General features: G+C 44.0%; 12 protein-coding genes across 25 annotated transcripts; 7 read left to right on the top strand and 5 right to left on the bottom strand.

Moving 5' to 3' along the window:
• Positions 1 to 4,937: 4,937 nt before the first annotated feature.
• Positions 4,938 to 32,728, bottom strand: syn1 (synapsin I). Of its 4 annotated transcripts, none has more exons than XM_061768700.1 (14): positions 32,591 to 32,728; positions 25,753 to 25,841; positions 14,760 to 15,134; positions 12,899 to 12,959; positions 12,289 to 12,380; positions 11,538 to 11,694; positions 11,376 to 11,465; positions 11,214 to 11,276; positions 10,983 to 11,125; positions 10,833 to 10,907; positions 10,640 to 10,742; positions 10,406 to 10,546; positions 8,380 to 8,449; positions 4,938 to 7,710 (listed from the first exon to the last, which is right to left on the bottom strand). In XM_061768700.1, the coding sequence occupies exons 3-14, from the start codon at positions 15,116 to 15,118 to the stop codon at positions 7,295 to 7,297; spliced, it is 1,770 nt and encodes a 589-aa protein (XP_061624684.1). In that variant the 5' UTR covers positions 15,119 to 15,134; positions 25,753 to 25,841; positions 32,591 to 32,728; the 3' UTR covers positions 4,938 to 7,294. The 4 variants fall into 4 exon arrangements, with proteins under 4 accessions (XP_061624684.1, XP_061624685.1, XP_061624682.1 ...); XM_061768701.1 differs by lacking the exons at positions 25,753 to 25,841; positions 32,591 to 32,728 and adding an exon at positions 15,382 to 17,108 and having other exon boundaries at positions 4,938 to 6,500; positions 7,294 to 7,710; XM_061768698.1 differs by lacking the exons at positions 25,753 to 25,841; positions 32,591 to 32,728 and adding an exon at positions 15,382 to 17,108 and having other exon boundaries at positions 14,760 to 15,131.
• vgll4l (vestigial like 4 like) lies at positions 19,000 to 22,803 on the top strand. Its single transcript, XM_061768702.1, has 5 exons — positions 19,000 to 19,475; positions 20,736 to 20,856; positions 20,941 to 21,184; positions 21,871 to 21,952; positions 22,088 to 22,803. Exons 1-5 carry the CDS (start codon positions 19,409 to 19,411, stop codon positions 22,387 to 22,389), a joined length of 816 nt encoding a protein of 271 aa, XP_061624686.1. The 5' UTR covers positions 19,000 to 19,408; the 3' UTR covers positions 22,390 to 22,803.
• Positions 25,759 to 31,958, top strand: slc20a1a (solute carrier family 20 member 1a). Of its 2 annotated transcripts, none has more exons than XM_061768696.1 (11): positions 25,759 to 25,896; positions 26,653 to 27,196; positions 27,306 to 27,446; positions 27,557 to 27,642; positions 27,971 to 28,067; positions 29,087 to 29,206; positions 29,299 to 29,478; positions 29,613 to 30,081; positions 31,039 to 31,224; positions 31,306 to 31,390; positions 31,459 to 31,958. In XM_061768696.1, the coding sequence occupies exons 2-11, from the start codon at positions 26,860 to 26,862 to the stop codon at positions 31,612 to 31,614; spliced, it is 1,857 nt and encodes a 618-aa protein (XP_061624680.1). In that variant the 5' UTR covers positions 25,759 to 25,896; positions 26,653 to 26,859; the 3' UTR covers positions 31,615 to 31,958. The 2 variants fall into 2 exon arrangements, with proteins under 2 accessions (XP_061624680.1, XP_061624679.1); XM_061768695.1 differs by having other exon boundaries at positions 29,287 to 29,478.
• A 694-nt stretch (positions 32,729 to 33,422) lies between the features above and the next one.
• Positions 33,423 to 61,132, top strand: dtx1 (deltex 1, E3 ubiquitin ligase). 5 transcript variants are annotated; one of them, XM_061768691.1, is made up of 10 exons: positions 33,423 to 33,817; positions 34,046 to 34,461; positions 48,065 to 48,779; positions 51,555 to 51,616; positions 51,768 to 51,899; positions 53,371 to 53,432; positions 53,527 to 53,685; positions 54,370 to 54,531; positions 55,735 to 55,824; positions 56,837 to 61,132. In XM_061768691.1, exons 2-10 carry the CDS (start codon positions 34,203 to 34,205, stop codon positions 57,059 to 57,061), a joined length of 1,866 nt encoding a protein of 621 aa, XP_061624675.1. In that variant the 5' UTR covers positions 33,423 to 33,817; positions 34,046 to 34,202; the 3' UTR covers positions 57,062 to 61,132. The 5 variants fall into 5 exon arrangements, with proteins under 5 accessions (XP_061624675.1, XP_061624674.1, XP_061624676.1 ...); XM_061768690.1 differs by having other exon boundaries at positions 33,424 to 33,817; positions 51,738 to 51,899; XM_061768692.1 differs by lacking the exons at positions 33,423 to 33,817; positions 34,046 to 34,461 and adding an exon at positions 34,806 to 35,039 and having other exon boundaries at positions 51,738 to 51,899.
• Positions 61,133 to 62,756: 1,624 nt separating this feature from the next.
• On the bottom strand, positions 62,757 to 78,511 carry LOC133475609 (rasGAP-activating-like protein 1). Of its 2 annotated transcripts, none has more exons than XM_061768687.1 (21): positions 78,068 to 78,511; positions 77,783 to 77,839; positions 76,409 to 76,522; positions 76,063 to 76,124; positions 75,475 to 75,604; positions 75,048 to 75,129; positions 74,832 to 74,972; positions 74,647 to 74,738; positions 73,997 to 74,114; positions 73,733 to 73,886; positions 72,254 to 72,318; positions 71,926 to 72,038; positions 71,186 to 71,378; positions 70,925 to 71,062; positions 69,668 to 69,812; positions 68,875 to 69,050; positions 67,414 to 67,551; positions 65,388 to 65,523; positions 64,612 to 64,732; positions 64,073 to 64,149; positions 62,757 to 63,151 (listed from the first exon to the last, which is right to left on the bottom strand). In XM_061768687.1, exons 1-21 carry the CDS (start codon positions 78,130 to 78,132, stop codon positions 63,003 to 63,005), a joined length of 2,466 nt encoding a protein of 821 aa, XP_061624671.1. In that variant the 5' UTR covers positions 78,133 to 78,511; the 3' UTR covers positions 62,757 to 63,002. The 2 variants fall into 2 exon arrangements, with proteins under 2 accessions (XP_061624671.1, XP_061624672.1); XM_061768688.1 differs by having other exon boundaries at positions 68,875 to 69,047; positions 78,068 to 78,507.
• Positions 78,512 to 78,697: 186 nt separating this feature from the next.
• On the top strand, positions 78,698 to 82,710 carry dgcr6 (DiGeorge syndrome critical region gene 6). Of its 2 annotated transcripts, XM_061768685.1 has the most exons (5): positions 78,698 to 79,014; positions 79,639 to 79,799; positions 81,436 to 81,536; positions 81,873 to 82,013; positions 82,118 to 82,710. In XM_061768685.1, the coding sequence occupies exons 1-5, from the start codon at positions 78,911 to 78,913 to the stop codon at positions 82,193 to 82,195; spliced, it is 585 nt and encodes a 194-aa protein (XP_061624669.1). In that variant the 5' UTR covers positions 78,698 to 78,910; the 3' UTR covers positions 82,196 to 82,710. The 2 variants fall into 2 exon arrangements, with proteins under 2 accessions (XP_061624669.1, XP_061624670.1); XM_061768686.1 differs by lacking the exons at positions 78,698 to 79,014; positions 79,639 to 79,799 and adding an exon at positions 79,850 to 81,069.
• A 730-nt stretch (positions 82,711 to 83,440) lies between these two features.
• On the top strand, positions 83,441 to 91,157 carry slc7a4 (solute carrier family 7 member 4). 3 transcript variants are annotated; one of them, XM_061768681.1, is made up of 6 exons: positions 83,459 to 83,563; positions 83,663 to 83,774; positions 85,816 to 86,862; positions 87,140 to 87,846; positions 88,648 to 88,756; positions 89,879 to 91,157. In XM_061768681.1, the coding sequence occupies exons 3-6, from the start codon at positions 85,881 to 85,883 to the stop codon at positions 90,085 to 90,087; spliced, it is 2,007 nt and encodes a 668-aa protein (XP_061624665.1). In that variant the 5' UTR covers positions 83,459 to 83,563; positions 83,663 to 83,774; positions 85,816 to 85,880; the 3' UTR covers positions 90,088 to 91,157. The 3 variants fall into 3 exon arrangements, with proteins under 3 accessions (XP_061624663.1, XP_061624665.1, XP_061624662.1); XM_061768679.1 differs by lacking the exon at positions 83,663 to 83,774 and having other exon boundaries at positions 83,441 to 83,563; XM_061768678.1 differs by lacking the exons at positions 83,459 to 83,563; positions 83,663 to 83,774 and adding an exon at positions 83,832 to 84,151.
• An 897-nt stretch (positions 91,158 to 92,054) lies between these two features.
• Positions 92,055 to 93,323, bottom strand: LOC133474968 (coiled-coil domain-containing protein 157-like; the record flags this gene model as incomplete). The annotated part of the gene is made up of 4 exons (XM_061767190.1): positions 92,055 to 92,484; positions 92,593 to 92,702; positions 92,886 to 93,025; positions 93,119 to 93,323. Coding segments are annotated over 4 exons (711 nt in total), but the record flags the coding sequence as incomplete, so codon positions are not given.
• Positions 93,261 to 95,019, bottom strand: LOC133474966 (coiled-coil domain-containing protein 157-like). Its single transcript, XM_061767186.1, has 5 exons — positions 95,014 to 95,019; positions 94,299 to 94,935; positions 94,142 to 94,219; positions 93,662 to 93,831; positions 93,261 to 93,559 (listed from the first exon to the last, which is right to left on the bottom strand). Exons 1-5 carry the CDS (start codon positions 95,017 to 95,019, stop codon positions 93,374 to 93,376), a joined length of 1,077 nt encoding a protein of 358 aa, XP_061623170.1. The 3' UTR covers positions 93,261 to 93,373.
• A 233-nt stretch (positions 95,020 to 95,252) lies between these two features.
• Positions 95,253 to 95,518, bottom strand: LOC133475607 (coiled-coil domain-containing protein 157-like). The gene has a single exon (XM_061768684.1). It carries the CDS (start codon positions 95,496 to 95,498, stop codon positions 95,253 to 95,255), a length of 246 nt encoding a protein of 81 aa, XP_061624668.1. The 5' UTR covers positions 95,499 to 95,518.
• A 141-nt stretch (positions 95,519 to 95,659) lies between these two features.
• sf3a1 (splicing factor 3a, subunit 1) lies at positions 95,660 to 101,144 on the top strand. The gene is made up of 15 exons (XM_061768677.1): positions 95,660 to 95,878; positions 96,374 to 96,480; positions 96,584 to 96,788; positions 96,879 to 97,130; positions 97,224 to 97,298; positions 97,403 to 97,553; positions 98,071 to 98,267; positions 98,423 to 98,540; positions 98,641 to 98,948; positions 99,055 to 99,303; positions 99,381 to 99,588; positions 99,662 to 99,816; positions 100,365 to 100,466; positions 100,558 to 100,629; positions 100,794 to 101,144. The coding sequence occupies exons 1-15, from the start codon at positions 95,834 to 95,836 to the stop codon at positions 100,893 to 100,895; spliced, it is 2,346 nt and encodes a 781-aa protein (XP_061624661.1). The 5' UTR covers positions 95,660 to 95,833; the 3' UTR covers positions 100,896 to 101,144.
• A 136-nt stretch (positions 101,145 to 101,280) lies between these two features.
• Positions 101,281 to 112,226, top strand: LOC133475606 (TBC1 domain family member 10A-like). 2 transcript variants are annotated; one of them, XM_061768682.1, is made up of 10 exons: positions 101,282 to 101,501; positions 101,770 to 101,983; positions 102,971 to 103,070; positions 105,153 to 105,260; positions 105,505 to 105,611; positions 105,693 to 105,807; positions 107,279 to 107,344; positions 107,738 to 107,927; positions 108,921 to 109,075; positions 110,076 to 112,226. In XM_061768682.1, exons 2-10 carry the CDS (start codon positions 101,802 to 101,804, stop codon positions 110,574 to 110,576), a joined length of 1,524 nt encoding a protein of 507 aa, XP_061624666.1. In that variant the 5' UTR covers positions 101,282 to 101,501; positions 101,770 to 101,801; the 3' UTR covers positions 110,577 to 112,226. The 2 variants fall into 2 exon arrangements, with proteins under 2 accessions (XP_061624667.1, XP_061624666.1); XM_061768683.1 differs by lacking the exon at positions 101,770 to 101,983 and having other exon boundaries at positions 101,281 to 101,501.
• Positions 112,227 to 119,863: the final 7,637 nt, after the last annotated feature.

Genomic DNA, 119,863 nt, shown 5'->3' with positions numbered 1-119,863 from the left:
TTTACCGACACAATATGTCTCTGTTGGCTCGAGAGGTATTCATTTAACAACCTGTCGATTAGGATACAGTAGATGTCATTTGCAATTGCAATTCCACCGATTTGTGTCGAAACAGTTTGCCCCTCCTGCGTAGCTTAAAAGGTCGAGCGAAACATGAGGAAACGCGTCAACGCAAAGCAATCGTTACTTTCTCATATTCAGATACGACACTTGAATTCGATGTGTTTACAGCAGTTGAGATTAGATCGTGTCGGTGTGCCGTATGTCGATGCGGGACACCGAGACTGCGCGTAGCAGGAAAGGCTTTCAGGAAACCCTTGGCAAAATCAGCGTTTCTTGCCCAAAGTCCACTTGAAGCTTTTGAAATCTCCAGCAAAATAATCCTCTGTCCACTCCTCTCGCCCCAGACTTCAATTAGAGTTTCAGCAAAGTGTAAAGAAGATTGACAGATGCTTTACAGCGCAGCGGAGGAGGAGCGTTTTCACCGGTACCGTGTAGATTCTGATTTGATCAAAAATATTATTCTATCTGTCTATCTATCTATCTATCTATCTATCTATCTATCTATCTATCTATCTATCTATCTATCTATCTATCTATCTATCTATCTATCTATCTATCTATCTATCTATCTATCTATCTATCTATCTATCCAGTGTTTTCATTCATCAGAAGTAGAATGCTGGTGGAGTAGTTCTGAGGCCAACTACAATAGAATTGTTTTTTTTTTTTTTTAAATAAAAAAAAACAAAAAACATTACTTCTAAATTAGATCTGGCTCGTCGTATTTGGCAAAGCCCGACGACTTTGTTTTCAGGAAGAAAAAAAAAAAAAAGAAACCCATTACCAAACACTCCAAGTCATACACAACAAATCTGTGCATAAGCCAAATCATTTGGGAGCGGTATCCATGGTAACGCACAGCGAGTAGGAGCGAGAGCGAATGAATAGATTTCAAAGGCAATGAAGTAATGTGCCGCCGACTATAAAATCTCATGTCATTGCTCGGAATGACTACAGCACGCAAATGCGCCGTAGTGCCGCTGAATTCTGTCTCAAATTGTGCATTTTGTGGGACGTGTGTTTCTGTCCTCTTCTATATGTCCAACAGGCCTTTCCGTTAACACAAGGTTTAGCATAAGGAGACACAGCTTCCGGGAGAACTGCAAGTCGGGAAGATGCCTTGACAGCGACCCGCACGCATGTGGGTCAACGTTTAGAATAGAGTGGATATTATTCCCAGCTGCACTGAGCAAACACAAACTCCTCTGTCCTGCTCTCTGGAGTCGCTCGGCGACATCCCACGGTGAGGCTTAATTCAATCTTTAGCACACACTCCTCTCTCATCCTTCCTCATCTGCCGTTTTTGGCTAACGAACGACTCCGTCGTGTGTGTGCAAGTTTATAAACGGGCAAATGAGAGAAGCCTTTTGGTGGGCACGGTTGGAGAGCACTCGGGATTATTTGAATTATTTGTGGTTGCGCTTGTGTCTCTGTGAAATTGTTATGTAATGCTGTCACATCACACCTACAGCAAAATGTCCTTAGTCACAGTGTCTTTCGTTCTTTAAACAGTGTCTGATTTCGTCATTGGCCGCCGTCATCGAAGTCGCGTTTTATCGAACGGGAGACAACAATGCTCTTGTGCCTCTGTGAGGGCGAAACAGTGAGGCCCTTCTTAAGATGAATCATGTTTAACAACAGTGCAATGCAAAGGCCAACTCCTAATGGTCCGAGGCGTTAGGTTGCGCGTAGTGAGTCGCACAAGTAGCCGTTTATTATTCGAACACAGCGGAGTGAGGCCCGAGGGACACAAGTGGAGAGTGCACTGACGAATGACTACAGACCAGCATCAATAAAAACAGCTGTGTCAAATCATTACGACGCCAGGAAGTGAAAATGCGGATAAGTATGGAGAGTGTGAAATATGTCGGCATAATATTGCGGCTGGTCAAATTGCTAGCGGTCTTCCATGGAAGATGTCGGATTGTATCTTTAGGATGCTCGCTCCGTATAATTTCTTTTTCCTGTCCAATAAAAGGTTCATTGTAACGATCAGATTTTAACACGCAGTCGAATCCGGAGTAGTTGGTTTGGCTCGACCGCCGCCCATCAAATGAAGCTTGCGAGTCAGCTTCCACACTTTCTTCAGTTTGCTGATTTAATTGCAGCTGAAATGGACGGCAGGTAATTAGAGAGCCGCAGTCGTCCGGATGCTGTTGAACGGGCTCAAGTCTCGAAATAACCGGCGTCCAGCAATTAGGCCGCGATTCGTACTGATGCCCGGATTTCGATGACGTCACAAAATCACGCGACACCGTGAAAACAGAAGTCCGAATGAGGCTCAGGCTAACACAGCGGACAATAAATTCACTACACATGAAATGTCCATTATATGCCCAAAGCATGTTGGAAAAACTATTAAGCATGAAACACAAATAAGCAAAGGTACAATTATGGTACAATTTATTAAGGTAAAGGTCACCGTCCGTTCCCGCCTGCTTCCATGCAGCGAGTATACAGCGCTGTAAAAACACATTGGCCTTTTCGAGTGGAGTCACATTACATTCCTGGAATTTGGATTTTGCTCTCCTGACGCTTGAGTTTGCCACGAAAACCTCTGCAGCAAGAAATTGATTTGGTGATGAAGAATCAAACCTATTCCACACTACATGATACAAGCATCGTGTTGAGGCAGCCGTGTGCAATAGCCGATTCACCAAGTAACAAAGGGTTACCACATAAGCCATTTATCCAAAAACGCCGGACTGGTTGCCAGTCAATAAACCATTCACACCCAAGGACAATTTGCAGTCTTCAGTTAACCTAAGAAGCGTGGAGTACCTTGAGAAAAGCCACCCAAGTACAGGGAGAGCATGCAAACTCCTCACAGAGAGAACCCCGAACCACGAACCCCCGACCACAGCGCTGTGAGGCGCAGGTGCTAACCACTTGCCGCGCCGTGCTGCCCACACAAGGCCCACTTAACTTGATTAACTTGAGAAGATCGTTTTGTTTTGCAATATTTAAGGACTTTCTGAGACTTAAAACCTCGGCGTTTGTCAGTAGAACCGATCAAGTTTAGTCATACGCCCTTATGAATAATGATTAGTGCGCTTTATTTCGAATTGAGCGAGCAGTGACCCTCATTTTTCGAAAGCGGGTTCACATACAGTGAATTGATTCACAAATTCCTATGGAAATCTGTTACATTCCGGGTTCTTGGAACTGCTCGCATTGAGCTTTTCACAATATAGCATATAGCATCCGGGAAATATGCAAATGTAGAGCAATAAATAATTCCAAAAATGTTTTAATGGGCTTAGTTCTATGACGTATGTGTATGTGTTGTTCTTGACAGTTGAAGGAAAGGGAAGGAAAAATGCAGGCTTACGCCACCTTGTGGTCAGATGCCTGCAAGTACAATTAAAGCACGAGTTTAGCAGGACAGTACAAGGCTATATACTACTCTGGATTGCAAAATTAAGATTAGAGATGAAAGATGTATGTAGAGAATGGAGCAAAAATGATGACTTTTCAATTGTTTACTAACCCTCGATCGGTTGTGTGGCTTAACGGGAGAATTTTGGAATCAAAAAAGAAATGTGATTAACAGTTGGCAGTCATTATATTGAACGTTATGCTGTACGTTCGAGTCAAATCTACGACTTTTGTTGGTTATCGACTTTATTGGGCGTGTGCATATTTCATTCACATTCATTTGCACATCATATAACACAAACATTGCATATAACATCGATTTACATATACTTTTATAATCCACCATGATTGACATTATATCATTTCATTTTGTATGAGCCGGCACTTCGGCATTCGATTTTTTTCATTTACATCAATATTATTCTTTGTGGCAAGCATCGACCGACAATCATTTCCACTTTCCACGCGAACGAACAAGGATTGTATCTTTTCACAATGACTTAAAAAAGCAGAAACCCAGCAAATTAGTTACATTCACAGTCAAATATAGCCACCATCAATGAAATCTGCTCAAAACAACAAATAAATCATTGCTGTGTCACAGGTCAGTGACAAGGTTTTCCTTGACAAATGGCATTTTATAATACAATTAACACATGACAAACAGTTACATTTACCTGTCATACTAAATGACATGGCCGATTGTCCTAAAAAAAAAAAAAAAAAAAATATAGAACAACAATATTCTGACATGCACACGGGAGAGTCACTGGAAAGGTCCGAAGCCTTGAATCACAAGCCAATGCATTAACTCACAAGCACCATATTGCCTCTTGAAATGATAATTTACCCCAAAAAATTTTTTTTTAAATGGAATCATTCAGACACAACTGCACGATGAATTCATTAAATCGTTTCTTTAAAAAGTGAGGTTCAGAGACAGGCAAAATACCGACAACCACAGATAGCAGCAGAAGCATAAAGGTGACAATCTGCACCAGTCAGATCATTGTACGACACAACAATTACTTGATGTGAGCAGTTACAGAACATTCTCACGTTTATGCGCCACAGAACACAAAGGGGGGGTGGGGGGGTCACTTTGGCCAGACGACAACACACAAGGACAGCGTGAGGAATCTACAGGGGAACCAGGACTCATTTACACTTTGGGTCTTCTCGAAAAAGCATGATATTGCCATATTACATACACATTCGAGCGGGAATAATTCCCCCTGGAAGACATTTTCATACCTGGAAAATGAATGAGTTTATTGTTCCCTTACAGCCGGGATGTACATTTGGACTTGTGACTAAAGACGGCGTTGTCAGTGCAGAGGAGACACAACTATTTCACCACACATGCTTGATCTACTACAAAACTGCGCCTTTTGGCTGACAAGCCCACATTAGGAAAGTATGTCTTTATTTTACAGATGAACCGTACAGTGTGTGCGACAGTCCTTGGCTGAGTTTTTTTTTTTTTTTGGGTGGTGGGGTGGGGGATCCCTCTGCTCACAAACAGGCAATCATTATTCAGGATTAAGTGCATCATATTCATTTCTTAACCATATATTTCTACTTTACATTGCTTTGAAATTGAGCAGATGGGTTCCAATTGTATGTGAATATTCTGCTAAGTGCCTCTGCCAACAGTTTCTGTGCTGTAGCCCGGTGCATTGTTGTGTTTTCCAAGCCGAAGCCAAGTTGTTGCTTCAAGTGGTACAGTAGTTGACTAAAACCTGAAAATATAGACTTTATACATCCGTTTGTTTCACCGATTTCAAGTATAATTCTGCAGTAAACTCTGTGTGCAAATGCATTGTAAATAAGAAAAACACCCCAACCTCATTTGCATGCATGCTTTCCCCTCATCGTCGGTAAACAATTACATTATACTAGAATGGAAGACCCACATAAATGCACGTCCCGAACATCCTAGGTTGGGCATTTTTAGCTTTTGTTTTGGTGCAAGTAAAAAAATAAGTTACTAAAAAGAGAAAGAAAAAACAAAAAAGAATGCAGGGGAAACACACTCAGAAGATCTACAAGGCTAACTGGGCTACGCTTATTTGATCAATCTGAACTACATGACAACACATGTGCGGGATTGGAAAAGGCAACCATTGCCCCCCTGTTGACATGCAGCATAAACATTACACATTACATTACACAGCAGGGGCCTCAAAGCCATTTTTGTCGAGGGCCAAATTGTACTTACGGTTTCCCTCAGACTGTGAAACCATAAAAATGTTGAATCGGATCATCATAATTTTTCATATACCCGACAAATCAATGGCTAACTAGTTTTGAAATCAGAGGTCAAGGGTAATAGTTTGTTCAAGTTACTCTAAAAGGTGTTTGGTAACAACAAATGCTCGCGATATCGCAACGTTATTATGTATTTGAAATTTTGGTACGGATTTTAGCAATAATCAAAGAATATGATGTGGCGGCCCAGATCTGGCCCCCGGGCATTGAGTTTGACACCTGTGTTCTACAACGAAGAGACTCTTTAATTCTCTTGTTTGGTTCATCACACTAAGTTGGAACTTAAGAGGCGCTATGCAAATAAACAAGTGGCATCTCTATTTTGCTGCCATTCTTATTTGTGTGTGCTCATGCATATGCAGACTTTGTGTGTGTGTGCGTACACGCGTGCATATGTGTGTGTGTGTGTGTGTGTGTAATGATTTAAGATGTGCCCTGGCAAGGAATGTTTCAGACTTAAATGCCTAAGTGGAAAGTACTCTTTGTTCATTTTGGAAGATGTGGTCTTCAAGGCAGTAACTATAACATTCATATTTCAATATCATGGTTATTTTATATGAATGTGCGTCCTGCTGGAAAGGAGAAGAATGAATCGGTCCTTCTGTTTGCTGGGCCAACTTTCTTTCAGTGGGGGTGGGCGATGATGATGATGATGATGATGACGATGACGATGACGATGACGATGGCGTCTCACTTTGGGAAGAGACTGGCAAAAGATTTGCGTAGACTGCGTATGGTTTCGGCCTTCACTTCATCCTGGCTAAGGCTGCCTCGTGACGTTGGGGTTTCTGGAATGTTGAAGGTATTTGTAAGCGACTGCGATTTGCGATAAAGAGAGAGAGATGGCAATAGAGGAGAGGAAGAGGCTAATAACGACATGCGGCAAACCCATGGAGGGAAAAGACTGGACCGTGGGGAGAAAAGAGGAGAAAGAGAGGACGAGCTGACTTGGGGCGAGAGGCGGGGGGCGAGCCAATCGCAGGGCCAGACAAATAAGCGAGTGAGAAACAAAGTACCCGGAGAAAAGCCACACAAGCACGGGGGGAGCTCCTACAAAAGGCCACACAGAGCCCGGATTCGAACCCCCAACCTCAGAACTGTGTGGCGGATGTGTTAATTACAATATTAAAGGACAACAACATAGTTTTAGACTGCAAAAGAAAATACTACAAATTAGTTTTAGTCATCATTTGTTTGGTCCTGTTTGTTTTATTGTACCACCACAAAGCCAAAGAAATGAACGGAATGTCACTTCAATTCGAATTGGATTGGCAGATTGTGACAAAAAGCAATTTGATGTCCAACGAGTATTCGTTTGATGTGAAATGTCACTTATGAAACTGTTGAAGGCCAAGCACTGATCATTTGTGCACATTCCAGTGAATCATAATGAAAAGAAATATACAGTATCTCGTGCACATATCAACGCGAAAAGAAAGATGGGAGATGTAACGCTCACGTCATAAACAAAAATGAGAGCCAAGTGTTAGAAAATGTTTGGTCATATACAGTACACTTGTTTTAGCCTGCCATAAATGAATAATTGTTAATGTGATGATTGTCCAGGCTCCACCTACTTACTTCAGTTGTCCTGGCTGGCTTTTTGTGGGGGCTGGGCCTTTTGTTGCAGCGCGGGCCGTCCCCCCGGACCTCCCTGGCCTTGGCCCTGGCCGGCCGGTCGCGGCTGCTGGGTGGCGGTCGCGCCGGTGCGGCCCTGCTGGCCAGCGCTTCTCTGCTGGCCCCCTTGCGATTGCTGTCTGGGGGGCTGTGCGGGTCTCTGTTGCTGAGGTTTCTGACCAGCGGCCCCCGGAGGAGGTCTTTGTTGCTGCTGACTGGCAGGCTGTTGCCTCTGAGCTTGAGGGGAGCCTCCCTGGCTTCGCTGAGGAGCTCCCTGGCCCGCAGGCGCTGGGCTGACCTTGGCCTGGGAACTAGGATCGGCCGAAGCGGGGCTCGCCGCGGGCTGCTGGGCCTGCGCGGCAGCACCTTGCTGAGGACCGCCTGATGGAGGAAGACCATCACAATGCATTACATGGACCGCTGGACTGGAATTCAAAGTGAACAAAAGTTGTTCTGTACAACAACAACAATGACAATAAAATTGTACGATGCCTGAGAAAGAATTAGCATGAATTGACCTTCAGCAGTGATTCTTTGGCGTACACTTCGAGAATCACTGATCAAGTGAACCACACACTACAATGTTTTTTTACAGTGTCACACCAAACAAAAGCAAACCTTTTTGATGCTTTAGTATATGGGTGTCAAACTCAAGGCCCGGGGGCCAGATGCGGCCCGCCACGTCATTTTATGTGGCCCGCGAAAGCAAATCATGCTCTTCAACTTCCGTGGTTTTTGCTCAAATTTGTACCCAAATTCCAAATTGCCATAAAAATAAACAATGACGTTGCGATATTGCATTTTTCTGTTACCAAACCCTTCTTCTACAGTAACTTAAACAATACTTGAACAAACTATTATCCTTGTCTTCTGATTTCAAAACTAGTTATCCCTCAATTTGTTGTGTAATGGTCATAATATGTTTTGGCGATTAAACATTTATATGGTTTCACTGTTCTAACGGCCCTCTGAGGGAAATCATAACTACAATGCGGCCCGAGACAAAAAAAAAAAAAAAAAAGAGTTTGACACCCCTGCTTTAGTTCTTACCCTGAGGTGAGGGTCGCTGTTGAGACTGTGGAACTCTGGGTTGGGAGACAGGCTGAGGAGACACTGCTTTCTAAAGTGCAAACAGCAACAAAAAAAAATACATGAACAACAAACATTATTCACGACTAAGCTGAGGAGATGAAATGTGACTTCAACCTTTGCCCATAAGTGGCATGTTTCCTGCTGCCCTGCTTACTATTTCAGCATGGCAGCAGCCAATCATCATTCAGTGCTCACATTTCCCACTGACACTAAAACGACAAATCCCGTAAGCAAATGCTCCAGTGGAGCGAGACCTGGCTTCTAGCCCCACGTGGCCAGTAGTGATCTGCACATCAGGCAAAAGTCTGTACGACGTGAGAGTGTGGATCCTGTACATGGATGTGTGAGCTTCATCAAAAATGCTCCAATTAACGATCAAGAGATCAACCAAATGTGAACTGATGTTACATTGCTAATATACAACCCCGATTCCAATGAAGTCGGGATGTGTTAAACATAACTAAAAAAGGAATACAATGATTTGCAAATCATGTTCAACCTATATTTAATTGAATACACTACAAAGACAAGATAGTTAATGTTCAAACTGATAAACTTGATTGTTTTTAGCAAATAATCATGAAATTAGAATTTGATGGCTGCAACACGTTCCCAAAAAGCTGGGACAGGCTCATGTTTACCACTGTGTTACATCACCTTGTCTTTTAACAACGTTCAATAAACGTTTGGGAACTGAGGACACTAATTGTTGAAGCTTTGTAGGTGGAATTCTTTCCCATTCTCGCTTGATGTACAGCTTCAGCTGTTCAACAGTCCGGGGTCTCCGTTGTCGTATTTTACGCTTCATAATGCGCCTCACATTTTCAATGGGAGACAGGTCTGGACTGCAGGCAGACTAGTCTAGTACCCACACTCTTTTACTCCGAAGCCACGCTGTTGTAACACGTGCAGAATGTGGTTCGGCATAATCTTGCTGAAATAAGCAGGGGCATCCATGAAAAAGACGTTGCTTGGATGGCAGCATATGTTTCTCCAAAACCTGTATGTATCTTTCAGCATTAATGGTGCCTTCACAGATGTGTAAGTTACCCATGCCATTGGCACTAACACAGCCCCATACTATCACAGATGCTGGCTTTTGAATTTTGCGTCCATAATAGTCCAGATGGTTCTTTTCCTCTTTGGCCTGGAGGACACGACGTCCACAATTTCCAAAAACAATTTGAAATGTGGACTCGTCGGACCACAGAACACTTTTTCACTTTGCATCGGTCCATCTTAGATGAGCTCGGGCCCAGAGAAGCCGGCGGCGTTTCTGGCTGTTGTTGATAAATGGCTTTTGCTTTGAATAGTAGAGTTTCAAGTTGTTCAACTTTTTGATGATATTATGGACCGTAGATGATGAAATCCCTCAATTCCTTGCAATTGTACGTTGACGAAGATTGTCCTTAATCTGTTGGACTATTTTCTCACGCACTTGTTCCCAAAGAGGTGAACCTCGCCCCATCTTTGCTTGTGAACGACTGAGCAATTCAGGGAAGCTCCTTTTCTACCCAATCAAGGCACCCACCTGTTCCCAATCAACCTGTTCACCTGTGGGATGTTCCAAACAGGTGATGAGCCTTCCTCAACTTTTTTGCCACCTGTCCCAGCTTTTTTGGAACGTGTTGCAGCCATAAAATTCCAAGTTCATGATTATTTACTAAAAGCAATAAAGTTGATCAGTTTGAACATGAAATATCTTGCCTTTGTAGTGTATTCAATTAAATATAGGTTGAACATGATTTGCAAATCATTGTATTCTTTTTATTTATGTTTAACACAACGTCCCGACTTCATTGGAATTGGAGTTGTATAAAATGGACTCATTCCCATTGTAAATGAATCTGTAATTATCTGAATGTATTCATGTACACATAGTACATCTACCATCAAGGTGTGCACATCTCATTGCATAACAGATCTTTCCTTGGATGACAGTACAGTTCCTCTTCGAAATATTCCCCTTCGACGCTTTGCGCACCTGCGCTGCTGCGATGCGGCCTGCCGAGGAGCTCGAAGCAGGCAGAATTGTCTGGTTCATTTTCAAAACCACCAGTTCTGCAATCTGAACCCGATCCTCATCCTGCTGGTCGCCGATCAGTGGCATGGAGCAGTCGTCTACCTAAAATCCAAAGATGACGTACGGCATTTCGAGATCACTTTTTGGCTCACACGCCTTGCACGTCTTCGATCTGACCAGCCTGCCCTCGAGTACCTCGATAATGTAGTCCATTCCGTCTTTACCGTGGAGAGCCTCCACAGCACAGATATCCAAACCTCCAAAGATGTTGGCACAAGTGTCCACCCACATCCTGTACCTGTGTAACATGTCAAAGATAAGCGTTAGGCTGAATAACACATTATATGAGCAGCAGTCAAGTGCGCCTCTTGTAATGTCAAAATCTTACTTGTCTGACATGGCCACTTGCTCCAGCATCGACGAGCCGGTGTTGGTTTTCCAATTGCCGGAAATGGATGTTCTCCTGTTAGTGATATTCAAACCCTGTGAGTGTTTGCTTTTTGTACACATATTTGCTGAGCTGATGGAGCCCACTCACATGTAGGCCTTGTAATTGTCACCAATCTTCTGGATGCGGACGTCGTACTTGGCATCGATAAATGGCTCAGATGTGGCGTAGGTCTTGGTCAGGGCCACAACGCTGGCAATATCTTGAAAGTCATATTGATTGTCCACTTTCACCTATGGCAGCAAGCGTCCAAATATGACAAAGTAAGCATGTTCTTCTAATGTGCTCTAATTTACACAAACGTCACAAAGGAAGGTCTACCTTCCCCATTCCTGAATGAGCGTGGCCCATCTTTATCACTACAGGGAACCGAGAGGACGTGATCTAATAAAAGAGGGAATATCAATTCATTTGCACCAAAGCAAAGCACGAAAAACTCCTCTTGTATTTCTGCAGGACATTTTGCAGCTGTCAATCGCTCACCATTTCCTTGTGGTTTGGATAATAAACCTGCTCAATCAGTGGGAACTCCTCTGCGCCCAGCAGTTTGTGCAGCCTTGACATCTGCGCAAACTACAACAACCCAAAAAAACAAATCAAATAATCCCATTTTACAATGAGGTCCGAGAATATCGAACAACCTACCACCCATGGTTTGTCACAGAAATTGTAGACGGAGTGTAAAGAGTTCACGCTGGGCAGTCCCGCGTACTGCAGGCCGATCACTAAGTTCCGGTGGTCTCCATTCTTGTCCATGCTGAAGGCATGCTGTCTGATCAGTACGAAGTCTGGTTTAAAGGATCTGGAAGACAACATGTACAAAGCGTTGCAATGAATGCAAATCAAAAAAAGCAGACACATGGTGTGAAAATACACTTTGTTGACAAAATGTCAATGAATCCCAGCTGACTTTGGGCCAGAGGCGGCGCTGCACAGCGGACTTGTTGCCAGAAAATCGCAGGGCACTGAGACCAGACCTCGGAATTGTAATTCTTCATCTTCATCATTTTGGGCAAAATCTATGTTTACAATGACTTTATAATAGTTTGAGGAAGGTCCTCCTTTTTTTTTTTCTGTTCCAGCCTGAATGTGCCGCATTGCCCACAAAGTCCAGAGTCCAAAAAGGAATTCTTAGACTAGTTTGCTGTGGAAAAACTCGACTGGCCTGACCTCAAACCCATCAAACCCCTTTGCGATGAGCTCCAACAGACAGCCAGGCCCACTTTGACCACACACAAAAAAATATAGTAAAGGGTCTTCCCAGAAGAGGGGAAACTGGGCAACTAAATATTTTCTTTTATTTTCAGTTCTTACACGTGTTGTCCATATCGTGTATCTGCAGCAAACATTCTGCAGCCATAATAGACGCCAATCCAGAGTAAATAGTCACACTTACTTCGTAACCTTATGGCCGTTCCGAATTGCATCAACGCTGACCGTGTAGGCGCCCGACGAGTCGGCAACCAGGTTGATTTCAGAAAATTCGGCCTAAAAAGGACAGTAGCGGGGATTTATTCACAACAAACAATCTCACATGCAACCACAGTGGCTAGAGGTGATTTGACTGCGACAAACTGACAATTCCGCATCCGTCATAGAGAGCGGGGCGCTCTCGTAAAATGTCAGGCAGCCTCCGAATGCTCATCGTCTTAGGGACATGATGGAAAACAAACATTAAAGTCGAGGACAAAATTGGAAGACAAAGAAAGCGACCGAGAAGGTTTGTCTCTACGCGATACAATCAAAGTCAAGAATAATATATACATTTGAAAAGGAGCAGCATCTTCATTTCCAATTCAACATGCATTTTATACGGTGTAATTGCTGCATATACTGATATAATCCAAGATTACTTGTGACATAAGCGGAGACATTGAAGCACATCTAACTGACGCATGACGTTGCTGATGAAGTGCATCCTCGTCACGGGAGGCTAATAGCACAATAGCTAACTAATGACACAAAGAAGAGCAACAATATGTCACGTTAGCGGATGTAAAACCTACCTGTTCGACCTTGATGTCATATTCACCACCGTGGACCTTTCTTCCTCGGAAAACTCTCACCCTGCGTGAGAAACGAGGAAAGACGCCAAATTGTTATTCCTTAACCGTGCAAACATTCATGTGATGTGCTTTGGCTTATATTGACTGACAATTCCTGTAAGTGCAAAAAAAATAAAAATAATAAATGGTAAAAAGGGAACATTTTCTGCAAGAGTTCTATGAGAACTTCAGCCTAAACCCTAAACCAGGATTAGAAAACACATCCCACATCCCCAAAACATGCGCGGTAGTTTGATTGAAGACTCTAAATTGCCCGTAGGTGTGAATGGTTGTTTGGCTATATGTGCCCTGCGATTGGCTGGCGACCGGTTCAGGGCGTACCCCGCCTCTCACCCGAAGATTGCCGGGATGGGCTCCAGCACGCCCGCGACCCGAGTGAGGATCAGTGCTACAGAAAATGGATGGATGGATGGATGGATGTCAAATGCAAAAATACAATAAGTGACAGAAACACATTGGTTTTCATACACTGTCTGGATTGAGAAGAAAAAAAAGAAAAAGCCATTTATATTAACTGTGTAGCTCAATGTTGTACCCTTAAATGATATGGGAACGTGTATGTTTTTGTTTATGCAAAAAAAAAAATTTTTTTTTTAAACATTCATCTACTACACTGATGTCAAACTCGAGGCCCGGGGCCCCGATTGGGCCCGCCACATCATTAGTGACGTGACCCGCTGAAGCACATCATGAACATCTGCTACCTGTTTCTTGCTAGAAAATCTGTACTAAAATTCCAAATCGAGATATTGCAAGTATGGCGACACAGCGAACGACGGGTCAGCGCATTCGCCTCCTAATTAATGTTCTCTCCACGCTCGCGCAGGTTTGCTCCAGGTACTCCGGTTTCCCTCCACATCCCCCGTAGGCTCACTGAAGACTCTGAGGTGGTCAACCGTGGGATCGTGCGTGTGAACGGTCGCCTGCCAATCTGCGTGCCTGCGATCGGGCGCTGAACTTTGATTTGAGATCAGCCGGGACCCTAGAGAGAATAAGCGGTATAGCAAATGGATGGATAAACTTTACATGCATGTTTTGGGAATGTGGGAGGAAGTCGGAGTGTACCGAAGAAAACAAGCGAGTGCAAAACTCCCAGCGTGCCGCCTGACAGGATGCGTAACACAATATCAACGATCATTTGCAGGATTTGTTTCTTTGAGGAATCTTTCTTTGCCCAAAAACTGGATGGATGGATGGATGTCAAATCCAAACATACAGTACACAAAAAATACTCGTTTTCTTCCACTTGGTGTGAGGAAATAGGTCAATTGTGTTGAGCTCAAAGTGTCTGTGCTAGCAGTGCGCTCTGGAACCTTTTACGACATGAGTGAATTTTCTTGGTCAATGGAAAAAAAAAAAAAAAAGTTTCTACTACAAAGGTGTCAAACTCAGGGCCGAGGGGCCAGGGGCCAGATCCAGCCCACCACATCTTTTCTGCTGCGGGCTGCAAATCAACTCGATACTTCATGTCTTTTGTTCAAATCTGTCAATCTAAAATTGCAAATGATCTTCACAACGATTGTTATTTTTTTCCTTTTCAAATCCTTTTTTAAAAAAAAAATACAGTCAATTGAACAATAATTCTCCATCAATTTGTGTTCTCCCAGTCATAGGGACCCTCGCCAGACCGACATGTGGCCCTTGACCCAAACGGGTTTGAGTTTGACACAGATTCTGCTGCAATACGCTGCTTCCGTTACACCCAAAGACGCAGGCAGGCTAACGGCCCGATTGTCTTTGTCGCTGCACTCATGGGACGGCACATCGATCGCAGCAGCGAGCTTCTATCTTGTGCGCTCACCAGTCGGTGTGCTGGTCGTCCAGCACCAGGAGGATCTTCGCGCTGCCGGAGACGCCCGCCCGGTCGGCCGCCTCGGACAAGGTGGCCGCGGCGGCCGCCGTGGTCTGCTTGACGGCGTTGGATATGGACGAGAAGAAGCCGGAGCCTCCGGAGCCCCCGGAGCCCCCGGAGCCCCCGGAGCCACCGGCCGCGGACTGCTGCTGGCTGCCGGGCTGGCGCCTCTCCGCCGGCCCCGGGGACACCGCGGGGCTCGGCTGCTGCTGGGGCGGGGACTCGGCGCGCTGCAGGTCGCCCATGTAGCCGTTGGGCAGGTTGGACATGAAATTGCTGTCGGAGAGTCGGCGACGAAGGTAGTTCATGATGATGGAGACTCTGCTGTAAGAAAAGCACGAGAAAAAGGGAAAAAAACGTCCGCCCACTGAGCGTCGCACAAGTTGTCCATCGGGTCCAATTGGATGACGAGGGGCTATTTGCCTTCATACATACAGAAACCGGGAAATACATGCATGATGACATGATTCCTGAGTGTAAATCAAATGGATGCTATTTGGAGGCGCCCCGAATGAGTCCGATTGGATCCGATTGAGGAAAATACGGTGTGCATTTGTACGGCGGATCCTACCTGGGAGTGTATCCGAGTGATCCGCCCGAAAACGATGCTGACGTCTTCCGGTGTTACGCAGGAGCGCCCGAGCTTCGACACGCGTGTCGTGCAATCAAAAGTCCCGATTGCTGCGTCACCGCCGTGGCCCCCGCGTCCTTCCCCTCCAGTCACGGTTTCGGGAGGGGTTGGGCTGAGATCTGCGTCCAGCGGCGCAGGTTCACGCCACGTACTTCCGTTATTGCCGTGTTAGCCTAGGCTTGGAATTGCAAACCGGCGCAGCAAACACGATCTCGATTCTTTTCTGCAATAACGGCGTGCTTTCCCGTACGCTTCCTTGGTTGCGCGTATAAAATAAGAGCGCCTTCAATCGCGTCATTATTGTGGCGATGCCCGATCACTTCCGGTGTAGTTGAGCACGTGTGTTAACTTGACAGAGCTGACGTGCGCTGGTGCTGAGGAGAGGAGCCGCAAAAAAAGGACATCAGACATGTTGCCTCGACAAGCTCGGCGCATTTTCTGCTGCACCTCCTCCAGGCCCACCAAAGCACCGGTGGCATTTCCGGCACCCTGCCGTCAATTTACAGCAAGAACATTTTAGCCGCGTAACAGACCCTTACAAGAGCTTTAGCCCCCAAAAAATGTCGGATTTTATATACACAGTAAAACTGGACTGCATCACAGAGATGTTTCAGTCTTTTTCAATACTAGATAACATATTTAATCTGGACATTGCGTACACAATGTGCGACCAAAAAAAAAAAAAAAAAAGTTCCCCCCCAAGTTTAGTGAGTCAGGGGCATTTCTTAGGGCAGGGCCGCTGGAGGCGTGGACGGGACTGAAGTGAGGCCACAAATCTTGCTAGCTCTTTCAAAAATGCATACTGTACCTGTAATGTCATTTCTTTTGTTTCTGTGCTTCCATCCATCCATCCATTTTCTACCGCTTATCCGAGGTCGGATCGCGGGGGCAGTAGCTTCAGCAGGGACGCCCAAACTTCCCTCTCCCCAGCCACTTCATCCAGCTCTTCCGGGGCGATCCAGAGGCGTTCCCGGGCCAGCCGAAGGACGCAGTCTCTCCAGCGTGTCCCGGGTCGTTCCGGGCACGTCCCACCAGGAGGAGACCCCGGAACACCTCACCGGGGAGGCGTCCGGGAGGCATCCGAATCAGACGCCCCAGCCACCTCATCTGGTAAATCCAGAGCTTCGCCTTAGCTTCTACTTCACCACAACGGACCGATACAAAGTCCGCATCACTGCAGACGCCACACCGATCCGCCTGTCGATCTCCCGTTCCATTATTCCCTCACTTGTGAACAAGACCCCAAGATACTTGAACTCCTCCACTTGGGGCAGGATCTCATCCCCGACCCGTAGAGGGCACGCCACCCTTTTGCGACTGAGGACCACGGTCGAAGATTTGGAGGTGCTGATTCTCATCCCAATACTGAGGCCACCAAACCGGACCCCCTCTACGCCTCGGCTGCGCCTAGAAATTCTGTCCATAAAAGTTATGAACAGAATCGGTCACAAAGGGCAGCCTTGGCGGAGTCCAACCCTCACCGGAAACGAGTCCGACTTACTGCCTGATATGCGGACCAAACTCTGACTCCGGTCATACAGGGACCGAACAGCCCGTATCAGGGGGTTCGGTACCCTATACTCCCGAAGCACCCCCCACAGGACTCCATGAGGGACACGGTCGAACGCCTTCTCCAAGTCCACAAAAAGCATGTAGACTGGTTGGACGAACTCCCATGCATCCTCGAGGACCCTGCCGAGGGTGAAGAGCTGGTCCACTGTTCCACGGCCAGGACGAAAACCACACTGCTCCTCCTGAATCTGAGATTCGACTTCCCGACGGACCCTCCTCTCCAGCACCCCTGAATAGACCTTACCAGGGAGGCTGAGGAGTGTGATCCCATGTAGTTGGAACACACCCTCCGGTCCCCCTTCTTAAAAAGGGGGACCACCACCATTCTGCCAATCCAGAGGCACTGTCCCCGATGTCCGCGCGATGTTGCAGAGGCGTGTCAACCAGGACGGCCCTACGACATCCAGAGCCTTTAGGAGCTTTTTAACCACCTCGATGACCTCAACCCCAGAGATAGGAGAGCCCGCCTCCGAGAACCCAGACTCTGCTTCCTCATGGGAAGGCGTGTCGGTGGCATTGAGGAGGTCTTCGAAGTATTCTCCCCACCGACTCACGACGTCCCGATTCGAGGTCAGCGGCGCCCCATCCTCGCTATACGCAGTGTTGATGGTGCACTGCTTCCCCCTCCTGAGATGCCGGATAGTGGATAATGTTTTAAAATATATGCAGTTTTTCAGTCCACTTGGGAGTGTCATCCATTATGTTATTGCTTTGAATGAAAAAAATATCTTTGTCCAGATGAGTGTAAAAAGAATGAATAAATATGTATTAGGCATGCCAGGGACATCGAGGGACAGGCAGAACAACTAAATGTTCTTCCACTAGATGGCGGAGGGCACAATCATTGTGTATCCACCTAATGCCAATCATACAACATTGTAATAGCTTCTTGTTCAACGACAGGCCCAGATTTTACACTTAGTAAATATGTGACTACATTGAAATGAGATCATCATTTTTGCATACATACTTGACTTTTTCTAATGCAAAATATGTGCCTTGGTTCATATTTGTTGTGAAACACTGTTCTCGGCGAGCGATTCCTACCCGCAAGGTGTCACCTTGAGGGTTGGTTGCAAGCTCAATCGTAAGGAGGAGAAGACACTTAGCCAGCCGTTAAAGTTATGGATACATTTTCAAAAGGAAAACAGCAACAAAAAAAAGACAAAACAAAAATGATGGCAAACCTTTCATGCGAAAGTAGACTCTGGACTCCAAAGTACGGCTTTGTGTTTGTGTGAAGTGTGGACTCACGTTACCCAACAAAGCACTGAAACCTGACTTGAGACTTCACGCTTGTTCTCGTAGCAGCTCGGTTTGTGCAACGAATTGTTTGTCCGTTTACCGTCTGGATGAAGGTTTTAGCTTGTTTTGTTATACTGTTAGTGGATTTAGTTATGGAGTCCTTGCATATACATATGCATTGTAAATATTTGAATGGGCCCCAGGACACTTTGTACAAGAAAAGTTTGGCGCGAGGTCAAAGGGCTTCAGACGCAGCTATGGACATATTCTAGTGGTACATTTATTGTGGAGCGGCTGGTGCTATTGCTAAGCGTGCCCAGGGAGGACGCTATTGAGCTAAATGTATTGAAGACGTCGCACGCGTTGTCACTTGAATGAGCACTTTTGACGACTTTTTGACCCAGTCTTGCTGAGCGTAGCATTGTAGTGCTTTTACATTCTATATGTCACAAAGACTCCAAAAGGCATTGCTCAGTTTCAGTTTGTCCTCATGCAGGAGTAACATTTCCAGGACTCGGGAGTCTTTATTGTGGCGGGGATGCAAAAATAAAAACCGCGGCTTAGGAGTGTGGCACTTGGCAGATGTGCGCGTGTAGGGGCAGGTTGTCGGAGGCCTTGGAAGTCTGGTGGGCTCAGCACGTGAAAAATGCAGTTTGGTGAGATTGCAGTCCAGAGGGGAAGGGGGAGGGGGTGTTGGTTCAGGTGCTGGGGGACAAAAAAAAAAAAAAACCCTTCACTTGACTTTCTTCATGCCCCAAGGAGAAATGAAGACACTGTAGATCGACGAGTGTCATTTGTGCAGAAGAGTGTGCGCAGAACGCTCGCGCCGTCGTCAGCATTGTGCCATTTATCGGCCACCGAGATCCAGGCCCAATCTTCTACCTGGGCCTGCATTCCTCCTGAAGGACAACAACAACACAAGTGTAATGCAGAGCCTTTGATTGGCTCTCCCAGTAGCCAATCGGAATGCAGGGAATGCGTCCCAGGGAAGCCTCATCTTCTGTTTGCCCTCACCTGATACGTTACCTGGCTGAGAGCTCAGACCCACAATCTCATTCCCTTTTCCAACACCGTCCACAACTGAGGCATTCTCCAGCAGTCCGGTCTTCTTTTCCTCTTCTGGACTGCACTTGGGAAAAGGAACGCAGACATGGCTGTGGCCAACTTCCACTACATTACTCGCATGAGCAGCGGCTTCAAGGTCTACATTTTAGAGGGTAAGCGCTGCTTTTTGCTCTTAAAGCCTTAATATACATAATATATATTGTACTATGGTTGAGTTGTTTCAGTTTAACACGATGCTCACAGAATCATCATTTTCTGTTATTAAACTGTCATTGTTATATTTGTGCAACATCCTACACTGTAAGTACTGTAATTTCGTAAGAAACAGGAAATTCCTCCCAAAGGTCCAAGATTAGAACATCATCATTTGTGTTTCCATGTTGAACCCGAGTTGGGTTTTTGTGATCATTTAAAGAACAAATAAAAAGGTCACGCGCCATGTTCTTTTCCTAATGAGGGCAAATATCCATGCCCGAGGCTGTAGAAAATCAGCATAGGTGTGGTTAAGCCGGCCCCCTCCCTCCACAAAGGCACTACGTGTGTGAGAGCAGCTCACGGAGCGTCGGGAGCGCCCAGCAGGCGCGAAGGCTCTGTGAACGGAACGGCCTTTTATATACGATGCAAAATAGATCATAACGTCAGCTTGTGGCAGCATTAACTGCATGATTTGCATATCATTGAAGGAGTGGGAGCAATGCGAATTTGAACGCGTTAACTGAGCAACGGGTGCAAACGGCAGCCAATGGAACCTCTCAAATGTCTCAATACACATTCAGTCATTTACCTTGCATGTTGTTTCGCAACATGAGGGCAAATTGAATACACTGTAGTAGTGAATGACACGTAGATTCATAACACAAAGTCTCAAATTGCAAATATGACTAAAGCATAGTACGAGCTACTTAGCTATAGTAGCCATGGCTCAACTTTTGTGCCTGCTGAAATGGAATCTGTGAAAGCCTCTACAATACAATATGCACTCAAAAGAGACACAACTGTGGGTTTGTCCATGATTACAAAACGCGTTGCTTGCCCCTTTGAAGGCGTAACCGGGACAAATGCCAGCATGATGCAGAAAAACAACATTTACCGTTAGCATTGAATCAGCTGTGTAGTGTTGTAACGCTCACAGATCAGGTCGATCGGGTTTTGCAACTTAACGGAGTTTGCAATTAACGGGGAGCCCGGGAAAAACTAAACAACAAAAAAAAAAACTTTTTCACACGAGAAGACAGACATGCAGCCTAATGTTGTGGCTAAAAACAAGCAGCCCTTCTGCCAAATTAAAGTCTTTAGTCCCATATGCGACCTATCAGAATACTTTGTCCTTTTTCTAGCAAATGAATGACATATTTGGCATAGTGTGAGAAAGCCTCCCATTCTTATATATGTTTTTTGTTTTTTTTCTTCAGGTCAGCCTCACCAGAGGAGCGAGGACAGATTCAGACATATGACAAACGAGCGGACCGGAACCCCAACAGTTTATCCCAAACGCAAGCGCAGCCATGAAAGATGTCTCACTTTGGAGGAAAGGTTGGTGCAGTAGTTGAGTTCCAGCTCACACTTTATTTCCACATTTCTCATATCAACATCGCTTTGGTTGTCGGTCTATTTCAGGCGTGAGAGGGTGCTGAGCAGAAGCAATGGCAAAGCTGCGCAGAAAGCAGCACCGGTGGCGTTGAATAGCCCCCAAAGTCCCACTTCCACCTGGAGCCCAACACCCAGTTCCAGCAGCCCTCTGCCCTCTCATGTGTACTACACCCCAGTCCTGGATGAACCTCTTGCCCTCATCAAGAAACCCAGAAAGGACCCGGAGAGCACAGAAGGGAAGGCCAAAAACGCCGGCACAAGTCAGAGCCAGGTAATGGATTTGGAGGAGAAAAAACAAACAAACAAAAAAAAAGATCTAATTTCAAGGTCAATCTGGATGTCATAAACTATAGATGGCAAGTCTACAGAATACAGTTTGTCTTTGTCGTCTCAGTATGTAGCTCCAGGCTAACCAGCATTGTGGTACATTTGCCTTGTGTAGTCGGTGAATCCAGCTGTACACACGCAAGCCCCAGCTTGTCCGAGCTATGCGACCTAGCTAGATTCGCGAAGAAAATGTCAGTAATGGAGGGAAGGAATGCCACCAACAAGACCAAACAAACTGCTCTCACTTTGAACTGTTTATGTACTGCGGGGGGGGGGGGGGGGGGGGGGGGATCTGTTGGCAAACCTGTTCAAGCAGTTTTCAAATCATTTGCTTTTCATATTAAATTTGGACACCGTTTTTGAGAGATTTATTTGGGGAATTTTAATACTACCTTTAATTAGCCATTTCTCTAAAACTGGTTGGTAGATCATCAAATATGATACCACCTTCTAGATATGATGCAAACATAAATAACATTCATTTAACAAATTCAAAACAAATGTGATGGAAATCAAGTGGGTTTTCTACACCAAGCTTCATTGTTATGACTTTCAAAAGGCCACACTCTGACATTCTAGTTTGAAATAACTTTTATTTATTTTATTTTTGTTTATTCCCTCCCCCCACAGATACGTCCCTCTGTGATCACTTGTGTCTCCTCATTAAGAAAGCCCACCGGGAGCTCCGATGTCCACCAGAGTCCGTCATCAGGTGCGTCTGGCGCTTGCGATCGAGCGCCCATAATCCCGTTTGAGCGTCACAATTTAAATCCCCCAAAAAATCCTCTCTTACAAAGCGCTGGAGGCTCTGTGTTCAACTTGTCTCTTCCCATATTTTCCATCTCAGTCATCTCCAAATGCAACTACGACCACGTGGTTGAGGAGCATTTCCAGAGGAGCCTGGGAGCAAATTACCAGAAAAGTCACTCCCAGCAGCTCTCCATCAGCGTGTCGGTCGATGACCATTTCGCCAAGGCCTTGGGAGATAAGTGGCTGCAGATTAAGTCCAAGTCGTCCTCCTGCTCATCCACACCCCCCAGCAGTCCGAGCATGACTCACTCCCCGGCCTACATGCAAAGCCCACATTCGTCCATTAAAGAATCCGCAAGCAAATCGCCGCCGGCCTCCAGCCACTGGTCGGTCAATTAACTGAAATATGACCTCTGACCTTGGCAGGGAATTGACTTTTAGCATAGCACGTTTTCCACGCCGCTTGTTGACCACTGCAAAAGTCTTTGGGGCTGCCGTCGGATTGGACCACCGTGTGCCTTCACTGATGCAGACAATTGTGGCATCGGCTGGGATCGTCTTGTTACATGACTTTCTTCAGCTTACCGATAATATCTGAGATAGATGCTGGTACGATTGAAGAATCATCAAATTATTCCTTCACATTTCCTATGTTTGTTTCTTGTAATGTCACACTGCATTTCATTGTCTTATATTTATATTGATTTCATCTCCAAGGTTTACCTGGCAGGGCCTATATTTCACGTGTATTATTGTGATGACACCTTGAAAGGCTTTGAAAAGTTTGGAATACATGCAAATAAAAATATGTATAAATGAACAACTTTTTTTAAATTATTTGTAAGGACTCACTCACAAGTTGCCAATGATGTGGCATTTTTTTTTGGGGGGGGGGGGGGGGGGGGCAAGCAAAAACTCTTCTGGGAAGTATTGAGATGTGGTTAAAAGTGGGAAGGGCAGGGCCCCAGACAAGTGTGAAGGGCACTGAGTCAGTTTGCGTCTGAGACACGTCAGGTGCCCTCTTGACGTTTTACAAAGAGAAATGTTGCCACTCACAACGGGGGAAATTAAAGAGATGTGTGAGCAACACAGTCTGGACCTTTTACTGTAAATACAGGGGAATGTAGCCTGCGTGTCACAACATGCACAAGACCTTGTGTTCTGACATTCCTGTCTCCTGAGAAAAGGACTGTGAGATCCCACAGATCCTGTTTGGCGAGGGATGGGAGGGAGGGAAGAGGGGAGCGGGAAGGGTTGGGCTTGAGAACTAGCCGCGCGCTTCAGTTACTTATTTGCATGCCCTATCTTGTCCGGCCTTAAATATGATCTTGTTCAAAAGGTTTACTGTGACTTTACTGCTACTTCATTCATTTTATATATATATATATATATATATATTTAAAGAAGTGGTGTTTCATGAATGATGTGTCACAATTCAGGGAGATAAATGTTTCCATCGGAATGTCTCAAAGTCCAGTCTATATCAAAATAGCACATTCCTTTTGCACCTCCAACCTCCACCTCCCATATGCACATCCAGGGAGTGAATCGACAATTGTTGTTTGTCATCACTAAGTGCTAAAACTGCAGGAGTCGCCCTGGGGAGGGCGTGTAGGGGCTCGAGCACCATCTAGAGGCAACTACATGAATAGCAACAACGTGAGGATAGAATGAGATTGCTTCAAATCACACCATACCATTATGAATAAAACAATTACAATGATAAAGATATAATGAATATTGCATTTTATTAGACAATGCAGGTGTATCTCATATTGTTGCTGGTGAGTGTATATTAGTAATTATTTTGAGCCTTAAATTATTAAACACCAATTGCACTGCCTATAGACTTTATCTTTACACATTTACATGGAACTTTTATGAAATTAATTCAGGTGTTTAAACGGTTATTGTTCACCCAAAACGATGATAGAAATGATAGAAGATTATATTCTGCAAAACAAATACTCATGGAATTATGACTGAACAGCAACAGAAGATTGCAAATTGTTATACCTGAAATACAGACCAAAACAATGTTTATCAGAGTATTACGCAGACAGTGGCAATTACACTGTAAGAGTATAAGCCCAGAAAATTTGGCAAAAACCTCAGGAAAGTATAATTAGGAATCATGTCAACAAACATTTCCAGCTGTCAGAATATCAAATCTGCCAGGCAGGAAACGCAACCGCCAATGAGGAAACAACGGGAAATCGCGCGACCTAGATATGAGCGCATTGAAAACTGAAAAAACTCAAGAATAAAAATAAAGAGTTAAGTAGAATAAATGAGCTGCAATATGTGCATGCATTTATTGATGGCAAACGGAGGCAGTTTACACAGGCAAAATCTGGGGCTCTTTGTTCCAGAATTTACCATCATTATCTAATGTTGGGGAAAAATGCTCTTCAAAATGACTTTAAAAGCATTATCTGAAAACACATGCTGTTCAAAGTTTTCTGACACTATCATAAGTGTCGGTCTCATTTGAAGAGGTCACTTCCTGTACAGAAATGGCAAACGATTCCGGCCCATTAACAGCCTCATACAAGAGTCACTAAATAAATGAGTAATACGGAGGAAGCTATCAGCAGATTTGGAAGCAACGGAGCATTTCGGAAACAAGTCGATTTTGCTGACACTCAGTGAAGCTTGATTCCGTTGTCTCAGTAGGAGTCATTAGCGGGTGCATGACAGGTTGAACAGTAACACATTTTGAGATGGCTTCACTTTTTTGCATGGTGACACATATATCCCCTCAGTCACCCACGCAAGCCGTAGTGGACAGCTTAGTTTATTATACTTCCGTCCGCATAGGATAGAGATCTAGACATTTCTCATGGTTCCTGGGACTTCAAGGGGGAAACTAAATCCTGTCCTGCAACACTGACAAAACAATTGAATACATTCGTAGAGTTATTCTTATCCAAAGCAGTTGGGCTCTTGTTCGGATAAACATATGCTGATTATCATATTATTCTATACTTATGCATTGATGACCTTTACCCCACCATATTCTTAAAAAAAAAAAAGAAGAAACAAAGTTTGAAGAACATGCATTCGACACGGTGTCTGTTATAGTGACAAAAAGGGTTGCTATAAATGGGTTAGGGTCGATCTGAAACAAAAGCACCCTTTAAGACACAGGTGTCAAACTGGTGGCCCGGGGGCCAGATCTGGCCCGCCACATCATTTTATGTGGCCCGCGAAAGCAAATCAAAATTGCTCATTGTGTTCAATACCATTGAGATATTTGCAAGCATTATTTTTTTTTTGCTACCAATCCCACTTTGAAAAGAAATGTAATAGTTGAAAAACATGTTTTTATAGGCTTCTGATTTCAAAACTGGTTATTCATCAATGTGTTGTGTATACTGTATGTAATTACAGTATATGAGCTCATCTTTCATTTATATGGGTTCGCAGTTGTAGCGGCCCTCTGAGGGAAGTCATAATTACGATGACAAAATGAGTTGGACACCCCTGCTTTAAGATGCACGTCTAAAAATGTACATAGCCTAAATAATTCATATTTTTGTTTTGTTTTTAAAGAAAAAAAAGCAGTGTAGTCAAATGCAACTGCCTGTGATGGGGGGGGGGGGGGGGGAAACAGTAATTTTGGGGCTCCTCTCTTCTTTCCACAGATATGCCTTTAAGACCAGTGCAATTAATTTGAGGGGTGAAAACAAACAGGCCACACATTAGCTGCGGGCAGCACAAGTCTCGTGACCACAGTGAAAAGGCGTGCACGCAACCTACCTCGGTATATAAACTGGAGACCGGCAGGCACCTTCCAACAGTGCAGACAGCCACTGCGGGCGTACGGGCCGCACTTTGCGTTCAGCTCACTGAGGCGGCGACACACAACAAAGAACAGAGTAAATAGTCACTCCTGGCTCAAATGTGAGTACGAACTGTTTTTCCTGTCCTGTGCTTGCTTGCTTGTCTTTTTGCCATCACGCTGCTCCATTTGTGTTACGCAAGAGCAGCTAAGGAGATTAAAATGCCACTATATTTTCGATTGTGACGGCGACTTTGTTCTTAAAAGCCGACTCCTGACAACTTTTTTTCACAGCTCCCAAGCACTCGTTTCTGATATTTTATTTTGAAGCAGAGCGAGTGTTGGTGCAATTCTATCATTATATCACTGTCACAGGCAAACTGATAAAAAGATAAAACTGATCCATTTAGTAATTCACAACATAACAGTACTCTATGACTCAAAAACTTCAGTCGAGTACAATGTCACCTGATGTCTGTGTTACTGTGAGTCCATTGGGCTTGTCGCTCCTGTTGTTGGTATTAATTAATGTAAGTGCGTTACGCTCAGTGAAGTCAGAAGCGTGTCCTACGCTTGAACGCACCCCCCGCCCGCCACCAAAACTGCTTAGACAGATAACAGAGTTAGTTGTGCTTTAACATTCCTCTCACGAGTGATGACATTTACGTGGGCACTTCCCTTTTTCCCACAATTACTAAAGCGGTCAAATCTAAATGTCGCCTTGATCAAACTCATACAATTTTAGAGTCTTGATCAAATATTGTAAATGTAAGAACAATCATTTATGGCTCTCCCATTGGTCTGTAACCTGTTCTTTGTTGACGCACTAACAAAGGAATTATTGTTGAGCGACACGTACGACACTTGTGTTTTTGCAGCACGTCTCACCGCAGGTTTGCTGTCACGATGGATGTCATTCCGGTCTTCCAGAAACCCTCGCATCTTGTTTGGAGCCCCGTGGACAAGCCGCGCATACCGAGATAGCAATACGTGATTGCATCGCACGAATATCTGTACAACAGTCATCGCATACGACCCCGCTCAACTGACTCTTGGATTAAAAGAGTCCAGTTTGCAAGTCACCGATGGATTCCAGCACACTGCTGCCAACCACGGCGGCTCAGGCCTCTGAGCCGGACATGTCCGCTTACTTGTGGCTCTTGATATTGGGCTTTGTAATTGGCTTCGTCCTGGCTTTTTCCGTCGGGGCCAACGACGTGGCCAACTCCTTCGGCACGGCGGTCGGCTCCGGGGTGGTCACCTTGCGACAGGCCTGCGTCCTGGCGACCGTCTTTGAGACGGTGGGCTCGGTCCTGCTGGGGGCCAAAGTCAGCGAGACCATCCGGAAGGGCATCATTGACGTCCAGATGTACAACGGCTCTGAACACGTCCTTATGGCGGGGTCGATAAGCACAATGTGCGGTGAGCATTCAGATCACTGCGGTCTGTTCTTACGACTTGTCGAGAACTTGAGACATCTTCGCAGGGGTTTCGCAGCTTTTTGAGCACAGGCCCTGTTCTGCTTTTACAGGCTCTGCCGTGTGGCAGTTGGCGGCATCATTCCTGAGGCTGCCCATTTCTGGAACTCACTGCATTGTTGGAGCCACAGTAGGTTTTTCCATGGTAGCCAGGGGTCATCATGGGGTCAAATGGGTGGAGCTTCTCCGCATAGGTGATACCTTTAGTTGTTTGTTTGTTTGTTTTTTAACCACACGCGGTATGTGAATTGGACATGTTTTTAAAAACTGATGATTATGTTTTTTTTTGGGGGGGGGGGGGCAGTGGCTTCCTGGTTCCTGTCGCCATTGCTGTCTGGCATCTTGTCAGGGATTCTCTTTTATTTTGTTCGCAAATTCATTCTCAATAAGGTGAGACATCTCATTTATTCATTGTCATTTCAATTGCTTCTGTTGTCAGGCACGAACACATCCCCAGCTAAGTAAAACACTTTTGCAGTAGTGACACAGCATTAAAATGCAGCGACTGTTTACAAACCTTTAAGAAATGGAGAAGAATGAGGCAATGATTGAGCAACATTTGGGCTGTTTTGGTTGATGATGGTCAATTTGAAGTATTTTTGAAAGAAATGCTCCAAATTATGTAAAATCACTCTTAAATGATGTTTAATGAACTTGGCAAACGACAGAACCTTGACACCTACTTGCTTATTAAGTGTTCACCTATGAAATGCCGCAGGCTGACCCGCTGCCCAATGGCCTCCAAGCTCTTCCGGTGTTCTACTCAATCACTGTGGGGATCAACGTGCTCTCCATCATGTTTACAGGAGCACCGAGTGAGTGCCTCCACACCACCCACTACACCAGAGTGGAACGTAGCGAACCATAACCATAACTACTGTAACAGTATGTAAAAACACAAGAGGAGTGGCCCTCTTTCCACTGATCCTATCCTACCTCATATCCCCTGCACACATGTCCACTGTAGTATTTATCATCTATCAAAGGATTGCAGAAAGCCCGAATGTCCGCACACACGTGGGTGATATCATTTTAAAAAATATGCTATACACCCATAAAGTTTGTTTTTTTCTCTTTTTAACCTGCAGTTGTCTACAAAATAAAAAAAAAAAAAAAAAAAAAAAAAAAAAAAAAAAAAAAGGTCAGTATGGGAATATTTGTCATTGCTCAAATGTAATTGACCAAATTCCCAAATGAAGTTACTCAGCACAAGAATATTTAACGATTGCATGCTCGCAACAAAAAGTTATCTGACCAGAGTCCGGAACAAACTGAAATCTTATCAGAGGACTGCAAGTCCCTTTTCTCGTAGACGGGTGTACGTTTACTGATATTGTTGTCAGCAAGGACGTTCACCAAATTATAAAAAGGACAGTATTACTTTTGGGCAAAAAAAGTCATACATACATTTAGAAAATTTGGAAACTATACATTAATACAGCACATGTACTAGACATAAAGATTGATTTGAAAATAAAATAAAAATTTCTGACAATAGTTATTTGGAAGTTGCAGCAGCATTACTGGCTTAGTTTCAGCAGATAACGCTTACTTAAAAAAAAATAATTGTAATGCATGGTCTTTTAATATATTGCGAGAGTTAGTTTTTTGTTTTTTGTTAACTTCAATCCCCCCAAAAACTGATATAGTCTGTGCTCCTACTGGCTCTGCCCTGTCTCTAAAAATGAAACAACTTTCCCATCTTTTCTAAAAACCTAGAAATGTTCTTACCTGTTTCAGCTTTAGGAGCAGACAATGTTTGTGAATTACTGTAATTAAAGATGCCGTTCTCGAAGATGGAAATGTGCCTTTTTTTTTTGGAATTTGCGCATAGTGTTGGGATTTGACAGGCTGCCATGGTGGGGTACGCTGTGCATCTCGCTAGGATGTGGTGTCGTCACAGCATTGCTCGTTTGGTTTGTCGTCTGTCCACGACTGAAGAGGAAAATCAAACGTGAGTAGATGCTTTTTGACTAAAACACAAATGACTGCGCTGCAAGTGCGCAGCTGAAGACGTCTCGTGCGGATGTTGAGAGGAAAAAATAGGTGCTGCTCCCTGTGAGGCTCCTCTGATGGAGAAGAACGCTCAAGCAGTGGCCGCAGCTTCGCCCCACCACCCTCAACCTCGGTGCCCTCCAAAAGACACTCAGAATGTGGCTTTTAAACTCGGAGGCTCAGAAGAGGCTGACCTGGACATGGAAGCCAAAGACTCGGATGTCAGTAATGGTGCGAAAGATTGCATTGACTGAATGAATTTGCGTTGTTTCCATACGCACTGCATTTGAACGAGTAAAACAAATTCCGACGGCCCGGAGGAAAGTTCACAAATGAAACGAGATGATCTACGTTATTGTTTACAGGACTAGATAGCAATGTCGGTCCCGTGACGATCACAGACCCTCACAGCGGAGGACTGCACGCAATCCAGAAAGACTCGGGTCTCTACAAAGACCTGCTCCACAAGCTGCACATGGCGAAGGTGGGCGACTGCATCGGTGACGGTGACGCAGAGGAGATGCCCCTTCGGAGAAACAACAGCTACACCTCCTACACCATGGCCATCTACGGCATCCAGGGAGAAGCTAAGAACGTGGACAACGACGACTGGAGGAGGCGGTCCCGAGTGGACAGCTACAGCAGCTCCAATTCGGCAATGAGCAGAGGAAGTTCAGTCAAGGAAGCCAGCGTGACGCAGGAGGCTGCTTGGGAGAGTCCTCCCGAGGAAGATGAGCTCGAGCTCGACCAACCAGCCGTTTCCTCCCTTTTTCAGTTCCTGCAGATACTAACGGCGTGCTTTGGCTCCTTTGCACATGGTGGGAATGATGTCAGGTACGATTGGAATAGCATCTATTTTAGTGATTTACAATGGTACTAAACCACACAAACAACAAAGTCTGAACATTCGCTCATAAAACTTTATAACGTCAAATATTTGCACGGTTACTTCTTGTTCGACAGCACACGAATGAAGGTGCGCCAAGAATTTGTGTAACAAGAATTTGTGGCTCAATCGTTAATACACCAAAGCCCAATTCAAAAAGATTGCGTACACTGTGCAGTTTCTTTGGCGACAACTGCCGACACAGCAGCACAAGCGCAAGACAGACAGACGATAATGATTGCGGGACACTTTCATTTCTAGTATATTACAGGTCAATGTAAGAAAAAAAAATTTAAAGTCACCATTGGACAAAACTTTAGTTATTTCTTCACTTACTGCTATTCAAAAATGAAACTTATGACACGGATTCATTCGATGCAGATTGAAATAGGATTTGATTTGTTATACTTTTGTTGATTGTAGCTTGCAGTTCACAAAAATCCAAAATTCTCCATCTCAAGATCTTGTAGCGTTACAATCAAAATGATGTTAACGCTGCAGTGCATAGCTTCTGTCGCCCCCTAGGCTGGAATTCTGCATTACAACAACAGCGTTGTCGCTTTGCTAGGAGCTGGGCCAGTGGCTCTCAACTGTTGTCATCCATGAATTACACAATTCTGCTTTAAGATAGAAATTAGGTCATAATGTGTCTTCTGTAAAGTATTTTCCCATGTATATAATGAATCTCTATATATAGAGTTTCACTTTTTGAATGAAACGACCGAAATAAATGACGATTCATACGATATTATAATAGAGATGCACCTGCATAAAACAAATCAGCATTTAGAACCACAGTGCCATTTAACGGAGCACTACTCCACTAGCCCCAAACGGAAAAGCATGTTTTTTTTTTTTTTTGTCATTTGATTCACAACGACGTTTTTTTTCCCCTCTCTCTCTAGCAATGCTATTGGTCCCCTTGTGGCCCTGTGGTTTTTGTACGAGAGCGGTTCTGTTGCATCCAATGCACCGACTCCTATCTGGGTCCTTCTCTACGGCGGCGTAGGCATCTGCGCGGGGCTCTGGGTATGGGGCCGCAGGGTGATTCAGACCATGGGCAAAAACCTTACGCCCATTACACCCTCTAGGTATGACACCGTACTCTGTTGCCTCACACTCATTCCAACTTGACACGTTCAAGCGTGTTTCCATATGATCTTCCATTTTAGCGGCTTCAGCATCGAGCTGGCCTCCGCCCTAACAGTTGTTGTGGCGTCGAATGTCGGGCTTCCTGTCAGCACCACACACTGCAAGGTAATGGAAATGGCAACAAATAATGTTTCAGTGTTTGAATCAAAAGTTGCCGTATCGTGTGAACACAGGTGGGATCTGTGGTAGCTGTGGGATGGCTTCGCTCAAGGAAATCAGTGGACTGGCATTTGTTCCGGAACATTTTCATTGCCTGGTTCGTCACTGTTCCCATCGCTGGTCTCATCAGCGCTGCCATCATGGCTCTCTTCATTTACGTCATTCTGTGATCGCAATCTTTACTGAGTGCGTTATTGCCTTGATCAATCAATAGCTAGCAGTTCTTGTTGATGAGCTCTTTGTTTAAGGGTTTTAAGATGTAATAAAGAATGTTATCGTCATTGACTGTAATTCTGCAGTAAGCCAAGCCGAGGTTTTGATTGACACTGTCAGCGAGGTATTAAATTCATTATATTTGTAAATATGCTGACTGAAGTGGCGTAGAACTGCACAACTCAAGAATCAACGTGAATGTATACGTAACATTTTTACAATATCATGTTTCATTATTCTGTATTTATCGTTCCATACACTTTACAACTGAGATTAAAAAGATTGAGCAGTCGTAAGTGAATTCAGTATTCTCAATCTATGCTGACATTGACAGATTGGGTGTGGGGGGAGGGGGGGGGGGGGTGATAAAGATGAGGAAGCGCTTTCATATTAGATGACGTCTCATATACGTCGACTGTTTCCCACGAAGAAAATCCAAATATACGTAAGAGTTTTGCAACGTCAGCATGCCGGTGAACCAACATTTAGCCCAACGACGAAACAACATGATACATCAGTATGGCCTGACATCACTAACGTGCAGAAATATCATTTGCGGTTAATAAACATGCTGTCAAGTTGATCTTGGGCTAATTTATGTTCTAATGCAATTGATATTATACTGTTGTAATACTGTTGTATACTGTAATACTGTTGATTTATAGCTTCTAATCATCAATACAAACTATCAATAGATGCAACACATTTTGTTTTTTTTAAAGAATGAATCAATTACATACATTATTTAAAAGTATGCGGCGCTTTGTTCAGATTTGACCATTTCTTGATGTCAGTGGAGAATTTCATTGTCTATCGCGCGGCGACAATTAGCGTTTATGACGGCAACTTCGCCACTACATTCAGACTTTTCTCTCTGCACTTGGCACATCTAACTAGATAAAAACGTAAGCTGTATGAAATGTGGGATATTACCTGATGAGTTCTTCTGAAAAACAAAAAAACTCAACAAAAAAAAAGGACACCAATCGCTTTTACACTTCGAAGGCAAACTCGACCTCCAAAATGGCGGTCCGGCTAATACTGATCACGTGATTGGGAACTTTTTGAAAGAAGGCGCTCGCTCGCGCGTCTCGACGACGATTGATCACGTGGCTGCGGTTTATTGTTAATGATACAAGCGACCACTAGGTGGTGCCACTTCCGCAATAACAGCCAACAAACGACTACGATTGCACTGTTGTCCATTGGAGGGCTGACAAATGGCGTCTGCGTGAAACCGAGTAAAGCGCTGAATTCTTTGAATTGGAATTTACAACTGAGTAGTATTGTACTAGCTTTCCTCATCTTCTCATCAGCACCAAATGGCAAAAGGCTGCTTGCTGTTTTCCCCATCTTTCTTTTTGCGAAGTATTTTGCTCCATCCCCTTTGCAATGTGTTTTTATTTTTTAAATCTATTTTTTTCACTGAACACGAGATCACTTGTAGAGTTTTGATGCTGATTAGACTCGCCTGTGGTTTAATTCTGGTGTGTTATTATTGTTATTATTATTTTTTTGAATGAAAAAAATGCTTTGCTCGACTTTCGGTGGCGTGTATGCACACTGCCAAATCTAATGTGCAATCAGTGGCCGACGTGGTGTAAGTATTTTGTATTATAGTGAGCGTAGAATTTTCCATGTTGTTCAATCGGCCTCAGTCTCATTCGGTGCTTATTTGCGCATATACTTTGTATCATTCATTCTTTGAGGAATAATCAGTTCCGTCTCCTGCTGATGTTCATCCACACGCACTTCGCTTTTATTGTGAAATCAGACCGGACATGGCTTGCTCTCGAGCCACTGCGCTCGGCAGCTCGGGTGAATTTTCGAGCACTCGCCGTACAGGTGCGCCGAGGCATCGATCGGCGTTGGAAGTGTGTGAGCCTTGCAAATGTGACGTCGTGCGCGCGGACGGCGACTCGGCGCGTCCCCGCGGCCGACTGGCTGGCTGGCAGGCATCCTGGCACGCCGTCAAGGCGCAACAAACCGGCGACGGCGACGGCTCCTGTTTTCTGCGCTGATGTCGGACGCTTGTAGAAACCCGTTTTCCCATCGACAAATGCGAAGCATCACGAATGTTTAGTTTTTCCTCGTGATTGCTCGGCGGGGCCGTTGCAATGTAGCTCGACAGATGTGAGGCGCCACATCTGCAGCCCACAGGTCTGTACGGCAATGTAACGCATGTGCATGATATAAATCCCATCAGCCGGAATCCTTTGCTCCAAGATTCCAATAAAACGCACTTGATGTTGATGATGTTGTCTGCGCAAGGCTCCAACCTGAAGAGCGTCAACATTTTCTTCAGACTGAGGAGATCTCAGAAACACTGAACTCAGCATTTGTTCACCAGTGCACCTTCCTGTCATGTGTTTCTTTTTTTTTTTACAGCAAGTCCGCCTGTTGACCCGCTCACGAGGAGGAGCTGCCGCAGATCCTCATCGACATCTGCCACCTCGGGCACCGAAGGCGCTGAGCTAAGCCGATGACAACGTTCTGGGCTCGTATTTGACGGACAGGTGGTTCTCGGTCTAGTCCGGAAGGGACAATGGCTCGCCCCGGTTCGGGCTTGCTGCTGCCCGCGAACGGACTGGGCTACCCTCCCCAAAATCTGGCCAGGGTGGTGGTCTGGGAGTGGATGAACGAGCACGGGCGCTGGAGGCCCTACAGCGCGGCGGTGTGCCACCATATTGAGAACATCCTCAAGGGGGACGCCCGAGGAACCGTCGTTCTGGGCCAGGTAGATGGCCAACTGTCTCCTTACATCATCGATCTGCAGTCCATGCATCAGTTTCGACAGGACACGGGTAAGCGACACGACAGTTGCACAAAAGTGTCACATTTTAATACATTTGAATAATATCGGAGTTCAATAATGAATGTGACGCCACTTCTCAAACGGAAGAGAATAAATTGAGAGAAAATCTCCAAGCGCTTTCGATGCACACCTGCAAACGGCGAAATGAGAAGTGGGCTTTTACATCACAGATGTTGTTGACAAAAAGCTTGCTGTCACAAAAAGTCACAAAAAAAAAAAAGGGACGCTACTAGGAACTGAAAGTTGTAGTTTGAGTTCACAACACATGGGTACTGAACAGATGAGTTACAGTGACGCATTTCTGACTTTTATCCAACTAGAGAAAAAGTTCTCCCGTACAGTCGTTGAAATATGATGTGGATCTATAATTAGGAAAACGCCGCTTCCTTGGCAAATGATGTCACATCAACTCTCTTTGGGACTGATTAAAAGCAAGCTTTGATGCGTTAGCCGCACAAGTCTTGCGTAACCTTCCGGGGAACCGACGAGAGTCCTCCGTGTCCCGGCCTGCTTTGGGACTTCGGAGTCGGCGGCGCCCGCACGCCACCCAGACGCCCGCGTGAAAAGGTGCCAGCGATCATTTATTCATTCCGAAGTGTCGCCGGCACGCCGCGACCTTGCCGAAGGGCGCAGTGTCGGAGGAGAGCCGCATCGGCCAAGTAAATGCGTCTCTTCTCAAAATCCATGCGACGTGTTTGAAGTAGTCATAAAAATGGGATTTGGTTCGCATATACAAGTACTGTTGGATCTGTTTTTAATGTTCCTTTTATGTGTGGAATGTGGCTCCATTTGGAAGCCAGTAGCGCATACCATGTGGCCCATCGCTCTGACAACATGGACAAAGATGATAATAAAACGCCATAATAAAAGTACACCACGTCAAAAATCCAGTCAGGGCCAGCCTTTGTTTGCTTCTGTGTCATTTTCACAGATAAAGAGTTGCCTTTTTTTTTTTTTTTTTTTTTTAAATGTGGCCAGATGATTTTGTCTGCTTTTTTTTGCCCGACTCCACTGAAGCGAGTTGCACTTTTCTGTTGTCCCAATCTACGGCGCCGAGATGGATTACGAAGACGTTCCCACCAATGTTGAGTGTTGTCTTCTAGATCACTTTGCGGGGTATGTCATTTCAGGAAATAGTCCTATCAACTCGGAGGGCCCAAAACAGGAAAACCGATTTCTTTCTCTGAGATCATTTCAGGATCTCACATCGCATCCGAGGAGCGATACAAAGAGACGCGTGTGTGTGTGTGTGTGTGTGTGTGTGTGCGTGCAAGGTGACCTCGCTGCGCGTTGATCTGTGTGATGTCAATTTGCACAGATTCGCTGAAGCTCCGCAGCCGCGTACACGTGCAAACGACAACCGTAGCCGTCTTTACAAAGGTCCTTCTCCGTGTTCTCCGTGACATTGTTGCTCAAAACAGGCCACTTTTTATTTGGAAAGAAAAATGTTGGTATTTACTGCAGGTGTCCTACGAGCGTAAATGCATTATTCCGGCACGCGAAACAAGATTCCGGCCCACTGTAGCACCTTCGACTCGATTGATAGTCGTGCGCATCCTCAGTGTGACTGTGTGCGTGTTCTTGTCATGGGTGTTTGTTTGCGCAGCCTATAAATTCCGCTCCGTGTCATTGACTGGTCTGTAGCTCCCTTGCTAACGATAAGAAAAAAATCTATAAAACGCTACGATTCTCCTCTGACACCCTAGAAACATTGCTATGAGGGTCACATGTCTTCTCATATTAAACACATGCTTGCTGTTTGTTGCTTGGTCGGAGGAAGAGGGAGCATCCAGGTCAGCACGGCCGTCGAGGGGGTCTGTCGTGCGGGCACGTTACTGACCGATGTCGGCAGAAAAGCGCCAAGCGTGTCTGTGTTGGCCGCAAGATCGGCCGAGCCGCCATTTGTCGGGCCGCGAGCGCCTGTCGGTTATGGCCCGTTGTTGTGATGTTCTGTGCGTCACCTTCCCCCCACGGCTGGTACAAACCTGTCACGCGAGGGCCCGACGGACAGCGGCACGACCGTGTTCTCGCCGCCCACGTCTGACAAAATGACGGCTGTTCCGATTGCATTTAGTGAACATGTATATACACCAGATGGGAATAGATCACGTCACATTTTTGACCAGTTGACCCGAGATGTTCAATCGGAATGATTTCAGTCTGCATGTAAACCGGGGCTGTGGATTCAATCTCCCGTGAGGCCTTGCGAGCGTGAAGCGTGTTGCTGCGAAAGTCGAATGTTGCTGTTGAACGCTCGGCTGGTCGGCCGCAGCCGCTTGCTGTCGCTTGCGTCGCGTCCCAGTGGAGAAACTCAATTTTATAGTGTAGTGGAAGAACCGGGAGGTTGTTTTTTTAGTCGGCTTCGGCTGCAAGCGCTTGTAGGGTCTCCCTCCCTCACCTGTGATTTTCAAAGGAACGCCTGAGGCTTTGAAATGCTTTTCGCAGTTTCGCAAGTGAATGCGATGGTGGCTGTTTTAAACTGAAATTATATGACAGCAAAATGTGTGTCACAGATGTTGTGGCGGGGTTTCTCTCTTTCTCTGGGAAGCATCTGCAATAAGATGGTATTGACTTTGTGTAGTTCTCTGTACAGTTTATGACAAAGACTTGCCTTTGGAGTAATCCCCCCCCCCCAAGTGCTTCATATACAGTACATTTGGAGTATTCTGCATAGTGTGGATGAATATCTGGCAGAAGGCAGTTTTGGGCTCAGAGCCAAGCAGAATTGATCTGTTCTGTTCCCTCGAGGGATGCTCGAACCTCTAAACACTTGTGTAGACTGATCCACTTTCACTACGCCCACTCCCACCTGCAAAAGACGCAAGCTTATCTGCCATAACCATCACGTACCCACTCTTGTGGCCTGCGTTTCACATCGCAGTTATTGCGTTGGCTTCCTGACTTTGTTTTTGCCGCGATGCGCAAGTGACACAAAGCAGAGAGACGAGCAAGTGTTCACTCAGGAATGAATGACTGCCAAGTTGTCAAGGTGGAGCCGGAAAAAAAAAGAAGGTGCAGGTGTTTTAAGGCTCCCTCAAATGCAATTACGAGCTGGCGTGATGAAACGTTGAACGTCTGAGAAGGACGTTCTGACACTGCACACAGGCAGCTGGAACTGTCATAAAAATGGCCTGCAGGAAATAACGTGCGATCGGCAAATTATAGCTGCTGCCAAGATGAAAAGCCATCTCACAGCAGATAATGCTGATTTTAAGAGGTTTTTTTTAAATAACAATTTGACAGAGTTCGACTCTAAAAGATGAGAATTAAGGTGATCAATTTCTTCAAAATAACTTAAGCGATCACCACCACCAGCAGCACCACCTTTTAATGTACGAACTTTGTACTGCCTCGACTTGACGTACGTTTCTGGATGAAAGATTTTCACAAGAGGCTGGACTAGGATTTAGTATGTGTTGTCGACAAAAACTGTTCCTTGACGGACACGCTCTTGTTGTTTTTCCCCAAAAGATTTTGTTTCGAATTCTCCGTTGCAGATTTATAGCCGAAGTAATAATTCAAGAGTAAATGCAGATGCAACCTCGTGGAGGGGGATGCACTTGGTGCAGACCGCCCTCGCTGTTCAGCACAAGTCCATCTGGACTCCTCGCTTGCCCACACTAATATTTATAAATCGTATCTTGCGTGGAAAAAAAATGTACATCTTGAGCTCCCACGTCGGGTATCTCCTTGCAGCTGGCAGTTCCTATAAACAATCCTAAGGGAGAGGATTCCCCAGATTTCCAGAAAGAGAGCGTTACAGTGGCTATAAGATAAGGAAAAGGCCGGCGGCATCCTTGAACATTTATCCGGTTGTGAGCCGTGAGCTGAACAAGTGGAGCATTTGAAAATTTGGTCAACAACTTGAGCTTTGCATGAAGCGTGAGTGATGCAAAAGCAGTATAAAGTACATAACAGTGCAGATGTGTGTCGAAGCCATTTTGGATGTTCTGTCTATTTTGAGGTTGCTGTTTTAATTGGCATTTTCAGCATACACACGGTGGTCCGCCATGTTTTGTGGAGCGCGATGCACTGATTTTTAAGCGCATCACCCTGGCTTATGAGAAAGGATCCCATGTTGGTTCTGTGACGTTCATTCATGCTGCTAGAAATAGTCCAGTCCAAGCCCAATGAAGCGCTTCACTTTTAGGCCGATCGTGCTTTTAAATTCAAAATGAGGAGACAATGCTTTGTGTCCTTTCACACAGATCAAAAAGTCGATGGAGCATTCTGCGGAGGCCGTAAGCGGGAAAGCAAGAAATATGCCTCATTTAATATAAGTTAAAAAAAAAAAATAAAAAAAAAAAGGACGAAATTTCATCCGTAGCCTGCTAACAACCATTCCTCATGCTGATGGTGAAGTGGCAAAGACGTTCTAATGTTGCAATGTCTGCTCTGCTTTGCTGGGAAACGGTTGTTGACCGTTTGAAATTGCTTGAGTACGACGAGTACAATGCAGCAGATGATTGACGATGGCTGTGCTTTAGTGTTTTGTTTTGGTACTTGTCATGGAGCCCGGTATGTAGTAAATGTGCATGAACAATTTTGGTGGGCGCAGTAAAAAGTCTGTGTACATGTGAAAGGTCAGGTGCTGCGTGCATCGGCGCCACATGGGTCAGAAGACAGAAGAATGCGCAGAAGCAGCTTCAAGATGCCACCATGTGTGCGTCCACAATGGAAAAAAAGGAAAATGGCCCCCGTTTGTGTATGGTTTTTAAAAAAAAATTATTGACTGCTCACTGTTTTGATTAACCTAGCAGAGGTACACTAGTTGTTGTTTGCGGCACTGAAGATGAGGCCTTTGGCAGAATTGAAATGATGCTTAGTCGAGGCAATGCCAAAGTCACCGTAGCCCAAACGTGCTGGCTGGATTCCGCGTGGACGTCAACAGGACGTGGACCGCGGTGCGCGGCGCTCTTGGCGGAGAGGAGGATGGCGACTGAGGTGAGGAGAGAAGAGGAACAAGAGTGAGAGGTGGAGCGTTTTCCTGATGGGAAGTGACAGCCCAGGAGGAGGGAAGCATCATGCGCACGTTTGCGTTTCGTTCGGCGAACGCACACACGCGTGCAGCTTTTAAAATGGGCTCATCTTCGTCATCCATACGTTGTACGACGAATGTATCTGTACATGGGTACAAAAATCGTTTTCTCGTTTACTTCCCTGATGATATCCGAGGGTATCTGATAAATGATTATGACTGTGGTTACTGTGCCTGAGGTCAAAGGTCAGAGCAGATCAAATTCATATATAGCTGTTTTCTTTCGAACAGTTTCTCCCAACACGTTTGAATGAGATGTAGTAGGCCTCTTTCTTTGACATGTCCACATGTCTTCTGCCTGTCCACATCTGTATGACATTTAGTGACACAATTCTGCTCGTCTTCACTTCAGCGTTTCGTATTCTGCGGCTTTCCAACAGGCTCAATTCTGACAAAGGCTCCTGTGGAAAATGACGTAGGACAACAGTGCGTGACAGCGTATTGGCTATATTCGATAGAAAGCAGATGTTCGTGGTGTGACGAACGCAAGTGCCGAGTCTGACAGTTGCAGAAAGCGTCATTTGGCCGAAAACAAAAAGCCGCGCTGACGTAACTCGGGCTGCAATCATTTGAAGAGAACCGAAAGCACGACGGATTTTGTTTTGCTCTCGCTCTGCGCTTTTGGCTATGACTGCACGGCGGCACCATGAGAAATTGTGGAATCCAAAATGAAAGCCCAAGGTTCTTTTGAGAAAGTGTCATTGTCTCAGTGTGAGCTCTCGCGGTGGGCATTTCACACTTGCTAGAAAGCATACGACAGTGCTGTGAACCGTGCCGCATTGTTGGCTCACGAAGCATCAAGCAAGGAAATGGCATTGTTAAGGGTTGAAATTCTAATTGACAACGACAAATAAGATTTCGGCAAACTGCCAGATAAGCATTTTGAGTGACAAGGCGTGAGATGAGTGCAAAACTACTTCTTTGCCCGCATACCCGACCGTGCAAAAGCACTTCTATTTTGATTATTTGCCGGGAGAGAGCACTCAGCTGAATAGCGATGTAACCCCATCACGTTTTATTATTAACGACTAAGATTTATAACACTGGCTACTCAAGGTGAGTTTCAAGGCTGAAATTTCTATAACGTCTTGTTTTTTTTTTTTCATTTTGTAAGCATTCACATAGACATAATGTTATATATCAGACAAAAAGTGGCAAGGCAATATGGGCTGTTGAGGAATATTACCGCATTAAAAAATATATAGTATGTTGATCGTGGACATCTCAGATACCTCAGGAAGAATAGGGGAATGGAGTATAATAGTACTTTCTTTGACAATAAATTCATGAATTGTCAAAGAAAGTCCAGCGCCTCGCACACCGCGTAGCTCGATAGCGAATTATTCTGCACATCAAGTTAATGTCGTGTTTCTTCCTTAGATCTGCTTTCATTCAAACGAATGTTGACAATGAATGTGAAAGCAGAATTTCCATTTGAAAGGGCTCGGAGTGAAGTCATTGTGAATATGAATGTGAATTTATTATTATGATTTTTTTTTTTTTTTAGACACAAGCCATTACACTGTAAACCTGATATTTAAATGTAGCTCTATTCTCCATTGGAGAATCTAACATTCGTCACCAGAGGAGTTAAACGGCGCAATTTATGTTTGCGCTTTTGTCTTGGGGGTCTACTTGGACTCCGAACAATAATAGATTTGAACACTGACACAGCAAACAAGACCGTGAAGTCAATGGAGTGTGATCAAGCTAATCTTGGCATGTAAATACATTGTTGCGTGTTCCAAAACATCATTTACCTGCTTGGAAGCAGGAAAACGGCGTGGGTGCTGTACATTGCCTGAGGCCCAATTAATCCCGGAAGCTTGCTTATTTCAAAGTCGACATCTCATCTTTTCAACACTAATTTACAGTTTCCAATGATTTTTTTTAATGATAGCACCATATTACGTGTCGCCAGTCTCCTGCCTTGAGAGCTTTGTGGTCATCTGTGTGCAATGATTTTATTTTTATTTTTTTTAATCACATCAGAGCCAAAGTGTGAGTCTCCCCACAGCATTAATAGTTCAATAGTTCAGCAACAGAGCTAATGTAATGCGTTGCATCTGGTGCAGTATTCAAAAAACGCCTATTGCAAATATGTTGCAAATGTAAGACCCATAATTTGTTAGCCAACATCTACTGTCAGGAACATGACCGTGAATATATTCCAGATGCTGACTTTTAACCTCAAACAGCATGAATTCATATTGTTGACGTTACTCTGAGCTGATTATCCTCAATTTGTGTGTTTTTTCAACTTGGCTGCAAAATAAATGGGCTAGACATAGAGGCAATTGTTTTATAAATGTAACATTTGAATTGTTTAAGGTGTGATAAACTGATGGATAGGGCTTCACATAAGTCATGACAAAGTAGGACAGATAGTTGCTTCACCCATTTGGAAATGTGATAGAAACATTCAACGCCCTGTGGTGAGGTCTCGTTGTTTTTGACCTCTCGTTCCAAGGGTCCGTTTATTTGCCGATCTGTTTCCTGTGATAAGACGTGGCAGCCGGGAAGCGGTCATGAACGCCAGAGGTGGCGAGACTAGCCAAATATTGTACTCAAGTAAAAGGGTACTCTTACTTTAAGAGTAGTAGGACTCAAGTAAAGTAGTCCTCCAAATATTTACTGGAGTAAGAGTGAGAAAGTTCTCAGTGACAAGTAAAGAGGAAACTAACAACAAAAATAACATTTGGAGAGCTTATTTGCCGGCATTAAAAGGCAAGCCTTTGGAGTTGTTGTTTTTTTAAAAAAAATAAATAACATGACCTCATTTGAAGAGAAACGGCCGCAGGCTTGCTTTTATTTGTTTGCACACCGGTCGGTGAAAATCTTATCAGCGCAGTCCTTGGTGCGAGTGAAGTTTGGGGACCTCTGATTTGGAGAACTCCCTCCTGCCTTGGAAACATCCTTACTGACATCACTGAAATCTTGCATCCTTCATCCTCGGTCGGATATTTACTTCGGTGACTTGCAGACCACCAGTGGCCTTACAAGCCACAATATGCACGATTCAAACGTGGCGTATGGGTAATTAACTCTTTGAGTGCACCCGCCTCAATGATTTCCAATCATATAAGACGGTTGCAAGAACATTTCAGGATCAGGATCAGGATCATCTTTATTTGCCAAGTATGTCCAAAACACACAAGGAATTATTTCACGAGCAGAGCTGCACAAGCTTGTTCCTCTGCAACTCCGCTGTCACGTCTATAAGTCAACTTTGTGCTGAGCGGGCAGGATGCGACGCTGACGTACGATATGTCGTCCGTGCGTGAGGCCTGAAGTGGAATATAATGTTGTCACATGCAGGCAAAAAAACGGCAACGGACCTGGATGAGGTGTGTGCGTGTGTGTGTGTGGTATTGAATAGACAGGATTGTGTTCGCAATGCGGACTCGGTGTCGTCGTCGGATAATCATGTTGCAGTCCACGTGGTGATCTGAGAAAATACACATACACAGTTATTTCCCTTTGTCATGTGAATGTAAATTCTAAACTTATTTGGACATTGTCAAAACAGGCCTTGATTTTGTTTTTCATTTTTGTTGCATGATATAAAATGCTTGTCTATCCTTTCATTTGTTCTCTATTTGGCAGTGCTGCTTTCAAGCTGGACCGGTTCCAGAATTAAAGAGCTCCGTTGTCATCAATTCGCCGGTGTCTGAGAAAAATATTGGTGGAGAACAAGCGAGCCTCGTTGGTGCACTGTCGGGAGGCAAGCAGATCCAATCCCGTACATTTTCAAAAGTTAGCGTATGCAATCAATCACTGTGTCAAAATCTCTCACATGCGCGGCTCGTATGCTTCGAGAAGTTTTGTGAGACTTAGCTGAATGAAATGTGAAAAGTGATGCCGAAACAAGAAACCTGTTTTATTCCGACACTGCCGATCTGTGGATTGTAAGACCGAGTGACTGAAAATGTGCGTTTCTCTTCTGCCCCGACCAAGCGATGGCACAATAACGTGAGGAGGACGCATGGCGCAGTGACAGTGAAATATGCAAGACATGTGAATTCAGCCTCGCTCGTCTCCTCAACACGCGCCTCTTTTCAGCCTTCGTCCGTGCGCAGGTAGACCAGCGCACGCGCGTGATGACGCTCGTCGTCGTACCCGCACGCGGTGAGTCGGCGAGTGGCGAGGTCAGTCACGACAGCCGCAAATTCTCAAGGTTAGTGCGGGGTCTGGTGCCTGGCTGCGCTAATGCAAATTATTGTTTGACACCGAAAGCTGCAGATCGATTGTATGTAACTAGTCTGTTCTCTCTCACTCGAGTGAAGCCAGGCAAGGCATTATTTTTTTTGGTTCCTATAGGTCAAACAAAAGCAACAACAGCAAAAAGCCCTTTTAGTTGCTCCTTTTCTTCCCCCCTCTGCCAACCATAACCACGACTTGGGCTTTGTGCGCCCATCATGTTTGCGGACAAAGACAAAATGAAGCCTTTGGGAATCCCAAGTGGCAGCTCGCTCTCGTGGTACATGGTAAAGTGCTGCAGATGAATGTGTCATAGCGGCATAGAAAATGAGCTTTAACGCGTGATTGTGCATTTGTGAGCGAAGAGCAGGAGAACTGTGATATTGCAACCTACAATGCTGTTAAAGCAGCTTAATGCCGACTGTCATCCTCATTATTAGGGTCTCTGATCTCAGCTTGGTTGTTAATGAGCAGCTAAATGCTCGCAGAACATTTTGACAACGATGGCGGCTTATGAACGGAGAACTTGCTGTTCAGCGGTATATGCATTCAATAATAATCATTTACAATGACTGATTTGTTTGGGGCAGGTGTTTTCTCTCAGTATGTGTGTGTGATGTATTTTTAAGTGCCAGGCAGCATTCTGTTTCTTCATCCTCTCTTCCAACTTGGATTTATCAGTCTTTTTGGAAAGTGCTTTTTCTTTGCCTCCTGCCATGTACACTGTTTGCGTTATGCGCAAACCTCTTATGCACCTCAGTTATTTTAGTTACAACCAACTCAATAACTTGTCACCTTTATTATCTAAGTGGAGTGCAATTAAGTTATTACTCTGTTTTCATAAAGTACAATATTATAGAGTGCTATTTTGGGGGAGAGGTTGGAACGGATTAATGGCATTTCCATTTCTTTCAATGGGGAAAGATGATTTGAGATATGAGTGTTTTGAGTTACGAGCGGGGGGTCAATGAAAGAATTGAATTATAGAATTGCAGCTCATGTCCTTGTTTAAGCCGGCCGGCCACTATTGGTGGAGCAAACCATTTTTGAGGCTGGAGCTGCATTTTGTACTTTTAAAAGAAAATGTCTTACCGCACTTGAAGAGGCTTAACGCAGCCTCCGAGAACTTAGAAATGTTAAGGATATACAGCGTCGTAAAGGTTGTGATCACGGTACTTCTCGGTTGGCCGTCGGGGATGCAAAAAGCCTTGACGAGGTCATACGGGCCTTACCTCGCTGACTGAGATTTTCTCCTTGTCCAAGAGTTGAGCATTGTTTGAGCAGGATGGCGTCCAGCGAGTGGAAAATGTGAGGAACGGCTCAGCGAGACGGCGCTGGTGCACAGCCAAGAGAGGCTTGTGGAGGGGAACGCTGACAAGTTGGCTGCTGGCAGCCTGCTCAGGGAAAAGGCCAGAGTTAACGTTCGCATGCAGTATACTGCGCTATCTGTGACACTCGCCACTGTGTACTCGCGCCCCGGGAACAGCTTCCATTACAACACACTCAAATCTCGTGCGCTTTATTGAAAGATGAATTTCAACACTGCTTGTGCTTGGGCATAAGCGCCAAGGAACTATTAATTTCCTTTTGAGGCGTTTGCCTCTGTCATGCGTTCACTAGCTCGGTGGCGCGTTTCGTTATTTTGGGGCCCAAGGCAAGTCATGGAGCCCTCTGCGTACTAACCTTTTTTTTTTTTTTTTTTTTTAATATAATCAAAAATCCTATTTCCTGAGCTATATACAATAAAGTCCTTCAAATCTTTCTTGACCATATCTCAATCAATCAACATTTAATAGAGTTCCCCATTTTCGACTGCTTTAAAATGGACATTGCGCCACTCGTGCCACTGTCCACTTGGGCTCTATTCCGTCCTCCTCGGCGATCGCCGACAGCAGTTGCCGCCGCACCTGGCGCGGGCGTCCGGCTCTCGCTGTGGTCAGTTCCACACGTTCCCTACCAACGCTATGATGATGATGAGGCATTTGAAGTGTTTGAAGCACGTGAACTCCGACTCAAAACACTATTCATTGTTTTCAATTTGGGGGCCGCAGGCAAGTGCCTGTGTTTGCCTCGTGGTAACTTTGACCCTGGTTACGAAAAGTCACCAATAGGATTTTATTGCGCACGTGTGCGGAACGTACAGCGGGCTCTTTTGAATACATTCACATGGGCTTATAATTATCTTGACAACGGTTTCTCTAATGCACAGTAAAGACCTCGTTAGACTTCCCATTTTCACATTTAATAAAATGCGATCCGATGGATTGACTTAGCCGATGGGCAGAGTAAATGTGAAGATGTTGAAAACGGAAGGCCTTTTTCCGTTCCCGTTTGAAGAATTGCTTGGATGGGTTTGATGTTTGAAAGAACATTATCCCGACCATGTCTTTGTGATGGACGAGAAGAAAAACGGTAAGCCTCAGTGACCTGTGACCTTCCAAATGCACTTTTGGATGAATGGATAAAAAAAAGAAAATCCCACAGACGAACTCCAGGATGTTGTTGAAAGTCTTCCTAACAGCGAAAGCTGTTGTGGCTGCAAAGGGGGCCCAATTCGGTTTTATTTTCTATTTACACAAAGTGTCGCAGTACCTTTGTATGGCGGATATAAACTGTATGGCAACTGTATAAACTGTTCTCATTTCTTGCAGCTGACTTGTGAGGTTGCTCAAGGATGTTCCACTTGCATTCTTCTTGTCCAGCCATTCAGGAGTAATTTAGACGTCGGTCGGTGCCAGAGGAAGACAAAATGGAAGCGCACTTGGCCTCCGGCAAAGTTTTTCCTCCGGCTGAGACCCGGAAGGGCCGCCGAGCTCTCCCTGAACCGCCTTGGCCCTGAGTGGCAGTGGGGTTCGAGTGCCTCTGTGGAGTCTGACGAGGCAATACATCACACAGCTCGTACTCGCTTGATCGGAAGCCAAGGACAAGGGGGGAGGGCAGGAAAGATGGCTACTAAAATCTCACAGCCCCAGTCAGGAAGTGGACACTTTCGCTCTGTTTCCTGTTAGGAAGCACACGAAGAGTCGCCGTGAGAACGTCAACAACTCATGTTTGGATTGATTTTCTTTTTCTGCGGACACAGCTGTAAATTACAGCAGCAAAAACGAGCGCCCTTGAAGTGTTCATTAAACGTCAGTCCGTCATGTCCCGCTGTTAGAAGTTGAAAATATTTCAGGATTAAAGGGCACAGCAAAGAATATATATTTAAAAAGGGAATTGTTTTTTTTTTTTTTTTTTGTCAGGAAGAAAAAGAACGCAAGTCCAGATGCGACCAAACAGGCAACGTATGTGTGCGTGTTTCCGAGCAGCTCAAAATGAAATTAGCCACGCGGATGAATCCTTGCAGCAGACACGCAAGTTCACATTGCTGTTGATGCCGATGCATTCAATTTCTGCAGCCCAGACGTAGTTGCTAAAAGAATGCTGCTGTTGTGTTTTTGTTTTGTTTTGTTTTTTACTCATTTTCAATCCCATTAGGCCATGCACACACTCCCATCACACTATTATCGCTCAGTTGCAGTTGACCCGGATGGGAAAGGAGGGAACACTTGCTGACATGTTAGGGATAACCTTTCCCAAGTGACCACAATACTGCGGCGTTGTAATGGGCGGCCGTGCTAAGTGACCATGAGTAGTTAGTTGGGCATTGGTGCTTGGCGTTGGAGAGTCTGGAGACTTGAGAAAGCAGAGGATTGCGGGTATGATGTCCGTTTCTCTGAATATTTGATGCTTGGGCTCAGCCTCTCGAGCTTTTTTGGAGCTTACACAAGGTTGTTTTGTGACGAGCGAGCTGAAACAATGTTAACCACAGATCTAATGTGACAATTAGTAATATACGCCTTGAGCCTTGCAGATATTTATGACAAAGCAATCTTCATTAGCAATTCAAGTTCCTGCCTCAGCACTTATTCATTTCCGAATTGGATTGAGTCGAGTTTGAATTGAGGTTCAAATAGCGATTGCACGTCTTTGTAATTATGACCTTTGCTAACTGAAATCATCGTTTAAATTTCACATCTGCTTGAGAGCTACACAAAATACAAATTGTCCCTCTAAATGTTCAAATGATCCGAAGATCAGCGATTACGGAGCATTTTCCCTCATTTCAAAAATGTCAAAAATATTCGTCACAGGCCTTTTTATTATTAACAGTTTTAATATTTATTCAGCAATAAATCAGTAGATGATGCATCTTCGTGACCGAATTCAGGCACAAAGTGGGTATTTGTGAAGGATTCCCGTTCCAATTTTTCATTGTTCGGCCTTGACAGAGGTTTGCACTCTGCTAAGCGTCATTTTAGTTGCAATGGGGACTATCCTAATGTTCCGTTTCAACCCTTTCTTGCGTTTTCAGGCACCATGAGGCCAGTGCAGAGGAACTTCTACGAACCGTCCTCCGCTCCGGGCAAAGGCGTGGTGTGGGAGTGGGAGAACGACAATGGCTCCTGGACGCCGTATGACATGGAGATCTGCGTGACCATCCAGAACGCGTACGAGAAGCAGCACCCGTGGCTGGATCTGACCTCTCTGGGCTTCTCTTACCTCATCGACTTCAACGGCATGTCTCAAACCAACAAGCAGAGCCAGCGCAAGCGGCGCCTTCGGCGGCGTATGGATCTCGCTTACCCGCTCATCATGGGTTCCATCCCCAAGTCGCAGTCTTGGCCCGTGGGAGCCAGCTCCGGCCAGCCTTGCTCCTGCCAGCAATGTATCCTGGTCAACAGCACGAGAGCCGCGTCCAATGCGATCCTCGCCTCCCAGCGGCGGAAGCTCCACGGAGGGGGGGCAGGCGGTACGGGTGCCGCAGGAGCCCCGACGGCCGTGCGGCAGAGCAACACCTTCGCCGGAACCACTCTTTGGTCTCCGACCTCGTCGGCCACTAATAACATCGGGGCGGGAGGCGGGCGAGCCAAAGACGAACAGGTGCGGGTGCCGTCGTCCCCGGCCAACTTTCCCGTGATGTCGTCCCATGGCCACAACACCCTCGCCGTCAACGGACAGAACAACCTGAACCGACCGGGCGCTCAGCGCATCTCTATGGCCACCCCGAGAGGAACCATTCCACCGGGGTAATGAGCTAAGTTTTTGAACTCTCTAATCCTTTTGTTTCTCTGTACAATTCAGGTTCACATGCTGATCAATGCTTCTGCAGAAAAGCCCTCGAGTGTCCCATGTGTGTATCTGACATGGTTGCTGCTCAATAGTGAGCTTATGTGGGCCCCCAGATGCTGGAAATACTGCAGCTCTTTCTCTTGCTTCTCTTTTGAACACATTTGTTATAATCACACTGGGCCGTCGCAGCACGGCTTGCGGAAGCATGCGACGTCATCGTCTTCGTGGTTTCATTAGTTGCGTGTCGGAGCATGAGAGGCGGGTTGTGGCGTAGCTGTGGGGGACCTCTTAGCCATTGGAGGTCAGGCTCCACAGGGAGAAAATGAATAATTGATCACGGAAAATTAGGCTTTGAGCTGAGTGGTTTGACTTCATAAAAAAATATATATAAATATATATTTTTTTCGAGTATTTTCACTGACTCTTCAGTCCCAACCCAAGTTTTTTAAGCCTGCCGCACACTGCGCAATGCAGTCGAATCCAATTGGACGGGTCCATCGCGTAAAAATAAGAGCTGCCGAAGCACCCCCGCCCATTGAGCGATTGGCTATATGGACGCCCTGAACAGCAAGCCTGTATCGGCTATATTGTACTTTATCACATTTATTAAAAGAGATGAATAATTGAGGAATGGGAGAGGATGTGGACGAGAATAAAAGCAAGACTGTGGATATTATATATATATATTTTAGTGTATATATATATATATATATATATATATATATAAAGAGAGAGAGAGAGGTATATGTTTGTGTACATTTGTTTTTTTCATCCACGGGCACGATACACTACGAATAAAGTTAAGTATTGATGTAAAACATGCTTTACACATTATTTATATTATTTATATGGTTTTAGGGCGGCGCAGCACGCATTCGGCGTCTCGTTGGCCTAAAACCCGGAAATGCATTTTCGGCACGCGCGAATGCTTATGTGCATTTTGATTGGCTGCAAGCTGCGACGTTCCGACGGTTTTATGTGGCAAAACCGGCGGCCGACCGAGCGGCCGCTCAATGAGAACAGTTGCCAAAACCGCGCGTCAGTTCGGTCCTGTTTAGCCGCGTCGGTGTGCGGCAGCCTTTACTAAAATAAAAACTATCTCTGGATCTGATTTCAATCCACTTAGTCCTTGCCACGCATGTTGAGAGATACACAAAAGTATTTCACCCAAAAAAGACATACTTTCACTTCTAGCTGCCCGATTACGCGTCACTGAAAGGTCACAGTATTTACTTCATAGCATACAGATGATCATTTGTGTTCCGTAGATGCACGATGTGCGTGTGCACAAAAGGTGATGGAGAAAGATTGTAAGATGAAAGCACCGATGTGCGGGGGGGGGGAGAAGAGGCTGGGGCACGGCAGAGCGCACTAATTCTCAGGCGAGTGGCTCAACATACAGGATGCACGTGGTTTACGTACGCTCGCTCGCTCACGTGTGCCCCAACGCAAACCTCTCGCACATGCTGGCGTGTGGGAGGCTGGCAGACACCAGAAATCGACACGCAATGTGAGACATCACTTTTTCTTTTTTTTCTTGCACACAGCAGAATATAGAAACACTGATACATGGAACCTTGGGGATTTATTTTTTGGATGAGTTTCTCTTTTACGGTTAAATCAGATGATTCTGTTGTGAGCGCATGCTTCTTTCATTTAATGAAAAGTTGCTTACAAGAGCTATATCAAAAAGATGCCCACATTTTGCAAGTAATCAAAATTAGAAAACACCACAATGAAGTATGTGTACGTACAACAACTATAGAATGAATTGGCAATGTCACAACCAAGCAATCTTTGTAAGAGTTTAAACTGTTGCTAAAGCACTTGCTTTGAATCTCATTAGCGTGCGCACCCAATGAAGCACTGTACCTATAATCAATGATGACTGTGACCCTGATAGTCTTCCCATTGTCTTGGAAAATCGCAGTCTGCGAATTGCGACGCTCGTTTGGGGAGATTGTGTTGCCTCGAATTGCTACATGTTTGCGGTTTGGCCATCTGCTTGCTTGTGTCAACAAATTAGTTTAGTGGACATAGCGAGACCAGTATCTCACCACCTGCCTTTTATATGCCGCTCCGAACAGTGGCTCGTAAAACAGAACAACAGAAGCACAAAGACTCGTTGAATGCTTGGCTGTACACAAACTGTAATTTGTTCATGTGTAAACATCACTGAATAGGATTTCTAGCTCGGTCGAACGAAGGAGGAGTCCCTCCGGCGAGATGTGGGGTGAGACGGGATGAAAGTCAAAACTAGTCCGTTTTTGGACCGGTGAACTTCGTTTCAAATTTAGAATTATGAACTGATGAACTGAACTATTTCATTTTTCGAACAATGAACTGAACTTTGAACTAGTTCAGGTAGAAAATGAACTTTGCCAACACCGATCCTGTATTTCACGTCGCAATATATATTGGCGGTTTTCCAAAAAAAATGACAATGTCCTTTTTTCTTATATTGTGCAGCCTTTAGGCCGTGTTATCTGTGTGCGCAGTGAGCTCAAGTCAAAACTCTCAAAGCGTGTCTCATCGCATCGCAACTGTTTGATGTGGTGAAGAGCAAGTGACATTTTAACCTGAGTGCTTCCATTGGTACGTGGAGCGCAACCAGTGGCGATTCTTGGAATTGAGGACCATGTTTGGTGGACCTCATGGAGGACTTGGGGATCCTTCAGCATCATCAAGTGTCAATTTTTGTTTTACAAATAGAGGTTTTGTTTCTCTTGCAGGGTTCCCGCTCTTCCAGTCAAAAACCTGACTGGCTCTGGACCAGTGCATCCAGCGCTAGCAGGTCGGCTCAGCTATAATATTTCCTTTGTGGTGAACGTATTGCGATAGCACTCGAGAGCATTTTTCAATTTTTCTGTCTGTGTGTATTTGTGTTTGTTTGTGTGTTGTTACATACGCATCAGGTATGACCGGTATCCTGATGTGCGCTGTAGGTCTGCCCGTTTGCCTGACCCGTGCACCGAAGCCCATTCTGCACCCGCCGCACATCAGCAAGAGCGATATGAAGCCTGTGCCGGGAGTCAACGGTATGCGACGCAAGACCAAGAAAAAGCACCTGAGGAAAGGTAAGAACAGGAGTTGACGGTTGCATTGGGACATCCCTGGGAGGAAAATGTCAATCAAATCAAATGTTGCGTTTATTCCCAAAGGTGCCTATTTTCTTTACGTAGCTTGGACACAATGTGCACACACATGTACACTTGTGATGAGGCAGTCTAATCTCTTTCAAACCAAACTGTTGACTCCCCTCCCTCCAGCATCCCTAAGAATGTCGCAGTGTCGCCCTCAAGGCTATTCAATTCAACTCGTGAACCTTCAGCATTGCAGTTCTGCTTGATCAAGAAGACTCTTCATTCATATTCATGGGTTAAAAACAAAAACTTTGCTGTAACAACTATGTTGCATGACATGCAGGCCAGCAGCAAGGCAGACTGTAGGTCAGCACGTGTGCCTCACAATCTTGAGGTTCCGGGTTTGAATCTTGCTCCCACATTCCAAAAAGACGCCTGCAAGATGGATGGACATGCGGGCCAAACAAGACAGCCAGCCAGCAGCCAGCTAACTTTTCTTCTCATCAGCTGGGCTGAGAGCAGTTTACAGGCCTGAATGAAAACGGGTCAATGGAAGCCATGGAAACTCTGAACCTCCCAAGGGAGTCTTTGTCCTAATTGATCAGCGAGACTTCCATCCCTAGCCTACACTGCAATTGTCCTCTTAGTCAGCCCTCTCACTGCTCGTTGACCTTTACTACCTTGAGGTAGAAGTAGTGAGGTGAGGTTTTGTTTTTTATCTATGTCACTAACAGGATTGTGCCAAAACTCCAGGCTTGTATTTTGTAAAAAAAAAAAAAAAAAAAAAAAAACACTTTACATCTGTTTGGTTTTTATTCACAATTTTCATATAGAACAACAAAACAACAACTGTTTGTGGTTGATCCAATTCAATATGAAACATATGTCACCACAACTGTACTCGTGTCAAAACAAAAAACATCAGACAGTGGCTATAATGTGTTAGCTTTCATCGCTTTCTGCCTGGCTGCAGCGAACAAAGACATATTTTCTTTGGGGGGGGGGTCCTGGAATGGCATCAGGGGTCTGCTGTGTCGATGTGCTCCCAGCCATGCTACACTGGGCGCACGCATACAAGAACGATCTGTGCACGAGTTGGATGATGCCGTCTTCGTCTGAACGCGAACACTCCTGAGGTCACGCGATACGGAGTTTAACCAAATATTTTCCGGTAAACGTGTGCTTTAGATTACATGGCACGGGACTTCCACATATGTTGCAGGACATCACCAAATCTCGCCAGGCTTCATCTCTGTGATCATTTCAAGAAACTGTAATGGATGAACTCCTTAAGTGTTTCTTTGACTTATTTGCATTAATTTTGCACACCACAGAAGGGTACCAGAGATTTAAAGAGTATAGAAGTGGAACTATACAGAATATTCTTTCCAGTGATCTTTATTCCATACTGAGGTTGTGTCCGTCTGTCTTTTACTGTATATTTATTTCTCATTTGTACGACAAGGGAAAACCCCAGAGGATGTTGTCCGAAGATACACGGACAAAATTAAAGTGGCACCAGATGAGGTAAAACGCACACACATTATGCAGGTGTGAAAGTATGGAAAAAGTACACAGTTATGAAGAATGGCAGCTGAAATATTGTGTTTGGCTCGCGCAGGACTGTACCATCTGCATGGAGAGGCTGGCCATGGCGTCAGGCTACGAAGGCATCCTGCAGCACAAAGGCATCAAGCCAGAGTCGGTGGGCAAACTTGGCAAGTGCGGCCATATGTACCATCTGCTGTGCCTGGTGGCCATGTACAACAATGGCAATAAGGTGGGTAAAAGCTTGGGAGCCAGCCGTTGTTATGATGTCACTCTCGAGGGCTCGAGTTACAATTACAAACGCGCACCCTCTTTCGGCTTGACCGGGCGGCACGTGATCCAACTCCGCAATTGTTCTACACAGATGGGGATCTCCACGAGTCTCGTCGGATCACTCGTATCCCTCTCGAAAGCCCGCTACTGGGACTTTGCAAGAAGTCATTATGAATTCAGCTCATTTTGGTGCAGTCGCATGAAATATTAACAGTGCCCCTCCTTGCTTGAGCAAAAGCAGAAAGTGCGAGCACATTCATTTGTGCAATCATCGGGACTCATTCAAATAAATGGACTTCACACACAGATGTTTTACTTTGTTGTTCCGCAAAGATGGAATAATAAATGGGAAAATGTAAAGACCATTTGTACAAAGTTACTAATGTGTCACAATAAAAAAGGGGAAGGGGAGGGGGCGCTTCTAATGCACAAAAACATTCTTACATGCTGCAATAGGAGAAAAAATTGGCAGATTTTCATTTGCGGCCTGCCGTAGCGCAACATCCACAGGCGCTCTGTCTGTCTTGCGCGGTCTCGAATGCGGTGTAATCTGCAATGATTGGCGAATACTTCCAAGTATATCGGAGTGGGGGTGGGGGGCAATGACGAGATGATATTTCTACGCACATTTTGTCCCAAGCAGGATGGCAGTCTTCAGTGCCCAACATGCAAGACCATCTATGGGGAAAAAACAGGCACGCAGCCTCCTGGGAAGATGGAATACCACGTCATCCCCCACTGCCTGCCCGGCTACCCCGACTCCAAGACCATTCGCATCGTCTACGACATTCCTGCAGGTGTCCAGGTCAGAATTATCGGCCCTCGCTAATCCGTCTTGCTTTTTGTGCTCTGATCCACCGGCTTTCTTCTAAGTCGCCGGCCTTACCGCAGCTGCTTTATCCGCTTGAGTTTGATGATTGCTGTACCAAGGTGAGCAGTCTGCTATGTCTCACAGTTTAGGATTAACACTCCGAACCAAGAAGATTTTTCGATATTATGGAAAATAGCATTGCGTTGATCATTTTGACTCATCTATTACTCATTCAGTCATGTGTTGAACACCGACATGTTGAATGATGTACATTTTGATGATGTACACTCAGGAGAATGGAAGGCTGCCTATTTGGTCGTGACGCTCCGGCGGTGCTATAAAATGTTCAAATGACCTTTGAGAGCGCCAGCGCTGCTCAGCTGGCACGTTGGCGCAGCAGCCACAAGCTAGATAAGAGACACCTCCAGCTCGGATTGTGAAGCCGGTGTAGCGTCATCCTTTGCTCGCCAACCTCCAGTTTTTGGCACTCTGCTTAAAAACTGTTTGATATTTACTGATACATATTTGGATAAGGGAGTTATTTAAAAAAAAAAAACAACAACATTACAATGCTACACTACGTCACGGTTTCAACACTTTTTCCGCTGTTATCGATAACAACCCATTCGGGGTCCAAGAAAACGCAATTCGCTATGAGATGCTGCATAAGCGCTGTCAATTAAAAACTGATCTGATCACACATTTCATTGTCCGAGTATGCGTGAAATAGCATTTTCCTGGTTCAAACCGGATGAAACGTTCTTGATCAGAACCCAACAAAACATATGTTGATGTTACAGCTTCAACCCTGCATCCAGTTCATTCAAAAATGTATACAGAATATTTAAAAGTCTCACTGAGAAACACATTTGTATCCATTTATATCTACGACCGCTATCGAAGCCGTCAATATGATATTTGTCAGAAAAAAACCATCTCCAAAGAATACCTAACCTATCATATAACAAATATCTTTCCTAAATTCAATTGACAGGATTTCTGTAAACAAAAGAAACCCACTGTGAAAAAAAATCCTCAGCGGAAGTAAATGGTGCTTCTAACAATCCGGCATCTGAACACATGCGTGCAGACAACTGTACAAACATTAAGATTTGTCAATTTGCAGCCATCACAGTGATTTGTGAGGAAACAATTCCATTGTAAATGGAATAAAAGGTTGTTTACTGTACGTTTCAGACCAATGAACACCCCAACCCTGGGAAGAAGTTCAGCGCCAGAGGATTCCCCCGGCAATGTTACCTGCCAGACAACGACAAGGGCAGGAAGGTAAGCAACCCCCCCCCACAAAAAACACATCTATGGATTGAAACCTTGCTGGAGAATTACGCCTCCGTCCGCCATAATAAAACAAACCTGAAATCTGCAATTGCTTCACAGCCCAACTGCATCGTTACAATAATTCCTCGCTATATCGCCATTCACTGCTTGCAGATTCAGCGCATCGCATGTTTGTTTTTGTTGAGTAGTGTACAGTTAGCTTTATTGGCTATTTGATTTTAATGCGGCACTTAAGGACAAACGGGCTCTTAGTTTTGGCGGAAAAACAAAGTCATCTCAACTCATACATTTGGTAAATCACCAAGCTGCTCAAGGATACAAAGAACACGACCGGGACGCCACCGTCAGAGTTGAGTGAAATAAGTTCACAAATACCAACCTTAGCCCAACGCGTAGCTAATATATAACAATATATTATATTGCAACAATATGGACAGGAACACATGCAAGTAAAGAGCAACATTAAGCTTGATTTTCTCCAGCTACAGTAATGTAGTTAAAAACATCACTGCAAAGAATTCTGGGGAACAGCAGGATCTGCCGGCCTTACTTCCCATAATGCTTTGTGCCGAGTACATCGCCAGGACCGTCACTGTGAAGCAGAAGGCCAATGCTTAAGGCGGGAAAGAGCATGTGTACATCGCGTCTACATGGATTGTTCTTAAGTGACGTTAACCACTGCACCAACCTATTGTGTACGTACTCGTGTCGTAGAATAAATAGAATACCTGGAACTCTCTAAAGTATCACTATTGGCATTTAATTGCATATATTAAACTTTTAAATCTGTATAAATACTACAATAAATAATTGGTCACTACTTCACAGTACTACTACTTCATCTATTGCGGCGGTTTTCTGGAATAACCCCCGAAATAAACGAGGCATTACTGTACACATTTATGGTGGTAATGATACAAATATCTCAAGGGGGTTCAAACACACTACTACCAATACTCCTGGTATGAACTTCAAACACCAGCCCCTCTGTGGCCCCCAGGTTCTCAAGCTGCTGATCACAGCCTGGGACCGACGCCTCATCTTCACCATCGGCACTTCCAGTACCACAGGCGAGTCCGACACCGTGGTGTGGAACGAGATCCACCACAAGACCGAATTTGGCTCCAACCTGACTGGCCACGGTTACCCGGACCCCAACTACTTGGACAATGTCCTGACGGAGCTGTCGGCCCAGGGAGTCGGCGAGGACAACCTGAAGGACTGAGCGCTTCCTGAGCTGGTTGGCAGGAACACAACCAATCGTGCGCTGCTGTCTCCTAGGAAACGGTAACGCCGGATGAGCGCTCTTCATGCAGCACGTTACTCTTTACTCCCTCTGTATGGCAAGGCGAGAGCGACAAACAAAATGATTTGTTGTTTTTGTTTTTTGTCTTGATTATCTCTTGCATCATGCCCGGAGCGCGTATGCGTCCTCGGAGACTCGAGGCACATGCTCCGCGTGTGCGTTGCTGCCAGCAAATGTGTCACTGAGCTCTTTTTCGAGTCAAAGCGAAGCATCTGCACTTGTAGCGCGACAAGAAGGCATGACGAGGCCAGATTGCACGGCCCCGCCAACACTGCATAATGAATGTTGAGTGAATTGCTGCAATAAGTTGAGGTGCCAATGAAGCTTTTCTCACTTCAGAAGACAAATTGTAAGAAAGAAATATCATTTTCATTAAGGATTTGCTTCTCCCTTGTTTAGTCAACACACGGTGAGACTTTTGTGCTTTTCGAAGAAGTGAAGGTACTTTGGCTTGACGTTGTGCCGCGTCATTGAGGCAAGGGCTAAAGAGACTGTGTTTTGTAGTACATTAAATAGATTCCAGTGACCCAAGAGCTATGAAATATGATACATTGTTAACCTTTGCGGGATGCCTACGAAAGGAGCTGTGAAATAACCAAGCGGACTCGCTCTGAACTGTTGGAACGTTCCATTGCCGCATTCCAAGGCTAAACCCGTTTGTTTTGTTGCCACTGATTATGCTGACCTGTTTGCGCATGAAGCCCCATGCTAGCATTGGCTCAAGCGGAGGAAAATCTGGCTTTGGGTCCATCCATCATGCCGCCATGCACGAGGGGGACGGTGTGACCGCGTGCACCGAGGCTCTCGGCGTTTTCCCGAGGAGATCCATCTTGTGACTCTCAACTCTCCCGTGAGGTCATCAGCCGGAACACGCTGCGCCGGGCCGCCGCTCTCCCTCGGCGGGGAGCGGTGAGACAGCCTACCTTCTCGGTTCACGTCCTCTTCGTTAGCAGCAGCAGCAGCAGACGTCCTTCCAGGAAACATGCAAATGAGGCTTTATCGCAGCGGCAGATGCATCAGGAGGAACTACATTATTTAGGTTTCTCCCCTGTAAGTTTTTCTCTTTCCCCTCGGAGATGTTATGCCCAAGAGCGTATTTTTGTCTTTTTGAAGTTCCTTGCTGGGGATCTTCATGTTGTTGATTTTTTTTTTTTTTTTTTTTACTTGGAGATGAAAGCTAGGTCAGTGCTGACTTTCCACAAAAGCGTCTGATCATCTTTAATGAGCTGGGATGTTGATGTAAAGTTTTTGTGGGGCGAATCTGTCTTCCACGGCAATTTGAGGCAGCAGCTCTGCTTGGTAGTTTTGATTTTGAGAAAAAGTCCTTCATGGCATTTTAAACATTGTTTTGTATTGGTAAATCATCTTATAGTACAATGGGGGGGGGGGGAGAAAAAAAAAAAAAAAAGATTGACAAAGCTGATACAGGCTACATTTCAAGTTCAGTTTGAGTGTACGGTTAATTTCTGTTTATACCTTAACGCACTTTCCCATGATTAGTTATACAAAAGCAGATGTCAACATAATACATAAATTCTGACAATTTTGTCAGTTTGTCTGTATGACATGTTAATGGACGTCTAATATAATAAGTAGTGTTAGTGTATGCTACTGTGCGTATCTTCATGTGGAATGTGTGTAGTTTGACTTGAATACAAATAGTCAATGTATCTTCATCATTAGCGGGCTAGCCGAAACAGCATGAGCGTTGGTCAAATGAGCAAACAATTGGCTGCAGATATTTGTACTGTTGGATTATCAAAAAGCAGCCACGAATGAGTTGGAATTGGAAATGATTGATTTTTGTTCTTTTCTTTTTCTTATAATGTACTGTCGGCAACTCTGCATTGTGTGAAATATGCAAATGAACAATGTGTAACTTTGCCGCGGTCGCCTGCACCCGTGGCTCTGGAGCGGCAGTCCTGCAGCTACTTCTGGTCCCTCCAAATTCAATACAGCCCGCTGCCGCGTTGCCCGCATGCCAGTCAGGCAAAGTGTCTGTGTGAGCGGCGCGTCGGTGACTATTGTGTCTGCTAACAAGTGGCTGGAGGTCACCTTGTAAGGCACCAAACAAGCCTGTCGCGCATTCTGATGGTTTTAAGTCTTGTTTTTTTCTCTCTTTTAAGCAGAAACTGTTTTCTCTTAGGGGTGGGGGGGGACCTGTCTGCCTTTTTGCTGCAGTTAAAACTTATTTACAGCGTTGTTAAGCTATTGGATCATGGTGAGTGGGTGCGCCACATTCGAAGAGATTTGATGTATTTGCGCTATAAAGGTAGCAGATGTCAACTAATCATCAAACGTTCAGGGATTATTTCACGCTTAAGGGAGAACACATGATTTTGAATTATGGTTCTCCAATTCTACTCCCAAACATCTTTCGAGTTGAACGCATCTTTTGAAATGTATTTGGACAGAAAGTGAATCTTTGTTGTCGTTGTTGTTTTCCCCCCCCCCCCCGTTTCCTTGGTGACTCTTCTTTCGCTCTCGGTGTCCTGGCCTCATTCAAACTCGATGACACAGTTCCTGTCTTTATATGCAAAATATATCTGTCCAAACAAAGCTTTTATCCTTGAAGAATTGGAATGTAAGCTGCATGAAATGCTTTTTTTATTTTATTTTATTTTATTTTTTTTTTTATAATTAGTTTCCCCGAAAAATGTATTCTTTTTCATCCATTTGGTGATCATATTTACACCGCTGGTCAATTTAGTCTTCATTTAAGCGAACATGCATGCTTTTGCAAAATAACGCGTGACTGTGAGGCAGACATGCGAGCCACATGCCACCGCGTTGCATAACATGGTTTACGACTATTTCAACTTAATTATGATCTCATTAAGTTGGGCTGTCCACGTTTCTCTCACCCTAATAAACAAGGCAAAAATCAATTGCTTTCACTTTCGGAGGCCTAAGCAAGTCAGATCTATCAGGGAAATGTCCACGTCGAGTGAAGTTGAATGAACTCGAGAAATCCAAACGTTTGGCTCCTTGAACATTGTGTGGGCCCTTTAGACTTTCAGGTGTGTACAGACTTCTCAAAAGGAAAGGGAAATAATAACGTAGTTTGGTTTGTCTAAGCGACCGAGAGAGATGGCGTTTATGCAATTTACTCTTTTGGAGATGTTAAAAACGGATTTATTTGTAGCAAGGACAGTGATTTTGGGGTCAGTTGGTGTTTTCTTCGTGAGGTACCTCAAAAGCAGACGTGTACATGTTGGAAAGCATATATTTTTGGATGTATTTTCTGATCGATGATTGTCTTTGAGATAACGATGACACAACCTTTTTCCTTTTGAATCGAAGTGGGAAGTCAAAAGACGACGGATCGTTCTGCGCAACATGTAGTATTTACACCTGTAAACAAAAAGTCATAAACGTTTGATGCTTATTTATTGTACGTCTCTTTAAAATATACCTAAAACATTGTATGGCTGTACTGTCTTGGTATCTCTTTGTCTCCGAGTGTGTACTAATCGTGCGTTTTTGTAAGACGAAATCATAGGCCCGTGTCCTTTAAAAGAGAGCGTAATGTTCTTCCCGAGATGCATGCGGACCAAAGCGCGAGCTACTTGAATGGCAACGCGTAGGAAATCATCGCAGAGCTCCTCTTTCGAAAGGTCGCGCAGATGATGATGTCATTTCAGCACCGTGCGCTGCATCTTGCATTTTGGTTTTACGCCAGCGAGGAAGAGATGGCGTTCGACTGATTTCGCCGCTCTTTCGACACGTACAACATGCTTACGGGTTTAATTGACATTTTCAGTTCCTAATTTTGTGGTGTGACATCACCTGAGCAGTTTTCTTGTTCACAAAGACAAAACTGCAATGAGCTAAAAGAGACAGACTATGATTTAACTATAAAGGGCTTTTTTAATCAATAATCAGTCTTTATTGAGTCGTGTTGACCTTGTTGCATGTTTGTGTCTCTCTTGTGGACAGAAATGGAAAAATAAATGTGCCCTCAATGGGGATGATTTTGTTTCACCTTGACCTTGATTTTTATTCCTTTATTTGTCTTATTTGTGTTTAGTGTTATTTCCTGCAGCTCATTATGTAGATTTGAATGCGCTTTAGTGGTCATTTGGAGCTAGTGAAGTGTGCGGGCGCTGAGGCCGGCGTGAGCGAAGGAAGGGCCTTTCGGGATGGCCGCGCCAACCGTGACGAACCTGCCCCCCCCCCTTCCCTCCGGCGATGACCCAGAAGCCACCTCTCGTCGGTCGCATGTCCCGCCGGAGAGGAGGAAGAGCGGGGAAAGTGCTGCGCGAGTGCAGGTACGTCCGCTCTCATTAGCATTGAAATGCAGCGGTGGATACAAACATTAAAGTTCACTTAAGGTCTTATAATGTATTTGCAATTGTTATAAATGAACCAACTGGATCAAGCTTCTGCGGGGGAAGTTGATGCTGGTTCGAGTCGCAGATGCAATTAAGACTGAAAAGGGATATTCTGACTTGGGAGTCTTTTTGTGCCAAGTCATTGATTTATTTCATGTCAGGCCTTCAGTTTTTGGAGCGATGACTCTTTGGGGAAAGGGGAAAAAAAAAAAAAAAAAAAAAGCACCACAAAACACACACCAAATAGTTATAATCCCCATGACGTCATTGTGCACAGTCTGTGAAATTTAATGAAAATGTTCATGGGATTTACATATCTTTACATCAGAAATTATACAGTTGGTTTGTTCGAAGAATACTGAATGCTATTGTGAAGATTTCACTTATATCACAGTAAAATTTAAAAAGAAACGGTGTGTTTTTTACATGCATGTTCACGGTCGTGTCTCCAAAAACTCATTATTATGATGTGATGAAATGTGAGCGCAATAGAAATCAACTGCTGAAAATACCTGAACATGAACGCGAAACACTGATTGTCCTTTCTGCAACAGTCGCTATTGTAAAGGACACGGAAGCTCTTCTATTAACACAAACGCTTAAAATCTAAAGAGTAAAGGCAAATGATGCTTACTTCCAGGAAATCGTCTGATTTTACATCATGTATGAATGTAAAACAGATCTAAATCCACAAATATGGTCAAAATGTTTGTCAGAATATACAGCATGTTGGCATTTCACACGTGACACTTTTCATTGCCAATATTAGTGGCACCCCGCAAAAAGAAAATTGTTGTAAACTACTGAATCATTTGTTATTCATATTACCAAAAATGATGTGCTCTCATTGATACTGCATGTCATCAATTGGGTGGCTGGATGTAATATGCAAGAGGTAAATATTACCCATATGTTTGGAAGGTTACCATATTGCATCCTCACCTGAAAGGAAGTAGTGTGTATGAAATATTTGATTTGAATGCTGATAGCACCACGCTTTTTTGTCATAAAGGGCCCTAAGCAACAATATTTGACATTGTTTACTTTTATAGGCACAAGTTGTCATGTGGCACGCCTGTTCGATGATGATGATGATGATGACGTCACCGCCACATTTGCAGCCAAGGTCACGTTGAATAAATGAGGCGCAAATAAAAAGAAAAAATTCCACTTTCACAAAGTTAAGCTTACACTACAACAAGCTTTTGCATTTAAAAAAAAAAAAAAGTCTTGAGCCAGTGTCTTGTACAGTATGTCAAGAGTATAAAAGCGGACATTCAACCACAAGAGGATGCAGGCCATGCGTCAAAAACATCAAGTCCGATCATGCTCCCTTTATCGCCAGGTGTCATAAATTGTCTGCGGCATTTCTGAAGTCGGTGGCACGCAAAATGCAAAGCATGGCCTACGTATTGGAAATGCAGTAAAAAAAAAAAAAAAGGATGGACCCGTTCAGCCACATTTCCTCCGTCGCCATCTCGCTCGTATCTCTGAAGGATTTATTGAGATCCCTGTTTGAATCCGTTCTATGGATTCGTGATTCCACCGGTGGAGTCCTCTTGGTCTGTGCACCGGAAGGTCGCGTGAGCCCGTTCTAGAGCCTCGACCACCGTTAAGAGCCGAGCGGCAAGGCTCCGATCCGGCTTCACCGGGTCCGCTTTACGTTCGGCGCCATCTACGGGGCAACAGAGATGTTACTTGGCGCTAGTTATCGAGTAACCTAGTCATTACCACCACTGTGGCAGCCCACATGAATCCGCATGTCAAGAGAGATTTCTTCAGTCGTCTATCTATGCTAGCTACTAATAGTGACAGGCAGAGCAATTAAATGCTCTTCCACTAGATGGCAGAAGGTACAATCGCAATCCACCTGCTGCCGTTCAGACAAAGGAGGTCTGTTTGGAATCACTCATTCTCTTCTCCGAATCACCATAAAGGGATTTTTTTTTTTTTTTTTTTGGGTAGAAGGCAACATAGTTTCCTCATCAATCAAATGAAAAATGTTTTAGGCAGGCACACTGTTGATGTCACATGTCAGCTTTTCAAAATGTATATTGAGCAAATATAATCACATGGTTTTAAGCTGAGTGAATTTTATTTAATTATTGCAAACACAGCACTTTATGTCCGTCCATTATTACTCCCAGTATGTTAAAGATGTTTACATGCCACAACTCTTGTTTTTTTGTTTGTTTGTTTTTTCCTGTATCGGCACAATGCATCATGGGATATCTTCGATTTTCCAGTGAGAATCATTGCTCGTTTAAAAATGCATTGTGGAATACAATGAAGGTGCTATATAGGGGTCACCTTATACTCACTACACAATCGAGCAGCACTACAAAATGGCCAATTTACTATATAGGCCACAAAATCCGTGTTTCCAAACACAGCCAATAGTTTATGGCTTGTGTATCAGCTTTGCAATCACTGCTTTTCAGTCTAAATCGTTCTCGTAATGGTTTTGTTTTGTGCTGTGCCGTGAGATTTTTCCAATGTAAAATATGTGCTTTTGCTCAATGAAGGCTTGGAAAAATTGGAATAACCCATTGCGACATATCAAATAACTTGGTGTCCGGTTAAGATGGGGCATCACCTGGGTGAACGTCGGAGTTGATGTCTTCTTTGGTGCTGCCCATCTGATCTGCATCTGCCCCTGGAAGATATTTTTCCCTGTGGGAACATCAATCACGGCATCACAGGTAGTTGGGGCGTGCAACACAGACCTCTAGTGTCCAGTTTGTGAACTGCATCCGGACTCAGGCTGGGATTTCATTTTTTAATCAGTTTATTTGAAAGGGGACAATGCAATTTCATAAATATCTATTAAACTTAATATAAGGGCATTCAACTTCCACAGCTGTATATTTGATGTTGCACACCACGTAGAGAACCAGATCACACACATGCGGGCATGGGAGGCGAGATGTCCGAGACAAAACAGCGCTGCACCTCGTGAGCTGGTTGGGGTGTCAGTGCCTTGCTCAAGTGAACCTCAACAGTAGTCAGGGAGCAGACTATTATATAGTCTCTCCAAAGTCATGCTGGCTTTCTGTCCGTAGCGGAACTCAAAACTGTGACCCTCTGGTTCCAAAGCTCAAGTCCTCCCCCGAGGAGCGAGTGTACACCACTGACCTGAGTTTGTCTCTCCCCTGGAGAAGCTGCTTGTAAATAGTTTGAGTCTCCACATCGGGGTCAAGGGGGTCACTCCAGTCGCCCAGAGTCACGGCGGAGTGGGTTCTACTGCAGCCTGCAACTGTCAACCAAACAAGAGTTCAACACCCAATGCAATGCTACTATTACTGTCCTAGCTGAGCAAAGGAGTTGGACTCGACCGCTTAGCTGCAGACGAATCTCGTTTCTTTGAAGCGCCGAGACATGATGGAATTCTTGAGAAACAATATCTTTGCACAATTTGAAGTGGGTGGCACTCATTAGGCACATTGATGCTATTATTGTTGTGCTTATTATTTCTTGTAGTTAGTTACAATGCCATTATCTTTGAATATTGTTATAATGTGTAATTAAAGGAATAAAAAAAAAAAAAAAAAGGCAAAACTATTATTATTATTCCCAATTTGAAATAATTGGTTTGATTAGCAGCAAATATTTTCCATAAAAGCTGTGGATTTTTGGAAAGTCGCCAATATTCAAAACCTTTTGATTGATGCAAACCTGATGACTAAATGCTTCAGCATGCCGCTCATTGTCCAACACGACAAAAACGGCAAAAATCCCAACAAACACAATCGTGTCATTTCGTTCGTTTCCCTTCAGATGTCCTCATACTTAATCGGCAAAAGTGTACAAGTGTATCATTTTCAAAGCTATCATTTTCCTTTTGTTAAAGTTAGAAAAAAAAAAAATCCAATTGCGCAACGCAGCATTGGAAGTCAACGAAGAAGGATTACCCGTGCGGTCCGACTGCAGGCAGCACGTCCACTTGCCCCCGCGATGCGTCCCCGGGTGGAACGACGGAAGCATTCGCTCATTGTAGATGCTGACTTTCCTGATAGCGGACAGCCACTGATTCAGCTCATTTACATTCTGTGAAGACACGAACATCATAAAACAACGGGGTCCCACGCGAAGCCTCTTTTTTTTGAGCGGTGACCCTTTCGGCCCATCGTCAGCCAAGTTGTACCGGCCTCGTACGCTCATGTTACAATACGTTACGTTTACGTGATTATTGCGTATCTAGCGTCTTTATACATGCATATATAGTGATTATGACTATACATACTTTATTAATCAAAGCAAAGCAAATGTGTTTATATAGCGCATTTCATACACAAGGTAACTCAATGTGCTTTATATGATTAAAAGCATTTAAAAAGAAATCCTGTCCGTCACACCTAGCAGAGAATTTAGGCTAGTAGAGAGTGAGTTTTGCGTTGGGCTTTGCTCCAATGGGCCAATGAGGGGATTGGGTTATTCATCGTGCTGGCTCATCTCATTTCTGATTGGCTCCTCCGATTGTTTGCATGACTGATGAATCCATCTGCGCCTCGTGTCGCCTTATCTCCTGTTCCTCCGATTGTTTAGGAACAACAGCATCTCCAAGGCCAGTGTTTTATTTTTGGGCCGCTGAATGACGTACAGAGTGGAAAACATGTTGGCAGCCAATAATTTAACCCCTTGTCTATTTAGACAGAAACCGTCTGCGCTCCCAAAAGAAATGGAGAAATTGTCAATGAAACTCACTAAGAGTGCAGTACACACTTCTTTGAGCCACTTATTTCATTAACTGAGCCTAGAGAAACGTTCATCTCGAAATCGTACAAGTGGGAGAGCTCCGCTAATAAAAACCTCAGCATCCAAACGTTGCACTTTTGTGAGGAGATCAATGAAATCTCGCTTCAGTACCTCTGATTGCTGCTTGAGAACATCCAGGGCCCCTGTGTGTATAATGACATATTTCACAGTTGAGTGCTGATTAGTGATCTCCAGGATTTTTTTTTTTAGAGATATCAGACACCATGTCGTTGGTAAAACACCGTACTTTGGTGTTCTTCTCACTGCAAAAACGTTTCACATCCTTGACAGCTCCATCACCAACTATTAACGTTTGGGGTGCCATTTTTTTCTTGTATGATTTAGTTTCATGCCTTTCAGGTGCGGTGGGGATGAGCATTCTTGGCCAGGGTCTTGTAAAAGTGGCTCAAATCTATTTGTAAGTCTGATGTCAATGTTTTGCATTGACTCGCATCCTTTATATATATATATATATATATAGCAACAACTGACTGTATCTACAAAAAAAAAAAAAAAAGTACAGTTCCACAGGTTTAAAAATATCCAGGAGTCGCTGCTTCTAATTTTGTTTTAGAAGGAAAAAAAAGCTTATCAGCAAGAAAAATGTAAACAGAAGGGAAGCAAGCAGAGCGAGCAAAAAAGCGTCTCCACTGTACGAGAGGAGATACGAGAATAGAATCAAATAGAATCCAATTCTATACAATTGTTACTTTGTTCTGCTTTTCTAGACTTTCACCGATGCAGTTTTCCATTGTTGGTTTATTGGTGCGTGAGGGTCCCTTCCTCTTTCGCAGGAAAAATGCTTCCTCGGTTTAAGTTTGAAAATTGACTCGGTCGGTCTAAAACCTTCCACATCTTTCATTTCATTTCATTTCCTTTGTTGCTTTCGCAGTGTCTTCTGTCTCATGATTGTGGATTTTGCATGATCAATGAAGATCTAGTGAGCCTGTCACACAAGAAGCCAGGCAAGTCCAAGCCATGACATAATATTAGCTCCACGGTCTCGTATGTCTGGGATCGCTCTCTTTTTTTTGAAGCTTGAGGCTTTCATTCACTTTGGTAGCGGTTAAGCTATCTACAGACAATCATTCCCACTACATGTACACCAACGAACAAGTCTTGTACTTGTATTGCATGAGAGGTCAAGATATTGCCTGACTGCTGTGTGGTGCGAGAATGCACCTTGCACTGGATGTACATGGTGTGCAGCTGGCCGTCGTCGTCCCGGGTAATGACCTGCATTACGTGCTGCTGCTGGAAGGCGTTTTCGTCCACCCTCTCCACCGCGCGCACACAATGGATGGGCATTGAGGCGCGCACCTGCAACAGTTGAGCCACAAACCGCAGCATCAATTAAGAGGAGCACACTTAACACACAGCACGCATAATGATGGGATTCTGCAGAGTGTGTTCAGTGTGAAATCAAATTGATTAGCGTGGGGCGATTGTGTATCGACCAAACCGTTATTCTCGGAGCAATTGTGTGAAAAAAGGGACGTGACGACGACGAGATCGGCCCGGCGGCGAAGGACGCTTTTAAGTGTAAATCAGCCTGTATCGACGGGAGCTCGGCCCACTGAGACCGGAGAGCTCCAAGATGGAGGAAATGGGACAGAACATTGTTTACAATCTGATTTACAATGTTAGCATGAATATCCACAACCTTCAATGAACCCTCGCCTTTATCCCACTCGCACAAAGCAGAGAGCGTTTCTTCCGCTCTCTCCTCTCTCAGGCCCTGATTGGTGAATGAGAGGAGATCATTATTGCAAGGTCGGGCACCAAATGCTAATAATACTAACGATGGCCTCACAAGGGGATCAACATTCATACATCAGAGCAAGCTGAAGATGACAAAGGTGGTTCACCTTGTTGGCTGCAAAGTTGTTCACCGTCCTACAAAGCGGCAGCCCCGAAAGCTCATTGGCCACCCGAAGCCACATATCCTCCTCTAGTGGAGTGGGATGGATCACAAGTGGATGATGCTAAACACAGCCCTAGATAGTCTTAACGTAGCTTAGATATGACAGATTCAAGCTAATAGTAGACCTTAAAAGCATTAAAAAAAAAATCAACATCCTGTAGGTTTTTATAAGCACTCATAAAAGTACTTTATTCAAAATAATTTCTACTTTTGTGACTCAACACCTTCAAAATGATTCATTATTCATCCCTTGATGTCATTCTTATCCATCCATTGCTCTGCTACCTGACAGCCCCGATGCCAGCTGACGTTGGGCATGCACTGCAAACATTCCAAATCCTAACTCGCCTTATTTCTAGACAAAAGTCTCAAAACTAATCTTTGTTTTTGTATTCTTATTCCACCGACATTTTGTTCTACTTAATGTATTTTAAGTAAAAAAAAATAAATAAATTGCTTGAAACACGTGAAAATGGTCTAAAAAAAAGTTTGTTTTTATGTGATGAATTTTATTTTGATTAGTTTTGACCAGAAATAAGACGTATTCTTGGTCAAATGTAGTTTTTGCAGTGCAAGACGCAACCTGGACTGAAGGCCAGTCAACATATAGACTAACAACAGATTTAAACCTATGGACAGTTTACTAAAGAGTCTGTTCGTGTTTGGGAACATGCGGGATGTTCATTCTGGCGATTGCATTCAAAGCGCTTTGTAGCTACCTGCCAATCGGGCGTCTTTGCGTAAGAGAGCGTCTCGCTAGTCAACCAGAAGTAGCGCTTCTTGGAGGCGAAGCGAGACAGCAGCTGGGCTCCTTCTGCCTTGTGTTTGTGGAGGTATCCCTCTTTGACGATGACTGAGGGGAGGAACACAGCCCGCTGCGGCATCTCGGATACTGCTGAGGAAAAGAAACACCAATCTAAGTTTGGATACGTAAAGATGTTGGAGCGTCTGACCATGATGAAGATACTTTGTGCAATACGTTTGCGTTTGTCTGCGGGAACTTGAGCCACAAGAGCATTTGGTTCGCATGCATTTAAAAAAAAATACAATTTCTATTGCAGATAATCCCAAACATGATGTTGAGGTCAGGGCTCTGTGTGGGCCAATCACGTTCTTCAATGCAGAAACCTTATCTTATCACCACTTGAAGATCACATCAAAATCAAAGTGGCATAACATTCATCCACTCGAGTTGACCAAATCGAGCAGCGTCAAATGCCAAGCTGACCTTTAAGCGAACCTGCGAGTGTTATTGTGCAGGTGGAGAATGAGACGACATAAAAAAAGGGGGAACCTTTTTTAACACTATCCTTGCTGACACGACGGTCGGAAAGCAGGCAAGTCGTGTGTCACTCTTGACTCTCTGCCAACTCATTAGTCGCGTCATCCTTTCTATACTCATGAATATTTTACCGCAGCGCTACCAAGCTGTTTAACTACTTCTGATGCCACAAAGTCCCTCCTGACTGACTACATGAACTTTTATGTGTGCCCCATGCAGGGTTACCGTACCTATGTCATGATCTACGCCAATCAACTTGTCCAAGAAGTCCTTGACGGACGCCACGCTGCGAAGGATGATGGGATGAAGAGGTGCCATCCACTGCTCCTTTCCGTGACCCAGCTGGAGGCCCAGGTTGCCCACACTTTGTAACGCCTGACAACAAAAAAGACAATCCGTACTCACACTTGCATCGCATTCACACTTTTTGTTTTGGAACGTGGGCAGAAGCTGGAGTAGCCCCGGGAAGAAAACAATCGAGCATGGGTCGAGCGTGTAAAGCCAAGACTCCAAACCAGTTCAGAACTGTAGAACTGCAGCCGCGCTGCCCACTTGTACACCGTGCTGCAAAGTCAAAGTCGCAGATGAAAAATGTCCCTGTGGCCACGCATGCTGCGAGGCCTTTTGTCCGGCGCCCACCTGGCCGTGGGAGAGAAGGAAGTCCCTGTGTCCGCCCTCTCTGATGCTGTCTTTGAACATACTCTGCTGGCTGCACATAGAGAAGTAAAAATAGCCTTTCCCTTTCACAGCAGAGGACCCATGGCAACAGCACTTTAGCACCGTGGACAGCCGCCATGAAGACCACGTGGGGAGCAAGGCTGCATGTGTGACCCTGACGCCCTGGGCCTAAGGGTAGGTAAGGAACCGTGCATGCGGGTAGCTTTAAATTAAAAAGACTGCAGACTCATGCAAGGAATCTGTTCCTTTATGTTTTGCCATTTGCCCTTTTTTCATTTGAAACGGGACAGCGAGGCCAACACGAGAGGGCATCGTGCAGAGGGTCGTCGGTTTACGCGGTTACCGATTTCCGACATTTCCAGGTTCCCGAACAGCATGCAATAAACGAGTTTGTGCGCGGAGTGAAAATACATTATCACACGGCGCAGTTACCACCTTTTTACTGTATTGTAATTATGGCCGACAACTATTTGTCATACAAAAATGTACTATAATTATGACTTCTTCTACTGGTTTAGTTTAGCGCGAGCCGCGTGCTGACGTACATACAAGCGAAGGTTACGTCATCACGCTTGGAATGGAACTCCATTGTAAACCGAGGACCCCATGGACTATCCTGTACAGTGGACCCCTGTTATTTACATGTCCAAAGCATGTAAAGGACAGAACTTACACTGTGATTACAAGATGAGCATGCGAGTAAATGCTCAGCTGTGTTTTTGAGCAACTCTAGAGAGAGAGAAAAAAAAAAAAAAAAAGTTTGTTTTATTTTGCCTGTGTGAAGGGTGTATGTGTGTTGTAAATGATACCTTGGCCAGCAGTAAGAGTGTCCTGCTCGTGCGTGTATCGGCATGCTGCTCCCTCAGCTGGAACAGTTTAGGTGTGAGGATAGCAGGAGCAAAAAACCGCAGGAAAAAGAAGCCACCGATGGCGAGATATTTCACATCCTGTTCAACATGAGGTGAAGATGACAACCGTCATTAAAACGACAACATGATGCACACGAAACGTTGACGCCGTGACATGCGTTAATGTTTCGCATTGGGCATTTTCCTGATGCGCACACTGACCTCGTTCTGTGGTTCAGCAAACTGCTCTTCGACGCGCTTGTGCAGTTGTTTGAAGGCCACCCTCATGACGGGAGGACATTGCTCAACCGAGCCCACGATTGATTCGACGACGCTCGTTAAGTAGCTTTGCAGCATCTCCGCACTGCTGTCCCGCACCTCTGCCTCCGACACTGCGCCCTTAAATGAAATTCGCCTTCCCAGAAGAAAGGAGACATGCTGTATCGAAGGACTCCATCCAAGACCATGGCTCGAGGACACTTAACAGTAAATCAAATGCTTAGTGATCCATTAAACTATTAATTTGCTATTATGCCCGCAGCTAACCATGCCACAGACAGGTCGACAGCGCAATCTATAATGTTTGTTAATCTTGCTCACGAGAGTTTACGGATAAAGGATAAAGGATAAAGGATCCCTGCCATTGAGTATTTGCTCTACGGTGCCTGCAGAGATTTATAGTCAGGGAATGAAGCCATTTAATGAAATGACAGCATGCATGGCTACTGCAAGAAGTCGACGATGTTAGATCCTGGATCTCCCACCATGTCGTAGATAGACGTCTCGGGGGGCTCGTAGCAGTTGCCAGGCAACAGCCATCCCCCTTCTTACATTCTTTTTGATTTCATTCTCAGATTCTTGTATTCCTTTCAAGGACAAAGTGTAAAGGAAGTGTGCATGCTTGATATATGAACATTGCTTTTAGTCAGGTTATCAAAAGATGTAGTGAAGGTCAGAATTACCTTGTGTGATTCAGGTCAATCTTACTTGGGTCCAGTTCTATGTACTTCTTCTCATCAAAGATGCGCTTGATGATGGGCTTCAACACTTCGTGTAGATACAGCATGCCGACAGCCTGACAGTAAACAAGACCAAGTGTGTTGAAAAAAACTAAAATCTTCATTTCTACATTCTGCAGGGAAGTAGGTGCACCCAAATCGTTATTTTTCAAAACCAATAGTTTGTGAAAGACTCACTAGTACTTCCTAACATGGAGCAAGATCAGAAGTGAAAGGGCTGCGACTTAAAGGAAAAAAAAAACAACAACAAAAAAAACACCAAATGACTCACCTTCATAAACTGCTCCATGGCTTTGGACGCAAGAGAGTTGGAACGAAATAAAGTATTTGGATCAGCTATGATGGAAAGACAAAAAAAAAAAAAAAAAAAAACTATTAATGCAAATAGAAATACTTGCACAGACTTATGAAGAAACAAGAAATGAGTTGGGCTATATGAAAACATTTTCCTATGTTCTAAAAGGATTTGGGGGAATTTTGTTTTGATTGTTGTCAGTGAGGCGGCACGGTGGTTGACTGGTTGAGCGGTGGATGAGCGTCTGCCTCACAGTTCTGAGGACCGGGGTTCAATCCCGGGTTTTGCATGTTCTCCCCGTGCCTGCGTGAGTTTTCTCCGGCCACTCCGGTCTCCTCCCACATCCCAAAAGCATGCGTGGTAGGTTAATTGACAACTCTAAATTGTGAATGTGAGTGCGAATGGTTGTTTGTTCGCATGTGCCAAGCGATTGGCTGGCGACCAGTTCAGGGTGTACCCACCATGATAGCTGGGATGGGCTCCAGAAAATGGATGGATGTTGTCAGTGACCCAACCCACATAATATTGTATAGTCCTGATAAACCAGCTACTGATTTTCCAGTGTCACCATGGAAACTTGGAAAGAAGCTCCTTATCTCAAAGTAAGCTGAGAGTATACAAATGCAGTGCCAGAGCCTAACTCTGCGTGAAGTACACACTGGCTAGCCACAACATTAGGAGCTTTTGCACAATATAACGATATCCAATACAGCAGCAACAATATCAAATATTCTGCCTTTACGGAGATAATAAAAATCAGCTTGCCCCTATCAATGAGGATTGCAGTGATGCACAACTGTACAGCATCATGAGTACGATGCGTCCAATATTTAGTTTTCCTCTGTTACTTCCATGAGAGTCAATAGTTCTTGACTACTGCAAACTACAACCCGAATAATAAAGCTATCACTATAAAATGAATACATTATCTTTGTAAAGACAGATTATTTGATACAGCTCCTGTATTGCATATGATTATAGTGTGCAAGTGGTCATAATGTGGCTGCACGATGCCCGTGGACATGTGATGCATGCACAGGCAGAAGCATGACTAATAGAGACCAGAAAAGATTTCACTGTCCTCGATGGAGCTTGACCTTCCCTCACAAAGATCGGGATTGTAGCTTTAGTGGCCTGAAAATCAATTCCTGGAGAGAGCTAGCAGGCATATCCCAAACTCGGACTAAAAACTAATAATGACACATGGAGAACAAGACCGGTCTAACGCAAGGTGTATTGTCTAAAGTCATGTTTTTCCCAGTACAGTCTGCACATTTATTTGCCTTTCCATTGTAAAAGATGTGCTGAAGTCGCTGGTCCGTATTTGATCGTTCCAAATGGTTATTGTGATGAAACGTGGAAATGTGGTACGTTGCCAATTTGCAGCGATACAAAGCATGTCTGACAGTGACGCAGAAAAACGCTTCCTTAATATTGTTATGAATTCCGTCTTACTGGTATGGTTGACCTCCTGGGTGTTGAGATAATCCAAGAAGGGAATCACTAGGCCCTGACCCAGGTAGATCTTCACCAAGGTCATGGCCACGTCTTGCCGGCTCTCGACTGTGGTCACTTCCTCCAGCATGGTAAGCGCACTGCTGTCCTCCACCTGATAAGACGACACATTGTGTTATTTGATAAAGGGTAACAAGGAAAACTAACGACACCAGAAAGAAGGATTTATTGCTCAGGTAAGCACTTTGAAAAACAGCCGCTAACCTCAGCAGGGGAGATGACCGACTCAACCAAAAGGTCAATGAGGGGTCGATAGTACAAGGACGGCAAAATCCGATCCTCCACCAAACGCACCTTCAGACGCAGTGCTCCCAACTTGCCACTGGACACAGGAAAGGAATTTCGATGGATGTACAAAAACAAGCTCGGCGTGTTGCATTTCTAATGTCAAATGTGGCTCCGCAAGGGCGTTCGGCAAAGAACTTTTGTAGTTTTTGTGAAAACCCAGCTGACCTTCTTCCACACAGGAAAATTATCATGGTTGCTGTATTATTGTTTGTAAGACCTTTTTTTTTTCTATTTTCATCTATCAACTATTGTGTAGCCAGTTGAGCTACATTTCCGTTTGATACAATTCTCTTGCCGTTTGCATGTTCTCCATAGTTCTAAAATTGTGCCAGTGAACAGATGATTGCATGTCACATGTGAGGGACTCCATTTTAAACAATTTAAAAAGTACCAATCAGCCAAATTACAACATGACGTTATTTTACCATCAGTTATTGGCCTTACATAAATACATTGTATCTGCAGTAATGCAGTGTGTTGGCCGGCATGCCAAAAGTCCAATATTCATCAGAGTGTGAGATAAAACTGAAGAAACACACAAACCAATGCAAAGCCATAATCCTCACCCGGCATCCACCTCACTGTTTCCCAAAGGAAGCAAACGAAACCAGCTCTGCAGTAGAGTTTTTTTGTGTAAACAAGCAGAAGGGATTTCTACCTGCAGAAATCAAACACTTGAATGAATGTGTGAATCGAAGTTTGGGACGTTTGCGGCCGGCTCTTGGGGCATTTAGAGACAAGCTATCCTCACCTTTCCCAGAAAGTCATTTTTGCCCACCATGTCCCAGTCCCAGACCTCCACAATGACAGTGCCCTCCTCACTGAGCTCCTGTGGATCCAAGTCCAGCTCCAGGGTCTCTCCCCAATGCGGGAAACGGGTCTTCTTGATAATCTGAAACCCAGACCGTGTGACTCAAACTCACCTTTCATTCCTCCTACACACAGTGAACATGCAGACAGAGCTCACCGAGGTCTCTGCGCTGTGGTGGTTGTATATAACTCTTGCAAATGGATCTGAGGTCCCTGAGATGTCTCTCGGGGCCAGGTCTCTGATGTCAATAAACCAACAGACATTTTCGCGTTGATACCAAGCCGCAAACTAATGTTGTAACTACTTGCAACAATGACAACAGCATTTCATTATAAGCTCGTTCTTTCAAACATCAGTATTTGCAAGGACATGATTGAATAACACAGTGTCGAGCCGCGAGTGACGTGCTTATTAGCGCCCTGCCCGAGAGGGCGCGTGTGGACAGAACCCGCAGATGGGGCTCCCGAGAGGTGTGAGGGTGGTATGTTGACTCAAGCGGGGGGACCGCTTGTGCTTTCAGCACAATGAAGGTGTATCAGGAATAAGGATGCGGAATTGAACACAGCTCCCGATAATACGAAACCTGGCTTCGATCACGTCACATCGCAGGACAATCTTCTCGGTGCCTTTCAGCAGTTGCAGAGTCAGGTGGATCTCGCCTTGGACTTCTTCGTTAGGATCGACCCTCGTCAGGTTCATCCAGCTGTCTAACACTGACCATTCCAAACACACGTGACATTAGTTACTTCGATAACGGCCTTTGAAGTACATCATTGTAATTATGTAATTTGTAATTTGTAATTTGTCACAGCACACCTGATGATCTGTCAGGGCACACTGATGTGCTGCGGCACAGTGGTTGAGAATCACTAATGTAGGTTTTTCCCCCCCACATTCTGTCTGATTGATCTGTTTCTATTTCTCCCTTTTTTTGAAAATCCTGCATAAAATTGCTATATTTTCAATGTCAAGATTCATATATAGTGTCATTGCTGAATTTATGTTCTTGTTTGTATGCTCCTTGTGTTTTCTGTGTTCCCAAGTATAAAGTAATGCTGTCCCTGTAAATATTAAAAATATACTAAAAAAACATTCCCAGACTGATGTCATGTGAATCCAGGAACATTTCACCTCTGGGTTGGTGTCATGCTCCCTCCCACTCAAGTCATACCTTTAGTTTGAGATCCAATGGCTTCTTTGGTCAGAGAAATCTTTCCAATAACATCATCATGGCTGTTGAAGAAAAGGTTTGATGAGATGCAATCCAAACGCAAATAGAAAGAGTCCATGGGCTGATAAGAAGACTAATGAGAGGTTCCAAAAGCTTTAGACATGATGCTTGTTTATTCTCAGCCTTTTGGGGTCTTTTCCAAAACATGCAAACTCTACATGAGACCATCTAAATCACGAGTAAAGTGAAGCAAACACTGAACCCTTAGACCTCCATAAATCAAATAAGGTACAATTAGTCAAATGAATGACGAGTGTTGAGATTATTTGGGGATTGATGACTTTACCCGATGGTGTCCTCATCCATGACGTGGAAGGAGAGCGAATGGAAACCCATTGGGAGGTGCAGTGTGTACTCCTCGCCCCAGAAAGGATTGAGGTTCTTCCACACCGTAGCAGTCCTGAAAAGAAAGGTCACACAGGCTTGCCGGCCAGAACTGGTACATGTACAGAAATATCACCGTGCAGTATTGTGACACCGCAGTATGAGTGGATAGATATGCCCACATATCATTTACAAGAAATATCAATCCACAATCTAGGAACTTAATATTTCAAAGCTGTGTTTCATCCTCATTCGGAATGTCTCGACATGTTAATTCAGAGATTCCTGCTGCTCCCGAATGCACAATCTGGAACAGATCTGGATACAACTTGCTTTGACAGACAGGCGGACGGAAATACATGATTCATCTGTTAGTATTAATCGACTATCGTTGAAGGCACAATTTTCTGAGATCGCGTTGTGTTGTTGAGGCTCATGTATTATGCAAGTGAAGATATTGCAATGCCGGTGCTCTCGAACACAGTTGTTTGCCTGACAGCATTGATGACTCAAAATAAACAGCGTGGGACGGACAACAGAAAGGAAATACTCGTCGTTTCAGTTTCATCTTTTAGTCAAACTATCTAGAGTGGCTGGAAAGACTTACGTATTTTGCATCGACAAATGTGGAAGAAATAAACATAAAAAATGACCAAAAAAAAACGTCTGTCAGAGAATGGCCTCTAGTTAGCTTGAGGCAAGGGAGTGAATAAGTAGTTTATTATTTATACACATTTCATGTGACAACCCCTGCAATAACTATTTGATCAGGATGGAAAACAGAATGCATTATTAAGTCAACTCAAGTAATCTACAAACTTGTACAGAACAGGGAACATGATGAGTAAAGTGCGATTGGTCGCAGTGAAACATTGTGCCGCTTTCTCAAATTCTACCAGATGGAACAATTGCCACCGAGTTCGCCTCATGTTCTTTTTCAATCCCGCTTGCATTGCGCTGAAGATCACAATGTTTGGTGGAGAGGGGCGTCATTTAGCACTCGGAGAACGTAACAGATAAAAGTGAGAACATCTTTCAGTTAATGTCTCCAAAGCAGCCATGCGTCCATCCACTAGACGCATGCGACTCCTGATGCATTCTCTCCATGGTTACCTGCGGGTCTTTTAAAGGCCAGACCAGTATCAGGTTTTCCGCTACGGAAGGGGCCACAGTGTACGTCCCCACCACCCTGATCGCAATATCTCATCCCCGGCTCGCAAGGGTGCAGAATAGCAGGTGCAGTGGGACATTTGGTACAATGGAAAATGTCACCCTGACACAGATGATGAAGAAGAAGAAGAAGAAGAAGAAAAAAAAGAGACAGATTGAGACTCACCTGGCCACAACTTCATTGTCAACTTTTACTATGCAGTATGGATCACTGGTTCCAGACCTTGAGATGGCGAAAAACAAAAATATGACAGCATTAAATATGATGTATGATGCTGGCGACTAATGAGCATGCAACCGAAGTCTTGACTTTCTAGCACACCTGTATTTATTTTTCAAGGAATCAAGTGCCTTGAGACTTTTCTGAAGTAAACAAGCCTAACGTATAGCCTCGAGATTATATTCCATGAACATAGCCCACAACCACCTGCCCTGTATAGAAATTACTCACACGTCTTTGGCCGGGAGGTTCCTGCCCTCGACAATGCGAAAATGTAATGATGTGTTTTTGGCCATTTTGTCGACGACTAAGCTGTGAATCCGATGCTCCCATGTGCGCTGTCCTTGTCCAAACGTTTTCTCTCTTCGCTTCTCTCCATCCCTCTGCAGTACCTTGAGCGACCGAGACACACGCGTGCGCGCGCGCGCACGCACGCGGACGCACGCCCACCCGGCAGCGCGACTGTCAAGCAGCTTGTGGGGCCACAGCGGGCGTGGGCTCGGTCGGGTTTTAACGCTGCCCAAATCTCATCTTTTTACGACAACTAGTTTGGTACACCATCACAAACTACCAACGCAATTGGTCCAATTAGACATTCTTATTACTATTTTTTATAGATATTTTTTTACAGCGTGCCGCTGCTGGTATTTTGGTACTCTTTTATTCTGATAAATGAATTTACATACTATACATCGCAGGATTGACATAAGCAAATGAACATTCTAGACAAGTATGGGTAAGTATTTTCTTTGTTCCGAATGTGCCACCTGGCGACTGCATAGGGCGCCTGCATGTGCTTTTTAACTTCCATTCAGGCATCTTAAAGGGCGACAGGCTGGGGTCCTCTTAGCCAGTGGGAGGAGCTAACATAGCCAACAAACAGAATAGCTCCTAGAAGAGTTCACTTATATCAAGTCCAATACATGATCATAGTCGTGTTTTTTTTTTCAAATCTATTTCATGCCGAATCTCCTTCCTTACGTAACCAATAATTCAAAAAAAAAAAATAATAATAATAATAATAGTTCGAGTTAAATTGTCGGAGAAAGTCGCTGTGTGGATGCCAATTGGAAGATGGATGTCTATGTCCCAGTAACAGACGGAGATTCCGCAAAACAGCAGGAACGGCATTACTACCTGTTGTCAGAGCTGCAGAACTTGGCTAAAGATTTGCCGAGGTGACGTTACTGCGCATGAACAGAACTTGCTTCTGGAAAGTCGTTTGAGCCTTTATTCGTTGTCATTGATGTCTATTAATCAGGACGCTCCTTAATTGTTTTCAGCAGTTCAGCGCACTAGTTGAACGACTAATAGCACGCGAAAAAATGTTTTCCCCTACTGGACGATATTTCTGTTGATGATACAACTTTGACATACTGGTAGAAGAACTAGATGCTACTAGCGAGGCAAAACTACTAGTGGGCATTTTGATGCTACTAGTAGGGTCCAGGAGGCTACTAGTGTTTGACACATGCCTACTAGTTTGCCGTACTAATGTTAATAGTGCAGCACAGTAGTTGAGTAGTAAGGTTGGTTCAGAAAACGGATGGATAGATTTAGATGGCCAAAAGTGTGGCGCTAGTGGCTCTACGAGTGTGCCCTAGTTGTTCTACTAGTGTGCTGAATTCTTACTAGTGACAACAAAGAGCGTGGACGTTAAGCTGGATATCAAGAATATATAATAAAAAAATGCTCAAACAACTTTTCATACAGACTGGTTTCATGGCTGTTATATTGTCATCTTCAGCCTACTTCTACTATAGTTAGAAAGTACTAGTGACTACCGGTTGTGTTTTTGGCAGCTCCTTCCAGCAACGCCTGTCCTACAATACACTTGGAGACCTGGCTCTGGCCCTCCTTGATGGAACGGTTTATGAGATAGTGCAGGGGCTCCTGGATATTCAGCACCTGACAGAGAAAAATCTTTACAGCCAGAGGCAAAAGTTGCACTGTGAACACCAAGGTTGCGCCTCTTTTCCTTTTTCCCAACCTTTGTTGCACTGTGTTTTGATTTTTAAATCTCAGGGCACACCTCCAAACAAAAATGTCAAATAGTGCAATATACTGAAATATGTGGTGGTCCTGTAGCACCATTTCATTTTTCTGCCTTGTCACACAATATGTCACTGGCAAAGATAGATGAACAAAGATATACGTTTTGTTGTAAATAAATACGGCAACAAGTTTAGGACCAGTTAAGTGAAATTATATACACCTGATGAGCTCTTCGGACCCCGGCACAGGGGTTGGTAATCACTGATCTGTTCAACTAGGCCTGGTACACACAAGGATTTTTCAAATTCCCAAAGATTTCTTATTTGTTAAGTGTGGACTGGGCCGAACACAGAACAGGGTCGATGGACAGTGCCACCAGAAAGTATTCACACCCCTTGATGTTTTCCACATTTTGCTATGTTACAGACTTATTCTAAAGCTGATTTGAGTGTAGTTTTCCTTAAAAAAAATCGACATAAAATATACCGTAATCCTCCCATGCATTCTCTGTACCGCTTTTCCCCACCGGGGTTGCGGGTGTGCTGGAGCCTGTCCCAGCTGACTCTGGGCGAGTGGCGGGGTATACCCAGAACCGGTCGCCAGCCAATCGCAGGGCACGTGGAAACAAACAACCATTCGCACTCACATTCACACCTACGGGCAATTTAGAGTCTTCAATTAACCCACAACGCATGTTTTTGGGATGTGGGCGGAAACCGGAGTACCCGGCAAGCGTCACATCTGGAGAAGAAGAGGCACTGCTCATCACCTGGCGAGCACCATCCCTACTGTGAAGCATGGTGGTGGTAGATCATGCTGTGGGGCTGTTTTTCTGCAGCATAAACTGGGCGACTAGTCTGCATAGAGGCTAAGATGACAGCTGCCAAATATGGAGAGAGTTTTCAAGAGAGCTTGCTCCAGAGCGCTCTGGAACTCAGACTAGGGCGTCGATTCACCTGACACGACAATGACCCAAAGCGTACAGCAAAGATAACAAAGGAGTGGCTTCAGGAGCAACCTGTGAATGTCCTCGAGTGGCCCAGCCAGAGCCAGGACTCGAATCCGATCGAACATCTCTGAAAAGACCGAAACATGGCTGTCCCCCGACGCTACCCATCCAACCTTGACTGAGCTTGAGAGGATCTGCAGAGAAGAATGGGAGAAAATGCCCCAAAACAGGTGTGCCAAGCTCACAGAAAGATACCCAAGAAGACTTGAGACCGTGATTGCTGCCAAAGGTGCTTCAACAAAATATTAAGCATGTAGTATGTATATATTGTTTGAATGTTTACATTTTCAATACATTTGCACAACTTTCTCAAAATATGATTTTACTTCGTAATTATGGGATATTGTATGTAGAATTGTCTTTTTTTTTTTTTTTTTTTAAGTAAAGAAAACTACACTCAAATCCGCTTTAGAATATGTCTGTAACATAGCAAAACGTGGGAAGAGTGAAGGGGTGTGAATACTTTCTCGTGGCACTATAATAGCCAACTATTCAGCAAGTTAGTAAAGTTAAAAACTGTCATAACTTGAAATCTGCAACCCATTTGGATGGCTGTATTTGCTCAATGTGAATGTGTATTTGTTTTACTGTGCAGCCCTTAAGCAAGATATAGCAAGGAAGCACAAAGAAGCCCTGCTGTCATGCAAGTCTCACAACCTGGCACTCCTCAAAACAAATCAGCTCGGTGAACAAGAGGTAAGCGGGCCTGACCATCACCATGTGCGGTGGCGCCTCCTCGGGCGACCACAAGAATTTCCCATATTCGGAATGCACTGTAGTGAACACTGCGTTCCAGACCCACCCGCAGCAGGCGGAGATTTGTGACATAGAGAGACCGTATCAAAAAAACTTTCAACAGATATTAAAACACTCTTGAACCTATTAATATGACAAACCCCAAATTGTACGTCATTTGGGGCTTTTGGACATCACGCTGAACATTTACTAAAAATGGCAATGTATATCATCGCAAAACCTTTCCTTTCTATTAATGTTTTGAGGGTTTTTTTTTTTTTTTGTTTTTCTTTCAAGGCACTGGAAATTCGTGTGCGGGAGGAACAAAGAATGATGGATAAGAAGATTGTGTCTGAGATTGATCAAAAAGTCACAGACCAACAGAATACTCTGGAGAAGGCTGGAGTTCCTGGCTTTTACATCACCGCAAATCCCCAGGTTTGTAGCTAATCATCAACCTGATTCTTAATAATCCTACAAATTGGTGGGATTGCCACGGATTGATTGTGCGTGGGTATTTTCCCTTCCCCCTCCTCACCCAGGAGCTGACAATGCAGATGAACCTGCTGGAGTTGATCCTGAAGCTTCAACAGAAGGAGTCCCAGTCTGGATTTATATGACAATGACCTCAAATGTTACTTGGAAATACATGAATTTGAAGTTTGTTAATGTTGCAAGGTGCATGAACACGTGAATCGTGGCTGTCCCTGAAATCAGATTTTTTTTTCCACCCACATGCAGTGTCATGGGTTCTTCATGGGAACCTTTGGCTTTGGAGAAACCAAATCCATTAAGATCCAGAAAACATCTGAGCTAAACAAAAGGAAATAGACTTAAATCTGGATATGTGTTTTTTAGATTTGAGATGAGTGGGACGGTGCCTGTTTTGTTCTATTTTGATCTGATTTGATTGTGTATTTATTACAACAATAATTGAGACGCACTGCACTTTTTGAGTACTATTTCTTTGTTGTGGATGTAGTCATTTCATTAAAAAAATTTTTTTTAGGCTTTGGTGGAGATGGGACCAACTTGAAGAAATATTCTTGATAACGTGAAAACTTTTTCTCTTCTGCATACAAATAATTCGAACGAGATTATTTTTGAACATTAAATCTTTATTTGCAATACAACAGTCCATGATGAATGAAATGTTTTATGTGCAGGTCAAATAACCTATTTATTTTATTTTGTTTAAAATTGATTAATTTAAACGAATAACTTAATGTCTTACAAATTTAAAGTCATTCCCTACTTGATGACTCTTCAAATCTATTTTACATGACTTTGTATTCAATTACATGATTTAAAATCTGAATAAGAGTTAGCACGGGCATTCTTTTTTTTTTTTTTTAAATCCTCAACCAAAGTATCAGTACAGTGATGCCAATTGCTTTATTTCCACTGAAGACTGAAAACCTTTGGGTTCGGTATTTTCATCTCTGATAGAAAATGTAAAAAAAAAAAAATAATAGAATTATTGGTTTAAAAAAAGGCCACATTTTTAATATCCTACAAATTTCTTTAAAAGATGAAAATGAATCCAGTGCAACCTGTGAGTGAGAAAGATGTCTTAAATGGTTGTGCAGAGAAGACTGAGAACCATTCATAAATTCAGAGCATATAACAAGATCAAAAATGGTGAGCAATGAAGCGGTTGCCCCCACTCTCAAACGCTGGTGGGCGTGTCCACCCAAACAACTGTCATACCACACCAATATGATGCCGTAGCTTATGTGATGTCAAATCCCATTTGAGGCTCCGCTTCAAAATGAAGTCGCTACGAAGAGGACGATAATCGTGAAAATAAGCACACAAACCAGCTTCCACTCATTGGTGGGGACTTAATGTGACTGGAACGTTTACGTCACTGGGCAGCTCAAGGTCTCGCGTTGTGGGGGAGGGGCGATTCATGCCGGACGCCCAAAAACAAGACAAACAAAACAAGAAAGCTAAACTCCTCATTCAAGCCTTTTGCCCTCTTTTTGGTAAATGATCGGATGAAATTGAAGGAACGGGTTACTGTGGTGCAATTTGTGATTGCTTTGAGCAAAAAGTCTTATTTTCCATCCATGTTTGTTTTGCAGCCATGTACAACTCTGCTGTTTGCGTGTCGATTACGCCTCTAAGTTACCTCAACACGGATATTTGTGCTGTTTGTCGAAATAATCAACGCGATGGGACACACCTGCATGGCATGTCAGTCTCATGATCCAATATTTGCATAGATTCAGATGAAAGGTGCGACCTTTTGTTGTGTCAGAACCGGGTGAAAATACCGGCAAATGTTGTATTTCCCCGTTGCGTCCAGCAACAAATACGTCGTTTATTACAACTTGTCTGCACGCAGTCAACAAGACTCCGTTGTAAATAGCTTGTATTTGTTGAGTTAGTCTGAATAAACAACGTGCAGGTGACTCGAGTATCCGCGGTGCGACTGGCCCTTTAAGTTGGGGCCCGGCCCGGTTCGTGGTCGCGGTCGCGGTCGTCGTGCTTCCCCGCATCACCGGGCGCCTCGCTCCGGCAAGCTTCCGCACAATCTGACACCTGCCGGCGCGGATGGAAAATTCGGAGCGGTAAATGGATTGTATTATTATCTTCCTGCATTCATTCGTACCTTTTTGCTTTTTTTTTGGAAAATATGAATAATAATAATAATAATAATAGTAGTAAGAAGAACAAGAAAAATGCTGTTGTGGGCCTTATGTGACATGCGACTCATTTCCATCTCGGAATAAGCTATAAATATAAGCGCTCCTCTTTTGCCTTCCGTCTCCATCTTGTTATTAATGATTAATTTCCCCTTAAAACGACGTTTTCGTTTACGTGCGCTTCAACGTGTGCATCAGTGATCGCGGTGATGACAGATGGAAAGTGACGGTTACGTCATTCTACTGTTGTCGCCTGATGCTTCGGGAAAAGCAGGCGTCGAACGCAATCGGGGCTAAATGCTTACATTTTGGGGATGTGCTCGAAATAAATGAGAAAAATGTGGTGTTTGTTATTGTCGATGACGTGACTTACATTTTGGGGATGTGCTCGAAATAAATGGGAAAAATGTGGTGTTTGTTATTGTCGATGACGTGACCATAATTCGTGACGACATCCTCGTGTTGACACTCGTGTTTCACTCACGTGAATAATGCTTTTGAAATTGTTTTCACAACGTTTCTGCCTCCTATAATCTGTAATTTAATCTTTCGACGTATGGGCGTGTCAACTGCATTCCCCCCCCCCCCCCCCCCAACAGGTCCATAAAGGGGGAACAAAATAAATTCGAAATATTTGAGCAGAAAGGTCCCTGCATGATATCTGGTAGACTGTTTGGTGCACATACAATGAAATTGTACAAGACTAACAAGACTAACACAACATGGATTTTCTTTATTTAGTTTTATCTCTGTGTGTGTGTGTGTGTTGCAGCATCCAAGATTTATTTCTGGGCGTGTAAATGTGGTGACCTATCCCTTTCCTCTCCAAAGCTAAAAAAAAAAATACATTTATTTATTTGATTCGATTTGAAGCTGAAAACTAACTCATCCAGATGGATAAACCATATATGATGCAAGCCAAGACGGGGCGGAAACATGGAGGCAAGCATTGGACTTGTACTGTATGGATCCCTTTTCTCCCCCAAACCCAAGTCCTCGTATCCATACATAGAGCAGTTATGGCTGCAAACATTTAGGGTTATATTTTTCTGTTCGAGTCTGTTTTTACGTGCCAACCACCAAAGAGGCGTGACTCGTTGAAATGTTTTTTAACAATATGGCACACTATAGATATTAAAATACCTTGCGTAGTGGTAGCTGATGTGTCATTGGCAGTGGGACGTGTGCACCTCTCCGTCTAACATGCTACATGTTGAAGGAGAGCATGTGTTTGTTCTGTATGAAATAAATCCAATACAAGTAATCCAATCAGAATACTGTGCTTATGACTGAAAGCATGTTTGGAGATCCATCAATATAAAAAAAAAAAGGAGCGTGTGCCTGCTGTTTTATAGATCAGCAGTGCCCAACCTTCCTTGTGCCACAAACCGGGCGAGTCACTTTAACATATTTTGAAAAGCGCACGGCGGCGCTTTTCTGACTTGGGCGCAAAGGGGAATATGGCCCTTAGGCAGCACCGATTCTAGGCCCAACCAGTCCTGACGATTGGGTCAATGTACAAAGAAACGCTTAATACACCAGACCTGCAGTCAACATGCTTTTGATTGGGCTTGTGCTATGTCTTCCAGGTGAGCTTCTTGTGACGATAATGGATCGAGTGTGACTCCTTCCTTGACGTTCCAACTCTGTAACTATGGCTACTTGTCAGCAAGGCTGCACACCGGCCGTGCGCCTTTGTCAGAGGCTGAACCGAGTCAAGACGCTCGATGACGACATGATGGCCACGTCACTGAAACGCTGCCTTTCCACCCTGGACCTGACTCTCTTGGGTGTCGGCGGCATGGTGGGCTCTGGCCTGTATGTCCTGACAGGCACAGTAGCCAAAGACATGGTTGGGCCTGCTGTCATTGTGTCCTTCATTTTTGCAGGTTTTGCCTCTTTGTTAGCGGCTTTTTGCTACGCAGAGTTTGGAGCACGCATTCCCAAAACCGGTTCGGCCTACATGTTTACCTATGTCTCTGTGGGAGAGGTCTGGGCCTTTTTGATAGGTTGGAATGTGATTCTGGAGAATATGATTGGTGGTGCTGCTGTGGCACGGGCATGGAGTGGCTATTTGGACTCAATTTTTAACCATGCCATCCAGAACTTTACTGAAACCCACATCATGCGGTGGGACGTGCCCTTTCTTGCCCATTATCCTGACATACTTGCAGCTGGGATTCTAGTGGTTGCCTCACTCTTTATTTCCTTCGGAGTTCAAGTGTCCTCCTACCTTAATCATATCTTTTCCACCATCAGTATGTGCGTTGTAGTTTTTATCCTGATCTTTGGTTTTGTGCTGGCGGAACCGGTAAATTGGAGCCAGAAGGAAGGAGGGTTTGCACCTTTCGGATGGTCCGGAATCTTGGCAGGCTCAGCCACATGCTTCTACGCATTTGTAGGTTTTGATGTGATTGCCTCCTCAAGTGAGGAGGCCAAGAATCCACAAAAGGCTGTTCCCATTGCCACAGCAATATCCCTTGGACTGGCAGCAACAGCCTACATCCTGGTGTCCACGGTGCTTACATTGATGGTTCCCTGGCATACGCTGGACCCCAACTCTGCACTGGCAGATGCTTTTTTCCGTCGAGGTTACAGTTGGGCTGGAGTCATTGTGGCAGTGGGTTCCATCTGTGGTGAGTGTAAAACTTAAGTACGCATCAGTTAACAGAGATAATGACCATATACAATATCACAATACAGTGGAACCTCTAAGGATTTGAATTTAGAATACATTTTTACCTCAGGAATTAAGCTTTAATTGCTCACTGGGATAAAGTCTGACAAGACTGGAGAGTTCCAAAAGTGATGGTCAAACTTGAAAATTCTACAACTATCAAGGTGTTGTAACTTTGGAGGTTGCATTGTATTATTTCTAATGGCTTGCTAATGGTTCTCTCTTCCTGCCCTCAGCCATGAACACAGTGCTGCTCTGTAATCTCATCTCCCTCCCTCGGATTGTGTACGCCATGGCAGAGGACGGTTTGTTCTTCAAAGTCTTTGCACGTGTCAATCCTATAACCAAAGTCCCCATCAATGCTATTCTGGTTTTTGGAGCCCTTATGGCCACCATGGCTCTCATCTTTGATCTGGAGGCTTTGGTTCAGTTCTTATCTATTGGAACCCTCCTCGCCTACACCCTTGTAGCGGCCAGCGTTATCGTCCTTCGCTTCCAGCCCGAGAAAAAACGCTCCAAGGGGACTTCATCAACATCTCCCAATCCAAATGCGGAGCCTTCCCCTGCCGCCTCGGAATGTCAGAACATATCAGAGGACAATGAGGAGCCGAAAGAGTACGAGTCCTTCTCTGACAAGCTCCAGTTGGTGGAGAGGCAGAAGCAAAGGGAGCGAAGCGGGGTGGGGCAGCTAAGGGCCTGCTGGGAACCATACCTGGGCCGGCTACTGGGGAACTGCGAGCCTGGGGAGGTGGTGGCCCTCTGTGTGCTGGGTCTGATAGTGAGCGCCGTTTTCTTTTGTGGTGTGGTTGTATTTGGCGCCACGCAGCTGCAACTCCCAAGATGGAGCTATATCACCCTGCTGGTGATTTTTAGTCTCGCTTATGTTGTCTGCGTGGCAGTCATATGGGTTCATGAGCCACAGACTAACACCAAAACATTCCAGGTAAGCGCTTTGACGAGTCCTATTTTGACAATCATCTTACACCTCTGTATGTATTTTGCCAAATATACAGGATGTATATCCTTCCTTTTTTCTGTATCATTCGACCAGACGTGCGGCCTTCATCGTTTGACAGCTTACGCTTTGCAGTTTTTGTCGGCATATCATTCCCTTGCCCATCCATGCCTTACCAGTTGACAGAGCAGTGTTGTAAAATTTGCCCTTGGTGTTTTTCTGTTGAGAGTATTTACCAAACGTTTGAGAAACTTCGCATCACACTGATCCAGCCTTTAGTACAACTTTATGCTATGCATGGCAAAATTCTTGAAACAGGATCTGTTCTTGACAAACCACGCAGCAGAAGGCCCGCTGTGAAAACGGCGACTTTCAAGAGCAGGCGTTCGCGCAAAGCCGGGGTAAGTCTATCCGGACGGTCGGGGACTTCTCGCCAGGTGTCAATTTTGCAAAGCTGCTCCAATGTCAATTGGCGAGTCACGGGCAAGGGAACGATATGCTCACAAAAACTGCAACGCCTAAGCTGTCAAATGCTGATGGCCTCACGTGTATCCGACTGAGACGTGAAACAAAATAGAAAAACAAGTGTATATTGACTTTTGGAACACCCTGCATTTCAAATGCACACTGTATGGATACATTCTGATACCTCGTCAAAACAAGGAGAAATATGGAGTTGGGCTCATATTTGCATCTTCCACTCCTGTACGAAGACTGTGCTGAAATTTTTTGTGACATTACTGTCATGGCAACAGAATATCAATCTTAAATTGTGTTGTTGTTTTTTAGGTACCTCTGGTTCCACTTACTCCAGGCATCAGTATTCTCTTTAATGTATTCCTTATGATGAAGCTCAGTCCTCTAACCTGGATAAGGTTCAGTGTCTGGCTAGCCCTAGGTAAGAGGTGTCCTGTGTTTTTCTTTCACTACTCTTCAGACCAGATTTCTATATAGCAGATATTCTAAATGATGTTAAAAACAAAATCCAAAATACTGTAATGTCATAAAATATTCTACTGTCTAGTCTCTGCCATTCTCTGTGTGCCAAAGAGGAGATAAACTAATTTTATTATTTTTACCCAACTAAAAGTGTTCCCATTAAGTGCTCTACCCGTTTACAATGTTTAACAGATTTTCAAACTTCCAAGAAATGTCCAAATACTGGTACCCAAAATGTCCGAACTTGTCAGTATTCTGGTCACAATTTTCAAAAGTTCGGTGTTCAAAATAAGAACCTAAGCCCTTATTTTTGTCAGAATACAGGTGCTACCTTTCACCACTCACACTGAAGTTCCAGCGCTGGACCACCCGGCATTTTTTGATGTAGTAGGCATAGCTAGATGGCTAACTGCACACCGCAGTGGTAGAAATGGGCCAAGGTTTGATTACTAATGAACTCGCAATTGTGACATATAGCCACAGAAAAAAATGATGTCGCGGAGTACTTTTACAGTAAAGTGGAGGAGGGGTGCGCCACTGGGCCCCCAAAAATTCGGGCAACTGATGAGAAATAGTTTTATCTTATAGCTAAGCAATTAAGTACTAAATAGTTCTCAGTCTTTTCATGTTTTCAGTGGTTATCTTCAAACCATATTTAATATTTGGAAAGAAATCACGCAAATGACTTTACAGACCAAACCATGCACACAGAGAAAACCCACGCAAGCGAGGGGAGAACATGCAAACGCCACACAGAAAGAGAGAACTGTAAGGGAAACATGCTAACCACTATTTCACCGTGCTTCCACAAAACTAACATTTGAACACAAATAAGGAATGCCAACGTTTCTAACATAAAAAAATACTATTGACAATGTTAAAATCCAGATCATTATGTAAACTTTTTTTTTTTTTTTCCCCCCCTCTCTCTCTCTCTCTCCCCATTTGTCCTGCACATTTTTGTGCAATGCTACTGGCAAATATAACATCCTTTTTTACTCTAAGAAAACACTACTTTGTACATTTTTCCACCTCTTGCTCTTGATTTAAAATCAAGATTTTCATGCTGTGCCCTTTGCAGGTCTCTTAGTGTATTTTGGCTATGGAATTTGGCATAGTAAAGAGGGCATGAGGGAGCTGCAACCCAAAGATATGGCTGCCCGCTATGTCGTGCTGCCCAGCGGCAGCCTGGTGGAAACCGTGGAGTCTGTCCAGCCCGAACAAGCGGACGCCTCTGCATCGCACGTGAACCCCGCCATGACGACTGAGGAGTTTGCTGGAAAAAGATGATGTGTGAGCGAATCTGATGATTACACCTGCCTGTTATCTGCTGTCTTCTACCCTCGCCACTATTGTTTACACTGCCTGTTGCTTTCTGTACTCATCGCTCTGCAAGTGTAAGCACACCAAAGGATAAGATGTACATCCTCTGTCTTATTGTAAAGCATATTTGTATATCTTGTCATTTTTGGGTCTGTGTGTCGGAAATATGAACACGCACACACTAAACTGAAGGAGCAGCGCATCAGGGCCTCCCCTGTTCTAAATCTTATGACCCTGATCTGCTTTGTGTCACAATCATTTTTTTTTTTCATCATGCACTGTTGAGCAACAGTCCTTTCCCTTGTCACTTATATAATTATATACATCAAAGCACAGTCATATTCAAGAACATTTTCTCGGGGGAGGGGGGGGGGGGGCATCGAAAGCAAGCACAAATTGTCTTCAACCCGTGACCCTAGTGAGAATAAGCGGTACGGAAAATGGGTGGTAATCTTTAAACGTGTTTCATTTGTGTGAAGCCTCCTTAATCCCAGATTTGGAGGTGTCACTAGTCTGCAGTTGAACTTCTGCAACAGATAAAAAGACATCTAACTTACTCTACATTCCCACAGTCTGCACTTGTTCATACTGACATGTATCTAAAGTCAATGTTTGTTTTCACATCATGTCTGCTTATCAAACCGATGGCCTTAATAAACACATGAATCAAAGAAGACAGATTTATGTAGTGGTTAAGATGTATATAATCGTTCTATTCTGCAATAGATTCCATACATACTGCATCTTGCACATTGTAATTTATTTTTACAATGTGTCGAACCAAATAAAAACCTGGAACAGAATGTAAATGGTATTGCATTGCTATACAAAGGTGTGAGGCCCCAGAGAATTTGTATACTCTAACTTTGCACACTATAAAAAGATTATTTTGGGAAGGGGTGGAGGTTGCATCGGGATGCACAGATATGATTTTCCTACCTGCCAATTATGTTTTTCCTGCACATCAGTCTCAATTTCTTTGTTCTGTCTATAGTGTTGTTATATACTGTATGGAAAATAAATGTTTTCAAGCACTATTTAGACAAATCTACATTCTTGAACAATACACTGTACATTTTAAGCAGTTGGTCTGTTTGCATTAGTCTGATGGGATGTTTCGCAAGAAACCAAAATGTCTGAAATGACTGATTGCATGTGAACATAGCTACAAAATATGAGCTTTGAATAGAAAAATGTAGTTTACACAAAATTATTTGCCATAGATTAGAGATTGTTATCTCTGGTTAGGCAAATGAATTAGGGCTATATCTTAATAATAAAAGAGAGTGAATTGATTCCGCAGAAGCACGACTACTCTGAGTACTTGTGTTGCCACGGAAACTCATTCACCATGTTTGTTAGGTGCTATAATTAAACACCAAAGCACATCTGTGCCCAAGTCTGTAAATTCAATGTCATACAAGCTACCCAACTCCTGATATGAAAAATATATTCTTGAATATGCTTTAGATGTTGTTGGATATTTATAGGTTCAGCTCTGTGAAAACAGGTTATTAGGAACCTAATTATTTGCAATTTCCAACCATCCGTCTATTTTCCATACCACAGGGTCGTCGGTGCCTAACACAGCTGACTTTGGGCGAGAGGCAGGGCACCCCCTGGACTGGTTGCCAGTCAATCGCAGGGAACATAGAGACAAACAACTATTCACATCCACACTTATAGGAAACTCTCCGTGAAAGCATGCTAACTGTTAGAGCACCAAGGTGCCACAATATATATTTTAAAATTAACTCGGAAAAAAAAAAAAAAAAAAGATGAGGCCTTTAAAAATGCTAGTGAATGGATGTTTGTGCTAAATGTACACATTTTGTCACTTTGAAATTCATAATCAAACCCCAGAGATGATGATGACAATCAGAAGTTCTACACATGGAGGTGTGGCCCCCCCACCCCCACCCGCCGCCCACCGGGGTTTGCTGCCTTGCTCATGGGCCACTATGCATTTGAGAGCAAATATCTGCAGCAACCAGTCCCAACATCCATATTGTCCCAAGTCATACCCTTAAAGTTAAAGGCAAATCTTGACAAACTCTTGCCCAAATTACTGGAGATCCTGATGCAAACAGAGCTCCAAAGTCCATGTTTCATTTCTTCCTCTGTTTTAAGCTCCTAGTTTGAGGTAAATTGGAGGTTTTGTGTGCGTTCCGTGTCTGGGTTCTAGCAGCAGTGGATGTGATGTTGGAGTGAAGGGTTTGAAGGGAAATGCTCTGGGGTGATGAGGGGGTCACACAAGCGGGTGACACTTGATCTGCTGCGCTAGTTGACAACCAAAGACGGTCTACTCCGACTACTTTGTCACCTCTGTCCCTGTATCCCAACCACGGTGCCCTGCTGGTCTGCCTGTTACCGGCGTGATGGAATAAAGCAATGGCAGAAACAAACAAAAAAAAAAGGATGATTGATCATTTCGAAAACACCGCTGGAATTACGTCTTTAAGTTATACTCACAAAGGTCTCCTTTGCATCTGTGTCAGGCAATCGAGTCGTTCCACTGGTGGGCTGGCTGGAGAGAAGCTACACGTTTGCAGAAGTGAGCTTTCCTGTTGATTAGTTGTGCTCTGTCGATCAGAACAAACTGGATTAGACGGCCTGATTTTGATTAGCATCTGGTGTCATCAGCAAGGCATAACCAGACACGTGCACAGATAGACTCCAAGTTTGCCCTGGACGAAGAAAGTGCTCTTTGTCAAGGCAGCCCATTTATTCCCCTGAGCTGTCTTGTTTTGTTTAATTCGTCCTACCTTGACAGCATCGTGTTGTGCCGTCTCCCTCAATTTTACGAGACTGGCGTGGAGGGTGGCGTTCTCCTTCTCCAGCACGCCAATGCGAATGTAGTTTGCCTGCAACTGCTGCTCCATATCCAAAAGCACATCGCCCGTACCTTGTAATGATTCCAAGAATCCGTCAATCAAAAAGGTTTATTCAAGCGTGACCACCCTGCATATGCAGATGTAATCATGACAAAAGCGCATACTCTGCGGTTGGCCGTGAGCCAGGGGGCTGAGCTCTGGGAAAGCCACCAGCAACCTCTCCGTCTCTTTGAAAGATTTCACACGCTCCTTGAGCTCAGCCACACTGCCCGTGAAATTGTCTACTTGTGTTTCTAGTGTCCGCTTCTCACTTTGTAGCTGTGAACAACGGTCCTGTTCGGAAAGAATAGCACACGTTCGGCAGTGTAATTTGGTGGTATGACCGGTTGATTATAAAGGTAATGGGTTGCGGACGATCTTCAGAACACCTGCTGTGAAGAGAGCCGCGTTCGCAGTTGTTTGTTATCCTCTGACATCTGCTGCAGCTGATTGCGGAGGTCAAGCTCGCTTTCCTCTTTCTGTCCCAACTGTTTCTGCAGTTCCTCGCGCTCTTCATCGAGAGCCTCCACTCGCTGAAGAAAAGACTTTTGCTTTGTTTGCATTGACTGCGCACACAATGAGAGGGCAAACATAAAAGACATTTGAAACTTCGCTTCTCTGAAGTCGAGGAGACCGAAGCAAATTGCGACGCGTGACTGCAGACTGACCTCCTGGTGACGACACGCGCTGTGGTACTTGGCCTTCTCTTTCTCGAGAAGTAGATCAGCCTCGCAGAGTTGACTTTCAAACTGCTGGATCCTCTCTTGTAGTTCACAGCAAGTCTCTTCCTTTACGCGCAGTGTTTTGAGTTGCTCCTGCAGAGTATTCTTATGACGCTCTAAGAAAACAATTCCACATTGGAGGGGTGTCACACAGTGAAAGATCTTCTAAAATATAGCCATCCATCTTTCTTTCTTTTCGAGTGAGCCGACTTTTTGGCGAGACTCTGAGACATACTGTATAGACCCAAAAAATGAAACATTCACACTCACATTTACACCTATGCACAATGAATTCAAAGTCTTCAATTAAGCCAACATGCTTGCAGGAGTACCCGGAGAAAACCCACGCATGCAAAGGGGCGAACATGCAAGCTCGCCACAGAAGGACCCGGATTGGAATTTTAAGAACCTATATATTATTCTTACCAAGGTCTTGCAGTCTATCTTGCTGTATTGCTGCTGCTTCTGTCAGATCGGAATAACTCTTCTTCAGGGATGCATATTCTGTTGGAAAGGAAATTACAATAACGAACACACACACGTTTTCCCATCCCCCTCCGTATGATTCATGCCATCGCCTCACCTCTCTTGAGTTGCTGACACTCATCTGATAGCCTTTGCTTACTTTCGTTCATGGTTTTCTGTGCTTTCTGTGATGCTACCTCCAACTGATGAATTATGGATTTCTGTTTTTCCACGTCTTCCTCGAGTTTTGTCTGTGCAAGTTCCGCGTCGCCCCTTAATTTCTCTCGATCTGCTTCTACTGCTGCTAGTTTCTTTGAAAGAGGCTCAACTGTATCGCGCACATCTTGTACGTGTTTCGTCAGTCGGCGCAGATCTCTGAGCTGCTCACTGGCCCACTGCGTGACATCAACTGCTGTCATTGGTCCCACAGTGTCCTGCACAGCAACTAATAGTGGGTGTAAAGAAGAGGGCAACCCCTCACCCTGGAGAAGTTCTACCAGAACATTGCCCGTCTTTCTAATAGAAGACTGTGCTTGATGACAAGCACTGCAAGGAGCGGCGGAGGATTCGTCTGTTTGACAGCTTACATTGTGCGTGGCAACTTTGGGATAACGGGGTGAGCTGGGAGTGGCACTGAGGGGTGCATCATCATCATCTGGCAAAAACCTGGAGCTTAGAGGACAAATGTCACAGGCACACGTTGAAGGTACAGTGGACATCTCTGTTTTTGACTTGTTTTCCTTGCACTGCGACGTCTGACAAAGGAGACAGAAAATAAATAAGATACATAAGAGGTGTTGACTACCTCTGATATCATTTGGAAGTGCATTTACCTTCATGTTTGCAAATTGAAGTAAATGGCTCCAATATTCCTTAACAACCAGTCCAATTGACATGTATCCTTTCTGATTGGGTTGTTGATTCCTGTTGTTCCTGCTCAGTTCGTCAACGTAAGCATTGGACGCTTGTAGGAGAAGTAGTAGTCTTATTTGATTAAAAGGAGAATACGTGTTATATTGTCGGCTATATTAGTGGGAAAATATACATTTCTGAACGTGTGGTAAACGTTGAATTACCTGTCTATCACTAATTCAAGTAAAACAATGTGAGCATGCTGGTTGAATTCATCCTCTTCATCCATAAAACTGTATTGCTCCAGATCCAAATCCAGATTACAGGAGAGTTTGTCCGGGAATTTCCACGAGAAAACACGCACAGGGCCAGTTGTGGAAAAGACGTCCGCGATTGCACATTGAAGGTCGGCGAGATCTTTTTGGAGACTTTCCATGCAGTCCTGGCGACCTAAGAACTGACACATTTTTTTCAACAAACACAATTTCTGTTTTTCACTGAGAACCGAGCGGTCGCCGTGAAAGGGGGTTGCGCGTTGATGTCTCGTTTCCCTGACAACGTGGCAGCTCCACACTCAAAGTCCCAGGGTGCTTTGCGGCACGTGCCCACCCGGAAGTCATACGTCGCCATTGGCGTGTGTTAGCAAGAGGACCGCGCAGTTAGTTTTCAATCACAGCATTTGTTTTAACACTTATTTACGACTCATTTGATTGCATTGTAGAATAGTTAATCTACTTAAAATTCTGTACTACCTGCCTCTGTGTCGTAGGTGACTTTTGAGTTGATTAAAAAGACGCAATCATGCCGCCTGGCCCAGTTCAAATCGTCCAGCCGGAGCTCAACAAGGTAACGATAGCATTGCTAGTTAGCCGATGTTAGCAAGTGACCGAACCTACAGTTTGCATTTAGTTAAATGATGTGTTCATATGTTAATGCTGTTTAGTAAGCATTGGTATATTGTCAATTTTCAAGCAAATACTTTAACATTAAGAATGTATGTATTTTATGATCTGTTTTACGGCAACCCCAATTGTCATTCATTCGCATTAAAGAGCCCCCCCCCCCGTATTTCATGCTAAAAGAACTCTGCTGGATTTGTTTTGACAGGGATATGGGGTATGAATGTACACGATCGCCTGCGTGATATGACAGTTCAAATAAATAATCACGCACCGGCCGCAACATTCGGTACACATCTACTGCATTAAACTTGTTTCTGATGCCTATATAGTAGTGGCGTTGTTAAAATCGCATAATATATTGCCATTCCCGTAATATTGTATTGCAAGTCATATCTCATTGTGAATTTTAATTCGACACAAATATACATGTGGTATGCAGGTTGATGCAGCTGAAGAAACGCCAGCAACAAAACCTATTGTCGGCATTATATACCCACCGCCTGAGGTCCGAAACATTGTTGACAAAACAGCCAGCTTTGTTGCCAGGTTGGTTTCTAAATACAAGTGAAATAAACTCATTTTCTTCAGCACTAGATTGTTGTTGTTGTTATATTGTAGTAATGCTTAATCAAGTCTTGTCGCTTTTCAGGAATGGGCCCGAATTTGAAGCAAGAATCCGTCAGAATGAGATCAACAATCCCAAATTCAATTTCCTCAACCCGAATGACCCATACCATGCTTATTACCGACATAAGGTTAATGAGTTCAAGGAGGGTAAAGCCCTGGAACCATCAGCAGCTGTGCCAAAGGTTATGCAGCAGACCATGCAACAAACCCAACAACTTCCTCAGAAAGTATGACCATTTTGTAATTCAGGGTGTTCTTATATGACTTTTCCGATTAGGGATATTTGTATGATTTTCTTGTGTTGTGGTTGTGCAAAGGTGCAGGTGATCCAAGAAGCTATCATTCCTAAAGAGCCACCTTCTGAGTTTGAGTTCATCGCTGATCCTCCGTCAATTGCTGCATTCGATCTGGATGTCGTCAAGCTCACTGCGCAGTTTGTTGCCCGCAATGGCCGTCAGTTCCTCACTCAGCTCATGCAGAAGGAACAGAGGAACTACCAATTTGATTTTCTACGCCCGCAGCACAGCCTTTTCAACTACTTTACCAAATTAGTTGAGCAGTATACCAAGGTGAAAAAAGTGATTATCATTTTAACAACATTCTTTTAGAATGAATTATTTTTATGCTAAATGAAACAATGTATGTGTTTCCTTCACTTTTAGATTTTAATTCCTCCCAAAGGGCTACTGGTCAAGCTGAAGAAAGAGGCTGAGAATCCAAAAGAGGTTATGGACCAGGTGAACAATTACTCTGTCTTTTCTTCATTTTATTATTATTAGATATGATATATTACTGAAAGGATTTAACAGCCTGTTCTCTCTCGCTATTGCACAACTATCAGGTGAGGTACCGGGTCGAGTGGGCAAAGTACCAGGAGCGTGAAAGAAAGAAAGAAGAAGAGGAAAGGGAGAAGGAACGGGTAGCGTACGCTCAAATCGACTGGCATGACTTTGTTGTGGTGGAGACGGTCGATTTCCAGCCCAACGAGCAAGGTAATACAGACAGTAGAATTACCCCTGGCTAGTGTTGTCCAAAAAAATAAAATAATTACAACTTTGATACGATACCTGCATAACGTATCACAATATTATGGCAAAAACCTGAAATATGGTGTCAGATGATAAAACTCAGAACGTATTTTCATTGGCCAAAAAAAGTGTTTATATGTTGTCTTGATACATTCAACAAAAAATTTGACACAGCAGTTCAGCTATTGAACATTTCTTAAATACTATTGAGCATTTGTGGCCATTTATCTCTCTTGTCTTCTGCTGCACACACTTTGGAGCGTGAGAACGGTGTTGGAGAAGTCGGAGAGTGCTGCGGCTGCAAACTCACAGATTACTCCCTGCAGCCGTCCGTCTCTGTCACTGCCAGCCTTCGATAGCAATACTAAAAACATAGAGTTTTTTTCTTTTTGACTCTAATATTGGTGTACGTCAACCCTACGCCTGAAACTGAAGGTAATTTGAGGGTTGTAGCATAACACACAAAGCTCATCTTTCCTAGGGCACTTCCCGCCACCCACGACCCCCGAGGAGCTCGGTGCCCGCATCCTAATCCAGGAGCGTTATGAGAAGTATGGCGAGAGTGAGGAAGTGGAAATGGAGGTCGAAAGCGATGATGAGACTGATGAACGGGAGGGACGCCCTACTAACCAGGCCCCGCAACCTGATCAAGACACACAGGTCCAGGACATGGATGAGGTAAGATGCTAAAAAGAATGTGGTACACCCTAAAAGCTACTAATGTATTACAATAATCATCTTGGTGCTGCAGACCAGCATATTATTTCTTATCACATTGTAAAATGAACAAACTAGTTGTAACAATGAAGTGTTATGTCAATCTTGTTTTCTAGGGATCTGATGATGAGGATGAAGGCATGAAAGCGCCAGTGCCTGCCAGCAACCCAATGCCACCCCCACTGCCCCCAACTCCAGACCAAGTTATTATCCGTAAAGACTATGATCCAAAAGGTAAGGGCTGCCTCCTTTTAGATTGTGCTAATCTCATTAGGATGCCAACAGTTTGTCACCATTTCCAGCGTATGATGAGCTGATGCCATTATTTCATCAGCTTCCAAAGCGCCGATGCCAGTCATTACTTCAGATGAGTATCTCATCTCACCTATTACTGGTGAGAAGATCCCAGCCAGTAAAATACCGGAGCACATGCGTATCGGTCTGCTGGATCCACGGTGGCTGGAGCAAAGGGACCGCAGCATCAGAGACAGGCAGACTGAAGATGAGGTTTATGCTCCTGGGATGGACATCGATAGCAGCTTGAAGCAACTGGCGGAGAGGCGTACGGATATCTTTGGTGTGGAGGAGACAGCCATTGGTAAGAAGATTGGAGAAGAAGAAATCCAGAAGCCAGAGGAAAAGGTGAGTGCAGTTACGGTCTTATATCAAAAAGGTATCGTATTTATTTTTACAAATATTTATTTCGCTTACGTGCTCCTTCAACTGATTTGTGATGCTCTCTCTCCAGGTCACCTGGGATGGCCACTCTGGAAGCATGGCACGCACCCAGCAAGCAGCACAAGCCAACATCACCCTCCAAGAGCAGATTGAAGCCATTCACAAGGCCAAAGGGCTGGTGGGAGAGGATGACAATAAAGAGAAGATTGGGCCAAGCAAACCCAGTGACACACACCACATGCCTCCCATGCTATCATCTGCACCCATTTTGCCTAAACCGAGCCCTCCGGTCAGCGCAGTGCCTCGTCCCCCCTCTTCTGTAAGTAGTGTACACAAAAAGAAGGTTTGTCTTAGACGAGTTGTTGCTTGACCGCAGTCGACTGTGCTTGTTTGCAGTTGGGCCCTCCGGTGCGCACCACGCTTCTGTCGGCTGTGCCCGTGATTCCAAGGCCGCCCGTGGCTCCCGTTGTGCGCCTGGGTCCAGGACAAGTTTTAACGTCAATGCCTCCTATGATTCCCGGTCCTCGCATTAACGTGGTTCCCATGCCGCCGTCGGCACCTCACATGATGGCGCCGAGACCACCTCCTATGGTCGTTCCAGCTAGTAAGATAGATTTCTGTTGCAATGACTGCTTGTTACCCTGTGTAAAACTAATTTTCCTACTGTTACCATCTAGCATTTGTTCCTGCTCCTCCTGTACCACAACCGCCGAGTGTTGTTCCTGCGCCGCCATCCCATCCTCTGGCGCCTCATGACGATGAGCCAATGAACAAGAAGATGAAGTCAGAAGACAACCTTATTCCAGAGGATGAGTTTATTCGCAGAAATAAGGTCCGTAATATCAGTTATTTCCAAGTTAGCTTTCTTTCAAAATCGATATTTTCTATGGCATACTATACTACACTACAAAATACTCCCACAAATGTGGGGCATTGATGGAAAATGACATTTGTTAAAATATTCTAACAAATGAATATAATGTTGTAAAAATCACTATGCACCGAAGAAACTCTTGCAATGCTAAATGTTACATTAAAAAAATGTGATTGACAAAAATTCAACCACAGTTGAGTATATCGGTCATCAAAAATCTGAAATAATTGTTCGTATAATTAAGAAATAATGTACCCGGTACTCATTTATGTTATGTAAATACAAATGAATTGTCCCATTTGAAATGTATTAATGTTTAAATTAATAGTTGGATCAAGTTATTCAAGTATAAAATTGAGTTGTATAATTGTATTTTACACAACTATAAAATGTAAATGGCATGCTTGTAATCAGTAAGCCAATCTTGTTTTTATTACTCTTTTGCACTACATATAAATACATACAATTCTTTCTCAATTTTTTATTGTTGTGTTGTTTTTCTTAAGGGTCCCGTGGCAGTCAAAGTGCAGGTCCCCAGCATGCAGGACAAGACAGAATGGAAGCTCAATGGCCAAGTGCTCAATTTCACTGTCCCACTCACAGACCAGGTAATCAGTTCCCTCTTTGTTTATTTTTATTGTCAAAAACATGCCTTCTTAACACTTGCATAATGGATGTGTAAATATAATTTCTCCTCAGGTCTCTGTTATTAAAGTCAAAATCCATGAAGCCACAGGCATGCCGGCAGGAAAGCAGAAGTTACAATATGAGGTAAATTGACCTTTAGGAAAAAAAACAAATAATTGAGTCCGAATTTCCAAACAAAGCCGTCACCTTTAAAGGAGCACGGGTGAAAATTCAAGTGTCAGCCCAATTCACCAAAATTTAAATATGTACGTGCGGTTGACTGTATCTGTATTTCTCTTTTTTTGTAGGGCATTTTCATTAAAGACTCCAACTCTCTGGCTTATTACAACATGAGCACTGGTTCGGTCATTCATTTGGGATTGAAGGAGAGAGGTGGACGAAAGAAGTGAGCCTCCAGAAAGAAGCACAAGATGTTTGCATCCCATTTTCAAGTTGGATATGTTTTACCTTATTGTATCACAATTTAATTTTGTCATCATTTCCATTGTAATTGTATTCAGTACTGTGCATACTGTAGCTTGTTTAACTAAATGTAATGTTATCGTAACTCATTCAAAGTGTATGTTCTTGTAAACCGTTGACTGGATTGTTCTAGAATGATGGTGCATTTTCACTTAATAAAGACCAAAAGAGCCCAATCTGTGTGGGATTTTTTTAAATATATTTTACCCAAGTACGATGCATTCAGCGAGAGACCATGTATGGACTGATTAGCCATAAGTCAATACTAACTGTACAGTAACTGTACAGTTCCCCTCTTCACAAGTGGTAGTAACAAGCGCAGCCGCTAGGGGTAACACGACACCAGTATTAAACCATTAGATCGCTGGACAAGCACAATTTGACATCGGACATTGGACATCGAGCACTTCATATTTTCATTATCTACTTGTATTAGTGAGCTCCCCTGGCAATGAAGTACACCATACCGTCAGTGGACGGTGGAGCCCGCGTAGGAAGAATAGTCCTTGGGGTTGGAGTTCCGAGCTGTTAACGTAAGTGTGCATTAGCATCCTCGCTAGCTAACGTTCAAACTCGGCTTGGAGTTGACGTTACGTGAACTCACTTTTCCATTAGAACTCCGAACCTTGGTCTGTTTAATGGCTTGTGGTGCGGCGCCTGTTAATGGTTAGCGTGGGAACAGTAAAATTCAATTCAAAAACAATGGCGTCAGTGATGTTTTTACTCGACCGTATATGCACTTCAGGGGCATTTTTTTTTTCTTTTTTTTTTTTCTTCTTCCTGACTTGGGCTTGTCAACAGGCTCGCTAGCCTTGCTAGCTGTCGACGCTAACATGGCCAACACGGAGAACGGCCGTCGTCCCGTGGACACAAGGAGCATCCGGACCATCAGCAGCAGCCAAATCGACGACGAAAGTTCACTGGGTTCCGACTCCGAGATCAACGGCTTCACCACTGACAAGCAAGCCGACAAATATGGATTTATTGGCGGAGCGCAGCAGTACACGGAGGCGTCGTACGTTCCTTTCTAAATGTGCTTTAAATACCCTCTTTTTAACCGCAAAAGAATGAGAAGAGGGGACAGTAAATGTGATTAACTCGAGATGTGTGCGTGTGCTGCGTGGCACAATGTGGTTATTATACCTTGTGTTTTCTTCCCTGCAACGTACAATGTCTAACCCTTATAACAGTGGATTAAAACGCGTCCCTTGTAAGGTCACATCATTATTCTTACTGCACTCCTTTTTGCTTTGCCTGTAATAACTTTATTCACTCTTCAAATGTTTGGCGTTTTATTGAAGTGTCTGCAAAAGCACAAAATGTCATTTTCATGGGCGCCAGCCAACATTGTGTTAGCCTACTGAAGGAGTCCGTTTAAGTTTTGTCAGATAGCATTCATTCCTAAAGCCAACACTTCTTCCAAAGTTGTAGATTATAAAAAAAAATAAATACATCTTATTTATTTTTTAGTTATGTTCCATTAACTGGTGTCACCGTTGAAATAAAAGAGGAGGGCCTTAAAATAGTCCATTTGAAGTAATGTGAGCCTTCAATTACACGCTTTTGCTGATGAGATAATTGTATAGTTTGAAAAGCATAGACATCACTCATAATGTTATGTTACAGCTGCCTGCATTTTCTTTTACAATCGGCGCTTTTAATGTGGGTCTCTTGGTGTGGTAGCCTGTAGATACTTGAGTCAGGCAACTACTGCTGCTATAAAGTTTCCCGTTAAAACTACTAGATCTAAATGAATTGCGTTAATCCTCAAACTTAATTGCACTCACATGACCATCAATTCAAATCTTAAAATAAAATGACGCTGGCACAATCCCCTCCATACAAAGCCTTTGCTTTTAACAGACGACTCTGGATGTTTATACTGTACAACTGACGATCACTTAATGCTTACTTCAGTCCTTTTTACAGTTCAATTTAAACAAAGAACATGTGTTTATACAAACTGAAATGAGATATGTTCTCTTTTCATGTGTGTCTGCAGAGCTCAGGATGTGCCTACAGCAGTGCTCAGGCAAAGGGAGGTGAAGTGGTTGGATATGCTCAATCACTGGGACAAGTGGATGATCAAGAGGTTCAATAAGGTCTGGCCAAAAATGTCCAAACTGTCGAAACACAAAAGTGCCATGTGGTTCACATGAGGCCAACCATTTAGATCGGTGCAACTTCTGCTTTTCTAAAGGGTTATTATATATCTGCCAATATATTTGCCACAGTGATTTCCACACTCTCATATTTCTACAATTTGTTTGTTCATTGTAAGAAGCCTGCAGGAGACTAGAGATTTTTTTTTTTTTGTCATTATAGTCAGCACAGTGACTGTCTTATCAACCCATGCTGAAGAGTTATATATATTTGTGTAAATTTATTTTGTATTTTTAATTGTAAAAAAAAAAAAAATTCTAACCATCGAACCAGAAGTGAACGTTACATAGAGCAGTGTCTGGGGTCACAGTATATCGGCAGTACAATTGATTAAACTCTACATACACACATCGATTTTTACAGGATATAAGTAATAAAACACCTTCATGTTGTCTCCCAGGTGCTGTAAATGTTAACAAATGCTATTGAAATAGAGTACAAGTCTGCTAAACTACTCTTATTAAAGGTCACATGTTTTGGCTATTTAGACCTCCATAGAGTGACTCTCTAACATGGATGTGTCCATTTCATTTCAACAAACACCTTGGTTCTGTCCTACAAGTGTCCAGAAAAGGCCCCTCTGACAGCTACTTCTGTTTGACCCACTTTTGTATCCACTTTGTCCGTATTTGGCTAAGTCCGCCCCCTTTCCTCTGATTGGTTGCCCCCGTTTAGAAGACCCACTTGTGAGAGCTTTTGTGTTTATGTTGACAGCACTGGCTCAGGAGCAGAGAGTTAGGGGGAGATCGTCGCTGGTGGCGTTGGTTGGTTGGTTCGAGAAATGAGCTAATTTCAGGCCTCTCTGCAGAAAAACGTCTGCAACTCAGGAACGCATGGACAATTTGAATTCATATTTCACATAGTTACTGAGGCACCAGAGAGCCAATACTACATACCAAATACTAGAAAAAGTGGGTTTGGTCAAATATGGCAACTTTAATTTCAACAATATCTTCAAAATGCCACAAAACAACTTGCTTTCCCCTCTCCATTATGGGCCTGTTGTCGTCAAAGAGGGAGTGCGCTAGTTTAACTTGATATGATTTATTATGCAATGGTTAACTTTGCTTTATGGTAACTATAACTTAAAACCTAGCCTGCAAAATTACTAAGTTTCATGATGCCAACACTTTGAACCTGGAAACGTGAATCAAATGAATTCACTTTTACTTATTTAACAGAACAGATTGCGTTCAACTTTGTGAGATTCCACTGATACAGCTAAAGTCCCATCAAATATCACAAAAAGCACTCTGTCACACATTATGTAAGAGAAGAGGTAATAATAAAAACAATGAAAATGAAGTTGCCAAAGTGGTTTAGTTGATGGAAAATGTTTAAGACGTGCATTTTATCAAATAACATACTGTAATCACATTCAGTCTTTTACCGACATTATAGTTAACCGTGTGTATGTGTGAGTGAGTGAGACACTGCAAAGAAATCTAACGCAGTGCTGCAACCTTTCTTCATTTCCATGAGTCAGCAGCAGGGCAGGACTTGACCTATCCCTTCTTCACAATACTCAACGTGTGACAGAAACAGTTTAGAGTCATATTCAGGGTGGGGCTCAAATGGCTGCATATAAGATTGGTATGACAAGACATTGTCCAAACATCCTCTGTGTGTGTATAGACCGTGTTTGTCCAGACTAGAACAGCAAAATTAGCTTGCACTGAACAATGGTTTCATTAGCTCGTTGTGGACTTAATGCTGATAGTTCAGCTGCTGCAAATGTCAGGAAGTCAAGGTTGTTCTTTTCTGATCCCACAATACAAGTGCCAATAAATGCAGTTTTATAACGTTTTCTTCCATCACTTCAACTATTCTATCATGTCAACACCGATTTGTGCATGGTGACATGAAGATACTGAACTAGTCATATGCAAGCTACATTCTTATTGTCTTTACCAGTGATGTTGTTTTTAGTTCTTTTATCAGTTGTGACAAACATGTAGCGTTGGTTACGTTTCTCTGTTGTCGTGCTTCATTTTGTGCCTCTATATTTCACGTTGGTTCAGGTGAGGCTGCGATGCCAGAAAGGAATTCCTCCTTCGTTGCGAGGCCGTGCGTGGCTCTACCTCTCGGGGGGGAAGGGCAAGAAAGAGCAAAGCCAAGGAAAGTTTCAGGTCAGAGACATTCTCTTTTCACTTCCACTCCATTCTAGGGAACATTTCATGTTTAATTTTCAATAGAAATAGTTGGCAAAATGCAGCATTGTGTTTATGTGTTAAAATATGTGTCAATTTGTTTGTTGAGCGCTTTGTGTGTTTTGTAGAAAGTGTTTATTGAAGTTGGATGATCCAACTTTTATTTCTTGGGAAACCCCATTGTACAAAATAGATCTCCAGGCTCCTTCATTTTCTTTCCTAGGAGTTGGATAGCCAGCCAGGTGACCCCAAATGGAGCGATGTGATTGAAAAAGACCTCCATCGACAGTTTCCATTCCACGAGATGTTTGTGTCGCGGGGAGGACACGGGTAAGAACAGACCAGAAGGGACATGACAGCCAAAGTCCAGTTTGGTGTAGGGTTGTGACCTGCGTTGCGTATCGGTGACAGGCAGAAGGATCTCTTCCGTGTTCTGAAGGCCTACACACTGTACAGACCAGACGAGGGATACTGCCAGGCGCAGGCTCCCATAGCTGCTGTGTTACTCATGCACATGCCTGCTGAGGTACATCACTCCCACGCTTCATCCCCAAACACACACACACACACAAATCCATTCATATGAAGGTGCTGTCGCCTGTCACTGTCATTAAACACATTTTTATTGCATGGCTTCGTTTCAATGTATACCTTGACCCATACAACATGTGCTTCTTAATATGGATTTTTCAATGACCGCAGGGATTTTCATAATATGGACAATTAGACAACAATGGTTACATTCTTGTGAATGTAAATTGTTTAAAGGTCCCATGCCATCAAAATCCGTTTTTTCTACTGTTTTATGCATAGCGTAGGTCAAAATGAGTCTGTGACCTGGTTTAATTTTGATGTCTATGTGGTTTTTCGATTTAATACAAAAGGCAATAAGCGCGTAAGGCTTGCAAAACAACCACATCAGATTTACATGTCTTTGTGATGTAGATGGTTAGACCCCTATCTCACTGGCCTGGAGACCAGTTGGAGACCTGATGGCGACTCGAGTCTCCGCTGGTTGCAGGGACGTCTCTGTGACATTTCCTGTAGTCTCCTGGAGTCCAGCTGAGTCGCGGTGAAATCAAACATGTTCCATTTCATTGGAGACCTTTTGGACTATAAGCTCACTATAGAGAAAATGCTTAATTAAGCCAAAATTTATGTGGACACCTCTACTTATGCCCACCTCCGTCTCTGAAAATATCATAACGATCGGCCTAATATGAAAAATGCAAAAGCGGGTGGAAGGACCATGTATTTAATTGGTCCAATTCCTGCCGTGGAATACTGGTTTTATAACACTTAATTGTGTCCGCATGCGTGCCCATGTGATGTGCGCTGACTGAAGGGAACTCAAATGTTTTCTAACAAATCTTTTGTGTTGTGTTCATCTATGTTGAGCACTGTTCCGAACATTTCAAGCTTCACAGCAGCAGCAGCAAATGTTAACTGGAGACGGAAGCAGTCATGAATTTGTTTAGAGAGCGCATGTAATCAGTATTTACTCTTTGTGTTCCTCATCCTCTCCTATAATTCTGGACAACAGGCTGCATTTACCAATGAATGTATCTCAGGTATTTCCCAGGTGCACATCAACACTATCTGCAGCCCGGTTGGTTGTCACCTTAATCACAACTCAATTGAGATTAATCACCAACCTACCATTGCCTCAGGTTATTTTCTTGGGCTTCTCCATATGTAGATATTATGACCAAATTGAAAACAACATTAAAAATATGCCCTTTGTAGCTAACTTGTGGTACATGAGAGCAGCAAATAATAAATGTAGATTAGTACTTCTCTGACAGGAAGGCCAAATTCTTGTACAGTGTTGTGTTGGGTAGTAGATTGTGCAGGTGTAGTAATGAAGTGACCAACGAGTGTCTGTGATTCATTTCTCTAGAATTGAACAAACCTATTTGTAATAATCTAAATGAAAAGGCATGGATGGATCAAAAGCATTTAGTTTCCTGACGTCACTGTCTGTGTGTTTCCCACAGGATGCCTTCTGGGGGCTGGTGCAAATTTGTGAGAAGTATCTTCCTGGCTACTACAGCCCAGGCTTGGTGAGAAACACAGATGTGATTACACCGAATCAAAAGTACAGTGTAAACCTCATAGTCTGACGCAAGACTTTATATGAATAAGCCTGACCTCAAGAAGCATGTAATGTAATGCAATGTCATTGTGTAACAAGAATATAGTTATGGGTGATTCATCCTCACTTTTGATTTTGCTTAAACTGTCATTGTCCTCTCAAGCGGACGCAAGATTTACTGCTAATAAAGAGGATGTTATATAATCATTCTAAAACGTGTAGCAACGTGATGCGATTGGACTAGTTCTTAATACTGGAACATTCTCATGCCAATCTTCTTTCATTCGGGACATTTCACAGTCCACAAGCGCTTGGTTCCCAATCCTCATGTTAATGGTTCTCCTGTCTCTTTGTCTCTCAGGAAGCTATACAGTTAGATGGAGAGATCCTTTTTGCTCTGCTGCGACGCGTCTGTCCTCTAGCTTTCCGCCATTTGGAGAAGCACAAGATCGACCCCATCCTCTACATGACTGAATGGTTTATGTGTGCCTTCTCCCGAACGCTGCCGTGGGCCTCTGTGTTGCGCGTCTGGGACATGTTCCTCTGTGACGGTAATGCAAAACCTTACATTCTGAAGTTTATGTACACTCAACAAGGGGAAGAATGTCATTATCTAGCATTTAATGTATTGCTATTTGAACGATTCGTCTTCCCAGGCTAGAATGGAAATACAATGTATACTTTGAACCCTCAATGATTATTTTTTTATTTTAATTTTTTTTGGGGGGGGGGGGGGGGAATTTGGTACAATGTTTAGGATTTTCTCCAGTCTACCCAGGGTCAAAATAATACATATAGGCTCAAATGTACACCTACATCAGAATCAGAATCATCTTTATTTGCCAAGTATGTCCAAAAAACACACAAGGAATGCCGGTACATTTTTTTATTTATTTTTTTACACAATTGTGCAAAAAGATACAGAGTCCTCTAGCACTTAGAGCAGTTCGAATGACTAATATTGCAATAGTCCGGTGCAATGATCATTGTGCAAAGGGCGCCGAGACTTCAAGGAGTGTATGTGTTTTAAAGTGACGAGTAGTGCGATAATCTGTGACAATGTTGGTTGTGCAAATGTTACAGATACTCCTCAATCAGTGGCATTGACGTTGACATTGACAAAAATCTCTAATAAAATGGTGTTGAAGGGTCTCGATAGAATAACTTGACAAGACCTAATAGCTTTTTGTAAGTAATCATGATTTATCGCACCTGCAGAGCATAATAAGGATTTTTCTGACAGAACCCCTTGTACCGATTAATACTCAGAACACAGAACAGACGGAAAGTCCCAAAACACAATGAAGATCTAAGGACAAATGTAAATTTCCACAAAATGTGAATGTCATTTGGATAAAGAACTGAAGTTAAAAGTTATATATGTATCACCTCATGATTATTTCAGTGTTTATCCTTTTAAAACAAAGACTGAAAATAAAATAACTAAACAAATAAAAACAATGCATTGTGGAGGAAGACATTTACACGAGAAACTAGGTTTAATATCTGTGCCACACTTTGTCTTTCTCTTGTTCCTGCCTTAGGTGTGAAAATAATCTTCAGAGTAGGCTTGGTGCTGCTGAAGTGCATGCTGGGTAGTCGTGAGAAGTTGAAGGCCTGCCAGGGCCAGTATGAAACCATGGAGCTTCTCCGAGCAGTGGAGCCACGATACATGCAGGAGGGTTTTCTCGTCCGAGAGGTAAAAACAGCGACCTTATTGAGTCTTTTCAAGAATACACCCATGTGTGTGTGTGTGCCGCTATCAAAACGTATGCTCCAAGTGACGTACCCTTGGTTAGCATTAGCGTCAGCTCAGATAGTGCACGGTTCAAGACGAACAATTCATTGGAGAGAGTCAGGAAAATGAGTGTTAAATTAGTCGTGGAATAGAGCTACCGGAAACTCAGTCGTCATCAAACATCATCACACAACCCCACACATTATGAGCTCACTGAATGAAGTCATAGAAAGTCGTGGAAAGAAAGAAAGCAGTCAAGCCTCAGTGTACACGCCTTCCAGGCAACGCTTTGATCTCATCGTGTAGCCCCATTGGATCATCATGCATTTTGCATTATGAACTCAAAAGAAATGACAGTAATTATAGTGACTCTTTTGAGAAAGTGCCTGGACAAAATTGCAGCCTGTTTTTATTTTTTCTCAGAATGAATCCGGTCGCTTCAGAATATATTGTGAATATTCACATATTTTTTTTTATTTAAGATAATCCTTCACTTTCTACTTTTTCACAGTGTGGGAATGTACTTTACAGAAACGTAAAGCTGTGTTATTGTTAGTTATTATTTACTGTGACCTTGGAACTATGGCTGCTGCTGTCTTTTTGCAGTACAGTACAATAGTCTCCGATGTAGAGCATGCCAGGCAGCGCCACCTGCAGGGCAGAAGGCCACAGCCCATGGAGAATGGTTGTTAGTGACTTCATGGACTGTGGAGAATGAAGGGTGTTCACATCCAAAAGGGCTCACCCAGTCTTTTATAATAAGCTGTCTGTGAGACTTGACCACTGGTGACCCTGCCAGAGGCCTTTGGCATTCACTTAAGTGACAACGGTTAACACAAAGACCAGACTTGGCCGGAACTTACTGAACTTACTGCATTTTCCATGAAGGGCGGGTCTATTCCTTGGAAAATGATCTCAATAACACCGTTGTATCGGAATGACGCGTGTCTTCCTGACACAGATCCTGGAAGTGCCAATTACGGCACGAGACGTGGAAAGGGAACATCACACCCAGCTGAAGCGCTGGCGGAAGAACCGCGGCGAGCTCAATTTCAAATCTCCTCCGAGGATGCACGGCGCCCGACTCATCATGCTGGCCGACCCCCCGAGGCACCAGGACCTCCAGCAGCACCCCACCATTTTGCTGGAGGAGGCAGAGTTCGGCCCACTGCTGAGGAAGGACAAGGAGCAGAAGAGCAAAAAGAAAACCCTGAAGAAGTCGCAGCTCCCTGAGGAGATTCCAAACCCTTACCCTCTTCCAAACGCGACGCCGCCCCCTCCGTCTTATCCGCCAGCCCCGCCTCCAGTGCTAAGCAAGGCCTCGGAGGCTGTGCTACAGACTCAAACCGACCCACTTCGCCAGGACCGAGTGCCCCCTGCCGAGCTCCCCCCGGCCAAAGAGACTCCCCTACAGCGATCCACACACAGCCTCAGCAGCACGGACCAGGATACGTACCTGTAATTAGGACGCACCAGCAACCAGACGTGGATGAGCTTGTTGGACTGTGACTTCACCTTCAGACACCATTTTGGCCTCTGATGGTGTACAACTGCCTTCATGCGCTCTCCTCCAAACATCACGGCGCTTTTCCTGGGAAAACGTCGTCCCTTTTGATGTGTGGAAACAAAAACTGCCAAAGTTCATGTGTGTTTTCTTTGTTGTTCACTCAGATTCAACTCTATAGTGATATTTTTGATGCAATCCATTCAAAATCCTCAATACAGATATTTAGTTTTTCTTTTTAAACACTTCCTTTTCTCTTTTGGAGTGGGCAGCCCTTTCTGTCAGGCAGTTAGCCAGCTGCCATTCCTCTTACATTCCCTGTTTGGGAAGCTAATCACCGCAAGGACTGTTGGGAGACAATTTTTTTTTCGAGTTCTTTTTGTTTTCAACATGCACATTGAACACTTAAGCTTTTTTATAGTCTTACATTTACATTCAAATCTGTCCTAACATTGTACTTAGGATCTTTTTCTCAGTTATTTATTTTCTACACTTTCTCTCAAAAGCCTCGCCGGTGCACAAATTCTTGCGTTTTTTTATTTTTTATTTTTAGATGTGGATAACTTAACCTACAGTCACTGTGCCACTTTCTGCAGCTTCAGAGCAGCAGAAATTGACTTGTCTTTTGGCAGCAGCCACAAGAACACTGCAGCAACATTCCTCTCGTCCAAAGTGCTAATCAGCCTTAACGTACTTGTCTACCAAACGCTAATCAGTATAACTAATGACTTTGTGCATGTGCTTTCTATCAAAACTTGCCAATTGCATAATGGTGCTGACCTTCCTTTTGGGATTGTTTGGATATCCCCACCTGTTACATGTTTCCATAGTAGTAGTCACTTCTATGAGGTGCCCCCTTTTTTTAAACTTGTCATGAATTGTACAGATCTGGCACAATGTATTATCATGAAATATTTGGATGCGTAATGCATTCGTAGCAATCGGAAATGTCATTTCTACGTTTTCACTATGTCCCCATACAGTGTATTTTCTACTTTGTATCAACTTTGCAACACTAGAGGAAAAACCTGACTGTCAGCAAATTGGGGGGAAAAAAACCTGCGCTATAAATATACTTAAATGTAAAATTTTGGAATATTTGATGATACGTTCTTAGGTGGGTTAATGAAAGATATGTTTAATCAGAACCAATAGGCACTTTGCAACATATTAATGTTGTCAAATAAAATGTTTTCAATTTTGTTGCATTTGAAAACATCCGTCGTCAAGTTTATTTTCTTTTCAAACTGGCTGGAATTGCTCTTTTTCACTATGTTCCAAATGTCTTCATTTCACCAGTAGATGGCGCAGCATAGTCATCACTGAAACGAAGCCTAACTTGTGTAGAACGTGGCACCCTCGGTGGGCCAAATCGTGCCAGCATATAACATCTCAGTTCTACCTGCAATCTTGGACCAGCGAATAAAAAGAACACGGTTTACACACTTTCAACTTTTGAAAGAGATGAAAATTGTATAAATATGGTGATCACACCTTTATGCTTACAGCCAGGTTGCATGAAGGAGCACTTCATCCAACGATAATGCAGAGAAATCAAAATGTAAAAGCATATCTCTGAAGAGCCAATAAAAGATTTTTGTCCTCGTAGAGATGTTTTCATCTTCGGGCTCACTTCATGAACTGCACTTAACAGCATCCTATGACAGGTGTGCATACTCATTTGTAGAGTATTGGTAATTCCTTATAATTTCATGTACATAGGAGCATAGCCGGAAGTTGTTATTTTAAGTGAATAATAGTCCTACAATACCATTGTTGTGTTCGAATTATTGGCCCTCTAAACCTTAAATAGTGATAAAGTTCTTCATGGAACCGGACTGTGTCGAATGTGTCATCTAAGATGGGACCGCGTGGTACAAGCTCTTATCTCTGAGAAGCCGCTGTTCCCGTGTCTCGTTCTGCTCATCCTCCTTATGAGACAACAAGGTCTGGAATGTATGTGTGTTCAGTCATTGTACAAGCATTTATCCTTTCAACACCTGTCTCTTTAGCTCCACCCTTGCTCAGGAGGTCATTCCCAGTGTCAGCCCCTCTTTAAACTAATGACGGACCTCTATTGTTTTCTTAATTCCTTGTTGAATTGTCCAAACCATTTTCTCTACTTGGAGGTGTGGGGCATTTAGTATGTTGCCCCAGGCCACAAAGAGTTCACGCAAGTTGCCACCTTGATGGTCTAGGTGAGGCAGCTAACTTGTTTCTAATCGTCCAGTAAGGCGTGAGCTGCAGCTGTTGACTTTTGACCTCTGGTCTTCAATGGATCAAATGACAAAAGAAGGTGGCCAATCTCACACAGTTCGGGACTTGTCGTTTCTATTGCGTTTCATAGCAAGAAACAATGTGTGTTGTTGGACAAAGAACACCTGCCATCATGGCAAATCCGAATTCTACACACGTGGCTAAAGTACTTTTACTGTCTGTTATATCAAATATCCGTTTTAACTTTGCACAATGAAAAAAAACAAAATAGTTTCCCTCTTATTAACTTCTATGGTGGTCATACTGAGCAGAAAAAACATCACTTGACAACTGCAAAACGTTTCCATAACTTTTCTGTCGAATGTGAACTATCCATCCATCCGTTTTCAGTACCGGTTATCCTCACTCGGGTAATGCTAAACTAAATAATGATGACACCGGAATAAAAATACCCCTTACCTGTAGGCCTATGTATTTTTATTTTATTTTTTTCAGATTATGCAGGTTTTGTTCGACCCCAGAAGGTGCTGACCACGTATTATTGTTGGAGCCAACAATATCACACAATTGTCTTCAAAAAGACAATAAATGGATGGGGAATATCTTGCTTCCCCGAATCTGTTGCGTCATCGTCGTTCGTGCTCCCTGGTTCGCGTTCCGGCTGACACATGTAGCTGCTGTCTCTGTCCCCAATATCTCCCGCATTTGGTTGTCTTTGTCGATTTACATCTTGCGTTGTGTCGTCATCTGCGCTGTTTGAAAAAAGGTAACAAGCCTATTTTGACAAAATAAGGAGTAGGAAGTACAGATATCTGTTTTCAAATGTAGTAAACTAACCCCAAGTCCAAGTAAAAAGTCAGCAACGACTCAAAAGAATGCATACCTTCAAAATCTACTCTTATATTGTAACCAATTCGTGTGTACTTTGTGACTTTCCGCCACTGCATTTCTACAAGGCGTCCTTCCCTCACGCCATTATGGGGTGCGTTTGGTGTTTAGCACGCCCACGAGGCACAGCAACAGTTAACGGTGGAGGTTGCGGAGGAATGCATGCACCGTCACGCTTTGCCTCTTTGCTTGGGACACCTGGCCCTCTTTCAGTGCCACCGTCGCATTTCCATGTCAAAGGGGCTCGAGCAAGAAGGCGCTCTCTGTGTTCCGCTCCTCACTCCTGAGATGATCTGATTTAGCTCTTCATCAACGGAAATATACGCTTCGAGTGGGCCATGCCGCCTCCCGTCCGCAGTTAAAGAAGAGACTTGTGATGCTCGGTGGGATCCCAGACCCAACGGAGCCCCGTCACAATGCTCGATTCATGGGTTGCGGGTGACTTTCTCCCCGCTCCCAAGCTCAATGTGTTAAGACACCGGGCTGGGGTGACAATGCAAAAAGGCGCCCATCTTCCTCAGGTATCCGATTCCCACATTCGATGGAGCATAACAGGTTGACTCAGGTCTAATTAATAGGCCCGAGTAACAAATGTGAGGGCAGACATTACGGTGGTTGTGGTGCAGGTGAGCTTTGGCTAGCAGGAGGAATTAAAAAAAAAAAAAAGTCCTTTATTGCTCCAAAAGGGAACTCATCCAGCTTTGTGAAGGAAGCATGAAAAGGGAATCCCAGCGCGAGAGCCAAGAAGGATAATTGAATCATCCAAGTTCTGCTGGTGCCGACCTCAAGTGTGTAAACGCACAAGGAAAAGCCATTGCTTTTATTTTCTTCCACTGGGTCTTGGAGTTACTCTGGTCCTTCTGGTCATATAATTACTTTATTGAGCACAATTAAACAGCGCTCAGTAAAGCACAAGCCTCAGTGAGCCAGCCAAAGCGGCTTCATCATTGACTGTGTTCGTAGACAACAAGTCACCTGAGTCATAAGTAGAGGAAAAAGAGGAAAATGGTTTTTGTTTTTTTCTGTCACAGCTGAATTTGTGTTTGGATCCTGACCAAAATGTATAAACTGAAGTAATATTCCATGTGCTGTCCTGCAAATGTAAACATTGTCTCCCCGTGCCAAAGAGAGTGATGAACAGCTTCTTAATCTGTACATTTATCTGAATCAACACGAAACATTAATGGGTTCTTCTGTAACCACCAGTTTTTTTTTTGGGGGGGGGGGGGGAATCAAATTATTTTCATTTCTTTTTAGCATGTTTACGTTGAGTTCTACATTCTGTTAATATAGCAGTTTGGAGCACGATTGCGCACAGAAATATTATTGTTAACAAGTAATGTAATGGCAATGTGGGCAAATTTACGGCGCATTTCTGTACTAAGTCACAAGGAAGTTAAAACATCGCCATCTTTAGACCTGCGTTTAGGTCTCGTAGACCACTACTCTGTTTACAGTTTCAGACTTTTCCGATACATTTGAACATTTAAGCACTTTGTAAACAGTTTCTTGTGATTACAACTCTCTACAGTGAGGCCCTCCTGTATCCAAACATGGCAGCTCTTTTCATATGTGCATGTCCTCATAAATATTAATGTGCTGTATCTGGCCATGTATGTTCATGTTTAAGTCTTGAGCCTTTGAAATTAAGTTTTAGCACCTGTGATGTTTCCACTGTGTCGCTTCGCTTCCATTTATGGTCCACAAATGGCTGGTAGAGGGTAAATTTAACATAGGATAACAATTTAAGAATCTCATGGGTGCATTTAGCGAAGTACTTAAAATATCATCATGGCTCTCGTTCCACTTATTCCCACAGGCTTGCTTGGATTAGCGACCATATGAATGTTGTCGTGCTGCCAAGGGTGCTTGATTTATATTATTCCTGTTTATTTGAAGCAGTTTACTGCTCAGCATTATTGAGTCTTTTTGAAGACTTAATACAGTAGAGAGAGAAAAAAACTGGGTTACACATATTGTGTCTGATCTAGCTATAACTCATTCACAGAAACCAAATGACTATTAAAAGTTGCAGTTTTAGAGTTATACTTGATTGACATCTGATGTTTCCTTTTTACTCCTGAACATCCATCCATTTTCTGTACTGCTTCAACTGTTTGGAGAACTTATTATTCTGAGATTTCTGCCAGTCTTATACACCCTGGCAAAGCAATCATCAAAACATCCTGATGACAAAAAAGTCTTTGGAGAATTTGTTCACTGGTAACTAGCTTCCAATTCTAAAAATGTACGTACAGTGGGGGGAAATGATTTACCACTAATGATTTGATCCCCTGCTTGATTTATTTATATTTTTTTCACCCCAAACGATGGGCGTGTCGGGGTTATGTGGGGGGGGAAGCACAGCACACCTGTGCTGCTCCTTGAGGACTTGTAGGCATTTCATTTCATCTCCATCGGTGCGCTTCTCCCCCAACACGTCCTCTCTCCCTCCCCTCCGTCTGACCTCAGCAGTGCCAGAGGCACACACAACTCTGACCGGAGGTCTCGTCAAGTAAATGAAGCGTAAGAAGGACACCTATTTCCCAACCCTCGAGAGTCCTGATTGAGCTTTGCGCTGATTTATCTGACATGTATTTTCCAACAGATAAGGCAATCTGAAGTCGCTCGGGCCAAATTCACAGATGACATACACTCACTGGTCACAAAATTCGGAATTCCCGCACCTTCTATAGATTCAGTACAAAAGATGTATCAGCAATTCCTTTTCTATCACGCTTGTCATCATTCAAGTCACGAGTGAGCTGGAGCCTATCCCAGCTAACTTTAGAAAAGAGGTGGGGTACATCCTGGACTGCTCGCTGGCCAATTGCGGGGCAAGAGATTTATCAAAAGACGAGGCTCAATCTCAGTTTTGATTGAACAATATGCCGCTTTGGGCTCACAACAGGCTTTTGGAACCTGACAATTGGTATCAAAGTGTTCAGTTTGAAACAAAATCTGAAAAGAGTCCACTGTGACAGCAGAGGACACGTACATGCGAATGAGGTGTGTTCCGTGTCGGCGTCACAAACAAAATAGCGACGGCACATGGTAGCGCTGTTGCCGTGATTGTGGCCAGACCACCTTCAAAATACTCCGCAAGTCTTAGGCCACATTTGCATTTTCTTGTTTTAGCAATGGCAGAATGATCAGAAAAATTCGAATGCGGAGCTCCCCAAGGCTGAAAGTGAAAACATTCATAGAGGGTAATATTTTTGTCCATGTGCAGTTAGGTTAGTTAGCAGGCAAGAGTACTTCCTGGTCCATGGAGGTTGACAAACAGACGGGCGTTGCTCATCAGCCTGGTTTTCAACCCGCTTCACATGCAAAGTGCCTTCATGATTTTTCTCCATAGTAATAGAAGTACTGTATAGGTCCACGCTTGCCACTTTTTCTATTCCCCCCTGCTTGTTGAGAAGCGCTGCTAATGTCTCATTAACATGTGGCCAGGTAGAAAGTTAGCCTGTGAATGATTCTCTGCGGGTGTTTGTTTACTCGTTTGTGAGCCTGCGGAGGCTCCTGGCTGGCCCGGTTGGTGATGAGTAACAGACACAGATGGTGGGCATCAGCAGGCTGGCTGGCGGCAGATTAGCAGCCGTAGCCCCCTTCCACAAGCCCACTCCCACTGAGCCCCAGAGGAGTGGCTGTGTGTAACTCTACTCGCTTTGGCAAGACTCAAGTGTTGATGGAGCACAACCATGAGCTTATCTCGTCTCATTCCACCACCGCTGGGCCGACCGAGCAGGCTCAGAAGCCGTGTGTGTGTGTGTGTGTTTTTTTTTTTTCGGAGGATGTCTATGTGAAGATGGCTGCCTTTGGCAAGAGAAAAGCTGTTGCTTTTCAATTTTTTGCAGCCTTATTGAAAATGAATTTACTTGTACTTTTAAGGCCACGCTGGATGTTGACTGTTAAAGCCTTCATGTGTGGGACTGCAGCTCGGGTTCTGACCAGAACAAAGAGATTTAAACATATTACTTTACACTGGCTCCCAGTCAGCTTTTGAAGAAACTTTAAACTTCTGCTACTGGTCTACAACGCACTAAATGGTTTAGGTCCTGAATGCATGAAAGAACTGCTAATGGAATATAAACCCAGTCGGTCTCTGAGATCTAGCGATTTGACTCGGGTCAAATAATGGAGCACAAAGTCCAAAGCAAACATGATGCTGCTTTTTAGAGTTTACACTTTTAAATGATCTTTCTTGCACTGTGCGCTTTTTATTTTGTTTTTATTTTTCCTCTTTGTTTTTAAGCTGTTTTTTTATTTTTCTAAATGTTTTTAAGATTCATGTAAAGCACATTGGGTTACCTTGTGTATGAAATGTGCTGTATAAATAAAGTTGCTTTGCTTTGCTTCATGGTCCAATGTCTATCTTTTAACCCTCAGTCTATAGGAAATGGCGTGTGCCACCTCCACGTAGATGTGGGTAATCTCCTCTTCCAGTTCATGGAAAACGCCTACAGTGCAGATCTTGCCACTATGTCATATTGGTGCCGCGCTGGGCAGGAAGCATCGTTCGAACGGCGGAGGCCGTAGGTCATCCAGATGCAATGTGAGGGTTCAGGCGGGAGGGGGACTGGGCAGCCTGTAGGTTAGTGTTCAGGGAGCTGTTTATTTTATAAACAGTGGGAGAAGATTAGTAGTGGAGCCAGACTCCCCCCACGACCCCCCACCATATGAGGAGGATGTCCTCTGTGTGCGAGGAGACTCTTAGCAAACCATTGTGTTCATTCACTTGGCGTCACCGCTAATGATGAGATAATGTACACGTGGACCTCGGGATGTGTACGTCTCACTTACTTCCATTGTGGGCATGACTGAGTGACGCCTGGCAGCGTCGGAGTCATTAGCGGCGTTGGCACACGCTGGCCCTCGTCACCGCTGAGCCGGGAGGTAAAAACAGGAAATGGAACGGGCCGCCGCGCTCTCCCCCAAGCTCAGCGCCAGTCGAGTGAATTGTGCTTGAAGATGTTTGTGTGTGGCTCATCTCCTGAAGACTTGCAGCCCCTTCCTGCCATTGTTTGGGCCTTCTGTGAGATACATTGACAGTCAAGTCTCTTTGATGACTCCCGCTGCCCACGCCCGGCCGGACCGGCCGCTCTCTCGCCGCACTTGAGCATTTACGTAAACGCGTGCATGTTTGATGGGTTTTGTGCTTTCATCCACAGCTCATTACTCCACCAGGAATTCATATTTTAGCAAAAGAGGCTCCAAGCCAACGGATCCATAAGCATAACAGACAACAATTATGCTTCAGATGATTTATCCAGTTTTTTGCTGAGTTCTTTTTTTTTTTTTCACTCTTGCGGTTTGTCAGGTACACAACAAACAGCATTCCATCCTTGTCCTCGACAGTCCTGTAAATTGACTAATATTTGACAAATATTTTATGCTGCCCTATTTGAGCCTGTGAGTCACAATAGTATCGTGGTTAGCATGCCTGCCTCGCAGCCCTGAGGCCTTCCTGTGTGGAGTTTGCGTCTTCTCCCCTTGCTTGAGCGACTTTTCTTTGGGTGCACCAGCTTCCTCCCAGCTTCCCAAAACATGCATCTTAGGTTTATTCAAGATTCGAAATTGTGTGAATGTGACTGGTCGGTTGTCTCTACTGTATGTAGCTCCAGCTCAGCCCTATTGTTTACAAGCTGTATAGAAATGGATCTTGCGATATTTGATCATATTTTTAAGAATAGGAGCTTGTCTTGAAAGTTTAAGACCTCCAGAGGTGTCAACCATAAAACACAACTGTGGATTTTGTTACGGTCTACGTCATACCACTTTGTGAAAAAAGTACAAGTGAAAGAAAAAAAGCGTCACTGATGGCGTAGGGGTCCACTCGCCTGACTTTGGTGCGGGCAGCGTGGGTTCAGTTCCCACTCCGTGACGGTGTGATTATATGTCCTCTGCGACTGACTGGCGACCAGTTCAGGGCGTAGTCAGCTGGGATAGGCCCCAGCGCCACGTGACCCTAACCAGGATAAGCGGTGTTGAAAATGGAAGAAAGACAAAAAAGTTTTAACATCTATTTTGTAACTATAACTAGCACTTTAACGGGAATTCTCGGGGGACTGTACTTTACCTTTCACAGCATAGTCAGCCAAATGGCCAGTCATTTTTTCAATTCTGCCTTTATCTGGGTG

Source organism: Phyllopteryx taeniolatus, chromosome 3 (genome assembly GCF_024500385.1).
Source record: "Phyllopteryx taeniolatus isolate TA_2022b chromosome 3, UOR_Ptae_1.2, whole genome shotgun sequence".
In the NCBI taxonomy this organism is placed as follows: Eukaryota; Metazoa; Chordata; class Actinopteri; order Syngnathiformes; family Syngnathidae; genus Phyllopteryx; species Phyllopteryx taeniolatus.
Note: the sequence above shows the minus strand (reverse complement) of the source record. Positions and strands in the feature narration are given on the sequence as shown.

What these genes read in the sequence shown, in the direction of transcription:
- slc20a1a (XM_061768695.1), top strand. Translation starts at nt 26,860, where the DNA reads ATGGATTCCAGCACACTGCTGCCAACCACGGCGGCTCAGGCCTCTGAG. An exon ending in AGACTCGGATGTCAGTAATG is followed by an intron (nt 29,479 to 29,612) that starts GTGCGAAAGATT and finishes TATTGTTTACAG; the next exon opens with GACTAGATAGCAATGTCGGT. An exon ending in TCAGCACCACACACTGCAAG is followed by an intron (nt 31,391 to 31,458) that starts GTAATGGAAATG and finishes GTGTGAACACAG; the next exon opens with GTGGGATCTGTGGTAGCTGT.
- vgll4l (XM_061768702.1), top strand. Translation starts at nt 19,409, where the DNA reads ATGGCTGTGGCCAACTTCCACTACATTACTCGCATGAGCAGCGGCTTC. An exon ending in CCGGCACAAGTCAGAGCCAG is followed by an intron (nt 21,185 to 21,870) that starts GTAATGGATTTG and finishes CTCCCCCCACAG; the next exon opens with ATACGTCCCTCTGTGATCAC. An exon ending in CCACCAGAGTCCGTCATCAG is followed by an intron (nt 21,953 to 22,087) that starts GTGCGTCTGGCG and finishes TTTCCATCTCAG; the next exon opens with TCATCTCCAAATGCAACTAC.
- slc7a4 (XM_061768679.1), top strand. Translation starts at nt 85,881, where the DNA reads ATGGCTACTTGTCAGCAAGGCTGCACACCGGCCGTGCGCCTTTGTCAG. An exon ending in GGCAGTGGGTTCCATCTGTG is followed by an intron (nt 86,863 to 87,139) that starts GTGAGTGTAAAA and finishes TCCTGCCCTCAG; the next exon opens with CCATGAACACAGTGCTGCTC. An exon ending in CTAACACCAAAACATTCCAG is followed by an intron (nt 87,847 to 88,647) that starts GTAAGCGCTTTG and finishes GTTGTTTTTTAG; the next exon opens with GTACCTCTGGTTCCACTTAC.
- syn1 (XM_061768700.1), bottom strand. Translation starts at nt 15,118, where the DNA reads ATGAACTACCTTCGTCGCCGACTCTCCGACAGCAATTTCATGTCCAAC. An exon ending in GACGACCAGCACACCGACTG is followed by an intron (nt 12,960 to 14,759) that starts GTGAGCGCACAA and finishes TTTCTCACGCAG; the next exon opens with GGTGAGAGTTTTCCGAGGAA. An exon ending in GCCGCATCGCAGCAGCGCAG is followed by an intron (nt 8,450 to 10,405) that starts GTGCGCAAAGCG and finishes TTTGCACTTTAG; the next exon opens with AAAGCAGTGTCTCCTCAGCC.
- sf3a1 (XM_061768677.1), top strand. Translation starts at nt 95,834, where the DNA reads ATGCCGCCTGGCCCAGTTCAAATCGTCCAGCCGGAGCTCAACAAG. An exon ending in TCCAGCCGGAGCTCAACAAG is followed by an intron (nt 95,879 to 96,373) that starts GTAACGATAGCA and finishes TGTGGTATGCAG; the next exon opens with GTTGATGCAGCTGAAGAAAC. An exon ending in TTTCCAGCCCAACGAGCAAG is followed by an intron (nt 97,554 to 98,070) that starts GTAATACAGACA and finishes CATCTTTCCTAG; the next exon opens with GGCACTTCCCGCCACCCACG.
- dgcr6 (XM_061768685.1), top strand. Translation starts at nt 78,911, where the DNA reads ATGGATGTCTATGTCCCAGTAACAGACGGAGATTCCGCAAAACAGCAG. An exon ending in GTTGCACTGTGAACACCAAG is followed by an intron (nt 79,800 to 81,435) that starts GTTGCGCCTCTT and finishes TTTACTGTGCAG; the next exon opens with CCCTTAAGCAAGATATAGCA. An exon ending in ATCAGCTCGGTGAACAAGAG is followed by an intron (nt 81,537 to 81,872) that starts GTAAGCGGGCCT and finishes TTTTCTTTCAAG; the next exon opens with GCACTGGAAATTCGTGTGCG.
- LOC133475607 (XM_061768684.1), bottom strand. Translation starts at nt 95,498, where the DNA reads ATGTGTCAGTTCTTAGGTCGCCAGGACTGCATGGAAAGTCTCCAAAAA.
- LOC133475606 (XM_061768682.1), top strand. Translation starts at nt 101,802, where the DNA reads ATGGCCAACACGGAGAACGGCCGTCGTCCCGTGGACACAAGGAGCATC. An exon ending in TGATCAAGAGGTTCAATAAG is followed by an intron (nt 103,071 to 105,152) that starts GTCTGGCCAAAA and finishes ACGTTGGTTCAG; the next exon opens with GTGAGGCTGCGATGCCAGAA. An exon ending in AAAGCCAAGGAAAGTTTCAG is followed by an intron (nt 105,261 to 105,504) that starts GTCAGAGACATT and finishes TTTCTTTCCTAG; the next exon opens with GAGTTGGATAGCCAGCCAGG.
- LOC133475609 (XM_061768687.1), bottom strand. Translation starts at nt 78,132, where the DNA reads ATGGCCAAAAACACATCATTACATTTTCGCATTGTCGAGGGCAGGAAC. An exon ending in AACAGTGAGGTGGATGCCGG is followed by an intron (nt 74,115 to 74,646) that starts GTGAGGATTATG and finishes TCCTGTGTCCAG; the next exon opens with TGGCAAGTTGGGAGCACTGC. An exon ending in TGGCGTAGATCATGACATAG is followed by an intron (nt 69,051 to 69,667) that starts GTACGGTAACCC and finishes TCTTTTCCTCAG; the next exon opens with CAGTATCCGAGATGCCGCAG.
- dtx1 (XM_061768690.1), top strand. Translation starts at nt 34,203, where the DNA reads ATGGCTCGCCCCGGTTCGGGCTTGCTGCTGCCCGCGAACGGACTGGGC. An exon ending in TCAGTTTCGACAGGACACGG is followed by an intron (nt 34,462 to 48,064) that starts GTAAGCGACACG and finishes TTGCGTTTTCAG; the next exon opens with GCACCATGAGGCCAGTGCAG. An exon ending in ACATTCCTGCAGGTGTCCAG is followed by an intron (nt 54,532 to 55,734) that starts GTCAGAATTATC and finishes TGTACGTTTCAG; the next exon opens with ACCAATGAACACCCCAACCC.
- LOC133474966 (XM_061767186.1), bottom strand. An exon ending in AGATAGACTGCAAGACCTTG is followed by an intron (nt 93,832 to 94,141) that starts GTAAGAATAATA and finishes TTGTTTTCTTAG; the next exon opens with AGCGTCATAAGAATACTCTG. An exon ending in GCGCGTGTCGTCACCAGGAG is followed by an intron (nt 93,560 to 93,661) that starts GTCAGTCTGCAG and finishes TTGTGTGCGCAG; the next exon opens with TCAATGCAAACAAAGCAAAA.